The 121,896-nt window shown below is 44.5% G+C and overlaps 1 protein-coding gene across 1 annotated transcript; it reads left to right on the forward strand.

Moving 5' to 3' along the window:
- The first annotated feature begins 18,128 nt into the window (after window positions 1-18,128).
- On the forward strand, window positions 18,129-102,159 carry ACER3 (alkaline ceramidase 3). The gene is made up of 11 exons (XM_014601504.3): window positions 18,129-18,272; window positions 49,052-49,162; window positions 60,943-60,995; window positions 65,402-65,454; window positions 68,571-68,652; window positions 70,558-70,593; window positions 85,566-85,624; window positions 90,165-90,266; window positions 92,874-92,978; window positions 93,841-93,886; window positions 94,799-102,159. The coding sequence occupies exons 1-11, from the start codon at window positions 18,170-18,172 to the stop codon at window positions 94,850-94,852; spliced, it is 804 nt and encodes a 267-aa protein (XP_014456990.1). The 5' UTR covers window positions 18,129-18,169; the 3' UTR covers window positions 94,853-102,159.
- The last annotated feature ends 19,737 nt before the right edge of the window (window positions 102,160-121,896 follow it).

Here is a 121,896-nt window from a genome sequence, read left to right on the forward strand (position 1 = left end):
TGGGTGGAAGGCTATCAGATGCACCCACTAACACAGAGAAAGGAAAGAAAAGAAGGAAACCATGGTTTAGAAGCATTGATGGTATCCTGTGATGCTCCGTGTTGTCCAAAGTTGCACTCATCCTATATGCAAACTAAGTCTGTGGGAGTTAGCATGAGCCTTAGTGGGCATGTCTACACATTCATTAATGTGCCATAATTATGGAGCATTAAGTTGAGTACCTGTAATAAAATGTACTCAACTTAATGTGCAGTAGTGCCAGCGCACATTTTTTAGGTGACACTAGCGCACAGTAGGCTAATTCTACTGCGCATTAGCACAGTTTTTGCCTGCCATGTTAATGCGCAATAGAATTAATCTACTGCACTTCTAGTGTCTCATGTAGACAAGCCCAGTGTCATGCAGGTTGTTAATCTAGCTTTGTGTACCCATGCTAAATTTACATAGTCAACACAAATAACTATTATTACATCAGGAGTCACCAGGTGGTGCTGTTAGATGTCTTAAATTTTTGTCATTAGAGCACAAGTGATAAAGGCCCTGAAGAAAAGTTGTGGATCTCTTTTCTTTTGATGCACATTCCTTTTTTGGCAGGGCTGTTGCAAGCACCAAGAGAAATTTTCATCATCTTAATCTCTCTAGCTAGAGTTCCTTGGGAGCTGGACATTGGTATTTCATCTGAAAGTCCTGAAAGAGGAGCTTACCTGTATTCAAGGATTCATGGATATGGTGTAAATAAAGACATTCCACAAGAAAATACCTAGATTTCAACATCCATAATTTCTCCTCCAGCAGGTAATTGGCCTACAAGCTCACACCATGTGCTTCTGATCAGGAGAAGGGGGTAGATTTTAAGCTGTGAAACAAAAAATGTCTTCTGCACTGTGGAGAGTAGTGAGGGTAATCTCTACCCCAGTGATTCCACAGCTCATTTTGAACTGGGTTCATCTGGGCCCCAAATTTCCCATGGAAAAAGAAGAGTCAAAAGCACAGTTTGAAAATAAATACCAAGGTTACCAAGTAAGGCCTATGAAAGATGAAATAATTGTTAGGAGGTGGGGGAGGAAGAGAGAAATGCCAGGGGCCTTATTAGGCAACTTTACACAGTGCTATAGAATGTCAAAGCAAGCTGGCAGCAATCTCTGGGATATTGTGAAAAAGCCAAAAGAGACAGCAGTGTGAACAAGGCAGGGGAGAACTATAAGAAGTATATCTCTGTCTGCTGTAACTACATAACAAATAATAGAAAGGGAGAAAACAGGGATGGAAGGAGAAAAGCAACATAGTGCTATAGAAAGGGACAGGGAGGGGAACTCTATTCATGAGCTTTCCAAATGCATTGGCCATGAATGCGGGGCTGCCAGTCATGAGACGATTATTCTGCCACGGTCACAGGAACAAGCTATTGGCGTTCCTAACCACTGCCAGTTGTCAGAGGTTCAAGCCATTAGGGGGCAGTGGGCCAACACAAATCAGCTGTCAAGAGACGTAGTAGTCACATGTCAAGAGATTAGCAGTCAGCCCTCTGAGGTCTCAAGGGGACTTGGCAGCAGAAATGGAGAAGCATTTGCAAATAACTTAGCATCTCATGATGGGGAAGGGTGGCAGACTGGCTCCTCTTAAAAGGAAGTCTGAGAAGGAAGGTACTGAAATCCTACCAGTAAGAATCAATACAGTCTAGGTGCTAGCTTGTGACTAGTGAAATTGGGTATTTATCAATACAGAACAATTTTGAGCATTTTACAAACATGCAAATATATATATATATATGTATATTTGTAAAATGCTCAGAATTCTTGTGTGTGTGTTGTCTCTAGTGAGTTATGGAATAGAGAAAATCCCACACAATTTACTGATTCGTTTTGATGCACTGGCTGGGGGAGTAGTTAATTGATTGCACGATTTCACAATGATTACACACTTAATTTATACAACACAATTTTATTTTAAAACTCTTTGCTACGTATATAACACTGCTTAGCTTTAAGAAACGCCACAAACATTAAAAACACAATAATTACATATATCAGAAACAATGCTCCAAATGCACTTCCTTCCCAAACAATACTATAAGAATTAGTGTTACAAAAACAACTACAATTACAACTAAAAGTTAAATTTGAATCAATACTATTATTTTCATAATATACTTACAATCCTAGAATTCCAAGAAGCCAAATACCAAAATATGGTTTCATTCCTCAGTAGTACGATTCAATGGGTTGGCCTCAGTAGTACGGTTCAATGAAATGGGCTCAGCAATACAATTCAATAGGCTGGCCTCAGCAGTGATAGGACTAAGTCCCCTTCCTTCAGTCCTTTTCAGGTGCTCCGCGGCTTCAGCGTGAACTAAGAGATTCGTGTTCACGGAGAGGGTGGTTTCAGGTGATCAGTCTGAACCGGGCTATACTTGCGATTTTTCCTTCGTTGTTCTACAAGTATAGTCACCTCCAAATTGGGACAGCAAGTTACCGGTTTTATTGAGCGAGTTGCCGTCAGAGGGCTCCTCCTACTCAATATATGGTTGCTCCCAAATTTGGGCTCGGATCTTACTCAACAGATTCTTTTACCTTTGTTGAGCATTTTAAATTACCTTTGGGAAACTTCCATATCACTGCAAATGCCCTTTTCTTACCAACCTGGTCAAAAGGCCTCAGGGTTTGATCTCTTGGAATTCAGGATATTTGCTCTCTTTGTAAAAGATTTCTAAAAGATGAAATTTAAATTAAGACTTTAAGCGAAGTCAGGACCTTTTGCACGTAGTCCCAAAACAATGAACTAGATAAGGAGATAAATCTTATCTTCTTCCTGAAACTGGCTAATGGGCAACCTTTACAAACATTCAAACTATTTCATTCAATTTGACATCCCCCCGTGCCCATTAGGCGGTTTGATTACAATTATATTTCATTACTAAGCCTTACAAACTTATTATGATGATTCCATGACAACATACACAAAATTAATTTTCCGAAAATGATTAACCCAAACAATCCTATGATGCTTATTATAACATATATGACCCATTTTCCCGAAAATACAGTCTTTATAGTGTTCCATAGTTGTTGTCCTATCGATCCTATTTCATGTATAGAAGATTTAACACCATTCCCCACTGCATTTCCAATCGTGGCTAGTCCTTCTAACACCGAAGCAGATGGTGCATTGAGGATCTTGCTGGCGTTGAGTAATTTCAGGTAAGTAATGTGTTCTCCATAGTCCTTTGACAACATCACTAATTGTCCAGTTTCCAAGTTAAACGATATATGAGTCAAATTTAATTCCTGCAAGTCAATGTCCCACGCAGATAGTTGGGAATGCACCTTATTCTCCTCAGTCGTGCTCCAATGATCTGCAGCGATCCATGGGATACCTGTTTTGGACCAAAGTACTACCTCCATACTGGAGTGTAGATTATTAATTTTTGGCTCTATTATGCACACACATTTCCTTGCAAATGTGTCTCTCCATAACTGAGCTCCAGGCTCACAGGGTGAGTCTTGAGGGATATTATATTTTATTTCCATTATTTCCCCTGTATCTCTCCAGAACTGACCCTCTTGCTTACAGGGCTGGAGTTGAGGAATATCATATCCCATTTCTACTATTTCATAATACTGGGTTGCTTCATCTTGGGGTGTTAAGTCAAAAGCATAATCATAGTTTAATATGTTTACTTGAACAGTTTTAGTGTAGATTTTACATTTGCAATCAGTACATTGCACAATATGGGTTTGATTCCATGCTTCCAATTCAGAACATTTAGCATTTAATTTTACTTGGTTGGTGTTTACTTGTGTGCAATTATGCTTAGTACACCGCATGGTGGGTAATGTACCTGTATGTTTTCCTCCAATGTGGGTATGCACTGTCCAACCCATTAGTGGGTTCACTGAACAAAGCCATTGTACACTTCCCTGATTTTCGTGACTAAATAGTTATGCTATTTAACTATGACATTCTACATAAGGTATATGTCCAGCATCTGTGAATTTCTTTAAATTTGTTACAATAAGTTGTTCAAAGGTGCTGGATTCATGAAATTGTGTACAGGTGATGAACTGTAATCTAGCTTGGATTTTCCTCATGTTAGAATTAGTGATATTTTCATTTTGTTCAGTTAATGTTATGAAATTTTGCATTCTTTGTGTAATGTTTTTTGTAATGGTTACATGTGTAGTGGCAAATCCCAAAAGTGACATGAATTCAGGTTTTACTGTTTCTTCCCATTCTTTATCTTGATTTTGCTGTGCCCAGTCTGTCCAGACTGACCTGCGCTTTCTTTGTGGTTGCGTGCAGTTAATGTTATATGTAACGCGCGTGGCAGTGCGGGAATATTCAGGAGATTTTAAATGCCAGGCTATTGTGCTTTGTTCTTGGTGCGGTGGATCCCTTATAATTAAGAGATAAGGTAATATCCCTTTTCTAGTATGTACTATAGTCCGACACCAAGTGCTAGTGGTAAGCCGGCCACTGTTCTGGACAGTGTTAGGTTTCCAGAAAAGTTTACTCCACTTACATTGGATGATACCATAGGGGTCTACTGTAGCATTTTCAAATAACCCTACTGGGATAATAGTTAATTTTACCCCAAATACACCTTTTTCTGGGTGTGTTCTCACAAAACCCCATGGTGTTGGATAATACTCAGTTTCATTTATCCCCGCTTCTGTTAATTTAATGCCATATGGATATGGTCCATTAATTATATCACGAGGATTTAATAATTTGGAGGGGTTCCATGGTCCTTCCCAAGGAATATTACATTTAAGGGAATAACCTGGTATTGTGAGATTCCATACATCAGCATTATATCCCAGAATCACGTTGGGTAGTCTATGTACTGGTCTGCATAATGTTGCATTGGTTAGCCACATCCAGTTTTCATCTCTGGGATCATTTTCATCCTTGATCTCCCACTGTTGCCACTTCAATCCTTGACACCTGTAACAAAATTAAATGATTGCTTAGGTCCTTGTGAGGCCTAGCTTCGTGAGGTTAGCCAACTTTGGTGTACTAATATTGTTTGATTTTCCTCAGTTAAACAAAAATAAGTGTTGGGATGTTTCCCCAATTGATCAATTCCACCTTTTGTTACTTTTTCTTCTTTGGGTAGGTGTATCCACACTTCATCACCTTTTTTATACTTATATGTCCACACTGGAAACTCTTTCTTTTCGTGTTTCAACCACATGGTTTTATCATTATTGCACTGAATTAAGGTTACATGCAATACTGCATCCCAGTTTTTAAAAGAAATTGATTTTAAATTTGTTTTCAATTGTGTCTTCAAAATACCAATGTGTCTCTCCACAACCCCATTAGATTGTGGATGATAAGGAGTGTGCACATGGTGTTCTATATTATTAATTTGGGCTTTTTCTTCATTTCTTCCTCCTGCACTATGGTTCCTATTTGATCAGCTACCTCCCAGGGTGTCTGCCCCACCAGCGGCAGTAACCAGGCTTTTACTCCTGGAGTTTTCAGAACATTTGCTGCTACCACTAACGACATCCTGTTGCAAATTAGTTGTTCAGGAGTGGTGATAAACAAACAATCATTCCTTAATCTCTGTTGTACTGCCGACAGGGTGTTTGGGGGTGCTGTCCAATGGGCAAAACTAATTCCCCATATTATGTCCTTGATGCTATTCATGCCCCCTTCTAAATTTTGAGGAACGCTTAGAGCTCCCAAATGATGTTTCACCCCAGTGGCAATTAATCCAGCTAAAGTTATGGGATACATGCCTCCCGGAATTATATTCATGGTATTTGTGAGAATTGCCCCCTTACTCCATCCCGAATTTCTTATTAGTGGAAGGGCCTCCTCTGAACTTAATAGGGTCCCTATTCCGTTTTCTTCCTCTATAATCCTTCCTCCCCACACATAGCAATTTTCATTAGTACGTCGTGCTGTTCTCCTAGCCAAATCCTCTATTTCCTCCCTGTTCCTTTCTCTATAGATATTCTGCCTAATCGCAGGATTTGTGCCTTGTTGTTTCCAACTAGTAGTTACTATAGGACATGCCTCCAGTATTGGCTCTGCTCTACCTTTAGCTACTTCTCCTACCTCATAGTCAGCTTTTAATTCTTCCAATTCTACTGTAACTTCTGCATATGGTGGTGGAGTGGATGGAGTAATTGGAGAGGGTGCAGTAGGTTGCACAGATATTTTACTTGGTTTCTCTCCATGCTCCTCTGTTTCATTCACTTTACTCTGGTTCATAACCAATTTTAAAACATTATTCTCGGCTGCTAAATTTTCTACCTCATGCAATAAGTGAATGATTCCCCAAGCTGCCTCTCCTAAGAGGGACGGGTAATTAGGTTTTTTCAAAGGACCTCCTGCTGCTTGTTTGCAACTTATTTCTAAATCTCTTAGTATCTCTCCTGCTTTTAAACATGTTACCTCCCTTGCTAGTGGCAATTTTAACTGATCGTAAACTCCTTTCCCTAACACCTTTCGCATTATCTCTCGAAAACCTCCCTCTTCTTTTCTACTTTCTTTCTTCCTACACACCTTTACTTCTGGCTTTACTTCTTTATTTTCTAAACTCCAATCTAGTGGACCATATGATTTCTGAATTCCTCCCAGACAGCATCTTAAACTTTCTTGTGTAAACATAAAACTATATGTGATTGTTTCATCCTCATTATTAAGATCCCTTATATTTACCTTCCAAGTTCCCTCATTATCATTGCGGAATGTGCAATGCTGCAACACATTCATCCCATTTTGAAATGGGCAACCAGCGCATCCTGTTCATGACGCCATGTCTCTAGTGGGTTATGGAATAGAGAAAATCCCACACAATTTACTGATTCGTTTTGATGCACTGGCTGGGGGAGTAGTTAACTGATTGCACGATTTCACAATGATTACACATTTAATTTATACAACACAATTTTATTTTAAAACTCTTTGCTACGTATATAACACTGCTTAGCTTTAAGAAACGCCACAAACATTAAAAACACAATAATTACATATATCAGAAACAATGCTCCAAATGCACTTCCTTCCCAAACAATACTATAAGAATTAGTGTTACAAAAACAACTACAATTACAACTAAAAGTTAAATTTGAATCAATACTATTATTTTCATAATATACTTACAATCCTAGAATTCCAAGAAGCCAAATACCAAAATATGGTTTCATTCCTCAGTAGTACGATTCAATGGGTTGGCCTCAGTAGTACGGTTCAATGAAATGGGCTCAGCAATACAATTCAATAGGCTGGCCTCAGCAGTGATAGGACTAAGTCCCCTTCCTTCAGTCCTTTTCAGGTGCTCCGCGGCTTCAGCGTGAACTAAGAGATTCGTGTTCACGGAGAGGGTGGTTTCAGGTGATCAGTCTGAACCGGGCTATACTTGCGATTTTTCCTTCGTTGTTCTACAAGTATAGTCACCTCCAAATTGGGACAGCAAGTTACCGGTTTTATTGAGCGAGTTGCCGTCAGAGGGCTCCTCCTACTCAATATATGGTTGCTCCCAAATTTGGGCTCGGATCTTACTCAACAGATTCTTTTACCTTTGTTGAGCATTTTAAATTACCTTTGGGAAACTTCCATATCACTGCAAATGTCCTTTTCTTACCAACCTGGTCAAAAGGCCTCAGGGTTTGATCTCTCGGAATTCAGGATATTTGCTCTCTTTGTAAAAGATTTCTAAAAGATGAAATTTAAATTAAGACTTTAAGCGAAGTCAGGACCTTTTGCACGTAGTCCCAAAACAATGAACTAGATAAGGAGATAAATCTTATCTTCTTCCTGAAACTGGCTAATGGGCAACCTTTACAAACATTCAAACTATTTCATTCAATATGACATGTGTGTGTATTTTATTTATTTATATATATATTTATATATATATATTTATATTTATTTATTTATTTAAAAGGAAAACAATTTTCATGTCCCAAGTCAAATCAGCCAAATCAATTCCAAATCCACGAGTCATTCGAGAACTATATATGGCCCTGTTACTGGCAAGCATCCTTCCCGCCACCTGGGGCTTCAGATGCTTCCAAGTCATTTGGTGGGCATCCTACATGCAGGCCCAAGCCAGGAGGCTTGGGGTTCAGATGCCCCCGAGTTTCGCTTGCCCTTAGCCATATGGCTGCAGAAGCAAGCAAGGGAGGAGTCTCTCATTTCCATAAAGTGTGTGTAAAGCCAAGATCTTCCCACTGGAAATCAAAGTGGGAGGTGAGCTATGCATTACCTCTGCAGGTACTACCCCGTGCCAGAAAAGCGGTTATCCCCAAGGACTGGGAAAACCGCCTTAGTGGTCACCGTATTCTCAGACACACTTGAGTTTCTGCATAGCCCTTAGGGCACAGGCTGGTTCAGGTTTATAGCCCCTATTCATAACATGCATTTCAGCATCAGGTAGATGTCTGCTTTCTTTGGGAAGCTGGGTAGGAGGAAATGTTTGAGAAAGAAGCCAACATCATCCTGGATGTGCTATTATATATGCCAGTCACAACCAGAAAATTAATAAAACCAGCCACAACTCAAGCTTAGGTGAGGCACTGGGCTTTGCATGCATGACCCAAGACGGGCTGGGGGGATTACCCTTGTCTAATGGTGGCACATTTTCTCCACCTCCGCACAGGAGAGTTTTGGATACAGTTTCATCTCAGAGCTGAGAGCATGAGTTCATTTCTTAATCATGTTTCAGTGGCTACATGCTTGGAGTTGACTGATAAACCTGCAACATGCAGGAAAGGGTCTTTGGCCCAAGCTGATCCACGCACCAGTTTTCAATCTGAATTCATAATCTTGCCATCTAGAGAAACATTTGCCCTTCCCCTTCAATACCCCCACTCTGCCACTATGAAACTATGGGGGCAATAGAGAAATCCTACATGCTATGCTGCTCTTTGCTTAATGCAGTGATTATCCAGCACGGTGCTGTAGCACCCTGGGTTGCCACAAGATCCTTTTAAGGGTGCTGATGGGTGTCAGTCAATATTAGCACTGTTAGGTGTGCAAACACCTATATGTGATTCACAAGATAAACCCAGATATTTCAGTCAGGGATCCATAGTGTCACAAATATTCTGACCTCAGAAAAGCAGATTTTGACTCACTCAGGGAACGAGCAGGATCCCCTGGGAAGCCAGTCTGTTGGGGAGAGGAGTCCAGGAGAGCTGGCTGTACTGTAAAGAAGCCTTACTGAGAGTGCAGGAACAAACCATCCCGATGCACAGGAAGACTAGCAAATATGGTAGAAGACCAGCTTGGCTTAGCAGGGAACCTTCAGTAAACTAAATCATAAAAAGGAAGCTTATAAGTGGAAACTTGGAGCAAGAATTAGGAAGGAGTATAAAAGCCTTGCTCGGGCAGGCAGTGATGAAGTCAGGAAAGCCAAAGCGCTTTGGAGTTGCAGCTAGCAAGACACAAAGGGTAACATGAGGAGCTACTACAAGTATGTCAGTAGCAAGAGGAGGATTAGGGAAAGCGTGGGTCCCTTACTGAATAGAGGAGGCAACCTTGTGACAGAGGATGCAGAAAAGGCTGAAGCACTCAATGCCTCTTTCATTTCAGTCTCTACAGGCAAGGTCAACTCCCAGGCTACTGCACCTGACAGCACAGTTTGGGGAGGAGGTGAGTAGCCAACAGTAGTGAAAGAACAGGTTAGAGACTATTTAGACAAGCTGGACATATATAAGTCTGTGGGGCTGGTATATGCACCCGAGGGTGCTGAGGGAGTTGGCTGATGTGATTGCAGAGCCACTGGCCATCATCTTTGAAAACACATGGCTATCAGGAGAGGTCCTGGATGATTGGAAAAGGACAAACATAGTGCCCATATTTAAGAAAGGTGAAAAGGAGGATCCAGAGAACTACAGACCAGTCAGCCTCACCTCAGTGCCTGGAAAAATTATGGAGCAGATCATCAAGGAATCCATTCCTAAGCATTTGGAGGAAAAAACGGTGATCGGGAACAGGCAGCATGGATTCACCAAGGGCAAGTCATGCCTAACCAACCTGATTGTCTCTATGATGAGATGACTGGCTCTGTGGATGTGGGAGAGCAGTGGATGTGATATACTTCATTTTGGCAAGGCTTTTGATACAGTCGCTCACAACATTCTCCCATGCAAGGAAAGGAAGTCCAGGTTCAATAAATGGACTGTAAGATGGATAGAAAATTGACTGGATCATTGGGTTCAAAGGGAATAATCAATGGCTTGATGTCTATTTGGCAGCCAGTATCAAGTGGAGTGCTCCAGGGGTTGGTCCTAGATCCAGTTTTGTTCAGTATCTTCATCAACAACCTGGAAGCTGGGATACAGTGCACTCTCAGCAAGTTTGTAGCTGACACCAAGCTGGGGGGAGCTGCAAGTTGCAGCAAGGGAAGTTTAGGTTAGAAATTAAGAAAAACTTTCTCAGGAGGGTAGTAAAGCACTGGAATAGGCTACCCAGAGAAGTGGTGAAATCTCCATCCTTGGAGGTTTTCAAGGCCTGGCTAGACAAAGCCTTGGCTGGGATGATATAGTTGGGGTTGGTCCTGCTTGGAGCAGGGGATTGGACTAGATGTGACCTCCTGAGGTCTCTTCCAACCCTAACTTTCTATGATTCTATGAAAGCACCTCCCCAGCCGAAAGAGGGAAGGACACCGACAGGCCTTGTATGCAGAAGGGTTTTGCTAACCACTCCCACACCAAGCCTTTGGTCAATGCCACCCTGTCCCACAGCCCATGTCCCCATTCCTTTCCTAGCTATTGGAGTAGCCCAATATTTTACAGCCAAATTTCTGTCTGAGATCTCTATGTGGAGAGGTGGAGTTTTCCACTCCTGCACTGGTAGCTGGTTTTGTTTAGCAGAACCTCCATTTTCTTGCCAACTCGGATGACATGGCTCCAAGTGATTCATTGAGGAAGAGTACCTGTCAGGACCTCACATGGCACCTGAAATCTTTGATGATTTCACAAGTAGGTGGTACAAAGGAAGGCGGCAGAACCCTGACGATGCTTAGTAAACAAGATTAGCATAGTCGACTGCTGGTAACCCATAATTGTATTACTTTGTGCGTGCCAATTTCTCACTCTTTGTAATTAAATGGAGACAATTCTGCTTGTTTAACAAAGGCCTTGAAAGAAGATCAGTCCACACAAGGCAATGGGGTTTGGAAGGATTTCCTGCAGAGTTCAAAGGATCCTGAAAAGCTAAAACAGTTGACGTGATTTGCCAGCAGGTTCAAAGAGCATAATGAATTTGGGTGGGCCAGTTTCAAAAAGGACATAAGCCAGGCATTTGTGCAGAACTTAACTATGATTTCTAGCAAGAGTTTTTCCTTTGCTCTGGGTGATACTGCAATACCGTTGAAGACTTTTTGTTCCATTGGTTACCATTGCTGCTCTGTTCCTTCCCTATGTGGCTACTGCAGCAGCCTGGGATTAGTAGGGTATAATGAGAAACCTAGAAAGGTCATCTCCTCTCCCCCCAGTTCTACCCCCCAATTTCAATTTCAATCCCAGGGCCGGGTAGCAGTAGGAGCTGGATGGTAGGAGTAGTGGCAGCTTTTCTTATAAAACATTTTATGAGGTAAGGCTGATTTCAGTGCTTTTCAGCTAGAGTGGTTTTTTGCCTGTAAAGCCAGTAGAGACATACTGCTCTCTGCAATCCAGTCTTGGATGTTGAAGGTTTTGGGGCTCGACTATACTGCTGTGGTGATGGATCCCAGGACTGGGATGGGATCAAACATATGCTGTGCCCACACATACTCTCTGGTCTCTGAAAATATGCCTGTGCAGTTGCATGTGGCTCATCCCCAGCAGTTCTCTCAGGCCAGCTCTTGGGGATACTATTTTTGAAGCCTTGACTGTTGCCCATGCATTGTAGAGGGAGGCCACATGTTTCACCCAGGGAAGCAGATTCCACTAAGTGAAATTCAGCCTTATATGGATCTGCAACAAGTGGCCACAGAGGGGTTGTGTTAAATTTGGTAGACAGGTTGCAACATGGAACTCCATTCAACTAAGCAAGTTCAAGAGTCCTGTTGTTATCTGCTTGGGGGATTTCACTTGGGTATGGAGAACCCCAACAGGATGACTGACCCCAAACAGGGGCTCAGTACTCAGCAGCAGAGAAGGAACACATTCAACATTGAGAAGGAAGCACATAGGAACCTTAATTCTACCAAACTGTGGCTCTTATCAACTTATTGAATTGTCCTTGATTTCAATAGGACTCCTTGTACAGTGCCCCAAGTGCAATAAAGTGGTCCTCTGGTACAACACAACTGTGCATACACAGTGCTCTCAATTTAAATAACATGATTCTAAATTCAATTAATAGCAGAGGAAGAGAGATAGTAAGAAACTGAGAGAAAAACATGCTTTGGACTGAGATGCAAAAAGCTAGAGTGATCAGTCCCACAGAATGACTGTGTTGCAGCTGGGGTTGCGATTGCAGCCTGGCTCTAATCTACCTAGCTTAGATACGGTTAACGGTGAAGCTGTATTAGTAAAGGTAATTTAATTCATGATAATTGTTGAATTAAAATAGATGGAGCTGGACCGGTTCTCTGCCTCCCTGTCAAGTTTATGAACTTTGGTTTTGATTAAGCTGATGTAAATCAGGAGTGACTCTTTTGAAGCAAATTGAGGTATGTTAGGATAAAGCCTTTGCATATGAAATGAGAATCAGATCCTTAATCCAGTAGGCTATGCAGCCTTTGGCAAAGTCTAGGGACTTGCAGAAGATGAACTAGCAACGGAAACCTATTGTTCATCAGACAGAATCAAAAAGCGACGGTTTTGGAGACTTGATTATTGGTTGCAGAGTTCTCCCAAGTTGTGTCTATCTGCGCATGCAAACTATCATGCAAAACTGGTCTTAATTTACAGTGTGTTCTGTTCCTCAGTGAAAATAAAGTTATTACTTTACATGTGTAAATGGATTCTCATCTAAGATGAGTCTAGTAAACAATGAATTATCGTGGCCTTTTTTTAAACTCATAAGAAGATTTTCAAAGGCACAAAATGCAGTTAAGTACCCAAATCCCAGTGACTTTAAAAGGGATTTGGGCTCCCATCATTTATGTTTAGAGTCTAGTTTGAGAGAGTTCCCAGTTTTAAAATGGTCTGTGCTAAAGCTTCAGCTGATTTAAGTCAATGTAAGTATTGAAATCAGTAGAATCTGTTCCAGATTTGACTTTCTGAAGATCTAGCTGTCTGCCTTTGAAAAGCTGCTTTGATTTACCTGGGCTAGTAAAAGTTAGAGCAGACATCGGGAAGACAGGAGCCAGCTGCAAGGCTCAGACTTTGCCTGTGAAGAAGAGAAACAGTACCATAACATCTGCTTTGGGAATGTGCATAAACTTGAACCCTCTTCAATAAGACGGAAGTTGGGGATCTGGCCCCTAAACCAAAAGGGACTAGCAGGGCAGGGAATAATCTGATTCTCTTGCCATAGATACTGGTTTTCCAGAGGGATAAATCCATTAACTTCAATGGTATTATACCTGATTTACCCAGTGGGAGAAGGTAATTGAGCTTGCTAAAATCCACTGTGGTTTCTTGAATCAGACAGTTTTCCTCAAAGGGCCTTTACTATATTGTTTCTTACATCTGCCAAAGGGCTTCTCAGACATTGCATTACCCATAATAATAATCACCATCACTCCCGTAACACTTATAAAATGGCTTTGTTCTTCACAGGCCTGTACAAATTATGACCTAGCCTCTCATAATCCTGCTAATTTCTTTTAAATTGAAAAGACTAATTAAATAACACGGTACTGTTGGGGTAGCAGGGGGAAGACTAACTAATCAGCTGCGTTCGCAATATTACTGTGGACTAGGTACGTACTAAAAATGATCAGTCCGATCATAGAGTTGGAGTTTTGCTGTAACTGTGGTGTCCAGAAAATGTACAATAGACAGAGGTATTTTTTTAAAGGCAGTTTTGTGTCCAGAAACCTGTCTAATATCTCTCTCAATGACATGGTTGATACAATAAAATATTTAACTGACAGCCCTTGCCTATCAATCCGATGTCATTTTGAGTTTCATGGGAAGTCACACTCTTGAACTGGAACCTTGGTCCCACTGAAGTCAAAGGCAAAACTCCTATGGACTTTGGTGAGGTCAGGATTTCATTTCTCAGGACTGGTATGTATGGTGTGTGTTGACTAAAATACAATTCTATAATTAATTGCAATTACAATTAATATGCACCTGAATTCCTGATTTGTGAATAAAACACCTTAATTATAGATCAGTGACAGATGCCTTCCTACTAACATTGAAAGCGAAGCATGGAGGGCATCTTAAAGGTTTTGCACTTATCTTCCTCTGCATGAATGGGCTAAGGAAGACATGTAGAACAACTTCCAGGTTTTATGTAGTTGTTGTGAGATGGTGGAGTTCTCCTTGATCAGTTTATTCAGTCTTTTATGCTCATGTTATGTAGAAATAAAGCATTTAGTACACAAGCTATAATAACTATAACCTGCATACAGTAGAAATGGAAAGGTACTCTTTATGTCAAACGTCTTAATTGATTTGTAAATCATAAAAACGTGTTGTCCTGAGTTTCTGAAATGTGGAGAAAAAGGCATTTTTTGAGTGAAAGCAGTTATGGATGCTGAACTCTATGCTGTCAGCTATGCTCTGAGCTCCTCTCCAGGAACTTAAGCTCAGGGATGCCTGGTTTGTGAACTCCACACAGGGCAAGAGCAGTAGCTGAATTTTAAGGGATTCAGTAAGTCTTCACCAAAAAACTTCAGTGACTATGATGTCTTGGACACCTGTAGAGGTTTGGCAGAATTTCTGCAAATTGCTGCCTTGGACTTGCATGGGATTTAGGTGCCTAAATCCCATTTTTTTTAGACACCTACGTTTCTATTGTGATCTTTGCCTCCGATCCTCAGCTGGTAAAAACTGGCATAGCTCCATTGATCTCAAGCCAAAAGGTGTCCAAGCAACACAGAACTGCAGGGAACCTTGTCATCTCCAATAAACTACAAGTGACACCGGAAATTGTTCTTCTTTCTTATATGATTTCAGGTATGTAACACTGGTTGATACTTCAAGCCAGTCCTTCTCCTTACATGCCTTAAAGGAGTCTTACAAGGGATCTAGTACCTGTATGTAACTGTCAAGCTTATCTAGAGAAAGAGTTAAAGATGAGAAATCCCAAAGGAAAATTGAAACGCTTAATGAAAAATTGCTTATTTTACAGGGAAAGGTCTGAAAGAAACATCTTAAAGTTCCTTGCTTATTATTCCTGTCTTCACCTAATCTCTTTATTGATGTATGATAAGTGCATGCTACATTTGCCTTGCTGGTTTCTAGCCAACAAACAACCTTCAAATGCTTATTATCAAGGTTGAAAGATTACCTCCACTGTGGTTGTTCTGCAACATGGGGAAAGCATTGCTTTTAACTGGTTGTACCTATTGAAACTGTCATAACTGGTTAGGTGAAATATTATCCTTTCCATACAGTTGCAGGAGGGGATGTACATGCTAGCTAGTGTGACTGTCCTTTCTAGAGACTTCTCTTGAGACTACAGGAAGTGAGGAACAAAAATAAGTCAGAAGTAATTTGTTATAATGGTGAGAAGTACTATAGAAATGCATAAAATAGATATAACATAAACATGCTAGTTAAGGGGCTCCATATATATGTACATATATATATATATATATATGTAGGTATGTGTGGGTGTACAAATATATGTATATTTACATGTATACATGTGTGTGTGTGTGTTTAAATCTTCTATATTTTCCTACAGAGGCATACAGGAGTGGGAAGGACCTCCCAGATCAATACATTCAGCCCACTGTTATAGTTTCCAGACTGAACTTATTCATATACTCAATGGGAGACTGAATAAGGACCATGACTTTTTAAACTATTTCTTTAAAGTCATTTTTTTTAAATTTTAATCATATGTTGCTTGCTCACTTTCTTCCCACTATGTAGTTTTGAATTGAAGTGGATGTTGATAGTTGTTCCTTCAAAACTCTGCTAGTCATTAGGAATTCAGATTTTTTTTGGGGGGTAGGATTCTTCCCGAGAAGAAGTTTCTCATTTAAAATGACTATCTAGGATGGAAAAACAATACTCTAGAGCTTCATTAATGTCCCTTCTGCGCAAATATCACGAACTCAAATACAGATTTGGAAAGCCTGAGCTACATTTGCAATTCTCTTCCAACAGACTATACCCTTGCAAGTTCAGCAAGTTGAAGTGACTGAACTAGGCTACAACCTGCTTCAAGATTCGCAACTTGAAGTGACTGAGACTTGTACTGGTTAAACTGGTTAGAAGCTTTTTTCAAATGCCTGTGTCTAAATAGGGGCTTTGGAGCCAAATTCCACGTGTACTTTAAAAAAACAGAACAAAAAACACACAGTAAATGTTATTATTTTGACAATCTGAAATTCTCAGGATTTTCACGGGCACCAGGCTCCACTCATACAGAGGCTGACTGCAGGATCGGGTCCTTGGTTGCGTGTTATAAACCTTCCCAATACCTGTTTTTCTCCTTCGCCTCCCTTCTCCACTCCTCTCTTCAGATTATACTCTTTTTTGGGCAGGAACGTGCTCGTCCCAGGGACTCCTGCTCTGTCTGAAGGGTGGCAGCACCGTCTGGGCACTAGCAAGATCCAGCGGTCAGTCATTCAAGGAACTACTCTTCCAAGCCCAGCGAAAAGGATTAAACCCCACAGCAAAGAACCCCCCCCCCATATGTAGATATTGCTTTTGTTAAAAAAAAAAAACCTCATGTTTCTCTTAATAAAAACAGTCACCTCAGTTGAAAATAGTGTTGCGTTTGCATGTGGAAATCCCCCTGCTGCGGCCTCCTCGACTCAGACTCTGCGCCAGAGAAGGGGGATTGGAAAGTGAAAATAGCCACTTTGGGCAAGAAATAGCCCCAAACCCTGGTATTTTGCCTGGGACCCACCCCGAGCAGGAGCGATCGGGGAACAGCCCCGGCCTGGAGGGCAGGGGCTGGGTTTTGAAAGGCCGTGACAGGGATGGGGATCGGGGTGAGGATGGAGATGAAGATGAGGAGGAGGAGGAAGAAGATAAGAAGAAAGAAGATGAAGAAAAGGAAGAGGAGGAAGAAGATGAGAAAGAGGAAGAGGAGGAGGAGGAAGAGGAGGAGGAGGAGGAGAAGGAAGAAGATGAAGAGAAGGAAGAGGAGGAGGAGAAAGATGATGAAGATGAAGATGAGGAGGATGAAGATATGGAAGAAGAGGAGGAGGAAGATGATGAAGATGAAGAGAAGGAGGAAGATGATGAGAAGGATGATGAGAAGGATGAAGATGAAGAGGATGATGATGAAAAGGAGGAGAAAGAGGAGGAGGAGGAGAAGGAAGAAGATGAGGAGGAAGATGATGAAGATGAGAAGGAAGATGAAGACAAAGAAGAAGATGAAGAGAAGGAATATGAGGAGGAGGAAGATATGGAAGAAGAGAAGGAGGAAGAAGAAGATGACGACAAAAAGGAGGAAGATGAGGAGGAGGAAGATGATGAAGATGAAGAGAAGGAGGAAGATGATGAGAAGGATGAAGATGAAGAGGATGATGATAAAGAGGAGGAGGAGGAGAAGGAAGAAGATGAGGAGGAGGAAGATGATGAAGATGAGAAGGAAGATGAAGACAAAGAAGAAGATGAAGAGAAGGAATATGAGGAGGAGGAAGATATGGAAGAAGAGAAGGAGGAAGAAGAAGATGACGACAAAAAGGAGGAAGATGAGGAGGAAGATGATGAAGATGAAGAGAAGGAGGAAGATGATGAGAAGGATGAAGATGAAGAGGATGATGATGAAAAGGAGGAGGAAGAGGAGGAGGAGGAGAAGGAAGAAGATGATGAGGAGGAAGATGATGAAGATGAGAAGGAAGATGAAGACAAAGAAGAAGATGAAGAGAAGGAATATGAGGAGGAGGAAGATGACGACGAAAAGGAGGAAGATGATGAAGATGAAGAGCAGGAAGACGAGGAGGAGGAAGATGAGGCCGAAGGGCCGCGCTTCTCCCCCTCCCCTCTCAGGCGGGGGCGGGGCTGCAGCCCGAGCCCAGGTCCAGACGCGCAGGCGCGGCCGGTCTCCATGGCGACGCGCGGGGCGGGGCCAGCCCCCCCTCTCTCCCCGAGCTGGCCCCGCCCCGTCGCGTCCCGCTCGGCCCCGCAGCGCGGCCATGGCTCCCGCTGCCGACCGCGCGGGCTACTGGGGCCCGCCGACCTCCACCCTGGAGTGGTGCGAGGAGAACTACGCCGTGTCGCACTACATCGCCGAGTTCTGTGAGTGCCGCCGCCGCGCCCCGCCGGGCCGGGCCGGGCCGGGCCGGGCCCCGCCGCCGGGGGGGGCGTCGTGAGGGAGAGCCGATGTGGCTGCGCGGGGGGAGGGGGGGCTGGCCTCCGTGCACGGGAGGGCTTGGGGCCTACGTCCACACGGGTGTCAGGCAGCCTGTCCCGGAGCAGCGCCCTTCCGTGACCGTTCGTGACCCTCTCACACATCAGTGAGACCCGCGTGTGCGGGATGTGCAGTGTCCGTACTGGAAAGACCTTTTAAAATGTTAAACCGAGCCTCTGCAAACTTCCTGTTGTTGAGAGTAGTACAATCTGTGAAATAATTAGGGGAAATGAACGAAGTTCGTGTACTAGACAGATCTAGAAACTAGATTGAACCAGCATCTTTTACAGATGTGCCCTCCAATAGCCCTATCTTGTTGGCGGGGAGAGATTTTAGGAGGACGACCAAGAAAAAGAGGAGCGAAGACAGAGTTGAAATGGAAGTTGGGTCACGAAAAGGAGCGTATTGTATTCTGCGTAGCCGGTCGGAGGAAAGGAGCCCAGTTTTAGACAATAGGAAAAACTTGTGTTAAAATTCAACCAGTGCAAATAGACCAGGAGTGCGTCCTTCAACAAGACCAAGGGTTTTTGAACCCGAAAGCTTGCTTAATAACTAGTCTCCAACCATTTGGGTTGGTCTCATAAAACATATCCAATTCACCCAAGGAACCTTGTCTGTCCTTCAACAAGAGATATTCATGACCTCTGTTTTACAGCACTGCTGAAATGTAAAATTTATTTCTAATCAACTTATTTCGGATATTTAAAGGGATGTTAGTAGGGTAAAACTGGTCAACAGGGTTTGCATGCAGCCCTGAGTCTGCTCTTACTTTATTCTCTTTGAAACCCAAATGCACCAAGTAAACACACTGTAAAACTGGGCAATATCTCTTTACCTTTCACTTATATTCATTTGAGATGTTGCAAGCAATGATACGCTGTTTAAAAACGGGACGAGCAATATCTCTTTACCTTTCACTTATATTCATTTGAGACGTTGCAAGCAATGATACGCTGTTTAAAAACGGGACGAGCAATATCTCTTTACCTTTCACTTATATTCATTTGAGACGTTGCAAGCAATGATATGCCGTTTAAAACCGGGACGAGCAATATCTCTTACCCCTTTCACTTATATTCATTTGAGATGTTGCAAGCAATGATACGCCGTTTAAAACCGGGATGAGCAATATCTCTTTACCTTTCACTTATATTCATTTGAGACGTTGCAAGCAATGATATGCCGTTTAAAAACGGGAGAATTTCATATTGTTGTAAACACGCTCAACATTTGCTTTTACAGTTGTGCAGTTTGGAGCTGGGAGGAGAAGCAGTTTCTGACCACTTCTCATTGGCTTAGAAAGACAAGACTTTTTTTTTAGTAAACCTACATCTGCCTAGAGTTTGGGTGTCAGAGTTTTGGCATAGGCTACAAAAACAGTATTTGTAGTGGTTTACGAGTGCTGGACCGCCACTTGCTAATGTGACTTCTCATTTTTTGCATTCAGTTTTTACTCCCAAGTAATTTCTAAGAAAATACTGAAATCTTGAGATTTGAAGGGCGCTGTCAGAATGATGTCAAGTGTTTTTTCACTTTTACTGAAACACTTTTAAGAACTAACACACTGGCTTGTGTAACACAGGTCTTTGTGCTGTTTTGAAAATTGCTTTTGATGTGCTAACGTTAGTACAGGTTGAGACATTGCACTCACGTGGCGTTCCAGAAACCTAGGTGGATTCCCTTTTCATCCACCCTCTAAAAGATTTGCAAGTGGTGGCAGCTGATCGCATTTATGTATTGTATTCAGAGATGTGAACACTGTTTCTACAGCACTTGAATATGTTTCTGTTTCCTTTGCTGCCTCAAAAGCCAATGATTTGAGCCCAGAGTTTCCTGTTTTGTCCCTCCATTCACAGTACTAAAAATGTCTACCCTTTTCATTGTGCTCACCAGAAGAGTTCATTTGAAAATGGTTATCTTCAAAATCTAAACCATATTTGGGGCCTAGCGTGATACTATCTTCCCCACTGATCCAATTCTGTGGTTCTCAACTTTGTTAGACTCCAGGCACCCCTCAGAAAATGCTGGCTCTTAACTTTTACTCCTTTTTTTTGACTATGGAAAAACAGTAGAGCAAATTCTCTGTTGCAGTGTACAAGTCTGAGTGGAGACGAGAAAATGTTGCAAGACCACAGCAGGTCTGAATGTTTTTGACACTACAGATTCCTATTTGAAGTCGCTGGGTTTGTCTTGTGTATCATGTTGAGGTGCACTGATATATCGATTGCCTATTGGATTGGCACTGATAAAAGGGAAATTTATATTATTGTCTAACGGCTTTTTTTGGCCATTGTAGGTGCTGATGTTCTCTGGTTAATTAAGCCTTCTGACTTGGGCCCCCCAGATGCCTGGGTTCCCTCTCGGCTGTGGGGCCAGGGCCCCTGAATGCCTGGGTTCCTTCCCGCGAGCCGGGGTGACCCCAGATACATCCCCATACCCTCAACGCTGGGCTGGAGTGGAGCAGCTGGCTCAGTGTCCCAGGCACTGGTGCGGATGGTGGGCTAGGGTGGATGCTGTAAAAGGCTGCAGACATGACTGGGATGGGTGATGCTGAGCTGCCTGGCCTGGCCTGGCCTGGCCTGGCCTGGCCCAGGGTGATGCAACCCAAAGTGTAACTCAGTCCGCGGTTCATACTGGTTATTGGATCCGTATCAGCCAGTATGTCTGGTTTAATAATTGGCTATCAGTATCAGCCAAGAAAATCTTTATCGTAGGACACCTAGTGTCATGTAGGTGTTTGTATACCTAACAGTAATAATATTACCTAGCACCCTTAAAAAGATCTTGTGGCACCCCGGGGTGTTGCAGGCCGTGGTTGGTGTGTGGGTAGACATACATTTTACCTGTTTTAAACCTGCTTCTTGGAGGTGTACAGCAGCTGTTATGTGGTAACTCTTATATCTGCATGAGCCTGTAGCAATACAAATGAGCTAAACCACCCAGCCTAGACCCTGGATGAAGCAGGGTTGAACTTGACATGGTTTTGCATGGCTATAGCCTAGTATAGTGATACTTAACTATAGCCTAGTATAGTGATACTTAACTGCTGTAGTATAACAACTTGGAATGATATCATCTTGTTATATCTCTGTATACCTTGCATGGGACTGTTCAGTATTAAATCCTGTTCATAATGACTGTGGGACAGTTTTCATGTTAAAGGTTATGGCATGCCTGGCCCATCAAACCCACATTGTATGTTCCCTTCATGTTCCATTTGGGTTTGAATGTCAGCTTAACAAGCAGTGTCCCATTACTGTCATGTACAGTTATAACCAAGAAGGATCTGCCTTGCAAACCTGAGTAATCTGTTTGTTTAGCCATTGTAAATCCTCTTTTTTTGTGAAATTTCCTATGTTAAGATTAATGCTTTTAGGATTAAAGAAGCCCTCTGTGATGCTGAGGAAGGGTCTACTTAATCAGTTATAGTCAATTCTGAGATATTTCAGATCACACTGTATCATAGAAATCATATCATATGATGCTTTTCAACCCCACACATAGTCTTCAGCTTGCATTTGTCTCCAGTAATATATTTTCCCTAAACAAGCACCTGCAGCATGATCACTCCTGATACGTGCCTTATTTCAGCGCTTACTTATTGCCCTATAAGTTTAGAGAACATGCAAAACTTGACTTCTAATTTGACAACGGAAAGGTGAGGTTGATGGGTAACATTAGGGTGAAGGCAGGCCAGGACACTGCCTCTAGTCACATGCTCTTCTTGCTTTTTATCAACAAGTGTTGCGGGCAGAAGTAGGTAATGGTAAGAACAGAACGTGCTTATCTGTCAGTCCAGGCCCTGGGATGCAGCAGCAGCCATATCAGTTCAGGGCAGTGTACCCTACTGCCCCACCCACCCCCAAATTATTCCACTGCAGGCCAAGCTGGTCCCAAATGCCTTCAGAGGAAGATGTGAAGCCCCCTTAGTGGACAGTTATTCAATAACTTAGCTGTAAGGGGAGGTTTCTTCCCAGCAGCTTGTTAGTTCAATTGGCATCTGGCCATAAATCAGAACACTAACAACAACCTTCTCCGAGCCCTCTGTTTACACCACATCTCTGCTGTCACCTTCTACATGTTGCCCCTCTAAACAAAAGCTCTGTTTTGGAAATCTTTCCATGTCTCCAGTTAGTTTGGTTGCTTTTCTTAGATCTTGTCTATTTTGACTACTGTTATGTTGAGAGGAGATGATCAAAATTGTATAAAATATTCGATGGGATCCCACCTACTTACATTATGGCACAGTAATGTTTTTACTATTCCGCCCCCCTCCCCCCCCGACGGTATTATTCCTCCAAACATTTATTTTGCATTGTTTGATTGCTGGTACCTACTGAGAAGATGCATTGAAGTTGCTCGCAACAGTTCTCAGGCCCTGTGCCCCACAGAGATGACAGTTAATATTCTGTAGCTACTGAAGGTAAACACTTACACAAATGAGTTACTGAGCTAAAACCAATCCTTTAAACTTCACTCATTTTACTAAATGATATATGCAAGTATTTGAAATCACTCTTCCAATGTCTATCATCTTTCATTGTTAGCATTAAATCCTGGATGCCCTGCTTGTGCTATCCATTCACATATCTTCGTTAGGTCCTTTTGGATTTCCTTATCTATTTCTAGTATCATCACACCTGCAAGGTCTGAGACTTGCTGGACTAAACTGAACATGCACACAGGGAAATAGTTCCTGTCTTGAGGAGCTTATACTAAACCATTGAAACAGCTTGCGGGCAATTTTTGTGTCATTGTTCATGCCCACTGCTTGGTGTAAATAAGCATATTCAACACCAGTGGAAGAAGAAAAACTTCTGGCACCCTACCAGTGGCCTTTTGCAGTATTGAAGGGAACTTTTAAAATCCTTTTCTTTTGTCTCAGCCAGTTTCTAATCCGTAACACAGCTTTACCTTTCACCCCATGATTGCTTAGTTTTCTGTTTTCTTAGTGCTTCTTGTGAAAGACTCTGCCAGATTTTGGGAAAGTCCAGCTGTGTTGGCTAGTTCTTTTTCCATTGTGTCACGCACATACTCACAATTCAGTAGATGCTATAGGCATTTCCCACCTGTGGGTTTACCTACTGCTGTAGTTATCGGAGGCACTAAAATGCTTAAAAACTACTTAACAAGCTATTAAGCTACATTATGATCAGCAATTCAGATTCAACATACATGTGTGTGGCATTGGGGCAGTTACCATTCCAGTAACTAAAATAAAATAAATAAAATAGATCAAATAATAATTTGTATAAGTATTCCTCTTCCACTCTCTGAAAGTTTTCAGATCCCCAAGGATTAAGTAACTGAAGTTGTGAAGGATACAGCTTTGTCCCTTGAGGAGAAAGTTAAGAACCTAATGTAAAATAAGTGATGTTTAAAGGATCAGTGCTGGCTCAATAACTAGTTTAGGTAAGTGTTCGCCTGCAGTAGTAATAGATAATACCTATTTGTGTAGGGTTACTGCCTGTAGTCAGGTGAGGTGTGTTTTATGTTGGGGGTTTTCTCTAACAAGATCCAGTATTGTGCTGCTGGTTCGGGGGAGTGGGGTGTCTGTAAAGCTGTTATAGCTTTCATTTCTGAATTTAAGAATTATTCTTCTTCTTCCAAGGAACTCTGACAGTTCAGATTTTTGTCCTCTGTTTAAAATCTGCTACAGAGTCGTAACTTCACCAGATTTTACGTGTTGATCATTCTGTCTTGGCTCCTGCCATTTCCTTTCTTTAAGCAGAAGTCCTTCTCCTACTCTTTTGGGCCAAGGGGAAAAAGTAGGACACATTTCTATATAATCTACAATTGTGGATGTCCCCATTTAAAGGATGATCCCATTTCTCACTTTGGAGGTACAAAGCTATGAAAGAATCTCAGTGTAATTGAACTATGGACCCTACTATGAATGGGCAATTTTATCACTACTTTCTTGAAAATGCCCTTTCCTTGAGTAGTTAGGTTATAAATCAAAGCTACCCTGAAGACAGGTGGACATCAGTTTCCGTCTCTCTTGTAGATGATACAAGGATCTGGGTTTGTTGCCATGGACTGTCCTATAGCAGGATAATTCTTTCCCCATAAAATACATTGAATAACACTTACCATTTAATCTACCATTTAACCCCTCTGTAGGGGTCTGTGGGCCTTATTACGTCAAAGCAATTGCATTTTCTGGTAAACAGATATATTTGCCTTGTTACGTTAAAAAAGAGAAATCCCTCACCGTACCCAAACGAGAGACTTCAGCTTAAACATGTAAGAATAAAAGTACAAGTTTGCTACCTAAAACTTCCACGTGACGCTTTTTCTTGACATTTTGTTGTTTTAGTTGCATTTTTTCAAATCCTTTCTGCGACTGTGGGAAAGACCCATGTAAGCACCAGCGGGAACTGATTGCCTACATCGTGCTGACAAGTGCACAAAATAAACAATCAGGAAAATGAGAGAAGCAAAACTTTTATTTCTCTAATCTTTGTAATATCAGTTGTCCGGGTTAAAAAACGAATGTTGCCAGTGGGCCTTTTGTTTGTAGCCCTTATGCTTTCAGAGCTGACTTTCCTGAACAGGTATTATGCAGTACTGTCTTCCTAAGCTTACAGTCAGCAACATCAGCACTGGAACATACAGCTTTCTTCAGGGACAACCAAGTGAAAACCAAATCAGTCCTGCTAGCATTTACATGTTCCTTTTCTGAATCGTGTAGGCAGCAACGTAACACGAATCTGGTCAATTTAATTCTGCTACTGGTTGGGAAAGCAGCAGAGGTAGGCATGGGATTAATTATCTCGTACTGTAAAAATGATGCTTTCTTCTTCTTTCCTCAAAGTTTGGGGCCATGTGCTTGGAGTATTTCATGTTGCAACACTCATTTTTTGTGAATAGCCTGGTCTTTAATGTAACAGATGTTGGCAAAATTTTCCAGCTGTGGAGACCTTTATGAATCTGCTTTCATCTCTGTGCCATTGCTCAAACTCTTGTCCATACCAAATATATTTCTTGCCTTCCTGTTTGCAACTCCCTCTGTGCTTTCTTGTCATTCCCCTCTCTCAGCCAAAGAAAATATCATTTTCTTGAAGACATAATTCCTTTTCAATCGCTCTAACCTGTTACCAGAAAAAAGCCGAGTACTGTTTGGTCTTTTGAGAGACAAGACTACAGCCCATCTGCTATCAGGACTTCTTTGCAAGCTTAGACACAGAATTCAGAGACAGTTACTGTTCCATTACTTGATTACTCTTATTGAACACTAAATCAAGATGCAATCATATTTCCCAGTGATCCTTTATTCCCTCTTAGCAGGTAAGGTATTACTACAATCCAAATCTGGAAAAGAGGCAAGAGACAGGCCTATAACCCAACCTTGTATTGATTTATACCCCAAAGCGTAAGAATAAGCACTTGTCTCTGTCTGTCTAGCTGTCTGCACAATACAGACGTTTGACCTATACCTGGCTAGGGGAGATGGGGAAGGGAGGAGGCTGGCAGCAGGTTGAGCTGATTTTGCAGCAGTCTTCCCAAAGATTCCCCCTGCTTACACCCAGTATGTAAATGTGGCTTATTTAAATACATTTTCTGATTGGTATTATTCAGTTTTCTTTGTTCCAGTGAGACTTTGGGAAGTGGGCTGAACACGTTTTCCTGTGGACTTGGAAGATGCCAGTGAGTTGGGGTCTGTGTCCTTGAGGAAAAGCACAGTTCTGGGAAGAAGAACCTCTTCTGTCTTTCCCTCGCCACCTGGGAATGCTCCTTGCCATGTTCTGCTTCTTTTACTTTGCTGCCAGTTCTAATGTCTGTGGGGCTTCACTCTGGAGCAGGCTTTGTGGCCTGCTCCAGCCACACTTCTGCAACTTGACCTTGAAAGTGACCAACGCTGACAACGGGTTAACAAAGACATATTATTATAGTATTCTAACTGATTATATACAACTTATTATCAAAAGGCAAAACATCAGTTGTTGCTTCTAGCTTGTGTTGCACACTCTTTCAAAAAGCAGCTCTTCATTCTTGGTCTATTCTAATACAAGTGACTCGATAAACAGATTCTTATTCTACTTTCCCAGGGGCTGCTGCTTATGATTTAACTGAAAACTTACTGATTGTTGAATATATATCACCTTAAGCACATACTCTTCATAACTGAGGCTTTTGCTAGGTCTGTAGTCTGCACTAGTCAGTGTAGTCTGTCAGCCACTGACCGGATCTACAGCCTACAGACCCCTCTCTACCTCCCCTGCATTCTTACATTAACATGCTCTTGCCTTTTGTGGCAAGTTCATGCAGCTTGTTCTCATCTTCAAATCCATTTCGGCTTCACTGAAAACCTTGCACATCTGTCTCAAGTCTGTCTTCCTGAAAGCTTCCTCTATTCTTCCTGCTGTCTTCTGTGCTCACGCTTGGGACTCCATTCCTTGTTTATTCAAGCTGTCAGCCTTTCCTCTTACACATCCCTCCTTACCACCCACCCACCAGCGGTTGTGACTGCATGTTAGGCTAAGCTGTATTAATCACAAAAAGCCAGCTGACCTTTCAGTGTATTGTGTCACTTCCTGCTTTGTTTAGACTAGTGATTCTCAACCAGTGTGTCTTGGCATTGTGGAGTGTCATAAGACGCTTTCAAGGGTGCCAAGGAATGCCATGCAGTGTTAGCACTGTTAAGTATGCAAGCATGATTCACAAGATAAACCCAGAGATTTCAAATGGGAATCTATAGCGTCAGAAACATTCTGACCTGTTCTGGCCTTTCTGAGCTCTTTGCAATCTTTCTGTAATGAAAACTGAGAGCTAGCATTCTCTGCAGGGATCCTGAATTTATCAAAAGAGGTTCCTCAAGTCTAGAAAGGTTGAGGACCACAGATTTAGACCATAAGAGTTTGGGGCTTGGGCCAGTGTCTTCCTCTCTTTCTGTAGTGCTCAGTAAACGACTGAGTTAATTTACAGTGCTCAATAGATAGCTGAATACATCTCTAGGGTCTGGGACAGAAGTTCTATAAACTGGTTTCACCCAAATCAGTTAAGCCTGATACTACTTTCAACCAGGTTTATCTTAAACCAGTTTCGGCTATTTTGAAACTGGTTTATGTGCACTGAACTTATGTTCTGTTGCAGGTTTAAACCACTTTCTGATCACTTAAACTGGTTTATGTGCAACTTCTGTCCCCAGCCCAAGTGTCTTCAGTACAGTTACAACTGCATAGCCAATTACCATTTGGTTTTTCTTATATCAAATGGAGCTAAAATAAGGTGTATTAATTTATCGGATGCTAAGCCACATTTAGTAGTAGCAGGTGAGGAGGTGCATTGCTAGAGGGAAAAGAAAGAGGATTGAAAGTTGATGGCAGAAGAGAAGTTACAGGAACTAAGATGTGGCAAGGCAAGCATAGCTGAAAGTTCGTGGTAGGTAGTGTCGTTACACCATGGAGATTAGAAAGACGTTTGAGGCAGGTCTGGTGGGGGAGCTTGGAGAGAAGTGACAGTAGAAAGTAAATGCTTGGTCTGTAGGGAGGAGAAATAGGAGTTTCCAAGGAAGAATTTGGGATAAAGCAGAGTAGTGATGAAGGAAATCTATCCAGTCCTAGGATTTTCTGTGAAGGTAGTCAAGACCAGCAAAAAAACAAATGTAAGTAGTGAGTCAAGGTTGGGATTGTTTGAATTATGAAGGGAAGCAAAGGCATCCAAAAGAGCATGGAGGGGTTTAAGATCTGCAAAAGAGTCGGGTTTCAGCGAAGAGTTACAGTTATGAAGAAGTAAGCGAGTATTATTAAATTAAGCCATGACTAGAGCAGGGAATGGGAGAGTGAACTGGAGCAAAGTAGTATGTGATAAACACCAAATCGAGAGTAATAATGACCTTGTTTGTTCACCAAAGTAGCTCTGGTTTTGCGTAAAGAGGTGACTCTTAAACTTATTGATTAAGCCAATTAAAAGCCTGTGTGACTGCTCATACTACAGTTCAGTTTAAACAGGCCTTATTGGGAGCAGGAGAGTTGATGGGCCACAGAACTGCAAACCAAGGATGTTTCAGAGGAGTTAGGTAGTACATTTTGACATGTTATCTTGCATGCACGGCATGGGCAGTCAGAGCAAGAAAAAATGGATGCCTTAAATCAGAGTTATAAAGAAAGTTGATCACATTGACTTGGTTACAACCAAGGTACCAGAGATTGTTTGGACCATTCATAAATATAGCAGGTTGCCCATTTTTTGACTGCTTCTTTCCCAAGTTGACCACCTTTGGTCTGCCACCTAAGATAGCATTTAAAATAGCTTTGAAACCTGCACTCTGTTCAGCAACTTAAAAGCATAATCAATTTTAATAAAGTCTGCCTAATAATGATGTAATATTAGATATAGTTTGGAGAATATTGGACCTCTTTGCACAGTCTCAGCATGAATTGGTTTCTATATTTTCCACTGCCTTTTCCAGCTTTAAATAAACATGCTTCTATGATTTTATTGCTTTCAGTACAATTTTTATGTATTGTTTGGATACATTATTAGAAATTTCAAACTGCTTATACCTTCAATTTTACATGCATACTTGGAAATGATTGATTTTTCTGCATGCTGTCTTCTGAGCTGGGATCATCCTGCAAGTTTGTTATACCCAAAACACAAAAAGATGACTCCTTTCCCCATGGGAGGATATAATGCAACTTTAGTCACCCTGCAGATTTCACGGGTATGGAAAGACCCAAGCTTAATTTCAGCTAATTCTAAGAAATAGTCATTCCTTGCAATCCAGTCCATTCAATTGCTAAGAACCTGTAAGAGTCCACTTTGTTCTCTCAGAGGATGTGGGAAGGTGGATTATCGCATTCTTAGGTTACGTCAAATACTGCTCTGAGTTAGCCACCATAAGCCAGTTAGAAAAAGTAAGTTTGGAAAATGCTGAGGAGTATGTCCTCTTCCATGTTGCTTCAGCAGGGCAGAAGGTTTTGACCTTGCAGAGTCAGCCCTTTCGTCAGAAGGGCAGTAAGTCTAGGTTTTGGGATGCTGTGCAAGACCATCTCCTAGGACACGGGTAGCTGGCCTGCGGCATGAGTGCCGCAAGCAGCATGGGTAGCCTCTGTGTGGCACGTGGCAGCTCAGAGAGGGGACAGGCAGCACAGCAGCGGATAAGGCAGGAAGCAGAAGGCCGAGCAGGAAATCATGCAGGGAGCACAGAACAGAAAGCAGAGCAGCATGTTGGACAGAGAGCACAGAGTAAGAGCAGAAAGCAGAGCAGCAAAGTGAACAGAAGAAGGGGATGGAGGTGGCCCTCAGGGAGGGTGTGGGGCTAATTTGTGGCATGTGCACCAAAAAGTTGGGCCCCACCGTCCTAGGGCAATGAGCCATATAAGTATATATTATATCTATTAGGGATATGGAAGGCTTTTTCTTCTAATTGCCCCCTAGTCTTTTCATTAAAGACAAATGGAAAGTCAAATGTTGTAGAGAATTTATTTACCTTGATATAAAAATATCAGCTAAATTGCTGTTACCAAACCTCAGGGAGAATGAACTTGGTGACTGCAGCATAACACATAAACCAATAAGCCATAATGTATCGCCTGAGATGGATCAGAACAGCTTATAAGGCAGCAATAGGAATGAAGACCAAGCTTAAGCTGCTATATTTAACTGTTTATTCTGAAAGCTGTGAATGTCTCCATCCGCAACCCGCACTCGAGTTACCTGTCCACCGTATTTTTTTTAGAAAAGAGTCAGAATAAACTTGTGTGTACAAGACAGGCCCAAGGGGTGGGAGTTGCTGCTCCGGTGTTTCTAAAACCCAGGGTTTCAGGAGTTAGCAGCTCTGGACAAACGGACCTTTCAGCTGCTTTAAAAAGGAAGGAGAAGTTGCTGCTGTGAGCATGAGCCTTAGCAGGCATGAGGCAACTGTTGTATCTGCACGATCCTGTAGCAGTGTAACTTTGACCCTGCATAAAGTACAGCTGAAGTTAGAGAGGTTTTGCTATACTTGAAGATCATGCATCATGAAGACAGGATCAAGATCATGAAGATCAAGATTATTATCAAGATCGTGAAGACAAAGCAGTTGCATCCATGTCCTTTGATGTTTGTACAATTGTTAATTCTTTCTGTACGCAAAGTTTAGTGCCTCAGATGCATCCTTGAGAGCAGGTCCACCACAAGAGGCCCCAATGCTTTTGTAGCAGCAAGTTGTTCCTGTGGGGTCTGCAGGGTGAGTGGGCTCTGCTGTTCTCACAGTACTGGCAGAAATCTTTATTGGTTTGAGAATTTAGATGACACACCTTATTCATGCTGCTGCCAGTTCATTTTTTTTCTGCCAGTACCAGATGTCCTCAGTACATCTTCTTGTGTGCCCAATTTAATTTTTGGCATACGCTCTCTCTCGTAATGAGTGATTTGTTTTCTGTTATCTAATAGAGCTTGCTTACAGGAAGTTCTACCTGAATCTTCTTTTTCTTAATTTCATTACTGCTGATCAAAATACCTCCTGTGACAATCCAAAGAGTTTCTCTCCATCCTCAAGCCCTCCAGATAGTTGTTGATTACTGTGGTGTCCCCCTGTTAATTAGTGCTTTAGTCAAGGTAGAGATACCTAGTAATTCATAAGGTCATTCCTTTACACTGTGGTATTTCTGCTGCCTTCTGAACTCTCTCCTATTCATGTTTTTTTTCCTCATAACACAGTGCCAAGATATGACTTCTGTACTTCAGCTGAGCTTGCCGAAGGCTACGTAAAAATGAGTTAATCTTTGCTTTGTGGTACGATGTCTTGCAACTTTGCATTTCTTGCTGTTTTGCATACATATATCTGTAGCTGTCTCTATATCTCTGTGTGTCTGTCTCCAAATCTCTATAAATAGATCTATATATAGATCTATATGTTTATATATCATTGCTCGTTTTTATGGTCTTGTGTTTCCATTTATTGTTTATACTGTTCAATTATTGTCCTATGACTTGTCTTCAATATTTTCTTCATTTTCCTAGGTATAGGGTGAACTAGTTTACTTTTAATACAAGGCATAGCTGTATTACTTTGACATTTGTTGAGATTACCACCCAAAGCTAAGCAAGGTCAAGGCTTAGTTAATATTTGGAAGGAAGACATCTTCAGGAAACGTGCCTTACAAGAATGAGATGTCCTTACTCTGACCCTATTCCTTCTGTCAGTGCTGATCCAGTTCTCCAGCCTGGTGTGGCCTTGCATTGTATTTTTGGATGCTTAAAAGGCCACCGTCATGGGAGGACCTGTGCAGCGTGCAAAATAAGACGACTACTGATGAGAAACTACCCAAACTCCACTTTGGACGACTTGGTTCTGTCTGCTTGAGGTTCTTCTGTCTTATCATTTGGAGACAGGATTTTTCACTTCCTGACACTCTTTAAATATTGTCACTGTGGTCTGTCACTGACTGTATTAAAAATGGCCTGTGGAAATGAAAACCTAATTGCTCTGCTGTCTTCCTGATGATAAGATGTAGGAGGGAACTGTAAAAGATACAAATGAGTGACTTGAATTTCTAATTCTTGGTGAGTTCCTCTGAAGACTTATAAAGGGATGTCAAGTAATATGAATGATCCTAGGCCTTTCTGGAATATGACACGCAGTTGCTACTTTTTGAGTAGTTTTGTATACATACACACAGGCAACAGATTTCTACTGTGTGTATTCATATTTTGAATTTCCTTGGGACCAGATCCAAAAAGGTATTAGGCACCTAAAATGAGACTTGGATGGAATTGTAGGTGCTTTAAGTCCAGGAGAGTGAGCCACAGGAGACCCACCTGACCCCTTAGGTAACGTTGAATTTCAGCTACTGTGCATGTCTGGAAGTGCCACCATCTTGACAGTGCTGCATGCATTGGTACCTATCTTTAGTCTAAGGCTGCTTGAGAGTCACAAACTAGATGTCTCTATAGAAAGTCACTGCTGGTAAACATGTTCAAAGCATACCGACTGCCAGTGTTGTTCAGCTCCTATGGCCACTTCCATTCAAAAAAATAGATTGAGCAGTAAGTGGTGCCTGCTTTTGCAAAATGACTTAATTGTTAGAATGGTTGCTCTGACATTGGGAGACCTGGGATCTAGCCCTTCCTTAGTCTAGGTGAGGAGGTGTTAAGGGCATTCTCCAGCCCTCCTGTTTGAGAAGCCAAGCCATTGTGCAGAGAATGCAAGAGCCATGATCTCCATGTGGTTGAGGAGAGAGAGCCTGACATGGGGGAGAGGAAGGAGATGAGAGTAATCCTCTCTGTCCCCTAACACTGCTTATGCATTTCATCTCATGGCTCTCTAATGCAGAATGCCTAAGGAGGCCCAGGAGTCCACTGTTCTCGCAGGGGGATGCCCTCTTCATGCAGGTTCCCTTTTGCTTACCGTGTCTCTGATCTCACGATTCTTTCATTTGTTCCTTTTTGCATTCAGCAGCACAACTTTCGCAGGGGACAGCCTCTAGCCTGGGGGTTAGGGCACTTTCCTGGAAGGTGAGAGAGGAAGTGTGTGTTGAGTCCTCTCTGACTAAGCAGGGCCTCCTATGTCCTGGGTAACGACCCTTAAGAGTTCTGTAATGTGCTGAGAGGAAGTACCAGCATGTCTGGAAAGAAAAGAGGAAGCTATTCCTTCCTAATCAAAGGCTGCCCAGATCTGGGAGGGGGTTTCAAGCTGACCCTGTCTCATATTGGTATCTAGCAAGGGAAGGGAAGTGGGATTTTAGATCTTTCTCTCTCATTCCTGTTTCTGTTTAGTTGGGTAGGGTGTTGTGAGCTGCAGTCCTCCCTGCCTAAATCTTCCCGTTTAAAGCATAGAAAACTTAGGCACCTCCCTTAGGTTTGTGGATTTGCCTCTGGAGCCAGACCTCTAAACTTTGAGTTGCTGCATCCCACAGGGCCCGCACACCCAACTCCCTTCTGGACTCTAACTTGGAGATGTTACGATGGTGGTAGGTGCTAACAGTTACTCCTTTCTTAGATATAAAGGTCTCATTTGAATTCTTTTTGAGGAGTCTTTCAAACCCTTTTCAAGTTCCTTGCCTTCTGTATCAGGGACATTTGTTGTAGCCGTGTTGGTCTAAAGGCATAGGCAGACAAAACTCCTGGAGTAGAGACGATATCTTTTATTAGACCAACTAGATAGTTGCAAAAATGTTACTTTATTTGCAAGCTTTCAGGCTCAAATGCCCTTCATCAGGTAAAGGAGAATTCAAAGATTGTAAAATTTCTCCCAGCTAGAAACAAAACTTCATGTTGCACAGGAGAACTAAAAGATGCCTTCTGCATTTGATTTAAGGTCCTCCATGGTACCTTTTGCACCTATGTGTAAGTGTGTTTCCACCTTTTTTTTTTTTTGTCTATTCATTTTGTCTCTTCCGCTGTTGGAGCCATATAACTCACAACCCTTCTTTGCTGCTTTTTTCTTTCTCTCGTGCTCCATTCCACATGTTCATCCTTCTCTTTCTGTGTGCTGTCAGGGCTCTCCCTGCGTTAGGGCATCTCATGAGACATGTTCAGAGCGTGCCAGCCACCAACTCACGTGTTGCGTCAAGCAACCACAGCTTTAAGGGGGAAGATACCTGATACCGAACTCACTACTGCAATTAGGCACCAGACAAATACCTACTGTTTCAGATACTCCTGAATCTGTAACCTTCTTCCCATTTTTTTCATCTGTATCTTGGGTATCTGAATAGTTGTTAGTTAGTGTCTACTAGAGCCATCTGAATGAATTGCCAGAACTCAAAGGCATGATACAGAAATAAGTACCTAGCGCTTTATTTTTGGCAGTAGCTAGATTTTGAAGTCACTAGTGCTAAAAAAAGATAGGCCCTTCACTTGTTATGATGTCTTCTGGCAACCTTTACAACTACTATTTTCTTCTCTTGGTGTTGTGTGTTTATTCCCCGCTGTAGGGAATACATTGAAACTGGCTATGCAGAAGGATATAAAATGTTCTAAGTCTTTAATTTTAGACCAGTCATCTTGAAAATTACTTTGAAAACTAATTAATGCAAAGTTGGTGTATCCTTTTCAAAGTATGTTTAAAAATATAATGCCACCTTCCCTGTTGTTTGAATTGGTGTCATAGAATATAGATTTGTATTGAAAAAACACATGCCATGTTTGTTAGTGCTGCTTGCAAATCAGCTTTTCTCTACAACAAAAATAAACGAACAGGAAAGGTTTCCTTTTTACACCCTCAGACACTATAATTAACTTGCTATTTTTACCCTTTTTTCATGTCTCTTAGAAACTATAGCAGAGTCAAAATTTTGCGCTTGTCCTTGAGATAGAGAACATTTTAACATCTGAAAGGATTTTCACAGTCCATAAATCTACCATTTATCCTTGATACAAACATGGGAATAAAGGATTCCTTAACACTGAACAAATTAGACAGATCGCTTTGCCAGAGGATTAAGGTGGCATTCTACAGTTTCCTTTCTTTTTCACGTTTACTGAATTGTGTATATATTGCAGCTGATTATAATGTATTCAGCATATTTGATTTCATGCTTTGTTTCTTCCGTTGGCTGCATCTTGTAGAAAATCGACTCCGTTTTCTAGGCTTGTTGATTTTATTCTACGAGATCCTTTTTCATGTCAGTTGTAGAAGTAAGTTTCCAATTTGCAAGTTAGCCTTTTTTTTTTTTTTCCTCCCCAGGAAATAAATATACATGAGCCAAGTTTTACAAGGTGATGGGTGCCCTATTACTCTACAAAAGCAATTGGGACTCATGGTAGAGGTGATATCATTTATTAGACCAACTATATTTTTGCAAAAGCACTCCAGATTTATTAAAAACAAACAAGTAATTTTTTTTTTTATTTGTACCCCTTTTGTATTTTTCAGCTCTGAACCTTCAACCTTGCATTGTAATGTCTGAATACATTTGGTGCTGCTTTTCCTCTTGTACAGAAACATGTGCACTTTGGTGCTATAGACATTTATCTGAAAGGCTGTAAACTGTTTTACGAATGATTATACATGCAAAAACCAAATAGGTTTCAGCATGTTCTAGAAGGTAGAATTACTCATTGTATTTTCAAGATAAAAATGAAGCTGTGTTACAATTACAGTTGTACTTCCCAGGACAGAACTGGGAAGTATAATTGTCTGTGGATATTTGCATACATTTGGTTTTGTTCCTAGTACATTCCTGTAACTGAACGTCCTTAGCAAATAAAACATCAGTTTGGAACAATACCGGTTATTAAAATAGGCTTGCAAAATTGTTGTGAAAATTTGCAAGGCCAGACATGACATCTCCTTGTCTGCTCCCCGCCTGGATTACAGATTAAATTAACATTTTCCATGGTGTTGGAAAGGGACTTCCTGGTTTAGGGAGTTCAGTCTCCTGTTATTGAAAGGAATGGGAGCATATAACCCTGCTTCTAAACTTGCAATGTGCCATCTTAAAACCAGTTGGAGATCCTATCCTGATCAGTCCTGGTAGAACCACTCTCTATGTTAGAAAGCTTGTCTCAGTTTCTAGCTTAAACTGATTCCAGGCTAGTTTATACCCATTTGCTTTTGTGCCTGTGTTTATCCTTCAGCTCAAATAGTCCTTCTCCATCTCTGGTATTTGTCCCTGATGTATTTATAGAAAGCAATTCTATTCCCTCTCAGCCTTTGTTTTGATAGGCAAAGTAAGCCAAGTTTATTAGAGTGTCCTCTCCTAAGATAGCCTCTGTGTTTTCCCCCCTGATCGGCCGAGCACCCCTCCTCTCCATCTGTCCCACTTTGAACCTTCCTTGCACACGGGTGGCAAAAATCATTCATTGTATTCCAGGTGAGGTCTCATCAGGACTTTGTACAATATCATTAATATTTCCTTCTCTTCATTAGAAATACTTTACCTTATACATTCTAGGTTTCCTTTTTCATAATTAAATCTCATTGGTGGTTCATAGCCCTCCTGTGGTCAGCTACTACCTCTAAACCAGGGGTGGGCAATTATTTTGGGCAGAGGGCCATTTACTGAGGTTTGGCAAGCCATCGAGGGCCGCAGGACAGGCAGCTCAGGGCAGATAAGGGGTCGTTGCTGGGGTCGTTTGACCCCACTGCTCTTTCCTGCCATGGCAGGGGGTTGGACTTGATGATCTGTCAAGGTCCCTTCCAACCCTACAAACTGAAACTATAAATTTTAATTTTCTAAATTTTATAGGGGCCCCGCGGGCCGGATAGAATGGCCTGGTGGGCCGCACTTTGCCCACCCCTGCTGTAAACCTTCCTCCTTGCTGTCATTCCTAACAGATGAGCCTCCGCCGTCTAGCAGAAATTCTGGTTCTGAGTCCTGAAATGCATGACTGTGTTTTATACCATTTATTTTATCCCATCTCTGCTTTGGCTCTTAGTGGAATTGTTTCTTCTTGCATAATATTTACATACTTTTCTTCCCAACTTTGTCATCAGTAGACTTCATTAGCCCTTTCTGACGTTTGTGCCGTGATCGCTAATGAAAATATTGAACCAGCTTCTCCCCAACACTAGTCCTTGAGGAACTCCGTTTCTAACCTCCCTTGAGTCCAGTAGTTCCCCCTCAGCATAATCATTTTTTTTTCCTTCCAATTTAGCAAATTCCCTTTTCCATCCACAGTCCTTGTAATCTTGCTTTTTTTCCATCTTTATTTTTCTATGTGACACCATATTAAATGCTTTATTGAGGGTCCAAATCTGCTGCATTTCCTGTGTTTTTAAATAAAATAATTTCTGTCTTTCGCAGCCTGCTTTCAATTCATGCATTATATGATTTATCCATTTTTCCACATATCTTTTGATTCATATTTTCAATCAAACTTGAATCCAGAGTCTTGCACTTTAATTGAGGTCAGACTAATGGGGCTGTGGATGCTCCTATTTTCCCCTTGTTAAATATATAATACATTTTCTAGTCTCCACTCAGACTTGTATGCTGCTAATTTAATAGACGTACTAGAAGTCCTTTCCACTGAATGGAAAAAAAAACATTACTTTTGGTGGATTAAGAAATCATTAAATAGTTGCACATATGTTTTTATAAGCTCTACATTGATGAGGACCTGCATAGGGTGACCACTCATCCCTAAGTGGGTGGGAAAGTCCCAAAATGTAAACTTCAAGTCCTGGTCCCAAGTTGAATGACTCCGGGACAGCATTTTTCCTGGATTCCCCTGGACACAGTCAGCTATCATCCCAGTATCATGTGTAGGGATTCAGGGTTTCTGTTCCCTGCGGAGAAACAACATTCCAGCCTGCAAAGGACAGAATCCGAGGTTGAGGAAGTAGAAGGATTGTGGGTTAGGCTACACGGGGGGCAAGGAGAAAGGGATTTGGTGGTAGGGGTCTGCTACAGACCCCCACACCAAGGGGAAGAAATAGATGCGGGGCTCCTGAGGCAACTCTCGGAGACCATAAAAGCTAAAGAGGCAGTAGTCATGGGGGACCTAAACTACCCAGACATCTGCTGGGAGACGCAGACAGCAAGGTCCCATTGCTCACGCAGGTTTCTAACTTGTGTACAGGACCTCCACCTGACACAGGAGGTGCGTGGTCCCACTAGGGGGAATGCCATACTGGATCTGGTATTGGCAACGGGAGATGACATGATAGGGGACCTCCAGATCGGTAGCCATTTGGGAGACAGTGATCACCTTATAATAGAATTCAACATAAGACGGCGAGTGGGTAAGGTAACTAGTAGGGTGAAAGTGCTAGACTTCAGGAAAGCTGATCTCATTGCACTCAGGCGATTAGTCAAGAACGCACTGCAGAGTAGGAGATTTGAAGGGATGGGAGCCCAAGAAGGGTGGCTGTGCCTAAAGGAAACGATCCTTTGGGCACAAAGCAAGACGATCCCTGAGCGAGGCAAAAGAGGGAAAGGGGCCAGGAGGCTTCCATGGCTGACCAGAGAAATCCAGGGCAGCCTAAGGGCCAAAAGGGGAGCACATAAAAAGTGGAAACAGGGTGAGATCACTAAAGATGAATATACCTCCTCTGCTCGTGCTTGTAGGGAGGCAGTTAGGTGGGCCAAAGCTACCATGGAGCTGAGGATGGCAACCCAAGTAAAGGACAACAAGAAATTGTTTTTTAGATATATTGGGAGTAAAAGGAAGGCCCAGGGAGGAATAGGACCGCTGCTAAATGGGCAGAAACAATTGGTGACAGATAGGGGGGACAAGGCTGAACTCCTCAACGAGTTCTTTGCCTCAGTGTTCCTAAGCGAGGGGCACGACAAGTCTCTCACTGGGGTTGTAGAGAGGCAGCAGCAAGGCACCAGACTTCCACACGTAGATCCTGAGGTGGTGCAGAGTCACTTGGAAGAACTGGATGCCTTTAAGTCGGCAGGCCCGGATGGGTTCCATCCGAGGGTGCTGAAGGCACTGGCCGACATCATTGCAGAGCCACTGGCGGGAATATTCAAACGCTCGTGGCGCACGGGCCAAGTCCCGGAGGACTGGAAAAGGGCTAACGTGGTCCCCATTTTCAATGGGGAGGAAGGAGGACCCGGGCAACTATAGGCCAGTCAGTCTCACCTCCATCCTTGGTAAAGTCTTTGAAAAAATTATCAAGGTTCACATTTGTGAGAGCCCGGCAAGGCAAATTATGCTGAGGGGAAACCAGCATGGGTTTGTGGCGGGCAGATCATGCCTGACCAACCTAGTCTCTTTCTATGACCAGGTTACGAAACGCCTGGACGCAGGAGTAGGGGTGGATGTCGTATACTTAGACTTCAGGAAGGCCTTCGATACGGTATTCCACCCCGTACTGGTGAACAAGTTAAGAGGCTGTGATGTGGATGACTGCACGTTCCGGTGGGTGGCGAATTGGCTAGAGGGTCGCACTCAAAGAGTCGTGGTAGATGGGTTGGTCTCGACCTGGAAGGGTGTGGGCAGTGGGGTCCCGCAGGGTTCGGTTCTTGGACCGATACTCTTTAATGTCTTCATCAACGACTTGGACGTGGGAGTGAAATGTACTCTGTCCAAGTTTGCAGATGACACAAAGCTATGGGGAGAAGTGGACACGCCGGAGGGCAGGGAACAGCTGCAGGCAGACCTGGATAGGTTGCACAAGTGGGCAGAAAACAACAGGATGCAGTTCAACAAGGAGAAATGCAAAGTGCTGCACCTAGGGAGGAAAAATGTCCAGCACACCTACAGCCTAGGAAATGACCTGCTGGGTGGCACAGAGGTGGAAAGGGATCTTGGAGTCCTAGTGGACTCCAAGATGAACATGAGCCGGCAGCGTGACAAAGCCATCAGAAAAGCCAATGGCACTTTATCGTGCATCAGCAGATGCATGACGAATAGGTCCAGGGAGGTGATACTTCCCCTCTATCGGGCGCTGGTCAGACCGCAGTTGGAGTACTGCGTGCAATTCTGGGCGCCGCACTTCAAGAAGGATGCGGATAACCTGGAGAGGGCACAGAGAAGGGCAACTCGTATGGTCAAGGGCCTGCAGACCAAGCCCTACGAGGAGAGACTAGAGAAACTGGACCTTTCCAGCCTCCGCAAGAGAAGGTTGAGAGGCGACCTTGTGGCTGCCTATAAGTTCATCACGGGGGCACAGAAGGGAATGGGTGAGGATTTATTCACCAAGGCGCCCCCGGGGGTTACAAGAAACAATGGCCACAAGCTAGCAGAGAGCAGATTTAGACTGGACATTAGGAAGAACTTCTTCCCAGTTCGAGTGGCCAAGGTCTGGAACGGGCTCCCAAGGGAGGTGGTGCTCTCCCCTACCCTGGGGGTCTTCAAGAGGAGGTTAGACGAGTATCTAGCTGGGGTCATCTAGACCCAGCACTCTTTCCTGCTTATGCAGGGGGTCGGACTTGATGATCTATTGAGGTCCCTTCCGACCCTAACATCTATGAATCTATGAAAGGGATGCTTGGGGTGGGGCGGGGGGGAGCAGGGGGCACCATGTGCATGTGCACATATGCATGTGTCCAACAATGCAACCAGGCAGCAGTGTAGAGCAGCTCCCCCAGCTGTCTGCAGGTAAGTCTATGTGGGGGAGCGTAGACAATGCAGGGGTGGGCACAGATTGAGGCCCCCACAGTGAAGGAGGGAGTGGGGCAGGGTTGGTAGCTGGGGCTGGAGGCACTGCCCAGCTGGGACAATGCATAGGGCCTGGAGCCATCCAGGGAGCAGGACAGAGGTATGGGTGGCTCATCTAGAGGATGGCAAGGGGGCTGGCTCCCCACCACTGCATGCACTCTCAGCGTGGGGAGTAGGGGGGCATGTGCCTGCCCCCCCCTCCCCCCCCCAGATTTGGGCAGGAGCAGATGCAGGCTTCCCATTGTGGGGCTTGGAGCTCCCCACCCTTCTGCTCTTTCCCAGGGGGCCTCCACAACCTAGCGGGCGGGACCTGGTGCAGGAAGGCAGAGCGGGGCAGGGAGGCTCGGTGCTGCCAGGAGCTCTATACCATGGCAAGGCACCCCCTGCCTGCTGGTAGCAGTGAGGATGTCAGTGGCACAGAGTTGTGCCCCTGCTGCTACCGGGTGGACAGCGAGAGCTTTGTCATTGCAATGCAGATTGCATGGGGCTCCTGGCAGCAGCAGCACCGAGCCTCTCCATCCTACTGCACCACATCCTGCCCGCTGGCATGGGAAGGCCCCCAGGTGGAGGGCAGCAGGCCAGGGAGCCCCCCCCCCCCCCCCCCCCCCCCCCCCCCCCCCCCCAGCATGGGCTCTGCTCTGGCCATGCCGCTTGTAGACGGAGGGCTGGAGTGGGGGTGGAACTGGGCATGTGTCCTACTTTTCCATTTTCACAAGGTGGTGATCACCCTAGATTAAAGGAGAATGAAGGCTGATAAGTGTAGGTGATGTAAGCGTTTAATTCCATTAGCATGTCATAGTGACACTTTAGAGCATTGCAATCAAAATTCTTCTTTTCTCGCATCTTTTTACTGGGTTCCCATATGAATCTGAAGTCTTTGGGGCTCTTTATTCTTCAGTGCACACATTCCTGGATGTTTCTTTCTGGTTTTAGGTTGAACTCTTTTTATATATTTCCTTAGCTCTACTGTTAATCATAGCAAACAAACTGTCCCCTTAAGAACTGTGTCAGCTGCTTTGGAAATTGTGTTGTAGTCGTCTTGTAATGTAGCTGTGACAATCCAGGGAATCTGGGAGAAGCAGGATTTATTTGCAAATACCTTTATTGGACCACTATATGTATGAAGAAGATGGGCAAGGGTGTTATGCCTTTCTAAGGTTAGTCTCTAAGGTGCCATGCTGCCCTGCCTTCTGCCTGACTTCTGACTAACATAGCTAACATCACTAACTTTCTCTCTTTGTCTGTTTCTCTGTCTCCCTTCCCTTCCAGCAGAGAGCAATAGGGATATCTTGGGCCCAAAAGCTTGTCTTCCTCTGGTCTGGGAAAGAAGCAGATACAGGCTATGGGCTAATACAACAACAGCACCAAGAAGAACAATTACTTTTGTTTAACCCCGTTATGCAAATAAAATGGTCATTTATGCAGTGAACCAGGAAGCAAATGTGGAGCAAAGAGAAGTCAAAATAAATCGTTAAGAGTCCAAGTACAGAGCAATTGAAAGGGAGAAATCTTACTACGTAAAAGAAAAGACCACTCCAAAGGGAAGACACTCATTATCGTTTGTAGAGTTCAGTGAAGGTAGCAGAGGGAGCAGGTGCATTGTAACAAGCCATAAAACCATTGTCTGTGTTAAATCCGGGGTCTTTAGCGTCCAGTTAAGTTACAAAATCCTGTCCGTAGCATGTCAGAATGACTCCATTTGAAGACTTAGGGTGGTAACAGATGTTGCCTTTCATTGCCTTTGTGCCACTCTAAACATTTTTGTAGCAGCACAAAGCAACAGCAAATAGATATCTGTGATTTTTTGTCAGTGCCTTGACATTATAGACGAACGGTAGTAGTAAAGTGTGCTGTTTTATTGTGGTGGGTGTGTGTTTGCTTTAGGGTGGGAGAGCGCAAGGAGCTGGAGCTGCCCATACTTGCCCATCGCTGTGGGCAGGCGCTCCCAAGGCTTCAGGGGCCCTGTTTCTGTGGACCCCCGAAATTCCTGTGCAGGATCAGGCCTGGAGAGCGCCTGCCCAGTTTTCTCTGCTTCTAGAGAAGCACCCCTGGCAATCTCTAGGATGCATCTGGACGCATAGGAAGTCAGGGTTCCCCACTTCCAGATACTTCCTCTGGAAATTGGCTGGGCACATCTCTACAATCAGGGATCCTTGTCTTTCCCCACATCCAGAGATGTGCCCTGGAGAACCTAGAGGCATGTCTCCGGAAGCAGGAAAAGCTGGGACAGTTCTGTGATTGGTACCAGCCATGGCACTGCACCAGGGTGTCAAATTCACCCCGGCACAGTCCCCAGGACTGACACCAGCGAGGAGATTGCTGGGGCATGTCTCTAGAAGTGAGGATTATGTTGCCTATTGTCCTGCCGGATCACCGGGCAGTGTGTGTTTTGCTCAGTGAAGCAGATCGGCTGTGCCTGGACACATCGTGGTGCAACTAATCCACTTCATTTGGTGATGCTTGTTTCTGGCCTGGGACTGAATTCTATCTCGTTTTGACACGCCTGAGTGGCTGTGTAAGTGCAGTTTCTGATCCAAGAGCATTGCCCAGGTGTAAATGCTAGAAAGCGGAGTAGGAGGAGGGCTATCTTACCTTTGGGCCAGTAGCATTTGTCCAGGGAGCGAGAGACCCCGGTTCTAGCCCCACCCTCAGCCAGAGGGGGTTTGATCCTTCATTTCCTACTTCTTTAACCGCAAGGCCTGGTGTAGGCATTGCCCAGAGCACTTTCCAGCCCTCTTTTTGAAGCTGGACAGCCAAGGAGGGGATGGAAGGGGAGGAGAGACACTGCCCTGGGAGGGAGGAGCCCTGAGACCCTCAGCAGGCTGATAATATCCCACTGCTTACTTTCCATTTTATGCAATGCATGTTAAGTAGGTGCGGAGAGACTGTTAAAGGCAGGGCTACTCCCTTCCTGGGCAGTGTTGTTTTCACCAACCCAAACTCCCTCTGGCTTGCTCTTTTCCCTTGGCAGCCCAGTGGCGTGGTTTCTAGGAGTGCTGGAAAGTGGCGCTGGCCAATGCCTGGTAGGTAGAGCACTTTGCTAAGAAGCAAGAGATAGAGGTTCAAGCCCCTCGTTGACCTAAACGGAGTGAGGGTACTGGCCCTGCTCCTACTCCAGCATCACTCATTGGTTCTGGTTTCTCTTCGATTGAAAATTTGGTGTGCCGAGGTGATTTTAATCTGCACAGTGTTAGTTCAGCCTTCGGAGGGTGCTGTCTCTAGTGGGTTATGGAATAGAGAAGATCCCACACAACTTACTGATTCGTTTGATGTACTGGCTGGGGAAATTTTTAGCTACTTGCACGATTTCACAATGATTGCACACTTAATTCATACGACACAATTTTATTTTTAAATTCTTTGCTACACATATAACACTGCTTAGCTTTAAGAAATACCACAAACATTAAGAACACAATAACTACATATATCAGAAACAATGCTCCAAATGCACTTCCTTCCCAAACAATGCTATAAGAATTAGTATTACAAAAACAACTACAATTACAACTAAAAAGTTAAATTTGAATCAATACTATTATTTTCATAATATACTTACAATCCTAGAATTCCGAGAAGCCAAACACCTAAATACGGTTTCATTCCTCAGTAGTACAGTTTAATGGGTTGGCCTCAGTAGTACGGTTCAATGGGCTGGCCTCAGCAGTACGGTTCAATTGGCTGGCCTCAATACTGATGGGACTAAGTCCCCTTCCTTCAGTCCCTTTCGGGCGCTCCACGGCTTCAGCGTGAACTAAGAGATTCGTGTTCACGGAGAGGGTGGTTCAGGTGATCAGTCTGATCCGGCCTACACTTGCGATTCTTCCTTCGTTGTTCTGCAAGTGAGGTTACCTTCAAATTGGGACAATAGGTTACAGTTTTTATTGAGTGAGTTGCCATTTTGGGCCCCTCCTACCCAAACCTGTCACTACTCCCAAATTTGGGCTCAGATCTTACTCAACAGATTTCTGCTGGGTTCAGTTTCTTTTCTTGACCATTTTAATTACTTTGGGGAACTTCCATACCACTGCAAGTGACCTTTTCTTTCCAATCTTTTCAAAGGCCCTAGGGTTTGATCTCTCGGGATGTTTGCTTAAGGGTCATTTTTAGGTTAACTTTGTTAAAGGCCTCTAAAGATAAAATTCAAGAGTTAAGACTTTGAGCAAAGTCAGGACCTTCCGCACATAGACCAAAACAATGGCCTAGATAAGAAGATCTTCCTAAACTGGCTAATGGGCAACTATTACAAACATTCAAATATTACATTCAATATGACAGATGCCTGAAAAGGAGGCACAGGGTGAACATAGCTACACAGCTGCAAATACAGTCTTAGCATACCTGCCAAACACTCCGCTTACACGGCCACGTACATGCCACTCAAGTGGCTCTTAGTCCTTAGGGCACCTTTCCTAAATAAATCTAGTTCTGATTTTTGAGAATAAGAGAGACTCTGGTGTGGCTTTAGGGAAGAACAGGGTAATGGCCATGTTAAAATGTGTGTATTATCATGCATTCAATAAATGCTGAAATTTAAGTGGGGCTTCCTCCAGGGCTATGTGCTTGGATAAGCTGCTGCCAGCATCTTCCTGGGAGTGCAGAGCCAAGTGCAATGGCAATGCAAGGGGGAGCAAATTGAAGCCCCCACAGTGAGGGAGGGAGTGGAGCAGGGTTGGCGGCTGGGGCTAGGGGCGGTGCATAGGGCCCGGGGCTATCCAGGGAGGAGGACAGACCGTCTGTGGCTGTTATTTTCCTTGGCAGCTGGTTGTTTTTTCCCCTTCAAACTGATGATCACAGGCAGTGATTAAGACATGATGGGGGGGGGGGGGGGGGGGGGGGAGGGGAGGAGAGGAGAGGGGAGGGGAATGGGACTTCCTTCCCTAGAAAGGTCTTCCTACTGTAGGGGAAAAGTAATGCCTGATTTTGGATGCAGCTTTTGTCACACTGGTCTCCAGGGTGGTAGCCTCCAAAGGGAAGTTCGGGGTTTGCAGAACCTCAGGTTTATTTGGGTTCCAGTCTTCCTCTGAAGATATGATTGTAAGCCTGAGGATGGCTGACTTGCAACTAGAATGGTCTAAGGGTGATGAGATGAAACGTGAAGCCGTTTTGTGTATGAAGCATAGCAATAAATCAGTTTCTTAGAGATGCTTGCTTGGGACGTGATTTTTATCTGGTTATGAAAAGCATCTGACATGGAAAATGAGATGCCTCCAACTTCCCAGGGTTTGTCATTTTAAGTTGGTTTTGCTTGGACAGTGAAAACAGTTGAAATGACACGTCATCATCCAGATAATTTCGCATTCTGATTCACTTGCTGGACTAATGATATACTTACGTCTTGGTTTTATGAGCTGTAGATGAATACCCATAAATCCTGTCTAATTTTCATCGTGTTCCCCGAAGTAAATGGGGCTTTAATAGCATGTGAGCACAGTCCGATTGCTTTCACTTGCTTTTGCCTGATAGTCTTGGGGGACACGGCATTGGGGAGAATAGGTTTTGTATGAGGAGAGGTGGCGATGTAGTCCTGTCCTAGAATCTGTGAAATAGATTGAGATGAAGCCTTGCACAATATTTCATCTAGTTTCCCTGTTGTTGTTTAATTTATTTAATCCTTAAGTAACTAATGTTAGATTAGCATAGCATTTCTGTAGACTAACTGGTTCAGAGGGGCGTGAGCTTTGGTAGCAGCTTACTTCATCAGGTAACATCAGATGAAGTAGTTTGTTGCCTATGAAAGCTCACAGCTCTTTGGCCCTGTTAGTCCGAAGTCGGGTAGAAGGTAGGGCAGGGTGGCATCTCAGGGCCCTGCCGCACGCTCAGGTTAAAGCTGCATATAAACCAGCTAAAGAGTTGTTACACATTTTCAAGCACTAACTTTGTGTAGATAGTTTACTCTTGGTATAGCTGGATAGTCATTTGTATGGTTATAATTATTTGGCACGCATGACCAGTCCAAATATATTGCATGAGTAACCAGTTAATTGTATAAAGTATGTAATGTGTAGCAGGGGGCCAGAGAGATTTAACACAGCTCACCACCTCTATGCTTGGGTTAGAATATTAATATACTACAAAGCACTTTGTTTTGTGGTTTTCTCAGGCATGTGTGTGATATATATCACACGTGGTATGTGCATTTCCTGTGTTTTCCTGCACCATCCCTCTTAAGAAATCTTCAGGTGTGATAGCCATGACATAACTGTTTCTCCACAAATCTGATCATTGTGGCCATGCATAAGCTGCTGAATTTGCACCACTTCAGGTAGACCTATTTACTCATTTCCTTATACTTGCTGCACATTTCCGCTTACGGTTGTCTGAGCCTTTGCCTACTCCTTTTATGCCAGCGGCAGGTGGGTGTGAAAATCTTCCCGTATCGGGCTGGATCCGATGATCTGCAAAGTCCCTTCCAGCCCCTAACAATCTATGAATCACATCAGAATGGCTCAGGCAGTGTCATAGGCACTTTGCACTGGTGGATGTGACTGCACAAAGTGCAGGGAACGATGGAACGGGCGCGCTGTGTCTGTGCAGACACTGCTGTGTTGGCTGCAGGGTGTGTTATGGGGAGCACTTCTCATTTCTAAGGCCTGATGCTTGCTTTTGATGCCTCTTTGTGGTGATGAATTATTTAATGAACACATCTAAACAGAGCTAGGTTGAACATTTAGCTAACTGCCTTCAATCTCTGTTCAGCCCACAACTGGAGATCTGTGTTGGGCATAGCTCCTGTTCTCCCTGCGCTGCATGCCCCGAGACGGGGGAGCAGGCAGCCCTGGACTGGCTGCTCCCCTGTCTCCTCGTGCCTCAGCACAGGGGCTGCACCACAGAGACCCCCATGCTGAGGTACACTGTGCCCTGGCCAGCCAGGGAGCAGCATGTGGAGACGGGGGGGCTGCCCTGCTGGCTGGGGCGCAGGATGCCTTGAGATGGGGCAGCAGGCAGCCCTGGGCTGGCTGTTCCCCTGCGCCCCAGCCAGCTGCTCTGCAGTGTACCTGAGCACAGGGGCTCCACATGCCTCAGGGCAGGGACTCTGCACCACTTTTTTCCAGGGTTTTTTTGCTACTGGGAAATCCCGGTAGCAAATTTTGCCATGGCACTGCATCTTCGCAGCACCACACGCTGATTAACATGCAACTCATGCAGTTTGTGGAACTGCAGAGAGTTTTGCAGTATCACAAACCATTCATGCCTGCACATCTGGATCCAGCCATAGAGTTTGGGGATCCTACTGAAAGCCATCTTAAAAACATGCCATGGCTACTAAGTGCCTGATGATGGTATTAGTCTACCTGACCTCCCCTCACGAATGCCTACCTGCCATCTCATGTGAAACAGAGCTAAAACAGCCCTTAATCTCTCCCTCTCCCAAAGGGCTTTCCTGGTATCTCCTTTCTCCATGCTCATCACCATTTTCCTTGTCTCTCAGACCCATAACCTCTGTGTCCTTTTCACCTTGGACCTCTCAATATATCCCCATGTCAGTGTCTGCCTACATCCTTGCACATTTTCTGCCTAACATCTCCAAAGATGCAGTCCATCCACACAGTCAAAATGTGCCCATACAGGCCCTTACCTCTTGTTTCTGTTACTACAACTTATTTTTTGCAGATCCTGTCAATGCATTTTCACCTTCCAGAAAGCTGATGCATTACTTTGACTACAGTATCCTCTCTCTGTGCTTCTCTCTGGCTCACCTTTCTCTATTGCTTCAACTCCAACTCTAACCTGGTGTTTCCGCTTTCAGAATTCACCTTGTCTTCTTGTTCAGTATCGAGAGGTCGACTCCTGCCGTTGGCCAGTGAGGCTCATCTCCATCGTCCCTTGGTTAAATTTTCAAACAAGCCAGTTTCATGCTTTCTCCCACAACACTACCCATCACGCTTCAGGGTTACTCCCAGGAAACATCCATCCTCAAACTCTTGTTGTCCTATGATGCTTACAAAAAGTTTGTCAACAGGTAGTTCCCTGATGTACCCTAACTGCTGCTTTTCATGCTGACCGATGCTGTCTCAGTTTCCTTGTACTTCCCCTTGTCAATCTATTTACTGCCTTGCCTCTAATTAAGCTGGAAGCTCTTTCAGATGGGGATGCCCGTTAGTCTGTGCTTGCAGCAACTAGCAGGTTGGGGTCCTGGTTCTGGGGCTTTTATGCAATGTAGTAAAACTTTAATTTTGGGATAAATAGTTCAAGCCAGCTTGTGGGGTCAGAAAGAGGAATTTGAGGAGCAAGGCTTTACAGTTGCAAAACTCAAGTGGTTTGAGGATTACTATTTGTTTGAAAAGTTTCAGTAAAAACATATGAAGTGTGCTAACGAAGTAACCAGACAAGGTTCTTCAGGTAAATCTGATATCTTTTATTAGACCAATCGAAAGTAACCATAACTTTCTGGCTTTTGCCAAAAGGTTAACCACCACCTAGCCTTAACTTTTGGGTCTGAAGTAGTACACCTTGCTGTTACCTAAACATGGAAAGAAGGAAAAGGTTAATAAGGCTGCCTGGCTGTTAGCAAAATTTAACTGCAGCCCAAGTGTCAAAGCAGAAAGGGACCTGGCTGAAAGGTGTAACTGTTTTTTTGCTGAAAACTGAAGTCTTGTTTGAATGAATACAGCTTTGTTCATTTGAAGTACACATTGCCCAATACTAAATCTCTGCTTTGGTTTCTGTCCTACAGGGAACACAGTGAGTAACCTGATTTTCATTCTACCTCCACTCTATGGTGCGATTCAGTCCTATAAAGATGGCCTTGAAAAACGGTATTTAGCTGCATATTTGAGTCTCACAGGTATGTGTAAAATTTGATTTGCACTTTAATTATGCAGGGACTTCAGATGAGGTCTTTTATAGAGACAATCAGAGGGTTTTCTGTGTTAGAACTGTGGCTGAAGTTATAATTTTTTATCTCGTTAGCATTAATTGGAAGGATTGATATCTAGAGTTAGAATTCACCAAATAACTTTCTGATGTAATAAATGATCTTCTCTGGCCATGTGTCCTGTTCCCCCGCATATATTTTTGCACACTGCTTTCTTTTATGCTGACTTACAGAAGCTCTCTTGTGTGGTCTGTCCCTGCCAAACAGGCTAGCACTGACTTAGTATGTTTAATTCATAATGCTTATAAAAACACAAATAGCACAAGTGGGTGAGGAATTGGATGAGCACAGGCCTGTCGGTTGCAAGTTACTTTTTAATTACTCTTTGAATTTTATATTAGCACAGCCACTTAATCATAGCCATATTTGAGGCATTTGTTCCATAGCTGGAGGGCCCTCTCCTCTTCCCAGGGACTCCATCCGGCCTGCTGATTTACAGGCTGGCTCCTAAGGAGCCTCAGCTACTTATACTGCTGAAACTATGGTGAAGGAACCCCTCTTTTCCCACCCCTGGGGAGCTGATAATGTCAAAACTCTTCCTTACCAGCAAAAAGAGAGTGAATTTCCAGATGGTCTCAAGTTTTACAGTCTTCTGATATATAGGATTGGGTCTTTGTCCACACTGTCCTTTCCCTTTTCTTTTCTCTTTGTCTGCCATTGGTAGAAAAAGTTGTGCTGGTATGGGGATTATTAAGGCAGTGCTGACTTATTTAGATTTAAGTAGATACTATAAAAAAGCTTGTATCCATATGCATGGAGCAGCCTTAACATCGCTTAAATACTAAAATATGGAGCACGTTATATGGAGACCTAATGTTAGGCCTTGTCTACATTCACTGGACTCTGTTTCCAGACATCTTGACTGCAGACACAAACACAAGAACCCATGATCTGACCCCAGTTGTCTTTCCTGCCTAAGTGCAGAGGGGCTGGACCCAGTGATCTTGTGAGGTCCCTTCCAGCCCCTAACATCTATGAATCTATGTACTTCTGATGGCTCTGTGCAGCTCCAGTGAAACAGCTGTGTCAGCTGAATGCAAAGGGCACAGGCTAACAGCAGTATACAGCACTGTAGTGTCCACATACTCCTTCTACTGGCTGCAGCTTTGTGGTGGGGCTTTGAGTGGAGATGCGCTCGGTTTTGTTGGCAGAACATTTGTAGAGTAGACGAGACCACAGTAGCACTGATGGGTGGGAAAGACTAGCTATAATTAACAAACAGGGAGTTTGTATGCATCAGAGCCATAAACTCAGTTTTAACAAGCTGCCTGGGGAATTTTTCAAGTAGGTTTTACAAAGGCTAGCTGGGGATAGAGTAAAGGATGCACAACTTGCATTTAAAGTCATGCTTAAGGATGCATTGAAATGGACTTCTGACATTTAGATCTTGGAGAAGACCATCTTGAGTGAGAAGATCTTTCATCCTTAAGGATCACTAAATGTGTAAAATCGGGATAAAAACTTTTGACTTCTCCATCAGTTGGTCTGAAAAAGTTGCAGCCCTCAGAGTTTAGGCAACCCCTGCTTAGTGCTCTTAATTGTTTCCTGAAAAACTGAGTCTTAAGTGAAACGAGCATTAAGTGAAACCAAAAGTATTTCACGATCCAAGATGGTAACTGTGTTTTTAATGACCCAAGATGGTGATCGTGAGCATTATAATGAAACTCACTGAGCACTAAGTGAAATTGAGTATCAATTTAAAATGAGCGTTATAGCGAAATAGTGCTAAGCGGAACAATGTTAAGCAGGGGTTGCCTATATGCACTTTGCAACAGTCTGGCTAGAAGAAAAGAGCATTGAAGTAAGGATTCCCAAGTGCTTATATTCGATTTCGACTGGTACAGCACTTAGGCATTGGTCTGCGTGATTAGCCATGGAGATGGGTGCTTGTGAGCATGACTTGTACCATTGCCTTGGCATTGTGTGCAGTCTTTTTTTGGGGGGGGTTGCAGGTGAGAGGGGGCTTAATAAGCCCTTGGAAATCTTTGGCCCTGAGCTGTGGTTGAGGGCTTGGTGGGGCAGGAGAGAGTGAGTCAAATATGCAGAAAGCCCAAAAGAATAGTTCTGATGCATGAGTTGGGGCATTAATATTTGTGAATACCAACTCTGCTGCCAATAATACTTTAAATGTCAATTTTGATTGTTTAACTGTGTATCAAAGCACGTCAAGAATGACAAGAGGCACTATGGTGGAGATCTACGTCATGAAGTATTTTGTGTTCACAGCAGAGTGAATCAGGATGATCAGGGCTAGCCTAGAAATCATACTGCAAAGCCATGCCCAAGTTCATCTGTCCCTGGTGACGCTGCACTTGGTTGTGTGTTGCTGGGACATCTCTGGGTCTTTGTGTTTCAATATATTGAAGCACTGGTTCTTTTTCAGGGAACTGTGGATTTTCTGTCTTTTTGGGCTTGTGAAGGACGTGTTGGGCAGGCTATCAGCATTGGAGTGGTTTAGCATGTGTCTTCCACTGCAAAGTCACGGGTGTTAAAGTGTAATCCTTGCTCTGACTTTAGCCTGTGACCAAGGACAAACAAACTAGTCTGGTTTGAAAGTGCCACTGAACTCTGATAAAAGGTATCTCTGTGTGGAGGGGAGCTAAATTCACAGCTAAGGCCCTTGGCTAGCATTGCAGTGAAGACAGAGGCCAAGCACAGACATTACATTTTTAACAGTACAAGTGATTGGAAACCCATCTATAGAACAGAGCATAAGGTTGTCACACAAAACCAGTCCATACCCATACCAGAACAGGAGTTTTGTGCACATAGATTGGTTTAAAAATGGCAGAATTGGGTCTAAGATTTACCCCCACCTGCCCCATCAAATGGTGAACGTGTGTTCTGTTCTCTACCCATCTAAACTACACCACTTACAGAAAACCAAGTCACTTAGATCAATTCCATCTCCGGCTTTTTGAATGTCTGTACCTCGCCAGCGTATCCACGGGCACTAGAGGTTGCAGAGAGCTGCCTGGGGGGACACAGAACTGACTTGATTGTCCTGAAAGGCACTCAGCTGGGAAAAATTACAGCGTGGACTAGTGAATTAAGTGTGGGAGTGAAAGGCAGGGACTCATGACTTCAGCCTGGACTCTGCTACTAACTGACCTTGAGCAGGTATTTAACTTACGGCTGCAAAACTGGGTCCTTGATGCCCTGAGAGCCAGACCCTTGGTGACTTACTGGACACCTAGATTACAGTTCGCTCCTGAAGTTGTTGATCTGTCTTGTCTAATTTACAGAAGGGGAAAATATCGTTAATGAACAGTTTACATTGCTGCTGTTTGCACAGTAGTTTGAACATATTAAGGCTTAGAGGAACTAAGTACTTTCAGAGCTGATGGGAAAACAGGAGCAGGACAATGCCTCTATTAACACTGGAGTTGCTCCATTATAGAATAAAATTGTTGACTGAAAAATTAAACTGCTACTGTGTGCCACTGTGGGAGACCAGGCACTGGTTAAGATGGTCCTAAGGTGTGTCCCAGTACATACCCTCTTACATTCCTATGAATTTTAAAGCTAGCAGAAAAGTGCCAAGAACTCTGCTACCTTGTGCAAGCCCCTGGCTGAAAGGTAAAGAAGCTGAAGTGGAGATGTGGTAACCATACAAAAAGTCCTTCACTTAAGGAAATGCCAAAGGGAATGCTTTTGCTTGCGACAGCTTTTATTTATTAACAGGTTTTGTTCTACTTACAGTCACTTCGTCACAAATGAGTAAACACAGATTTAATCCCAACCTGTTCAGGGATTTCACATCAGGTACCAGACTGCATTAAAAGCCTCCTAGCTGAGCTTCCTCGCTCGATGAATCTGATTGCCTTTTTGTTAATGTTCCAAAAGCAGCTCTGCTGTTTCTGCTGCCTTCCAGTTAAGGCAAGAACATTTTGGTTTAGTTTCAGCGAATGCAGCTCAAAGACAGGCATTTAAAGGGCTTCAAGCTAAAATACTGAGAACAACAACTCTGGTACCAACCCTCCTCCATAGAAATTGTCCTAATGCAATAAGCCAGTTTCCCAGGACGTGGTATTAAATCTAACTTGCAAGCATTCTGCTGGTTTGGGGTTTATCTCTCTTGTGTTCTTCTATATCATTGTGTTCAAAAAAGCACATGCAGTTTGCTGCCCATTGCCCCAAGATTTTTATAGCTGACATCTACTTCCTCTATAAATAAAATGCATTTTGAATTTTGGAAGTGCATTGTTAATTCTGCATGTGGTCACAAAGAACCAGCTATTAAATCAATAACTTGTTCAGATTAGATACAGAGATTTTTTTTAATCGAGTTTCTCCGATGCAGCATACTGTTCTAGGGCTTCATTTCCGCTCCCACTCAGGTCGAAAGGGCATTTTGTTGCTAGCTGAGTAAGAAGGGAATACATTTTATTATCCAAGTATATGATAGTTGTATATTGTACAATGTACTGTATTGGCAATCTTGGAAAAAGTGTCTTGACGCCCACTTTGCTGGGGTCATCTGACCCTAGCAGTCTTTCCTGCCCAAGTGGGATGATCTGTAAGGTCCCTTCCAGTCCCTAACATCTATGGAAGTATATTATTCAATAAAGTAATATATTTCCCAGAGTTATCAAGAATATTTATTGCTGAGGAATGGCTAATTTGTCTGGTGAAGCAGGTAGACAAAATTTGGTGCATGACTACTATATGACTTGCTGTTTCATTGCTTTGTTAGAATTAGACTTAGTCCCACATAATTCTTAGGTTCGGGGTGGGGATCATATCTATCGTACCACATTTCTCATTCTAGAAGGAAGTCTATCAGACTTCTTGTATCAAACATTTACTTGGCTGGAACTTCAGATAACCTCTTCTTTATGTCCTCCAAGTGTATTGCTGTCAGTTCAGTCAGTTGTCAGTTCTGCGCTCTCTTCTCAGAGCTCCTGAGCTTCAGGACTGTACAATGTAGTCTCTGTGCAGTAGCTTCCAGATTTTTTTTATTTTTATTTTTAATTCTTGTTTTGTTCTTGTTTCCCTGGCATGCCTCAACACGTTCCAGGGCCCCGTTACTCAAACTGTGCCAGAGATAAATGAGCTCTGACAGAAGAGGGGTTTTGCACACTAGCCACAGATTTCATAAGAATTGCCAAGCAGCCTCAGAGACTTTGCCGTCATTGAAACCGTGAGCAGTCACGTGCACATATAAGTCATTATTGCAAACTTTTCAACCGAGGCTTTATTCCCCTATTTCTACTTAGATACCAAAAAAAAAAAAAAAAGAGACACATGGAGTAGCTAAGACCTCATCTTTCCCTATACCCTGGGGAGAAATGCAGGAGAGGAAAACCACCACAACAACTGCACAACAATGAGGGTGCAAATTAATCCAACAAAATTAAACTTCAGAAATAAATGCATCTGCTTTACTCCTTAAGCAATTAACTGGTTTTGTTTCTTGGTTGTGTAGTGTGGCTGGCTTTTGTTTTGATCTAATCTGTCATTCTGTCAATAGTATAAGTACCATATTTCATAGTGTTGAGGTCAGCGTGGTGTATAAATCGACCCCATTTTTCTGATCCAAAAAGTTAGGAATCTTGTAGATTTGGTGCATAAGTCGACCTAACTCTTTGGATCAGAAATATGAGGTCGACTTATACCGGCCCCTGCACACCCTCACTGCAGGCTAGGCACCCATGGGGCGGATGCATGCTGTAGCGCCATTCACATGACGGGTACAGCCAGGCTCAGTGCTCGGCAGTCACAGCCCCATCCCCTGAGAGTGGCACTGTCTACGCTGAATGGTGGGCCCGGTGCCGGTCGCAGGGGATGGGGCTGCGCCAACCAAGCACTGAACCTGGCCTTGTCTGCTGCAGTTTAACTGCTGAGCCCAGTCCCATCCCCTGTGAGTGTCACTGGGCTCGGTGCTCAGCTGACACGGGCAGGCTTGGTGCTCAGCAGCATCACTCACAGGTTGTGGGGCTGAGCCTGTCCCCATCCCCATCCCCTGGGAGCAGCGCCAGGCTCAGTGCTCAGCTGACGCTTCCCCATGCCCTGCAAGTGGCACTGCCTGGGCCGCACCAAGCAAGCACTGAGCCCAGAGTTGCTCACAGGGGACGGTGATAAGTAAGTCGAGGTTGAATTTTAAGAGTAAAAAATTGGGCTTCAAAACTTGACTTGTACACCATGAAATACAGTAGTCTGGATAATTTTTAAATGAAAAAAATTGCAGGTACCTTTTAATACTCAAACTAAACATAGAATATTGTCCCTCTAGCTCCCAGAATTCTCTCCTAAAAGAGAGTAAAAGCAGAATCATATCAAAATGTTCATTCTACCTGAAACTCCTTACAAATCCGTATCCCCAAGGAGTTATTGTGTCCATTTTAAGACTCAAATCATGGGAGAGTTCATACAACTTGGAGATGTCCTTAGCTGGAACCCACAAAATGTTAAAATCTTTTCCAGTGTCAATGCTGCTTTGAAAGGCTCTAGCATTGTTGGGACTGCATGAGTAACAGTCGCACATGGCCTAAATTTGTGGATGGGATTGCATTTACATCATTTGAAATGAATGATGCATCAGCTAACAGTAGATATGTACTAGCACAGCCCGGTATCTGGAACTGCTAAGTACCAAGAAGCCTGCAATAATAATTTTGAGAAGAAAAGGATCTTGCATTGCCAGTCCTTTTCAGTGCTACTTGACTGCCTAACACTAACCTAAAATATGGTGATGTTGTGTGTTCTGTGCTTTCTTCCAGTGTTCACAGAGTCTGAATATTGCCCTTCAAAAGGTTGAGGTGTGTCATATGGGATCTGTCACATTAATTTAAGTGGCTTTTTAAAACTAAAGGAGAAATAGGCTGATTCACTTTCTGCCAAACCCTGTGACTCGGACTTCCCACTTGCCAAAAACCACTTATGCACAAGGGAAACTTTTAGCAGTGAGATGCTGACCTGGCTTTCTGTATAGAAACCTAATTGTATTTCCCATTTTATAAGAAAGGGGTCATGTGGGAAGCTAATTTCTGTATCTTTTTTATTTTTTAGTATTGTTTCTCATCACGTTTGTTCCCAGTTAAAAAATGCCATCATTTAGGGAAACACTGGTAGAATGTCTCATCCCGGTGACGGGTTTTAGGGAGGCGAATATTTGTGTAGAAGGGCCTTGATTCTGAAGTCTTCGCGTAATAGGAAGGTTGGACATAACTTAATTGCACTTTCAGTGGAAGTGTGAATAGAGGCCACATGTGAATGCAAGGTTAAATACCCTGCAGCATCTGCTGCTCAAGAAATGCTTTACAGGGCAAAAATACGTTTTAAGACCCCTTCACACTTGCAGTAGTTCTTTCTGTCGCGTGGGAAAAAGTACTGGTGAGTTATGGGAAGAAAATGGATATATCGGAGGAAACTGGGACAGCTTGGCAGCCTTTGGCTGACACCGGGTTCAGAGCTCCAGGCTTTCCTTTCTCTTTTACAACATCCTCATTTAAAGCAGGAACTAAATCCCTTAGGTCAAAAGGCAACAACAGCCCTTACAGCATCTCAGCCTCCTCTGCAGAGTTGGTTGAAACGTCTTTGTACATAATTTGCCTTTTTGACACGCACTTTTTGAACCACTGTCCTTTTGTCGGTCGTCTTTTTTTTTTTTAATTGAAAATAGCTGTTCAGCATTTTTGTTCTCTGTGCGATTCTTTCCTTTGCTTTTTTCCAGTGAAGGTGGGGGTGGGAAGTTGAGTCATGAAGAATGTTTTAAAAAGGAAATGATAACAGGGAAAGTATAGCTTTTTTTTCTCTCTCCAGAAGCCAGCAAGGGAGGGGGACAATTTTTAAATAGTTTCTTTTTTTTTATTATTTGAAATGGAAAAAACTCCAATATATTTATTTGTCAAATGGATGCTTAATTGCCTTCTAATCTTGATTCCAAAAATTTTTGAAATTTCTGCCAGCCCTATTTGGCTGGATTTGAACTAGTAGTGGATTAATATAATGCTCCCTGTCCTGTCAACTCCCAAAGCTTTGTAATCTCCAGACGACTTTTTCAGCACCCGTCTGTTAACATAATTTATATACTCTCATAATCCGTCTCCAAAGGATTGAATCTTTAAATCAGGCTCCACACCTCAGTGTTCATTGTTCCAGGTTGGTTAGAAAAAAGTGGTTGTGAAGGTTTTTATCAGTTAATTCCCTGCATTGTTTCTTTTTTTTAATAATAAACCACAACCTGTAGTCTACCGATACTCTGTTCTGATAGCCTCAAAATGTGATTGATCTAGTTAATAACACTGGATCTGCCGGGGCTTCCTTTTCAGTTCAAAGCTGTTTTGTGGAGCTTTCCATGCAGTTATAAAAGCATGCCAAAAGCAAAAATCACATAAAAAAAAATCACACAGCTGTAATGTTCATACTCCATCCAGTTTTTACATGTAAAACTACTTACTCTCTAAGGTACCTGTGTGATGCGTAACACACAATGAGCCAGTTAAAAAGTGACACTTAGCCGTTAATAGCTTTTGTTTCAACTTGAAAATGCCTTGTCGGAAGAACGTGTTAATAGGATATGAGCTGTCAGTTATTGTCTTAATCTCTTTTTTTTTTTTTTAATGACAATTTCTTTCCTTTCCATCACGAACAATTTATGAAAAATGCGACTGACAATCTTAGTTTTGAGAGTTGAACTGTGGAGCGTTAGTAGTGGACCGGCCCCTTGTCTGTCTGGTGGACAAAGCACAATGCAACAAATTGGTGTGCTATAATTTGTGCACGCAATAGGATCCCCAGTGCCCTTTCCAGCTTAAGAATTTGTGGAAGTTAGTCTTAAAATACTCTGTTTTGGGAGGTGGCAGGAGGAATGGAGATGCCTGGTAGGGGACTTCTGCATCATGGATTGATAACTGCTGGGAATACTTATAACCAGGGATCTTGGTTTTCTCTGGTGGGGGGGAAAAAAATCCCCAATTTTCAGGTTAAGTAACCCAAAATACACATTTTTCTGTGACTAAAATAAACACCACTAATAGACAGACAGATAGATAGATGTGTAATATATATCACTGTCTAGTATATATACAAATAGTGGTATATCTATATATATACACTAGATAGCGATATATACTACACATCTATCTATCTATCTATCTATCTATCTATCTATTAGTAGAGGTGTCATGATTACCTCCCTTGCGGGTGCTTCCAAAAATAGCGTGCATATAGTAATCATGCCTACAGCATTAATTTATTCAACACTTGCCTTTTAAGCCTAAATAAGATCTTGCCAACGGCATCGTTTTTCAAAATCTGAGAAACTCCCTTTTTTATCAGGCCACCGAAAAAATGTTTTCAAAACAAAATAACTGTATTTTTATAAGCTAACTGCAGACCTGGGACTAATGATCTGCAAAACAATTTTTACAGCACTTTTGGATTTACAGAGACTCAGAAAAGCTTAATTAGCCAGTTTCTAATCACGTATGCAGAAAATGAGTTTAGTATTTGTTTATAACCTTAATATAACCTAAAGTAACAACATTAACATAATTGTTAAGTAACTGCCTAATTGTTCATTCAAACACAATGTAACTTTTTGTCTAATATGTTTCTGCCCAAATGAAAATTTTAGCTGTTAGCAATTGAAAATCATTTGGAACAGGAAATACTAATGTTGCCTTAACTATACTGACACAGCCTCTATAATGATGAGTTTGATTCGGTAACTCAGTGATGGTTGGAAGAGTGGGTGTGCATAGTCAGAAAAAAATTTCCCATTGACTAATTCGGGAGGAGGGAATGGATGTCATTCATATAAAAACAGCATGAAAGGAGAGAGCCTCTGTGATGTTTGTGAAGTGCCTAATGTTAGCTATTAATGAATTGTCATTCCAAATGTAGTCAGGAACGCCTTGGAAGTGATGGGAGTACCTTTGCTTGCCATGTAGGCAGTCATGTCCTATTTCCCTGAAGCGTAAAGGAAGTTAAACAATATGATTGCATTGCAAACGCACATATTAATAAACAGTTTCTCTTCATTTTGCATAACAACATTGCAGCTCTTGTCTAATAAGCTCATAAAAACACTTTAAAAAACAACCCACTAGGGCTCCATAATGTGACTTGCTCCAAGACAAAGAGCCTGAAAGCAAAGGCAAACTAACAGTTGTCGTAAGAAGAAATTGTCCTGGATTGTAAATGGTGTAAAAATTTCCTAGCTGAGGGCAGATTTTCCTCGGTGCAAAAAGCTACTTCATATGGCTGCAACTTTTTTTCCCCCTTCCTTGCAAGCAGTTGGATGTTTTTTTCCAGGGTCTTCCATTCCTGGGTCTATGCAGACTTTCACATGTGTTGCATATAACATGATTGGATGACCCAGCAATGAAATTTAGCCATTGTGCCTTTGGCTGTGAAGGCTGACAGCCTTTAAATAGAGTAACACAGCCCTACGCAACCATTCAGAGCAAAAGGAAAAAAAACTGCTTTCCTTAGGGTATGCATGAACCCCCCCAAGTGAGCAAATTTAAGTGTGAACTTAGCACCAAGCAAAGTCTACGCTCCCACAGTGACCCTGGAGGGAGGAAAAGGAAGGTTCCTAGTTTAGCTTTTGCCTAAGTGCACAGTTACAACATCTGTTAATTCACTTGCATTTGGATTGTTTGTCTATATTCTGCCTACAAAACTATAGAAAAGTTTTAGGGTGTAATTTAACTTCCTAATGGGAGCTTAGCCAATCATTGTTAGTATCTCTACTCCTGTAGGTAAAGAAAGCGAAGTTTTCAGTGGAAAGGAGCTTCTTTTCTAACATCTTAACATAAAGGGACAGACCTTTTTTTTTTTAAAACCAAAGAATCAAAAACCTGCCACTCATGAGCTAAACAGACCAATCTTCTAAGAAATCTGTCACTTTTGCAAAGTGGGGTGGACTGGACACAGGCAAGAGGTGGTTGTTTGAATTAACTTCAGAAGTATGTTGTGAGATGAAAGGGGGATACATGTCAGAGGTATAAAGCCAAGGTCACCCGTGACAAGTCAAAAATAGAAAAGACCTGTTCGATGGTTGTTAATCATTCCACGGTATTTCCACAAACTGCAGTCCCTGTTGTGTCTGCCTCTAATTTTGTATAATTCTGCCTCTGATTTTCTCAGTTGATCTAATAAAAGGTATCATATCTGAACCAAGAGTTCTACATTTTCGCGTTTCTAATTTTGTATAGTTTTCCTTTAATTAATGATCTCAGTTCTGAAGTGTGAATTCAAATCCTGTGCTCTGCCTTCTCATAAAGCCTGGCTTTTAAAACTTTCTTGTTCAACACAAGTTACAAAAAACAAAACAACAAGAAGTCTCGGGTGGTTGTACTAAGCAACAAGACCTTGCTAAGTAACTATCTATCTGTCTCCACATCTTTCTGAACAGCCTCAGCACACAAATATTTGGGGGAAACCCTGAGATAACAGTAATCTTGTATATCTGATTGCTTGTTGCTACCATACCCTTTTATGGAAAAGGAAACTGAGGAGAATAATTCTCTTGCAAGCAATTCAATGACATCTTTAATGAGCAAAGTTTCAGCTAAAAGGCATTGAAAGAAGTGGATAGATGGCCCTGAAAATGGCCCTGTTAAGTGATAGCTTAAAGATCAGTTGTCAATAAAGTTCATTTGTTAAAGATAATGTACTGTAAAAAAGTTCTGTTTTTTACATAGGCTTTTATATTAATTGTGCTTTTGCTTTGGTTTCAGCTGTGGGATTGGGATCTTGGTGCTTCCACATGACCTTGAAGTATGAAATGCAGGTCAGTAAAAATACATAGATGTGAATAACCTCATCTAGGTGTCTCGCTCAGTTCTCTACCAAAGCGTGCCTTGACCATGTGAATCTATTTAACTTGTTAATAAGGAGTGTTACACACACTTCCAGTGCTGTATTATACATTTTTGAGGGGTTGGTTTATACCGAGATGACTTTAGTTCAAACCAGCAACTCTGTATGATCCATTTAAGTCTGGCCGAGCTGGCAAAAAGTTTCGTATCGAGGTGAACAGAATGTGGTGTTTGTAGGAGCTTGTTTTTACCCAATCTCATTTTCTTCATTATGTGTAAGGTAAGTATTCTTACTCTGAGTCATTGAATATGATTTCCACAAAGATATAATATAGACCCCCATTTTACTAGGTATTGCCACTGATGAACATGTAGCAACGTGTGCGGTTCTAAATCAGTGGGCTAAATCAGCTGGTTACTCTAGTCAGAGGGGACTTTACCCATTATGGGATTGATACATGTTTTTTAACCAAGATGCTCTGTTAACCTTCATTATAGCTTCAGTTTGGTACCAAGGCCTTTGACCTGGAGTTATTGTATTGTCCATTATATCTTCATATTCCACTTCATGTTTTGTCAGTATAAATCTCTGCTTTTGGATGTACGTTTTCCCCTTGTCACTGAGATGGGAACTCTTTGGAAAGCACCAGCTGTTAGGCTTGTTTTCTTCTGACTGGGAATAAAAACCAGGTCTTCAGGAATCCATTATTGGGCAAAGGGATTCTAAGACCATTGTCCCGTCCTGTCCGGCCCCCCCCACTTGTAAAACTTTGTCCTGTTCTACATGCAAAAGAAAACAGAAAATTCATTCTCTGAATCATGATGAGTTGGAGGTTATCAGTCCCAGTGCAGCGTGCTATCATGGAGACCACCAGTATGTTGGGGTTCACTTTATAGAAATTAGGTCACTTCTTCAGCCAGCGGCTCTGCAGCACATGGGGTGCTTTTACACATGCTCCGGGGGTGGGGATGCTTTAATTAGATGGGCTTCAAGAGCACCTCGTGTATCAGTGTTCCCATGCTTCAAAATGGTAGTGAGGGTGCTTTAACTTAAGCTCATTGAACAAGCTTTAGCTAAAGCACCTCTGCCACTATTTTGAAGCGCAGGGACACCGATACATGAGATGCCGAAGCTGCTGGAGTGTGCTAATTACTAGGGGTCCCAGGTTTCCCTGATGGAAAAAAATTGTAAATTCTCTGTTTAAAAACTGCAAATTCTCTGATTAAAAACCCTAAATCCAAAATTAAAATGAAAGGCCAGTGTGTGTGTGTGTGTGTGTGTGTGTGTGTGTGTGTGTGTGCGCGCGCGTCAGTTGAACACAATGTTTTATTCCTACATATACAGTTTTAAAGCAATTTGGAAGCCTACCAATGCCTCAATCACTATAATAAAATAAATTCTAAATACCTATAAATGTTGATATTTGATTTTGTGTTTTTTATCATGGAAAATCAGAGCTCCCCTTGTCCCCGTAACTCACAGAACGCAGGTCCAGACCCCTTGCTTCCAAGCCACAGCCCCCTACCCCCACAGCCCTGCCGGAGGGGGCCCCCGGCTGCCAGGGCTATAGGGCCAGGGACCCGGGTACAGCACCCAAGCGCCAGTTGCCACCTGCGGGAGGCAGCAGCTGCTGCAACATAGCAGAAAGTGGAGCCCGGTTCCCCTACCCTGACAGGCAGCACAGCCAGAGTGGAACCTGTGCAGGGCAGGGGATGTGGGCTGCCCACTGAAGGCTTGGATGGAGGTAGGCCTGGCACAGGTCTGGGGGGCATGGGCCCCCCCTGCTTCCCCAGTGGGGAGCTGGGGCCTCGCCCCCTGGATGAGCCACCCATGGCCCTGGCCCACTGCCCTGCAGCCACGCATTACAGCTCCAGGCCCCCAGCCCTGCCCAACTCCCTCCCTCCCTCCCTCTGGGGACCTCAATCCCTTCCCCCCCCACTGCCAGACTTAACTTGTAGGAGCTATTCTCCAGGCTGCCTGGGCACCCTCCTCCTGCCCCCCAGCCCCTTGCAGTCTGCAACTTTGCCAGCCTGCAGGGAGCTCTTTGCAAAAGGGCAAAATCCATGTGTTTCTCTGTTAAAATGAGAAATCCACATTTTCTCCGGTTTTTTTTTTCCTTGGGATCGGGGAAACCCAGATCCCTGCTAATTACCACACTCCAGCAGACTCAACTGTAATTACAGTGCATTGGAGCAGCCTCCCCACACATCTGCAGGCACCCACAATGTCTAGCAGGTAATCTCAACCTGCAAAAGATCCATAATTACCCCTACTAGTTGATGAGTCTTCATCGAGGCCGTGCATTTAGCCTTTAGACCAGTGCTGGCCAACCTTTTTGGTAAGTGTGCCGCAAGCTAAGCCCTGCCCTGTCCCTGAATATCATTCTGATTTCTAACCCCCACCCATGCCTGTTTGGAGTTTGCACCCTGGGGCGTTGCAGTGGAGAGGCAGGGGACTCCAGCCGCATGGAGCAGAAAGGAGACAGGGTGCTGCTGCAAGAGCAGGTGTCACCACCGAGAGCCAGCTTAACCAAGAGCCATCTTTTTATTTTTGGCAGTAGAAACAAAAACAATCAGAAAAGAATATCCAGGCAAAGTAAAGCTATTCATTTAGAAACCTAGCCTGAAAACTTGAATACTTGAGAGAATTGGCTTATCCATTCCTTAAAAGACCTCCATTGTTTTTCAAGGTAAAAATTAACAATCGAATGGTAACCTTGGCCAGTGCATTCAGTGGTCTTCTATACAAATTTAGCAGATCTGGGCTGGCTTTGTACCAAAGGAACCTGTCTGCTACACTTGGAACTGTATCCTTTAACGTTGGTCAGTACTTGGGGTAGTTGGGGCACCTGTGCAGTTCTTCAAAAGAGCTTATTAGCACTTCTGCGGTGTCATGGTAATGTGTCTACACTGCTTCTGACTCCAGAGCTAGAATGGGCTATCTCCACGTGGTGCTGCTTTCTTCTGTAGTCATGTCCTGTGATCCCTATAAGTGTTTCCCTGCCCTGGGGTGGCTGTGAGGGGTCAGGAACCCACGGTACTAAGCAGCTGCAACCTGGGCAAGCCACAACAATTTCCAGAAAGGAAAGACAACCAAATATTCAGGTCCCCGACTCCAACCAACCAACCAACCAACCAACCATTCACATCCTGTTCTTGTGTTTTTCCACCCCCCCCCCCCCCCAACCTCAGGCTTTCTAGGAAAAGTCATTTCCCTCTGAAAAAAAAGAACTTGCTTCTATAAGATGCATCAAAACTGTTGTCTGGTTGTAACTATGCAGAGTGAACATTTCCCAAGTTACTGAACGAGCCATCCTTTTAAGATTTATTAGTCTCGTGGATTTTTACAGCCACCTTCCCTGAGAAATTGGTTAACTCTCACATTCCCATGTGTAAATATGCCAGGACTTGTTGGTGAGCAGGATTTTTGAAGGCAAGCAGCGACGTTCTGATTCTGTTTGTTAATGCTAAAATTCGAACGAGGCAAGCTTTCTGGACGGTGGTGTCTATTTTTATGGGGTTTTTTTGTCCCCTCTAGCAAAGGGAGCTTATTAATTCCATAGAGTATTTTGCAGAAAAGGCCTTTCTTACCTTTAGCCAAAATTTCATGTTCTCCAGGGCCCATTTGTAAACATTGATTGCCTGTCCCAACCCAGTGCCCTTCACTCCTGACCCACTGCCCCCAGCCTTGTAGTGTTGTGGCGCAGGGGGCGGGCATGGGGGCGCCCAAGCAGCTTCTTGCAGATGAGCTCTGCCAGCCTGCAAGGGAAAAGTTACGGTTTCCCACAGTTTTCTCCTGTAAAGGAGAATCCATATTTAAAATTTGTCCATGACCCTTTCACATATTCTTGCGACCCACTTTTGGGTCACGACCCACAGGTTGAGAAACGCCAATTGAAAGTACTGCACCGTTTTACAGTCATAACTGGAGACGTTTATTTTAGCTTGTTGCAATTTACTGAATTTTGCAAATGAAAAACAAACACAGCTGCCTAACAACATCATTCATTCTGCATCAATGTTCTGTAATCTCATTTTGTAAAACTAAGGTCTTAACATGGGAGTTTGCTACAGCCCCTGTCCAGTATTTTCAAAGAGCTGGGGAGATGCCAGTAAAGTTTTGTGCAGATTACAAAGTGTGTATCACCGTCCTATAATTTCCCTAAACATTAAAGGTGAATGTAAAGTAGTGAAAAATGGCAGAGATTTTCAAAGTTCTGACTGTTTTCCTAAAATGTAGCAATAAAAAAAATCAGTTTCTACAAGATTAATCCTGATGAATCTTAGTACTGCCAGTTCATTTGCAAAATACCATCAAGAAGCTGGCTGTCAAAATAATTTTGAAACCTCCATGTTTCTTTGTCTCTGCTTTTTGTAGCTGTTGGATGAGCTGCCAATGATATACACTTGTTGTGTGTTTGTCTACTGCCTGTAAGTATTTGTCAAACTTTTTTTTCCTTGAATATTGGAAAGCTATTTTAATTAAATGTTGAGTGCACGGAGCCTAATCCTGCTTTCACTGGAAGTGATGCTAAAGCTTCTAATGATTTCAGTAGGTGTAAGATCAGGCTTTCAGTTTTTCATATCTGTATTCACATAAATGTTTTGCAGCTTAAATCTCTAAGATTACAGCTGGCATTATTTGGCTTATAAGCAACAAAAGCAATAGAGTTCTCATTTGTAGTAACGCTTGCAACAATGATAAAGTTTTCATTCACGAGAAACCATGTTTCTAAGATATAATCAGACTCCAAATGTATACTTCTAAGCTCTGGTTAGACCAGCTTTCTGACCAGCTGCTTTTTTATTCTGATTTTTCACAGGAAATAAATGTGTTTTATTGAGGAGACCCTTGGAAAAATTGCCATAACCTATTTGTATGCTGCATATGGCAGTTCCCCCTCCTTAGTTCTACCCCCCCCTTAGCTTAGGGACCTGTGCAACATTTGGCAACTCGAACAAACAGTCAAGACTTACAAAGTTATCTTCTTTTTTCCCATCTGTCACCTCCAGTCCCTGAAGCAACATGAATGCTTTGCGCTTTTAAAATCCAACTTGTGATGCAGATCCATTTGTTCTTGTTGCCACCAGAGAGTTTTAGACTCCTTAAGCCCCAATCCAGATCTACAGCTGTTGCAAACTGGTGTAGCCTCAGTGAAGTCTGTTTGCCTCTGGTGGATGACATGGACATCTGGTGCCTCCCAAGTTTGGGGGGGCACCAGTGGGGCATGACCGGAGGAGGGGGTTCCTCAGCCGCCAGTCAGCAGCCAGGGAGGAAGCCAATTTTAGGGGGGGCACAAGCACTCTCCATGCCCCCCTACCAGCCACAACGCTTGCTGTCAGGGGAAGCACCAGCTCTCTCGGAGGGGCATATGCCCCCCCACCCCCTTGTGCTTCCCCTACATGTCGCCTATGGTGGATGAAGTAGAACATCATAGAGCAAACTTGTCAGTCGATGTAACTTGTAGTCACAGGATTTACACTAGCTGAATATGAGGTCCATAACATTTTTCATTCTTAAGAACATTTCACCTTCACCCAAACCCACTCTGTTTCCTTGAGACAACATTTGCATTTGTTTTGCCTGATTTTAAATAAGACCAAAAGGCAAAACACAAAGATAAAAACACTGTTGTTGAGTTTTGATGCTGTGGTTTTTCCATAGCTTTAAAATTTCACCTACGTCTGTTAATAGCTTATAGCTAGGATCATCCTGGAGCCATGTACGTTCCGTTCCATTCATACCATTCCCCACTACTTGGTTCCAGCTTTCACTGAAAGTCCGAGGCTCTGGAGTTTCTACCATGACTGCTACTGATAGTTCCCTCCATATCCCAGCACATCCTACTCTCAACCCCAGCACATCTTACTCTCCTCCCAACTCATCAGGAAGGCACCCCTTGGGAGGATTAGGACCAACAATCACAAGCTAATGGAAGATTTAGGCTGGACATAAGGAAGAACATCTTCTCCATAAGGGTAACTAGAATCTGGAACACGCTCCCGGCAGAGGTGGTGCACTTGCTGTCATTGGAGGTGTTCAAGAGGAGGCTGGATAAGCACCTCGTTGAACTAGGTTGAGCTCTTTAGCCTCCTGCCTACGGTAGGGGACAGGACTCAATGATCTTACAGGTCCCTTTCCATAGTCCATTAAGTCTGACTTTTTCTAAAGATTCAGTCAGCAGTTTTCCTTCTATCCCTGAGTGGCTAGAATCTTTAAATAATTGCAGACCAATGGTGTATTAAATTTTATTTATCATTTAGCTAAGTTTATACATGTTTACCCCTTTATTCTTTCTCCATACATCAAGTCCTCCAGCCTCAGTCAGTCTTGTTCTTGGCATTTGTTCTGATTTATCAGTCACTTTCCTAACCACATTGCACTCGCAACTACATATAGTTGTAGAGACAGGTCTATGCTGCAGTCACAAAAATGTGAACGCATAGTGTAGAGGTACACTACTAGCTCTAACATAGATAGTTTTACTACCTCAAGTGCCCCTAGCAATCTGACCACAGCAGCATGATGCCCACCACAGGTTATATTACCCTGCGGTCTCTAGATTGTTTCCTGTACCAAACCTAGGTTCAATACAACCATGTATACTGCAGTTATGCCTTTTGATTGCAGTCTAAGCATACCTTACGTGTGATTACACTAGGGCTGTCAAATTATCTTAATTGTGGGATCCCATTCATACCCTGAATCTGTAGTCTGGAATTACACTGACAATTTTGACAGATATATCACGCTTCAAATTAAGTCTGCTGCCTGTTACTGATCTTGGAGTAGCTCCTAAACATTACAGCTTCCTCCTATTGAATTACTTTACCCATCCATGTATTCACTCTACGTGTTTTTTCCGAAGTGCTTTTTATACATTAATCTACAATGAAAAATGTGTCAAACTAATGTTTATTGTAAGTGGAATAACTGTATTTTGTCACATACTGCAAACCCCCAAATAAGAAACGCACCTTGTTTTGGGAAGGCACAACGTAAGCAAAAAGGACAGTTCCAGCAGCAAGGCTGAATTGGGACCACCGGGACAGAGTACATTCTCTAGCTTCAGCAAATGCTAGAATTTTAACCCTCGAACAGCCACTGCCAAATTGGCAGCAGCTTTTGGCTGCTGAGCGAAAAGATACTGCCAATTTGGTGGTGACCGTGAAAGGGTTAAAACTAACTATGACATGATTACAGTGTCTCCATGCTTCCATTCCTCCATTCAAGTGCAGGGGGGAAAAAAATCAGCTTCCCTGTTTAAGACATGCACCCCAGTTTTGGAGGGCTTGTTCTCTTGTGGGGGGGAAGGTGCATGCCATATGCAATTAAATATGTTAGACTCATAATTTTTGCCAGTGACAGTGACATGGATTCATGGACGAGTCAGACGTTTCTGTCAGAACTTACGGTTTTTGTGCCGGTCCTTTCTGAATTCCCTTTAATCAGAAATGTGTGGCCATTAACCGGTCAGACCCCATGAAAGATGTACATAGCTATGCAAGGTAGAATATATTGTCACCTTTCTTATGTTTTATTTCAGGTATGAATGTTTCAAGTACAAGAATACAGTCAATTACCCGCTGCTTTGTATATTGATAGGATACAGTTTTGTAGTCAGCATTGTAAGTATCTGGTTCTTCTGCACAAGTTTCCTGTGTAATTTAGTAATTTTCTGCCACTTAAGGAATATCACAGTAGTAGCGCTTCACCTTTTACATTTTGTTATGTACTATTGAAATTGAGTAGGGGAATAATTCTGAGGGTAAATATTACATTGGACAAAATGTAACTGTCCTCTGGAACATCTTAATCCCTTTTTATAAATATAACCTCATTGAAAACACTTCACCTTTAAAAAGAAAAGTTCAATTCTATAAAGAGAAGGTCATCTAGGTCTGGGACAGTGAGCAAGAAGAATGGGCTTTGTTCTAGTTGTCTTGCTGACTTGTTAAGAGACCTTAAGGCAAGTTTCTGTGTTTCTGAGTTTGTTTACCCAGCCATAAGGCAAGGATAATCATGTTTAACTTCTGATCCCAATACACTTTGCAAAGGTGGTTAGAAAGTTATATATGTGCTAAATAGTCTTCAAGCAAAGCTCCTTAATTAGCAAAATGAATATGACAGAGTCAGAATGAATGTGATTCCAATTCAGTGTCCTCACTGTATGACTGGCCTGCAGACCTGGCTGGAATCTTTTTTTTTCCCTTCCTGATAGTGAACAAAACTAAGTGTCTTGCCATTTCCATCCTTAATATATGCATAACTTCATAGTTAACTGTTTTAGTCTGAAGGCAGGCAGAAGGCAAGGTAAAGATGAACCTTGTAAACTAACTGAGGTAGAGATACATAAGCTTTCATGTGCAAGGGCTCGCTTCGTCAGATGCTATCACAGGACATTCACAGAAAAAGCTATTGAATTGTGGGTGTGATTTGAATACATAAGGCAGGGAAGGGAGATATGTTGGGGGAAGGGAGGCAGTGTTAAGAGACGCAAACAAGTCATAAATCCATAGGGACGAAGGGGTCCCAGGAGCTAATCCAGGCAATGGAATAAGAGTCCGTAGTCCCTGTTTAGCCCATACTTCACACAATCCAGTCTGTGGATGATTTATTGTTCTGCAGTTTCTCAGAGGCGGCTTTTAAACAGCTACTCGGAGGTCAGCGATGGACTGTGTAGGGAGGTTAAAGTGTTCTTCCACAGGCGTGTGTATGTGTTTGGACATGATATCACATCACTGTTCTCTCGTTCTTTCCGGTAGGGATCTTTCCATCCAGTGTAGCCAGCAGAGGGGCACTGTAAGTGGGTGATAGCATACATGACATTAGTAGAAGCCCCTGTTGCCCGCGTCTTTTGTATTTGAGTCTCTCTGTCTGATAATCTGTTCTGTGCATATCCTATTGTAGCATCTGATGAAGTGAGCTGTGGCTCACAAAAGCTTATGCGTCTCTGATTCAGTCAGTCTATAAGGTGCACCTCTACCCTGCCTTCTTCCTGCCAGTGCCTGTATTATTCCTTTTGGTATATAGCCTGTTGTGGATACCTCTTCTTAAACAGGATTGGAACTCATTGCTTTATCAGTTGGACACTTTGACTTCCAGAATGACAGTTATAGTATCAGATTGAAAATTACAGTAAAATTTAATTGCATGCAAAAAGAGATTTCATTCAATATTCCTAGTTTATATCTTATATATGTTTAACTTTGATGACGTTTTAATTTATTTGTATGCATGGTGCAGTTTTAAAAAAAATACAATCCAAAATGCCTTTATTTTATTTCTCTGTTTGGAATATCTATTTTAAATTGTTTTCTTTATGTGATAGTGATATAAATCCAGCAAAAAAATCACCAAATAAAGTTCTAGAACTTGCTTTTCTCAGGAGAAAGAATTCAAAGGCTTCTCTTCTGTGTAGTTGGATTGTTGTGCTTTTATTCTAACATAGTTCAAATATTTAATTGTCAACATTCAGAATAAGAAAAATTTATCATCTAGTTGGGGTAACACTTTTCTTTGACTCTTTGCAGATTTACCTAAAATTGAAAGAACCTATATTTCATCAGGTAAATTTTACTTTTGTAAATAATGACATTTCTTAAATCTTTATAGTACATCATAGTTGATTTTTTTTTTTTTAAAAGTCCCTTTCACTTTTTTGCTATTTCTTTTTGAGTAATATGTTTTGTATGTTGGGCTGCAATTCTGTCATTGGGTGACCTGGAAAAATATTATGGAGTGATCTGAAACTTAATGAATGTACCTTGCTGAAGAGAGGAAGAATACCAGTATTTGAACAAGTATTTAGTGACTAATACAAACAGATGCTATTAAACAGTAGTGTGTATGTTGGAAAGGAGCATCTGTCCATTGTGTTCTTCAGTTGGTTCTTGACTAAATGTGACCCAAAACTCCAGTTGCTGCTCATGGCAATAGAGCCCGATCACTCTTTGCCAGCTATGCTACACCTGAGGATAGTGAAGCTGGATGCTATGTAAAGGCTGCTGCAGGGTAGGAAAGAAGGTGAGTGCTGCAGATGGCCCTTGCTGTGGATTGTCATTGTGGTGGCAATGGGCAGCAGGGAGTAACACCAGCCTCCACAGGGGGCATGAGAGGGTCTCCGCACCCAACTGCTATTGCCACTGCTGCAGCACAGGCTCCCCAGCACAGTAGTTCTCCACTTAAGTGCTTCAGGAGCCTGCCAGAGGTGACACAGCCATCATCACTGCTATGGGGTGAAGCTGTCAAATTTCAGGAGGCATGTCGGAACCGCGGAAGAACCTGTGTGCCAGCCTCCATAATGTAATGCAGGCAGACATGCCTTTGTGCTGCAGCTTCTTCTTGGCTTGGCTCTTGACGTGCCTCCTGAAAAGAGACGTGCAACACAATGCCATCTGCTTGCGGCAATAGTGACAATGCTGCAGCACCCCCTTGGCCTGTCACCTCCTTTCTTCCCAGCCTGTGTCTCCTCTTGTCCCCCCACAGCATTCCCCATGCAGTGTGTGTACCTCATCCCTGCCAGCTGGGCATCCCGGGCCTCTGTCCATTAAAGCAGCGGTTCTCAACTTTTGCACCTTACGTCCCACCAACCATTTTGTCAAAAATCCTCGTCCCACCATGATAAAAGCAAAACCCCACTTTTTGCACTGTTCAAGATATCTGTTGATTCATCTCCTTGAAGTGCAAACAACTTTGATTTTTTTTCAATCGGGCAATGAGTTGAAGTCCCACTTTCTTAGATTTCATAGACATTAGGGCTGGAAGGGACCTCGAAAATCATCAAGTCCAGCCCCCTGCCTCAGGGGCAGGAAGTCAGCTAGGGTCAAAGGATCCCAGCAAGATAAACATCCAAGCGTTTCTTGAATGACTCCAGAGTAGGGAGTCTATTCCAGGTCTTGGGGGCTTGGACAGTAAAGAGATTTTTTCTTATGTCCGGCCTAAAACGGTCTTGGAGGAGTTTATGACCGTTGGTCCTTGTTTTTCTGTGGGGTGCTCTGGTGAACAGGCATTCTCCCAGGTCCTGATTTACACCCCTTATGTACTTATAAGCACCCACCAGGCCCTGCTTGAGCCTGTGCTTTTCCAGGCTGAAGAGTCCCATGGCTCTCAGCCTCTCTTCATAAGACCTGTTCTCCTGCCTTCTGAACATGCACGTGGCTCTCCTGCGGACTCTCTCAAGCGTCTCAACATCCTTCTTGAATTGTGGAGCCCAGAATTGGATGCAGTACTCCAGCTGTGGCCTCACCAAGGCAGAGTACAGCGGGAGGATGACATCCTGAGATTTACTTGAGAAGCATCTATAGATGCAAGCCAGAGTTTTGTTCGCTTTACCAGCTGTGACGTTGCATTGGTGACTCATGTTCATCTTGTGGTCAGTCACGACCCCCAAGTCTCTTTCAGCCGTGGTGCCAGCAAGCATAGCACTGTCGAACCTATAAGTATGCTGCGGGTTTTTTTTCCCCAAGGTGGAGTACCTTACATTTATCGGTATTGAACGTCATCAGGTTTGTATCTGTCCACTTACTAAGTTTATCCAAGTCAGCATCACTAGCCTGTCCTCAGGTGTGGATGCTATGCCCCAAAGTTTAATGTCATTGGTGAACTTAGCCAGTGCACTTCTGAGACCAATGTCCACATCACTGATTAAGATGTTAAAGAGAACCGGTCCAAGGACAGAGCCTTGGAGGACACCACTGGTCATGGAGCACCATAATGATTCGCTACCATCGACCACTACTCTTTGGGTCCAACGTCGGAGCCATTTTCCCAGCCATTGGACTGTGGTGTAACCGAGGCCGCAGTTGTCCAATTTTTACATGAGGACATCATGGGACACCAGATCGAAGGCTTTTTTTAAAGTCCAGAAATATGACGTCAATCTCTTCTCCCTTGTCCAGGTGATAGGTCACCTGCTCATAGAAGGAGATGAGATTGGTCAGGCAAGACCTACCCGCGACAAACCCATGCTGGCTGTCCCTCAGGGTGTTGCCTTCAGCCAGTTTATCCAGAAGGGTCTCCTTGATAATTTTCTCCAGAATCTTACCAGGGATTGAGGTCGAGCTGATTGGCCTGTAATTCCCGGGATCTACTTTCTGCTCTTTCTTGAAGATGTGTACCGCATTGGCCTTCTTCCAGTCTTCAGGTACTTCACCTGAGCACCACGAGTTTTCGAATATTTTTGCCAATGGTTGGGCTATGACACCTGCCAGCTCCTTGAGTACCCTAGGGTGTAATCTGTCAGGACCAGCTAACTTGAAGGTGTCCAGCCTCTCAAGGTGATTCTTTACTAGCTCAACACAGATGCTGGGTATAAATACACACGCACCCTGGCCGTCCCGCTTATTGCTAGGCAGGGTGGTCCCTCTGATGACTGATGAAAGACTGACGTGAAGTACCCAGTGAGCAGATTGGCCTTTTCCTGGGTGTCAGTTACCAGCTGTCCCGTTTGGTTCAGCAGGGGGTCAAATGTTACCCTCGCTTTTTTTCTGACTCCCTACATATCTGAAAAAGGACTTTTTGTTATCCTTGATATGTAAAGTCAGATGGAGCTCGGTTGCAGCCTTGGCTTTCCTGATCCGCTCCTTGCAGGTATGGACCAGTGCTGAGTACTCCTTGGTGTTACTTCCAGCCTTTCCTCCTTTATAAGTCTCTCTCTTGAGGTGTAGGAGGTCCTCAAGTTCCCTGCTGAGCCATGACCTTCACTTCCCAGTGGTTGAGAAACACTGCATTAAGGCCTCAGGACTTAACCAATTGATTCCCCCACACAAACACAGGAATCACTATTGCTAAACCATCCCAGATAAATGCCTATTCAGCCTCCCAATGACCTCTAGTTGGAGAGATTGTTTCAGTGTCCAGCTCTTCTGACCGTTACAAAGAGAACTGTCACAATAATTTTTTTTATGAATATTTATACGTCCCTGAATTCATTCCTAAGAATGAATGTACATTTGATTACCTTTATGCCATAACTGGGGCCCTACCGAATTCACAGCAGAAGTGGGGCATGCTGCAGCTCCTTTAATCTTGCAGGTTGCCCTGCATGCCCCCCACACCCCAGTTGCTGATTGCTCGAGGGGTTTGCTTGCAGCTTGCTCCTAATCAGCGGGGAGGCAAAAACTGAAGTTTTAAATATGGAGCCATCTTGCCTCCCACCACTGACTGGCCAGGGGCTCTGGTGGCCTCATTGCTTGCTACTGACCAGCAGGGAGGCAAAAACAGTGCCACGTTTAAAACCACGGGTTTTGCTTCCCTGTTGATTTAGGAGCGAGCCACAGGTGGGACCCCTCCATCAGTCAGCGGTGGAGGAGCGTGTGGGGGAACCTGCAAGACTAAAGGAGCTGCAGCACACCCCACCTCTGCCATGAATTTGGTAGGGCCCTAGCCATAACAGTTGAATTCTTTCAGGCCCTGTCTGTATGTGCACTTTAAATCTAAATTTTTTTCACTGTAATACTTGATTCCTATTCCTTGTTCAAATTCCTTATCCAGTCCCTCTGCACTGATCACAGGAGGTGAAAGTGTATGTTCAAGTGCAGTGTAAAGTTAGCAATGTACCATCTCAGTCTACCCCACAAAGATGGAGCAACCAGGATTGGAAAGGATCCTCTGTGAATCCAGGCCTTGTGTTTCAGCTAACTGCTTTCTAGTCTTCTGGTTTTTTTCCTGACTTACACCCCTGAAGTACTTACCATTGGTGGGAGTGTTCAGATTTGCTATTCCTAACACTATAACAATAGGCAAATGTTGGTTCACTAAGTATCAAGGCCTATTATTGATCCTAGCCGTGGTGTGATGAGGAAGGGATGCCTATTTTACATACAGTTGAACCAAGTAGAGGTGGCCTTATCTGTAATGCATAGGTCTGGACTACAGAAGAGGTGCTTCACAAAACAGTATGCTAGCTCCCCACCCCTGCTTTCCTTGGCCATGTTAAATTAAAATGGGGTAGATAATGGAGTTTCACTGGTTACATACTTGTTTCATCTTCCATTACAACATGGATGGATCAGCTTTGAATTGTGATACCTGTACTGAAGGCCAAAATTCAAACCATACCTGGTTTCTAGCACAGCATATTGGACTTCTATTTTTCATAAGTATCAATATTCAACAAATGTGTTGAATATGTGTTGGGGTTTTTTAAAAGAATATCAGTGAAAATCAGCATAAAATATGAAACATATGAAAAGTATTTTAATTACATGGTAGTAGCTTTAGAACAAATTCTGAAGAATAGTGTAATTGAAGACATAGAAATAAATGGAGAATGAGATAAAATCCAGTGTGAGTTTTCTGTTGTTAGATTGTGCCAGACTAACCCCGATATCTGTATTTAATAAGACAACTGATCTTCTGTACAAATTAATGTTAGTAAAGCACACAAGTGCTATGTGAAAAATGATTGGTTTAGACTAGAGAGGAATTAGGACAAGGATTGTCACAGGGGGCTAACTAAAGAGGAGAGAACAGTAGGGAGTGCAAAAGCAAATCTGTCTGGTTGAAGGGAAATTATCAGCAGAGCTACTTAAGGATCAGTCTTGGGATGGATAATGTTCATGACACAAGAAGTAAGAGTGTGCTGATTATGAATGTGCTGATAACTCAAAGTTGGGAGGTATCTTAATTCAAAGGAAGATCAGGATTTCTTGCAGAAAAACTTGGGTGACCTATAGGACTGCAGTAAGTAAATTGGGATGCTACTTAGTAGTACCAGTTGCAAGAAGATGCACTTACAGGCCAATAACAAGAATATTTGCTGTGAGCTGGGAGATCATTAGTTGAGAATGATTGAAGAGAAGAAGAGCCTCGATGTGCTTGTTAATCCCAGAACAAACAACTTGTAAAATGGAGTTTAATCAATTCGTGAAAAGGGATTGTGCGTGTTATAGATGCAGAACACTGGGGTTGATGACCCAGGAGAGCCTCTGCAGTCCCATGTTCCTAGATTCATGTGATACTTGACTATCTCGCTATGTATAATAAATAATTTTCTGTGGCATTGGAAGCTGGAGCAAAAGGGAAACTGGAGAAGAGCAGCAAAACTAAATATAGAGCTCATGGGATTGATTTATGTGGAAGGATGAAAGGAAGAAACATATTTAACTTGGCCAAATGACAGGGGAGAGGGTAACTCTGGAATCGTTTAGGGTTGCACAGAGAGCATAAATGGGAGAAGTTAAATGAAACCGTTCTTGGTCCTCAGCTGACAGTAAGCTGGATATTGTGGTTGTAAATGAAAGTACTTTAAAATCAGTTTGTAGCTCATGGGCAACAATGCTTAGCCGCTAGACGTTGAGGCTGCCATGCAAAAAGAATTCTGGTTTTCCATTTTTTTCTACTACTGGTGCAGTAGCACGGTTCAGTGGATTGGGTACTGGACAGGGACATAAGAGATCATGGTTTTGTTTAGAACTTCTGAGTCAGAGATGATACCTTTTATTAGACCAACTAAGAAATTGCAAAAAAATTATATTTTTCTGTAAGCTTCAGGCAAACGCACCCTTCCTCAGGCTCAGGGAAAATTAAAGATGGTAAAAAAGTCCCCAGAGGTGGAAAATGAATTTTCTATGATATAGAAAATGAAGTTCTAAATCAATAAAATGGATTTGAGTGTTAGCAAAAGCTGTGCAGCTCCATTTCTAACCACCGGTACTAAACAAGAGTAGGATGACTCTACAGTCAGACGCCCTGTGCTCGTGGAGAGGCGCTGTGACAGATGTTGTGTTTGAGGAGGGGAAGGATTGGAGCATGTTGGAAATTTGCTGTTCAGGAAAGGAAAGCAATAAACACAAATGCCTCTCATTACTAGTAAGATAGCTTAAGGGTTTTGTTGCATGCTCCTAGAAGTGGCATCTAAGGCTGTCTTTCTATTCATAGCAATGGTCAGTTTTTAATCGTTTCATTATTATGACCGCCTTCCATCCAGCCCATTAAGCCACTATTTTCTGAAGGTCTAATTCAGGTCACGGAGGCAAACAAGCCTTTCCGCTAATGTGGTTGGCAACTCATAGGAAGGAGAAGCTATCTTGACGCACTGTGCCATCAGGGCTGTTCATGCTGGGCAGATTCCCAGGTAGAGGTCAGACAAACAGATAACCTACATCAACTTATATCTATAGCCTTTCTTTTCTGATGGTGTAGCCCCATGGCAGTGAACAACTGAGGGTGGCCACCAGTTTCCCTGGTGATTAAAGTTTATCCTCTTAACGGCAAGAAGACAGAGGAGCCCAAATATGTAAATCCTCAACAGCGCAACTGCAGGACAAGACAAAGCCATGTGGATCCATGACCGCTTAGGTGCTAGCACAGCAGGATGCACATCTTTGCAATAGGATCATGCGATGACATTGGACTGCCTAGGCAACGTCCATTGGTTCACGAGAACTCTGACGCTCAGGAACTGCAGTCTTGGCCTAGCCCAGTCATAATACTTTTTTTAGAGACTAAAGGTTGCTGGGATGAGAGTGCGGTGGTGGCACTGTACAAGCCACCATTGCTTCCAGCTATTAACTTCTTGTCACAGCATTGTATCTTCTGAAGATCTGTAGCAATGGAGGAAGTGACCCTGGAAGTCCAGAGGCAACCTTGTATGGAGGTTTCCCAGAGCTTAGACAGTGGATGTCCGTAGTGAAGGACAGCAACAATCTGTGTTAACGTTTGACTGACTGAGCGGTACTTTTTAGGGATGTTACTGTTCACCCTGAATGGGGAGAAGGGAATTTCTAGAAAAGATACCCTAAAAAGAGCCTGTCCTTCACTTGGACCTGTCCGGGTAGTCACAGCTGGTGGGACATGCTTTTCACTGCCAAACACCAAAGAAATGTACTCTGTTTATATAGGCGTCTGGAATGGCCTCATGTCAGTTAATAGACCCAAAATACAAGTAGAAGGCAGGGTAGTTTTACACCTTATAGACTAGCCAAAGTAAATATATGGACAAGCTATTGTAGGTTGCAGCTCACTTCATCAGATGCTGTGAAAGGACGTGCCCAAAGCAGCGTATAAAGAGAGAAATTTGAATACAGAGGTGGAGCAGTTCTGGGAGAGGCAAATATGCAAGGAGTAAACCTGTGGGAACAAAGAGGTCACAAAAGCTAATCCAAGCAATAGAAGAAGAATCCACCGTCCCTGTTAAACCTAACTTAACACAGTGCAGCCTTAATGTTTTCCTGTTCTACAATTTCCCATTCACATCATTTTTTAAAGGTTTGGTGCCTGAGAACAGTTACCCTCAGGTGTCTAGGGAGGTTAATGTATTCTGCCACAGGCCTACATGTCTTTCTTCAGGTGATGACAGATCGGTGTTCATTCATTCTCTCAAGTAGCCTGCACCTAGGATCCCCACCAAAGGATTTGGAAGCATCTGATGCCCCAGGCTGGGGTGGAGGATATTTGCTGGTAGTAGGGCCACGTATGAGCCTCGAATGACTCATGGATTTGGAATTGATTTGGCTTGGGACAGGAAAAATTTTCCTTAAAAAGACAGCAGGGGGGTACTGCAAGCAGACAGGGGCATATATGACGTTGGCAAAATTGCAAGTGAATGAACCTGGACCATATTATGGTCCTTAACAGGGTACCTGTTGGTGTAATGCAGAGTAAGATGCAAGACGCCCTATAGCAGATTATTGTAACCGCATGCTGATGTGCATGACAGCAGTTTTTCATGGGGCTTAAGGCCCTGTTTGTGACACTGGTGTCATTGAAGGGCACTGATGATCAGGACGAGATTACTGACCCTGTTGTCAGTCCAGCTGGCATTCTAGTTGCAATGGCAACTCCATTTGGGGGCTTATTGAATACTCTGTCTGACCTTTCTGAATATGTGCTAGAAACAGTCCTGGATGCTGTGCAGATGTTGAAAAATGGCAAAGCTTCAGGCCTTGGTAGTATTCCAACAGATGCCTAATTTGGGATGTATAGTTCTCAGTGAGAATTAGCATAATCTTTTCTCTCGAGTCTGAAGGAGTTTTATCCCTCAAGGATTCTCGGATGGGACAACAATTGGAGTCTCTAAGAGAAAAGGAGATGAAATGGAGTGAAGTAACAGTTGGGAACCTTGTTGTTAGTTGACTGCTTGTAAATATTGGCTCAGATCCTTCTCAACAGACCAACTGCTCTTGCACACATTTCTTGGCAAGCTCCCAGAGTCAGTGTGACTTTAGAGCCAGCTGGGCCATAAACATAACTTTTGTGGCATGATAGATTCGAGAGGTATGTTGCAACCAGAATAAAGATTTCTTTATGGCTTTCACTGACAAGAAGAGGATCTTTGATACAGTTGGGCAGTCTTTCTTTTGGAACTGGCCAGACAGGCTTAGATGTCCTGAAACATTCTGTACCGCTGCGTCGGCTCCAGGGAAGAGTGCAAGGCAGGGAAAGGATAAGCACTGACCCATCCAAGCCTTTCCCCATCTCTAGTGAAACAAGACTGCATTTGATTTTGATTTTTGTTTGTTATTCACTCTTTCTGCAGCACTTGTGGAGAAGGTGTTTGACGTTCCAGTCAGTGTGATGAGTCTCCCATAAATGCAACACTATTGTTCCCTTGCATGAAGTCAAGACCCACTTTGAGTTGCTCCACCCAGATTACAGTGCATTAGTGGCACGTTCCAAACAAGATTGGCAGGTGTTTGACTGCTCTGGGGCAGCCTCACAATTAGTTTAACAAAGACCAGAGTCCTGTATCAGCCAGCAAGAGGTATATACTGCCTTCCCTGTACAATGGCGAGAAGTGGGTTCCCATGACTCATGCATTCTGCTACCTGGACGGTGTACCGAGTGTCCAAGTTAGTGTTGATGAGGAAGTTATTTTCGATATCCTGAAAGCAAATTCAGCTTTTGAGAAGTTGACCATGTAGATATGCAAGAAACAAGGAATTATGAAGGTTAAGGTAAACAGATTCTTACTTATTTACTATAATTTGCTATATTAGGATACAGTGAATACTAAATAGTATGCTTTCTGTTTAGCTTTATGGGCTTGAAACCTGGATGTTGTATAAACAGTGTTTGTAGCAGCTGGCGGGAGTTCACTAGCTTTTCTTGCATTTTCTTCTTCTGTGGTTAGATGTTTCACGTGATCAAGTATCCAGTGCTACAACAAGCCAGCTGTTAAAGCAATGAAGCATCATTAATGAAAATGTCATTCCTTTGAGCTGCCTGTGTTGCACACGGGAGCAATGAGCACGTGCTTAAGCAGCTGCTGTACGGAGAACAGCAAGAGCAAGGCTACTGCCAGGAAGTCTTGTGCAGAAAAGCAGCAGTGCCTTTTGAGGATCAGCGATGATGTTTGATCTGAGATAGTGCCAGTCCATGAGAAAAGTGCGTGAGTTTTAGGAGCAGCAGAAGCAGAAGGCACAGATCACACACCTGCCACCGGATTGTGGTGGCATTTCAGGAAATATGCTTGAAATTTGTGTCATATTGGCCTGTCAAGTCATATCTACGTTCATTGCATTGCTAAATTAATATTTGTTCAGTCTGAGATGCCTAGATTGCTTGGCTTTAGCTGCCACAGCCAACTTGTCCTTGTGCCTGAGGGTTGGACAATAGTGATGATGAAGGAAAAATGCAAGCCACTGATTGACTGATTCAGTCATAAGCAGCTGCTACAAAGAGTGACCTTCTTGCTAGTATTGTACCTAGACTGTGGCCTGGCTCTCAGCCAGGTATCTCTCTAGACAAGCTCAAAGCCTGTTTCATCACTGTCAAAGAGCTGGTGTTAGTTGGTTACGTGATAGAAGCTTGAAGTTGGCCAAGATAGAAGCTTGAAGTTGGTCATAACCAGTATGATGGAGGTCTGTCTTGGTTTAAGAGGAAGACCCATCCGTGCCAAAACGGAATAGCATTTCTGAAAGGGGGAACTGTAGGGAGAAGAAAGCAAAAGCTAAATTGGGGTCGGCAACCTATGGCCGATGGGGCCCAGATGGGGCTTTGCTTGCAACCTCCAGGGAGAAGGCGGTTCTTTGTGTGAGAGGGTGGCTGAGTCTATCTCAGTTTCCCTCAGAACTTTCCTGCCACGACTTTGATTGAAAGGAAAAGATGCTCAGTGTTACTCCTTGAGGGTGAGAAGACACCACAGACCACTCAGATGGTTAGCTTCCCGGTGTTTGCTTTATTCTTAACAGGGTTACATTGTCGTTTCCACCTCGCTAATTACTTCATTAGCGAGGGAAGCAATACAGCCGCTCTAATAACTTCTGAAATCAGGGGGTGTCCTGTCTGCGTTAGCCTACTCCGAGCCAAGCAACATCTTCGCCCCGCCAATTAACTCATTATCGGGGAGTGTCTCTAATGTATCTATTGGAATCAAGCAGGGAAGTGTCTCCACTGCCGTCTCCCCATGTCCAAAAGTGAACCTGTTGCAGTCCTTAGCTGCCCGGTGTGGCAGACAGCCCCACATGGCTTTTGCCCTCTGCACGCCACCCCGAGACCCTCTGCCTCGGGGTTTTTCTTGGCACCTTGCTGTCCAGGAGTCCCAGGTCCTCCCTGGGTGGCCCATGCCATCCACGGGCCTCGGGTAAGTGGCCCAACTCCTTATTGGCTTGCCGCAGTGCTTCTGTATCAGCAGTCCCTGGCTCTCCTCGGGATGCCATCTCTCTTCCTCTCTTCTTTCTCAGCGGTCTCCTCTTCCTCCTCCTCCAGTGCCCAAGGGCAAAGTGTGTTCCCTCGCTACCGGGCTTATGCAGACAGCGGAGGGCTAATTACCCTGATCTTCCCTGGATGCATAACTCCCCCCACCTGTGTAGTATGTGCCCCATAGTTACCCGCTCCCATGGCTACCCTAGTAACAGGGCTTCTACCTGAGCCCCTGTTACATGTGTGTAGGGTGGTGGGGGTCCCTGCATGCATCACACTGTGCCACAGCCAGGCAGGGAGAGAAGCAGGGCTGCATGCAGTGCAACCAGGTGGGGAAGAGACAGGGCTCTGTGTTCACAGCCAAGCAGGGGTGGTGGAGAGGGTCTGTGCAGGTTGCACCATAGATGGGCCTTGGGAAGAAGTGGCAGGCCAGTTTGGGAGCGCTGGCCTGCCTGCGAGCCAAACCGGATTGATCCAGTCAGCGGCCTCAAAACGTTCCTGACCGCTGAGCTGAATGTTGAAAAGAACCTATTGGTTCCACAGGAGTCCTTTTACGTACAGCCTCTTCCTCTGTACGTTTTGTGCCTTTTTAGAAGAGATCTCTTGATTTGAATAGCAAAGCAGAACAGGTCGTTCTAAGTCAGAGTTGAGGTGAGGGTGAGAAGTGCTGTTTAATTCCTGGAAATACTAAAAGAGTACAGGGGTAATGCTGAGAGGGGGAATCTCCTCGCAGGAGGACTCGACCTCTCAACCAGGGTGCGGATTGCATCAGGAGACGCTGGCGTTCCTTGCAGCATGCCGCCTGCAAACAAAGCTCTTTCTTTAGCTCGGTGTTAATAACAGCTCAGTAATCCTACCCTGTTGACCTACGTTCTTTCTGGATTACAAATTGTGTATAATGAATGTAAATGGCATTTAATTGGAAACCTGTTTAATGCACAAGCCAAACTAAGGAAAGCTTTTTGAACAGCTTCCCTTAGCTCTGCAGCACACACAGCAGTGACAGATCCTAACAGTTTTAGTCTCGCACGGGTAAGGTCTCGAAAGGGACTTGGAGAGGTAACACGGAGTGTCACCACACATCATTTCTAGGTGCTGGGAATTCATGAACTCCCTGCCTTTATGGTAAATGGTGAGTTTAGTGCCTGGGATGAGGAGATGCAGCATAGGGGACACTGAAGCCAGCCAGTAGGACATATTGAAGAGAGCATGTGTGAAGTCTTGCCTCTCTCCCACACTTAAGCACCTGACTGCAGGTAATAGTTATATGGTTGTATGAAGCCAAGGTTCAGTCTGAAGTCCCCTCTCCATCCCTTTGGGGGTGAGCAAGTGGTTTGCTCTCTTTGTGAAAATACACCAAGAAGTCATGACCCTAGGTTCTGTGCCTTCCTGGGAAACTGGGGTTAAACTCCCACTTAGATGAGTCCTAAATACCAGGGTATAGGCCACCTTCCAGCTAAGAACTCCAGGAGGGGAATGCACGAGAGGGAGCCTGACCCGAGCTCAAGTAATGAGCATCTTCACCTGGGAGAAGGAAGACCTGGGCACTGGTACCTGCTTTGAGCATTTTGCATTACAAAATCCATAAAACAACGTTGGGAGCACGGACTAGAACCCAGGACCCCCCCGATCCCAGTTGAGTGCCCTCAGAGGTGTAGCCTCCTGCTTGCTTTTCTCTCTGGTCACATGAATTTGCATTCTTGGGTGCACAGTGGCCTTGCTTCAGCAGGAGAGATGGAGGCAGTCCCCACCCTGGCTTTCCCTAAGCTTGGTGGTTAGGATACTCTTCAGGGAGTGGGTTCAGATCCTGACCTCCCATTCTCTAGCAAGTGCTGTAAGCACCAAGCAAACGTGTAAAATGTGGTCAGCAGGATCACTACCTCCTCTGCCTTCAGCCTTGTCTGAATATCCTTGCTGCTATTGCAGGTTGTGTGCCTGCTTTAGTTGCTATGACTAGTTGTTTCCTCCTTGAGTTTTCCTTTCTTTCCACTTCCCACATGGCTGAGGAGCAGGAAGAAGATGCTGCATATGACTTCAGCTGAGTACACGGTCCTAGATTTGTAAACTTCTAGGCCAGGAAGATGATTAGTTTGACCTCCTGCATTAGACAGGCTGGAGAATCCCACTTGCCCCACTATAGTTATCCACTGTAACTCCTAGTTCAGCTTGATTTTGTTGGTCATCTGTTCAGGAAGCACCACATCATGAGTTTGAAGGCTACCCTGAATATTATGCCATGCATCCCTTAGATTAGTGTTTCCCAACCCGTGGTACGCATACCCGTGGGGGTACACGAGACACAGGCAGGGGGTATGCGGGTGCTGCGTTTTGGTCTTTGCCTGCTCGAGCCAGAAGTTCCGGCCACCGCCCCTCCTGCCGTGTCCGGAGCGCCGAGGCTTTCACTCCCCAGCATCAGTGTGCCAGAGGATAGCGAGGGAGGCCCCGCACAGGCTGCTTTGCCCCAGGCCACAGTGGGAAAAGTGGGACTCAGCTTGCGGCCGCAAAACCGGAAGTGCCACAGTGGGACTTCCAGTTTTGTTTTTGCTGTGTCGATCGGCAAGGGGTACTTAAGGTACCAAAGGTTGAGAACCACTGCCTTAGATTGCTAACCAGAAGGTGCCAGTTTGGTTTTGCCAAACGATGAGCACATGGAGATCTGTTTTGATTTCTATTTTCAGTAATACCACACAGTAACATAGTTCCAAATGTCTCTGTGAAACCTTTGTTAATTGAGTCATTGTCCAAGGCCTCCGTAGTTTGTACAGCTCTAGATTAAAATGCATAGATACAAAAGGAACAACATGATGACTTACTCCTAATTGCAATTTAACTTCTGGATGCTAACAGTTGTGCCACCCAGTGTTTGCTTTTAATTCTGTTCCTGATGTGTGCCACAATTCTGGATTTTCGGATCTCCCAACAAAGGGGTCTAAATTGCTCCAATATTTATACGTGGATATTAGGGCTGTGTGAAACAGCACCGTTTCGTTTCATTTCGATTGCCGTTTCGCCGTTTCGAAGGGACAGTGTTTCGTTTTGTTGTTTCATTTCATCGAAACTGTTTCGACATGTTTCACCCATAGGCTATAATGGAGAATCATGAAAATGCCTATAACTTTGTCATTTCTTGCCTGATTTGGATGAAAATTGCAGGACTGGTAGCGCCTTCTGAGGGCATGAAACCTGCCAAATTTCAAGGAGATGGGTGGAGACGTTTCTGGGAAATTATACCTCAAACTGCTGACAAGCATAACTTGTATCACTTTCTCGGGATGGCAGCCTGCTGTCATCCCGCATGCAGATCTGGGGGCCTGCACCCCCCAGGCGGGCTGTGGGGCTGTGCCAGACTCCTCCCAGTGGGTACGGGCCCCTGGATCCACGCGTGGGATGACAGCAGGCTGCCACCTGGCACACAGCCCATGCCAAGCGCCGGGAAGCCTGGTGCTGCTGCTGACCCCAGCCAGCAGAGGTAGCGTGCTGTCATCCCGCGCACAGATCTGGGGGGCCTGCGGTGCAGCAAGCCCGGCTTCAAAACTCAAAATATTTTGAAACTTTTGAAACGTTTCGAGTGCCCTCGTTTTGTTTCAAAGGTTTTTTTGAAGCCTTTTGTTTCATTTCGATTTTGCTGTTTTGAGCTCGAAATGCATCCGAACAGCTTTGAAATTAAACACCCGACGAAATTTTGCCCAGTCCTAATGGATTTAATAGTATTTTAAATGTTTGTCGTGTGGTGGTATCAGGAAAGTAATTACAGGAGGGAAATTTATTTTCTTGAGAGCAAAGAATCATCAAAATGGTTTGAATAGATCAGTACAAATATTATAGGGGGACTAACCAATAATTTTTGGTTGCATATTTTATAACCAAATAATAATGCTTGCTTTATATATATTGTATTGGGTAGTATCTGTCTAAACACTAATACTAATTTTCTTTTTTCTCTACTTTTCTTCAGATCATGTATGGAACGCTGGTCTCTGTGGTAGTCATGCGGTCTGTATATATAGTGTTATGGTAAGTGACAGGCTTAGTTCAGCCTGACAAGATGCATGTTCTCACTTGGCATTTGCATTCGACAGGGCTGCGCGCATTACTGATCACTTCTCTAAATAAAGTGATACAGGGTCACGTGCTCTCTGTCTCGTGGAAATTGTCCAGTTCCTGTTTTCCCATAAAGACATTTGATTGAGGTCAGCATGTGCTTTTTGAACAAACATGGAACAGATGTAGTGTCTGTTGCCAGCTTGTCTGGAGATAGTTTCAGATTAAGTTCCTTGAAACAAAGGGAACTTAGTTTTCTCCTATTCTATATGGTGCTAGGAGTACTGATGCTGCCCAAACAATAATAGTAGCAACTGTGCAGCTTCAGAGAACGTTGTTCCTCCTCTCCAGGCCAGCACTAAAGATTAGACTGTAAAGTACTTGATCAGTTGAAGAGTAAAATTTCACTGACCTTAGTGAGCAGATTTTGATGTACTAGAAGTTGGAAAATGTGTTGGGGTTTTTTCAAACCGAAAGAATTGCTATCAGATATTTCTGAAAGAACCAAGTAATATTAGTGCAAAGAGTTGCAAAGAAAGAAGAAGCAAGTTTGAATTCATATGCTAATTTAGGTATCATGGGCTCAGTTGCCGACCTGGCTCTGTCTCTCTCCTTCTTGAGTGATCTTGCCTTGTAGGTTCACATATTGCCTTTCATCTGACGATTACATGATCTTAAATTTCCTACCTTCGGGTTTGGTTGTATAATTTCATTACTTTAGGACTTGAGGACACTCAGGAAAGTTGATTAGTCTTCACTAAGGGTGTGGCCTTAAAGTGGGTTAATTAAACAATCTCAAATCCCTGTGCAGACACTCTTACTCAACTCTTGTTCAACACGACTTATTTCATTCACTTTCTTAATTAATTAAGATTAATTTTCCTGAGTGTCCCTGTTTAGGCAAGCCCAAAGATACTATCCTTCTATCCCTGCAGACTCCACGATTCTGCCAGTCCTTCCATCATTTTCTGTGGCATATGGCACCATCTCCCAGTGGGGCTGTTAGTTAAAATGACTTAAGCAAACCTCTCTTTCTCTCACCTCATCTTGCTGTCAGTCACACTGTCATTCTCCTTGTCAGTCAAGCTTGCAACTGGATACCATTCATTCGCTTTTTTCTCCTCTGCAAATTCCTGTATTTTCCCTACTTCACCGGGTGTTCTCCTTCCTCTCAATTCATGTCATTGGTACAGTGCTCCAAGCTTTTATCATGTCCAGTCTTGACTGTACAACCTCCTCCTCTTCCTCTTTATTGTTGCAATAGCACATGGAGGCCCCACCAGAGATAAGGTCGTCTTTGTGATGCATAGCGTGCACACATGTAGTATGGCACAGTCCCTGATCCAAGGCAAAGGAAGGAGAAAGCAAGCATTGTACTTACTGTACAGAAAAATAGTTTCTACAAAGCAAAGACCCAGATTGACAAAGACATTTAGGCTCCTGAATCCTATTTAATCAGTGCTGAATTAGGCACCAGAATGCTTGTATGTGTCTGGGCACATGTGACTTCCCTGAAGCCACCCAGAGTGACACCAGCAGAGCTGGGAAATGAACTGCCTCAAGCCCTGGTCCAGTGCCTTAGCCACAAAGCTGCCCACCCTTTCTTTCCTAGCTCCCTCTCTCTCTATCTTCTTTTCTTAAACCCATCTACCAGGATCCTCCTTTTCCATTACTCAAATTGTCTACCTCTTCCTTGGGTTTCTGTTTTGTCTTGCTTTCTGCTTGTGGCTACAGGTCAGCCCCATGACAGATGGTTAGTCATGCTGGATGGTTAGTCACTACTGGAAGGCATTCAGAAGTTGTGCTGATGAGCGCAGTATAAGAACCTGTGTGGAAGTAAACCTTCTTGTTTCCAGAGTCCTGCTCATCTGTGCTCCCACCTGTGGCAGTGCACTCGCTGTACAGACCCTCACCACTTCCTGTTCCCCAGCTGTTCCTCACTCAGTCCAACATTGTGACTGTGCCTTCCCTTTACACACCCTCGTACTTACAGCACAGACTCACTGCTGCATCAAACGGCTCACTCATCTATCCAAAAGCTATTCAAGCTATAATTACCAGGGCATAAGACACTTTATTTCATATCTCGGACTTGCTGCTGTCTCTGAAATGTAAGCTCCTCGGGGCATGAACTTTGTATTTGTTTCACAGCTCACCTGATTTAGTGCCATACGTATTTATGGGATTAAACAAGTGTGAATTAGAAATGAACCTGCTCCCAATGCGGATGGGTATGAAACACATGCCGTGTTTATCCTGACTTTGCCTAGAGAGAGGATCTGTCCCTGCACTGCACACTTATACATCTACCACTAACCAGCAGTCTCCACAATACCAATATGTGTATTTTAATAAATAATGCTGCTGTCAGAAAGTGTTATTTATGGCTTAAGAAATCCTGTCTATTTGTCATGATGCAGGAATATGTGCTTTGATATATTGCTGCCTCTTTATAGGTGATAAATCACAGTGACAAAACTAATGCAAAAGACTAAAAGAAATAACAGCTTTTCAAATCAGAATCTTAAAGTGTGTATGCATGATAAGAATAACAGGACCTATACTTCAGTATAGCTTCTTTGGCTTGGAATTGCGCATTTTGGAGGCCATCTTACTGCTGGCAAAGGAACTCCCTTCACTTCCATTAAGAAGTTAATGATTCTGTGGTTCCATGTGGTTCCACGTGAATGCAAACAGTAAGATTGGGTTTATTAGTGATGACTCTGGTTCTTCAGTACCTATTTTCTTGTATCCTAAATAGGTTTTTGGTTTTGTTCCCCACTCCCATCCCCACCCCTCAATGATTCTTGTGGTAAAAACACATTCTGAAATTACTTCGAACTGATTCACTGAGCTACTGCGTGGTCTCGATATGTTTATTTTATCAAGCAGTTTATATAATGTTAATCTGTGCATTTTAAGAGGACACAATCTACTTAACACATTAGGGCTGTGCAAAACAGCACCATTTCGTTTCGATTTCCGTTTCGAAGGGACGGTGTTTCATTTCGTTTCAAAGCACTGTTCCATTTTGTTTCATTGAAACTGTTTCGCTGTTTCAACATCTCGCCTATAGGCTATAATGGGAAATCATGAAAATGCCTATAACTTTGTCATTTCTTGCCTGATTTGGATGAAAATTGCAGGGATGGTAGCCCCTTCTGAGGGCACGAAGTCTGCCAGGGCTCAAGGAGATAGGTGCAGGGGTTTCTGGGAAACTGCACCTCAAACTGCTGACCAGCAAAACTGGTATCACTTGCTGGCAGCAGCAGCCTGCTGTCATCCTGTGCACAGGTGTGGGGACCCGCGCCCCCCAGGAGGGCTGCGGGGCTGTGCCAGATTCTGCCTGGGGGGCATGGGCCCCCAGATCTGTGCACGGGATGACAGTAGGCTGCCGCCTGGGACCAACACTGGGTGCATCCCGTGCCAAGCACCGGGAAGCCTGGTGGTGTCGCTGGCCCCAGCTGGCAGCAGCAACATGCTGTCATCCTGCACACAGATTTGGGAGCCTGCAGTGCAGCAAGCCCAGCTTCAAAACTCAAAACCTTTTGAGGGCCCTTGTTTCGTTTCACAGCTGTTTTGAAGCCTTTTGTTTTGTTCCAATTTCACTGTTTTGAGCTCGAAACGCTTGAAAACGAAACACCCAGTGAAATTTCACACAGGACTATAACACACATCTCTTGAAACATTTTACCTATTGCTTTTACAATGAACTCTGGGTGCATCTACTTGTGCAATTAATGCGGCTGAATAAACTTTGACGCAGAGCAGACTGGAGTTCGTTGCTTCCGGGTGCCACGTTTGCATGTGTGCCCAGGACCGCAGCATGTTGGGCAGTGGTGGGGGACCCTGGGGGTCAGCCTGCCAGCCTGGGGCTGCTCCAGCTCAGCATGCTGCGGAGGGGCTGGCTGGGGCACAAGATGAGCTTTGGTGCAGGGCTAAATGGCAAGCAGCCCCAGTGCTGAAGCACTTCATGCCCCAGCCAGACCCATCAGCATGTCCACGTGCATTGCAGCAGAATAAATAACTCTGCTGTAGGATAGCAGTTGTGTCTGGCAGTACTGTTCTACAGCGGAGTTAATTAGCTTACTCTGTCCTAATAGCACCGCACATGTAGACAGTGATGTTTTACTGGGGAGCTAATTAGTCAGCTCCACAATAAACGTTTTGTGTAGATGTGCCCACTGAAAGTTAACTGAAAGGGATTAGAAAGAGAAGAAGCTGTCAACCTAACCCATGCATTTGTATAATCAGTTTTACTGTTTTCCTTCCTGTATCAAGGTTTTTCACATGGGCTAGGAGGAAAATCAGACAAAACCTGGGGAGGGGGGCTACAAATCTTGCTTGCTTTTAAAAATGTGATTGGACTTCAGAATAATGGTTTGCCTTTAAAGATCTGTAAATATTTTTTTTCCTATCAAGCAGCTCCTTTATAAATAGTACAACTTGGAAATGTTCCAAACTGCCTTGAAAGTGTTTTAAACTAAATTGCACTTTCCTTCTCTCTCTCTAGGGTATACCCATGGCTTAGGGGTCTGGGCTATACATCCTTAACTGTATTTTTAATGGGATTTTTCCTTTGGAATGTAGACAACATTTTCTGTGATAAATTGAGGTGAGTATTTTCAACTCTCCGTATAGATTTTAATTTTTAACTGCATGACTTCGCTTTTTATTCTGCAAAATAAATTCAAGTCCATCTCTTGATGTGTGAGCAATACGTTCCCCACAGACTAGTCACAAGTGCTTTTTCCTGTCTGCTCTTGACGAGCTTCAGCAGCAAAATAGACTTCTGAGGCTTCTTCATATTCTAACTATTTTTCATGTGAAAAATGATTTTCCCTGTGCTGAAATTCTGAAATCGGAATGCAGTTGGCATTTGGCAGCCTGAGACATGAGACTAAATATCTTGCCTTTTCTGTCTGTCTTCACTCTCCAGTACCAAGTTGATGAATGTGGAGTATTTTTAGTGGAGACGCATAGTTATAAGTGCCTCTGTTACGGAATGAGAATTTTATCTGTGTTTATCAGGCACGTGAAAACACTTGGTAAAAGTTTTCTCCGCAGATACGATTGGTTATAGGACACCCCAGATCTATACCTCTGCTATGAGACTGACTGGAACTTACATAGTGTAAAATTCATACGGCATCTGCTCCACTTAGACAATACTCTACATTACTCCTTCTTCAGAGCCATAATGACCTCTAGACCTTACAGCATCTGGTCCTTTTTTTCCCCTGCTGATGCTGAAAGGGTTTTGTTCTCCGTTTCTGTCTGTTCTGGATTCAGAACTGTGAAGTTTGCATGCATAATCATAATAATCTTTGAGTCTCATTCTAAACTTTAAGGCAAAAAAAAATGGTGACCAAAGTGGTTTTAGGGCCTGTTGTTTTCTGGGATCTGTACTTCTCATGCTAGAATTTTATATTACTTTTTATACTATCATCGATCTTGGCTTTGCCCTTTTTCTCCCTTCCTCTTCTGTTTCTCAGGAAAACGTCAAAAGAAGCTATCCTGCCTGTTCAAAAAATGTCCAGCACCAGTAAATAGGAATCATTCTTCTGGATGTCTCAGGGTGACTAGCAGTTGATTTGTTTCGTAGATTTTCATCAAAGCATCATATTGGGCCTGCAAGTCTTGGCTTAATGCTTGAAAATTTCAGTTCCTCAACTTCAATCTGTTGCCATGTCAGCAAAAAGAAAAGTTTATAGAAAGCCACTGCCTGGTTTTGTTGCTGGATGCCAAGTCTATGCATGCAAGACACGACATAAAGGTGCTTGGTCCTTAAAAAGTGGGCCACCATGCCACAGCACTGACTTCTTTGGTGCATCCTGGCAGTAGTACTCCATGTTAATTTGAAAGATGTGGCTTCATCTTTGCCAGTCATCCAGCGTCAAGAAGGTCCTGGTTGACCCCCGTGCTCTCCTTGTTTCAAACTTACACACCCTCTAGGCCTCTGCTGAATGCAGTTTTCACAACATTGCACCAATAGGTAGCTGGATTGACTCGGGATGCAGCCCGGTGTGCCGTGTGCCTCCTTCCAGCCTCTGTTTAGATTGGGTTTAATGTGTTGGACAAGTTGAAACTTGGGCCCAACGGATTTCTTTTGGCATTCTAGGTGTGCCTCAACTCATGTGATCTGGTTTATGTTGTAAATCTTGACAGCTGCTACTGATATGAATTTGTCAACACAGAGATGACCGTGCATGAGATATTAGCACCAGAACAGACTGCTTCTCTGGGCTCATTGGTTCCTTATGAAATTATAACCACAACTCCATCACTTGGGGAAATCTGCCCAGTAATTAGGAGAAGTGTGCAATTTGTGGGGCTAGGAAACACCCTGAGACTCCCAGGCTTACATCACTAGCTAGAAGTACCATCTTCCTATTCCATTTGGCAAAAGGAAGAAAAATGTTGGCGTATTTCCTGCCACTCAATGGATGTGGTGCTGCCTGATGTATTATTTTATCATTAATTGTATCTGTTTTGTCGGAGATCCTTGGAAGTTTTAGTCTCCAGGTGTAGTTTAGTATAATGCCTGGGAAAAAATGCTTGCTTGTCATTTTTATTCTTTGAAAGTTTATAATGCGAGTCACCTGGCCTCCCAACTCTGAAAGTTATCCCAGCTAGCCTGACTATTTAAAGTTGTCTACTCAGCTCTGCTTCCTACCATTGAGACTCTTTTAGCACACAGTCATGCTGAGCTTTATACCCAGAAGCTGCTGTGCTTGGGACTGTGGTGCTTAGTAGGTCACTGATTCTGTTGTTGTCTTACCATGGGAGCAGAGAAAAGCAGTAAAAACCTTATGCGAAGCTATGGCATGGGGTAAAGTGGCAGGGTGGATTTCATGTCTTTGCTCAAACCCTCTTTTCCTTATCGTGCCTTCCCATAGGCCATAAAATTGATTGCTTTTGGTGGGAGTGATAAAAGTCCTTAGGGTTTTTTAGTGGTATTAATATTATACTTGTATTTTTTTTTATCTGAGCTATTTTGTGTACTAGAAACCTGGGAGCAGTTTCCCAACTATAATAATCGTCTAATCATCTTCTAAACTAAGTGTAAGGAAATAAGAGTCCCTAGTGTTCTTGATTTACAAAAGGCTGGACACTTGAAGCATCTGATTCAGAAAACATCGGGTGTTCTTGCAAGGAAATGTTGCCAGTTGCAATTTTCACACTTTGGAAAGCATGCATTGCACCGTGTTTCTTTCCACAGGGCAGTACGAGACAAGATGCCTCCTGTTGTGGGAGCTGTGACACAATTCCACGCGTGGTGGCACATCCTAACAGGCCTTGGCTCTTACCTTCATATCCTGTTAAGGTAGAAAGAGACTTTTCCCCCATGTGCTAAGGAGAGCCCACCTAAACTAATTGTGACCAGAAGGAAGAAATCATTCTTCCCTCAAGTGGTTCTGTGATTTGGAAGCTTAGTTTGGGGAACTTTTAGGCGCGAATTGCTTGGAAGGAATGCTTCACTTAGAGTAATGGAAGTATTAGGGAGAAAAAAGCAGAGGTCATTTTCCCTGTTACACCCTTGCCTTGAAATCTCAAGGAGGGAATATTCTTCCAGTTCCTTCTGTCCCTTTCCATATGGGCAGAGTTGTTGGGGAGGGGAAGACTAACAGTTCCAAGTTCATGTATTAGCCATTCACTCCTGCGAGGATCCATGAGTTAGTGCTCTTGGGCACTTTTACACATGCTTCGGGGGTGGGGAGGTGCTTTAATTAGAGCCATTCTAATTAAAGCGCCAGAGCATCTTGTACATCAGCATCCCCACATTCAACCAGCTGTAGTCCAAGCACCCCTCTCACTATTTTGAAGCACGCGGACACTGATACATGAGAGGCGGGAGGTTGCTGGAGCACGGTGATTACCACACTCCAGCGAACTCAAGTCCGCTCCAATGCGCTGTAATTACAGAGCGTCGGAGCAGCCCCGCAGCATATCCGCAGGTAGCCCTTGTGACCTGGAGCCCTACTTGTGCTGCCTAAATCCAGGCAGAACAAGTAAAGCTTCAGTTACAGAAGCATGCCTTTCTGATTTGAGAGAGGATGGGATTCACTCGGTGACCAGTGCCCCTCAACTCCGGGCAGACCTCAACTGTAGCGTGTTTATTGCATGACACTTAGGTTAAGTGCACTTGGTAAAGCAGTGCTTCTTACAGAAGAATTTTTCCCCCCCAGCTTATACACAAGGACACTCTTCCTGAAGTACAGACCAAAAGTAAAGGTAAGTTATCAGTACAGTGTATATATTTATGTAGTGTGCAGTTAGCTGTTCACATGGCTTGAGCTTAAGGATATTTCTGGGCTTGGGGGCCATGCCTCCCTGATCCTAGTAGCATCATTACCTTGCATCCTGTGTATGACTTAAATGAGCCAGCAGTGTGCCCTTGTTGCCAAGAAGGCTAGCAGCATAATGGGCTGCAATGATAGGAGTGTTTCCAAAGGTCAAGGGAAGTGATTATTCCCTTCTATTCAGCACTGGTGAGGCCACATCTGGAGTCCTGTGTCCAGTTTTGGGCCCCCACTACAGAAAGGATGTGGACACATTGGAGAATCCAGAGGAGGGCAGAAAAAATGATTGGAGGGCTGGAAAACATGACTTGTGAGGAGAGGCTGAGGGAACTGGGCTTATTTAGTGTAGTGAAGAGAAGACTGAGAGGGTTAATAGCAACCTTCAGCTAGCTGAAGTGGGGTTGCAAAGAGGATGGAGCTGGGCTGTTCTCTGCGGGGGCAGATGACAGAACAAGGAGCAATGGGCTCAAGCTGCAGCAAGGGAAGTTTAGGTTAGACATTAGGGAAAACTTTCTCACGGGGAGGATAGTAAAGCACTGGAGCAGGTTACCCAGAGAGGTTGTGGAGTCTCCATCCTTGGAGGTTTTAAGCCGTGGCTATACAAAGCCTTGGCTGGGATGATCTTGTTGGGGATGGTCCTGCTTTGAGCAGGGGGTTGGACCAGATGACCTCCTGAGGTCCCTTTAACCCTCATTTTCTGTGATTTGATGAATTCCAGGGAGCATGAGCAAAATAAAGGGCTGTAATTTCATAGCTATTCTGAGAGATAACATCCTAAGAAAATCCTTTTTTTTTTTTTTAATTTTCTCACCTCCTTCCCCCCTAACCCTTTGCCTTTTAACAGTTTATTTTTGGAATATGGCCAGTCCTTCTCGTGGAGCCTCCCAAGAAGCACTGACCAGGAGCACTAGCTAATGATGTGTGACCACCTAGCCTGGCTGAATAAAGAAATTCTCCAAACCTTGAGGCTGAATGAAGTGTCAAATTATACATCAGCTCCGAAGTTTCATAGCAGTGAAAGGACTTCTCTGTATTACTGGTACCGCCAGGCACAGCACAGAGGGAAGAGTTGGCACATTATGGGAATAATGTTTAAAGTACAATTTTATTCTGAGGTGTTAAAAAGTAAAAACAAAATATTTTTATGTATATATTGTAAAGCTGAAGATATCGGGCTAATATTTCGTGCTGGTCACTGAAAACTAACTTCTTTTGAAGTGGGCTGCATATGTTTTTTCATTCTGCTGTCTGTCTTCTCTGTGGTTTAAACTAATATTAGTAACTGAATTATGAAGGCCCGGTGCTGGCCAAGCTTAAGTATCTAGATGGCCTTTAGTGTCCTAGATGCTTGCTCTAAACTACTTTAAGCTTGCACTTTTACATAGTTTAGTGAAGCATGTGATTATTGAGGGCTCCTTCTACCCTGCTTCTGTCCAGCTGCTTCTGCTGTTTGTATTCAGTAAGGGTGACAGGGTGCATGGTGCAATTCTGCCAAAATGCAACAGGTTTCCATTTTCCTTTCATCCAGGGATGGGCGGGCACGCCATGAGGAGTCTTCCAACTCCACCTGCAGAGAAAGCACATCAGTCATATCCCTCAGGGATCATTTCGGAAGTTGTTGCATTTAAATGTTCTTGCTAATGTCTTTGCACAAAGGTGACGAAACTGGAAATCTGTCCCGAGTTGTGACTGACTAGCAACACATCATAAGAATGCAGAAGGTCATTTTTGATTGCTCTGCCTAACCCAAGCAAATCCTTATTAATTCTCATGCTTCTTATTTTCTGTCTCTCATTTCCCAAATAGCATTCCATACCCACAAATGGGTCTAGCCTTTACATGGACAAACAATTTCTATTCTTGGCTCCTTCCATATTTTACATCTCTTAAAAAATTATCACCCAGACATCCTAAGCACCTATCAGCCCCCCTGTCTTTTGGAGCAAGGGGGGCTCCTCAGTTCTGAAAAAATCAGGCCTCTGTTTGGTCATCTCAGCATAATTGGTAATGCTTCAGATCACTTGTTTGTGATCTTTCTTTGATGCAGCCACCAGCTGGGAAGTTTGGGCCAGCTCCTTATGGCTCTCTTCCATCACAGTAACCCACCTACTATGTGCCTGTCAGGGTAAGAGATCCCCCATATTTCTTCAGCTTGTCCTCCCATTTGATAGAAACCTAAACCAAATTAATAAACGTAAAGGGAAATGATCTAGCTGAATCAATAGGATTTATCAAAATGTGCCACACACTTGTGGCCGTGATTTTGGCCCTCTCAACTGCAGAGAGATTCAGGAAGTGCCTAGAGCCTCTCAGCCACTCGCTCTGTGACTTGTCCTCCAGTGTTATTCTAAGGGTTGTATGTCCTCCTGTATTCTCTTACGTGATACAGAAGTAGCCCACAACCTTTGGCCCGTGGGCAACAAAGCTAAGCAAGTAACAGGCTGCAGACCTCATATTTTGCTCTCCCCATCCACCAGGGCTATAGTGGTGACAGCCTCAGTTTTACCTTTTAACATCCTGTGTCTATGAGCAACATCAGAGGGCAGCAACAGGCTGGGACCACTGTCCTATACATTAATGTAACACAAGAATTACCTGTGCTATTTTGGAAATGCCACTACCTTTGTACATTAATTCAACACAGGCCTACAGAGATTTTTAGAGCAGCAGGGCATGAGTATGCCCGATGCGATGCGGCTGCTTGGAAGATCTGCACAGTTCTGGTATGTCCATTTTTTTTGTTTTGACTTCTTAAAAAATGGATGGAGGGCCTGTAAGATACGGTCTGTAGTAACTAAAATTGGCTCTTCATTCTTGCATATTTATCTCTGTTTACAATTACCTGTGTACCCTCAGGGCCTTCTGTAGTACGACTAATACATGAATCTTTAATTGAGGTTTTGACAGGCATTTCATGAGCTGGTTCTTGAAGTTAAACCGAACAAAGGCCATGATTCAGGGGCGGTGCTTACATCCCATTGAAGTCAGCGGGTGCATCTGCATGTGCTATTAAGGTGAAAAAATAAACTTTGCAGTTATCGCACCACAGTTTATTATTCCCGTGTGCTGCATTTACACATGCACCTGGGATGGCAGCACTCTGAGCCAGGTCACAGCAGCCCCAGCTGGCAAGAGGCCTGAGGAGTCAGCCTACCAGCCCGGGGCTGCTCCACCTCAGCTCAGTGTGCTGCAGAGGGGCTGGCTGGGGCACAAGGGTGCTCCAGTATGGGGCTAGCTGGCATGCAGCCCATGCACTGAAGCATCCTCGTGCCCTGTCCACCTGTCAGCATCTACACATGTATTGCTGTGCACGAGAAAAAAACTCTGCACCAAGGTAGTACTTGTATTTATGAATAGTACTCTGCTGCAGAGTTGATTAGTTTCCTGTGGTCTAATCAGGCTGCACATGTAGACACAAGACACGTACTGCGCAGCTAATTAGTCTACTCTGCAGTGTAGGCACAGCCAGAGAGACTTAAATAGACACTTAAACCTAAGAAAATGCTTTGCAGAGTCAGGCTTCGGAATTACCTGCATTGTCCATGAAAAGGCTTGAGATCCATTTTAAAACCACAACTAACAGAAGCCCCTACTGTCAGAGCTCCTATTGCCTCTGCATGCTGCATTTGGATCCTTTTCATCACCTCCTGCCCTAAAGGAGCAGTTGAGCATTTGTTCTGCTGAATGCATGCTGCAAGCCACTTGCATAGGAACATCTACTTTGTACCTGCAGCATGTCGAGCACATTAGCAGTCACTGGGGCCTTCCAGCTACTTAATATTTAAAACAAACAAACAAAAAAAACTTTGTTTTGGTGGCCTTATTTTTTGCCTTGCAGAATTTGGGGGCTCTGTGTTTGAAACTTGTCTGTATGCCCACAGCAGCTGCCATGGGCTAAAAGCCAGTTTCTTGATGAGATGTTTGTATAAGATGCTTGAAGAACCATGCTGATCAACCTGTGCACTTGTGAGAAACAAGTTAGCACATGGCTCTTTGGATTGTGTTAAATCAGTTTGTCAGGGTATCAAGGGTATTTAAAAATCTGTCCGCAACAGTTTTTTGCTGCTGCTTGGGGTTTTATACCTTTCATTTAAAAAAAATATATATTGGGAAATGGCTTATATTTTCACTTTGAGTAGCCAAAATATGCACTTTTCCCCCACCAGGAGTTTGCCACTACCTAAAGAATGTACGTTAGATGTTTATGTCTCTAATTATAAATAATAAAATATAATTATGGATGTGTTGGGAAGCACTACCTTACAGCTAATACACCTGATATTTGAAAATGTCAGGGTAGAGTTTTACTCTTTTTATATCGTTAATTCTAAGTGGCGCGAACCATGGCCTTCACCGCAGACTTGCAAAATAGAGACGTATCTTTCCACTGTAATTTGGGATGTGCCTGTTACCATTGCTACTTGTTTCTGTTCTGTGTGACAAAGAAGAGCAAAGAGGCATTTATTGTCAATGAAGTTTAGAGCAGATGTCAAACTCCAGTGTGGACTGCACCTTAAAAAGAGTACCATGGAGCACCTTGCTGTCCCATCTGAGCTCAAAACATCCCTGTGGCAGTTACTTTTATGGAAAAGAAAAAATTAGGGCCAGCGTTTCTTAGGGAAGGAGTGAGTAGCCTTTGAATTCAAGTGTAAAGGCTGGGGACTTTAACTCTGAGGCCAGTGTTTTACAAAATACCAGGATAGACAAGCACCATGGTCCCTTGTAGCTGTCTGTGAAAAAGCCTTGACAGCTATCACCAGGTGACCAGTCCACGGTCCATCCACAGACCACGGTATGAGAACCTCGGCCTTAGAGAGAATACCAGGAACTTTAGACTTCTCTGCCAATACAGCTCACATGCTTTATATCAGGAGCCAGGATTTTTTGAATGCAACTCAGCAAAAAAGGATTTGCAATGATGGGAGGACATGGCAGGTTGAAGCCAGTCTTCAAAAGGAATATTTCAAGTAGGTCTTTCTGGAAGGCAGCGATTCGTGTTGACTAACAGTATTAGTCATCTCCAGGACACGTCTTTAGGGGATAGGGGATGTTCTTGTCTTTCAGCTCTCACGTGAAGAGATGCATAACCAGCAAGTGTTCAGAGAAAGTGAAATCTTTCTTTTAAGAGCACCGAGTATGAATTCAGAATATGCAATAGAATTATCACTTGCAAATCTACCTCTGTCATGCACGTTACCCACTATTACCAGTGCCCTTACTTTACCAATGCAGAGATAAAAGCAAGTAGCCTAACTCAGAACTCAAAATCTGCCTCCAGTTGTAACAGTATTGAAGTAATCTGTGGCTGAGTATATTAGCTCCCCCTGAGCCGACTGACTTTTTAGATGTCTGTTGGATTTCTTGCTTATATACTGTATCCTCCTGTTCCTCTGCACGCAGAATTCTGATTGATGCCAATGGGAATTACATGCAAATAGAGGCACCTCTGGATTGAGGTTTTCATTAGAGACATGGTTTTAAACCTTGCCAATACATCCATATGATTAGGTTACGTCTGAGGTTTTAGTTAACCGTGAAATACAGTGTTTGCTGACTTGGCCTGTGGGAAGTACGCAATGGTAAAAATACTATTTTATGACAAGTGTTATTTCTCAGTTCTAAAATGTTCTGTGTTTGCTGCTTGGCTGAAAGAAAAATACGTGCTGGAAACTCAGTTGATTTGGGCTTGAAATTTTCTTGTTGGCAACATCTAGTTGCCAACAGCTTGTGGGTGTTTTCAGGCATCAAGCTAATGTGATCAGCCAAGATTTTCCAAACCAGGAGCCCCAAACTTACACTACTCCATGTGCATTTAGGCACCTTAACAAAAGTAAAACATGCAAACAGCAGCCCAAACCTCCCACTGCTGTCAGCCTTTTTGACAATCATCACCCCTCTCTTTGCATTGTACTCAACAGTGTGACAGCAATGCTTTTTTAAATGCATCTTAATACTAATTTCTGTAATGATTTTGGCATCTCATGGCACATGAGTGATCAGGTGGAGCACTCTGTCATTGGAAGAGGGGGTTTTTTTCTTGAAGGTATAGTGATTGCCCAAGACATCACTAAGCAGTGGCACATTTTTCTTCAAAAGACCTGTGCAGCTGGGGTCCCTTTCTCCTTTTTATTGCTGGGTCCCTGCCTTTACTTTTCAATGGACAAGTGAAGTAGTCCCTTGACTTCACTGGAGCTCCACCTGTACAGTGCAAATTCCAGACCGGGGACTTTTTAAATTCTCTGCTTCTGTTTAACCTGGTTAAAACAGCTGCAAGGTGTTTTTTTTCCTTTACTGATGGAAGGAGAAAGCAAGAAAGATCACATTGATGTCAGGTAAGATACAGTGGGAGCTTAAATACAATATCCCACAGCATCGGTTTTGTCATTCGCCTGATAATTGCACTTTAGCCACCTGTATTAAAAGCTTGAACGTTTTAAAATCTATGCTCTTCACTTCTAATACTGATCCTGAGCTCTTTGCCGCAGTGGTACCGTAGATACAATTTTTTTCTTAATTCATAGATTTTCTCAAATGTACCTTTTTATCTGGATGAAATGCGGAGTGGAGTGTTTTGTATACCAACATTACACGTGGGGAATGTTCCCTATTTTGTTTGAAAGTCAAATGTAGTAACACAAAGCGGACTCTATATCCCTCTCGGTCGAGGATGATCAATCCCGCGAGTCAAGTAAATGGTTGTAAATAAGGCCGATAGATCCTAGAGCCACGGACACTGGCAAATGCCACAGACGGTGTTTAAAGGGAGGGTCAGACCACAGAACCTCCCTTTAGCCCCCATCTGGTCCGACTCTAGCATGGAAATAATTATAGTTATCAAATGTATAAAATTGCATGCCACTGGCTACTGCTGCTAAGTGCCTGATTCTTCTCAGTCACCAGTCTTTCATGTTCTGAGATTATGTTTTTTTTCTTGGATACTAAGGACAGGATCACTGGTGTGCGTGCTTTTTGTTCTTCTTGTTACATTATTATTTACTGAGCTGTTAAACATAAATATTAAAGCAAAATTCACATCTTAGCAACACTCCGATGATTGGCTCATCCAGCATTTTGCCACCTGTTTACTGAGCTAGCCCCACAAGTGTGATTTCCATGCCTGTTCCTACCAGAGCACGCTTCATTTGAGGTTTTGAAAGCCAGCCAGGGGAGTGTGACCACAGAGCTTCCCCATGTTGAATTGTGCGGCTAGGTAAAACAAACTCTAGCCCACAAGGTCGATGGCACTTCAGTCAAGTGGACGCTTGTGCAGAGCCTCAGTGACTGGAAGACAGCTTCCAGGCTGGGCCTACATTGGGTAGGTTATCAGTTTTAGGTAGGATTGAGGCTTAACCTGCTAAGTGTCTTGGAAAATCACTGCTTTCACTTGCTGGAGCCACCTGCATTGTTTCAGTCATTGCAGGGTTTGTAGATTAACTTGGTCACAAATAAAGTTAAGGGGATGCAGATCTCTACAGCGCAACCTGCCAGTTCTGCGCATGTGTTTCAAAGCCATTGAACACAAATCGGGCAGCTTGTTTGGAGACTGCAAGCGTGTAATTTGTTTCGGTTTAAATTATTTTGGCCCCAGCTCAGGAAGGTACTGAAGCAAAACTTTATCAGCATGTTCTTAAGATCATCCCTTTCTTGCAAAGCTCTTAAGATCATGTGCGTGCCATGGCATGGGGCTGTGAATAGGTGCTGATGTGCCTTGCTTAGGATGGACTTTTTCACGTGTGTTCAAATCTGAGTTGCGCTGATACATTTTGCTGAATTAAAGCCTTAATCGCTGCCCGGAACAGAGTTGATTGATTGACCATGCACAGTATTGCTCCCTGGGTTAGGGAGGAAAGACTTGAGCATAAGCAGTAGTTACTCCGTAGACTGACTTGGGTCCTGCTTTTTCTCTTGATCTGCCAAATTGTTGTTACCGACCGAACTGAGTTTAATGCACTGATAACGCCTTGTTTACCGTCTAGAAGATATTGGAGCTCTCCAGCCATAGTGGACCTGGAGTATCTCGTGTATTATGTGACCAAACTTTCTAACTATCAACACTATCTGTATTAGCGTAATATATATTTTTTTTCTTTGAACAAGATTTTGTTGCAGATGAAGTCGCTGTGACAAATAACATGAATATAATGGATGGCTATGTAAAAGCCTATTGTACTAAGCGATGTTTAATAAATATTTTGATATATTGTATTGATTCTTTATATGGAACCAACTGGCAAGTAACCATAGGCTATGTATATATAGATATAGATATATATGTAGATATATATCTCTTTCATTTTGCAAAACACAATAGCTTTGAGATATTTAAGTATAAAGTATAGACTCTATCCATGCAGCATTCAAGCATTAATTTTGTCTTTATAATTAAGAGTATTAAAGAATGTTGTTGTAAATAAGACCTCTTAAAAATGTTTCTTGGTGTTTCTATTGCATAGAGCCAAATTATTTTTATCAATGTGGATTTAATATCTGGAAGGATACGTGCCTACATCTATAACTGTGTGCTTAGAATGGCATTCATTCAGCTTTAAATAGATGCTCTTTCCTGTTGTGCCACAAGGATAAAATGGTTAGCATTTGATGTCTTTGGATTCAATGGAATTCTTAATATAGCAGGAAAATGATTATTTTAGAAGAGGATTTTTCAAGAAGCCTGAAAGATTTAGAAACAAGTCCCATTGAAACCCACCAGGATTTGAGCAGCTAAACCCAGTAACTGCTTTTGCAGAATCTCCCCATTAATAAGATGCCTCCAACGTAATGATATCAGTCTAAATCAGGGGTGGGCAAAATGCAGCCCCCAGGCTGATTGCAGCCATTCTATCCGGCCTGCGGGGCTCCTAAAAAATTTAGAAAATTAATATTGATCTGCCCCTGGCTGCCTGTCATGTGGCCCTCGATGGCTTGCCAAAACTCAATAAGCGGCCCTCCACCTGAAATAATTGCCCGCCTCTGGTCTAAATTAATCGGTATTAGGGCAGACTAGCAGCACTACTCCCCCTCTCCCAGGCTAATTCTGGCTTGGGAAGAGGCAGAGCCTTATTTCAGCATTGCACAGTAAGTCTTGTACTTTTTTCTTCCAAGGGGAAAGTTTAGTTTAGTTTAGTTGTTCAGACCAACTACAGCCCTGCATAGACAGTGTCTCACCGGTGCCTGCAGTCCTTAAGTAACCAATATGGGGCACTTCTAACGAGTGCCTCGGTTGATCTTAACCATGAGGAATTGTAGAGCAGAGGGATGGGAGTTAGAAGGTAATAGGACAGGGGGAGCTTCGCCTAGTATGTTGAATAACCCAACCCGGGGAAGATTTATGGCTTCCAGAAATGGAATAGATTATTGGCACCATAGCTCAGGTTAGAGCTCTGGTCTGGCATTGGACTAGATCAGTGTTTCTCCACCTGTGGGTCACAACCCAGAAGTGGGTCGCAAGAATATATGAAAGGGTAGCGGACAAACTTTAAAAATGGATTTTCCTTTAAAGGAGAAAAATGTGGGAAACCGTGGCTTTTCCCTTGCAGGCTGGCAGAGTCCTAGCTTGCAAGGGGCTGCTTGCACATACCGGGGCAGCAGGGCAGGAGTGAGGGGTACTGGGTCAGAATTGGCTGTCAATGTTTACAAATGGATCCTAGTACAAAAAAGGTTGAGAACCACTGGACTAGATGGCCCATGAGATCCTTTCCGGCCATGTGACCCCATCAGTCTAATTCTGATTTTAGTCCCCAAAGCTGCTGGCCAATACAGCAATGATCATGATTAGAAAGGAGAAAATGATGCCCCCTTTTCCAGCTGTGCACATGTCCATGTATACTCCCATTCCTGAAGCATCTTCTCCCTGGTGCATTTGTCCTCATTCTCTCCCTGCAGGGAAAGGAACATCTTTGTTTTACAGATGAGAACAGACTCAGACCTAGGGGCCAGATGCAAAGATAGGGCTTGGTCGTCTAAATCCACATCTGCAATCCCCAAATCCCTGCCAAGCGGCCCTCAAACCCTGGAGGTGTCTGCACACCCCAGGCGCCTTTCTCTCTCTGACCTGAAAGTTTCCTAAGAGCCTGTTCTGGCTCTGTGTGCCTAGAAATGCCCCAGGGTGGCACCTGGGCACCCCACTCCTGCCCAGGCCCAGGCCTGATGGGATCTAGGAGCTAGTCAGTGGCCCCTAAGTCCCCCAAGAGACCCGATCTGGTAGGGATGTGCTTAGTCTGCACAGCACACCCCTTGGGTTCAGGCCTCTCACAAAATGCCATTGTAGCTGCCTGCCTGTCCCAGTGCTCCCTCCATTCATGTCTGCCTCAGGGTGACAACACTTGCCAAGGAAGGGGAAGACCTGGGTTCTGAGCTCCCACAACCCGTCCATTATACATTGGACAGTCACTGCATAAAGTGACAATGCAGAGACCCGAACCCTGAGCTCCCCACTCTTAGGGGGAGCACAGGCTACACCACCAGGCTCCCTTTTGCTTGCTGTCTTTCTGGCCTCCTGAATCTTGCATTCATGGCTACCCAGTGCCCCGTGCCACAAGAAGCACAGAGACCCCACCACCCCTGGGTGCAGCCCGTGCCCTGCCTTTGCAGGGGTCCCACGGTCCCTGCATGGTATTAAGGGGGCACTGCACCCCTGCCCCCAGGGTCAGCCCCAGGCACAGTAAATGTAGTTACTGCACCTCCAGTTAGTACTTCATTAAGGAAGTGCTAAACTAAATGTGCAATAACTATGGCGCATTAATGAATGTGTAGATGTGCCCACTGAGAACAGGGTCAGGCCACGCTAGTGATGAGACTCTTTGGAGCCAGTATCTTGTTCTCTTGAGAGCCACCATAGCACTTGCTGGACATTGGCCCCATCTACTGTGCACAGGGCCTGGGTAGACGTAGCTTTGAGAAGCAGGCTGCTTTCCTTCGTCAGAAAGGACTCCTGGGTGTGAAGGCCTGAACTGGTTGCCTTTCCCTGCTGAACCGTTTGGTGTGGATAGCCATTTGTGTGCTGTCGAGGTGGTAAATTGATTCACGACCCGTGCTTGGTTTTGGTGGGGTCAGGGATTGCCCAAGAGATTTGCTGCCTCCCTACAGAAACTCCACAGCTTTAACTGATATCAGTCTCTTAGGCAAAAACATCTAAGTTACTTAAAGTGTAAACTCCCAGCCGAATTCATATTTGTGTTTGTACAAGACCGAGCACGGCAGGCTACCGGTCCATCACGGGTTCCTGAGCGCTACCTCCACACAAAGAAAGGCCGATTATGTAGGAATGGCTTATTGCAAGTTCTGCTGCTTTGCTCTGAAGCTGACATGAATGCTCTCCATGCAAGAGTTGTGTGCTGGTGTATAATTAAATGAATTAGGTTGGGTAAAAGCAATGCAATGCCAGAGCATAGGCAAGCGTCATATTGGGAAATCACGCGCTCTTGGGAAAGCAAGAACTTGTGACAAGTCTCCATGATTATTAGTGACGATGGAGGTTTGGGCAATGGCCTGGTTGGATTGTGATGCCACAGCTCCATGCATGGCAGATCAATAGGCCTCAACTTTCACCCCCACGATCAGAAGAGGGTGTGTAGCAATAAGTGTCCACATAATCCTGTTGAAACAAAATCCATTGAGTAACTGTGCCAGACCCTCGGTGATTATAAATTGGGAGCAGGCCCTTGACATCAGTGAAGCAATGTTGTTTTGTGATCCGACTATTAGGGTTTACTGATGCAAGTGCCCAAGCTCAGGGCTGTGTTTCCTAATAGCAGGTGTGTTGAGCTGCTGGTGGGCAGGAAAGGAATAGTATATTATCTTAGTGCCCTTTCACACCTGAGCACGTGTGTGAGAAGCCATTAAACCAGTGGTTGTCAACCAGTTTCCAATAGTGGGCCACACTTGCAGCTCTCAGAGTGTTATGTGGACTGCACACATATAACTTCCTGTGCATCCATTTAACAGGATGTCACATGGACCGCAACAGTGTGCTGATTGGGCCGGATGTGGCCCACGGGCCACAGGTTGAGAACTGCTGCATTAAACAATGCACCTGACTTGGCCCTATATTGGGGAGCACAAGCTGCCCAGGAGTTTGTGGGGTAATTACTTTTTTTGCCTGAAGATGTTTTTTGTATAGTTTCACGTGTTCTGTTTTTATTTTGGAGCGTTCTTGGTTTTTTTTACGTTAACCATCCTGTCTCGATGGAAAACCTATCCAACATCTACAGGACAGGTAAGCAACTGCCCAAGCTGAAGTAGGAAGGGGAACATTTATTTCACCTCCTTCAAAAAAAAGACAGTCATTGCAATTGCACTACAATGATCAGCTAACATGTTGGTGAAAAGCTGTCTTTGTGGAAGTGCTTGGGGAGACCGCACGTCCCATTTTGCCAGGAGTTCCAGCCTGCAAGGGGCTGGGGGGAGCGGGAGAAGCGTGATCAAGCAGTGGGCACCGCATGCATGTGTGTGTGCACACGTGCACGTGCAGCCAGGCAGCCTGGAGTTGGGCAGGGCTGGGGCTGGGGTCGGTGCTCGGGGCTGGGGTGGGAATCCATGGCCACAGGGCCTGGACAGGGAGCAGGATGGAGCCGCGGGCAACTCATCTGGGGGCTGGGAGGGGCGTGCTGGTTCCATGCTGCTGCATGCACTCCCAGGCAAGGGGCATGAGGGGGTACATGCCCCCAGATTCGTGTGCTGGGCAAGGGCAGATGCAGGCTGCCCTTTCCCCTGGACTTCCATGGCTTAGCAGGAGGGACCCGGCATGGCAGGAGAGAGTGGGAGGGGGAGGCTCAGTTGCACTGCCGGGAACCCTGTGCTACAATGGCAAGGCATCCTCTGCCCACCCAGCAGCCATGGGGGTGATGTCACAGCATTGTACCCCTCGAAGCTGCAGACCTGGGTCCCTGGCCTCATAGGCCTGGCAGCTGGGGACCCCTCTAACAGGGCTTGGTGGGAGTCCGGGGGTTGCAGGTTGTGAGTGAGGGGCACCAGCAGGCCTGGGAGGGTGTGGGTTGGGGAGTGAGGAGCACTGGGAGGGTCAGAGGCCTATGGGTTGGGAATGAGGGGCACCTGGGGGTGGGGGGCACCAGCAGGACCAGAGGCACATATATATATATGTCGCATTTCGTTTTAATCATGGAAAAAACATGGATTTTGAGGTTTTAAATCAGAGAATTTGGGATTGTTTTTAAATCAGAAAAATTATTATTTTTAAACGGAGAAAACCAAGGTCCCTGCTTGTCCGCTTTTAGCACAAGAGCTCACAACTACTGTGAACTGAGCCAGATGCATCCCCCCCCCCCCCCCAACGAAGGCACTTTAGATGCGTCAGAGAAGACTGGTCCATTGGGAAACACCAAGAGCAAGCAGGTGGTTTTCCTGACCTGGCAGGGGAGATCCCCTTCTTCTTGACCTTGAATGACTTGACGTAGTTAGAGGGTGAAGGCCTTTCCCTTACACTGTGGGCAGGTTGACCCCTGTGAGAGTCTGCAAATGCCTCCAAATGCGAGGATCTTGGGTACACCTTTTATAGTGATGGGGATTTGCTCCAGGGCTTTCCAAGTGAGACTAGGGGTCACCTGACCTCCCAAGACCTGCAGGCATGGGGCTTGCACGTAGGATGCATGCCATGGATTTGGAAACATCCAAAACCGTCAGATGAAGAATCTGGGAGGAAGGAGACTGACTTGCCAGTGGTGGTGCCACACGGACTTGAACAACTGAGCTCTGCTCAGCCCGTAGACTTTGGAAGTGATCTGGCTGATTTGGCCTGAGACACGACATTTCAAAAAATAAATAATATAACTAAGGTGGAGCAACCAGGACAGTTGTCCCAGGCACATACTTGGATGGGGGTCAAAACAAACGCTGCCACTGCAACTGTACAATCGTGTTGCTGCCCCAGTGTGTCACAGCTGTCCCGGGCATCCGGCTCCATTGTTACATTACTGACGGTGTTTCTGAGGGTCTGCACGTGCATCAAAGTTGTATCGTCTAACTCGACCGATGGAGATGAGGAGGTACAATCTCCTTGATGTAAAGACTCTTACTTTGGTGTAAAGGGCCATCTACAAGGCAACAATTCCTGCACAGGAAGAGGAGATGCACAAATGCATTGGCATATAGGATTGTGTTGCTATCATACCCATGACCAGCATAGCCACCCCACCACAAAGCCCCTGAGTAGAGTAAGTCTGCAACAACCCTTAATACGTGTCGAGCCTTCTCTGTGCATTGTAAAGAAGCAAAAAGGAGCAAATGCCCCACTCATGAAGTCGGTTGGAAAGTTTGAAAACAGCAGCCCCAGGGGATGTCTAGATTCCAGTTTGAACTCAGGCCCTTTGTCAGGGTAGATGACCCTGGGACCCTGCATCCAAGCACGCGCCAAGTCTGGATCTGAGTCCACCCCTGAGATTCCCATCCCTATTTAAAAGGCACCGTTTCTGATCTCAGATCAGTGAGAGACAAACAGAGAAGGAGATTAATCACCAGTGATGTTTAAAATCAAATATTTGAAACTCAGTGCAACTAGAGATGGGCCCCAATCTCGAGTAACTTTCTCCTTTGCTTTCCCTGGTAGCCTGATTATGAGAACTAAGTTCTTACTCAGGACCTGGTGAGAGAAAGAAGAGGATGGGTTTCCACTTGTCTGGGTGAAAGGCTTGAATGTATTTGTCTTATTTTTTGCCTTCCTCTAGTGCAGGGGTCCTGGCCCTCTACCCAGGGTCTCTTGAGCATATATTGACATTTCATAGAAGCAGGACGTTGGCTGCCGGGGTTCCCCGACTTCACCCGTGGCTGGTAGGTCTGTGTTGTGTCAGGGTTGATGGTCATCTTATGTAGAGTTTAGGTTATGGTTGTATGGGATGGGTTGGATAGGGATGATCTAGGACTAGATCTTGGATGATCTTGATCTAGGACTTGATCTAGGGATGATCTTGGACTAGATGACCTCTGGAGGTCCCTTCCAGCCCCACTTCTCTATGATTTTATGACCCCTGTGGGACTCCACTCAAAACTTCCTGCCAATCTGGCACGAACCCAGTGATAATTATCCTTTGCTTGCGGCTATTGAGCCAGTTATCTATCCACATTGTAATAGTTTTGTCCAGCCCCCGTTTCTATGATTTGTTGATGACATGGTCATGCTGGACCTTGTCAAAAGCCTTGCTGAAGTCCAGATACAACATATCCACAGCATTCCCTTCATCCACCCATGTAGTTACTTTGCCAAAGAAGGAGATAAGGTTTGTTTGACACAATTTCTTTTTCATACATCCACACTGGTTGCTTCTGATCAGCCTTTCCTCCTCCAGATCCTTGCAAATGGCCTTCCTTAGGAGATGCTCTTAGGTGTCTATCTGTGTCACAAATCACCCCTGCAATTCCCTGTGCAAACATTCAGGCATTCCCGTTGACCTCGTTTGTAACCGACTTCCCAGAAGGACCCAGCACAGGAATTCCCTCAGCACCTATAAGCAAGTTGGGACATTTATTGCAAAATTTTGGGGCCTCGAGCAGTCGCCCGGTTTGCCCTCCCCTAAGGCTGCCACTGCCCAGAGGTTGGTCCCTTGGAAACTGTCCCAGTGCTTGACTAACTGCACCGGTAAAAATTTGCATTTTGTTTCTGATTTAAATGTTTACTGCCAGCCTTTTTTTTTTCTTTTGGTTTATTTGGGTTTTTTTTGCAATTTTGGGATGTTGCTGCCACCTACCGGCAAAACATGGGAACACTCATGCTATATATTAGTATAGCTTGACTTTGGTTATTCTACAAAGTGCAAAACTACCCTGCCTTCTGCTTGACTGCAGACTAGCAAATCACTGCTGCTGAGTTTTGGCCCTCGGTGCTTTTGAAGAGGTCGATGGGAATTGCTTCAAGGATTGCTCAAATGCAGCGATAGTGGGGGCAGAACACATTATGCAGTGGCTGTTGACCAACAATGCTACCCAGGTTCAGCAAACATATACTTGTGTCTCACTAATTTGTAGCTAACAGAAGGTAGTATCTGCATGGTTGGGGGACTCAAGGTAATAGCAGCAGACCATCACCCCAGCAGACCATTCTTGGCCTAGCCTCTCACACTCCCCATGAGTAAAGGAGGACTTCAGAAAGAAGTCCAGTCTGGATTTTTTGCCATGGTTAACAGAAGATCCTAGCTGAGTGATCTGGACCTCTGTGATGAAGGAGCACCTCCAGCTGTAAGGAATGTTAACCCCATGCAAGCCTATGGGGACTTTCGGGCCCCTGGTCAACCCCACGCAGGTCAATGGGTGCTTCCAGCTACAGGAATACACATTTTGTAAGGGCTAGACATTTTTAAATCTGCAGGTCCAGATGCCCTCCACCCAAGGGTGTTGAGGGAGCTGGCAGGGGTCCTCGCAGAGCCCTTGGCCTGCCTGTATGAGCATTTGTGGTCATCTGGCCAGGTGCCGGGGGATTGGAAACTGGCTAATGTGGTCCCTATTTTTAAGAAAGGGAGAAAGGAGAAGAGGACCTAGGTAACTATAGGCCTGTAAGCCTCACCTCGGTACTCGAGAAGCTCTTGGAGAGGATTGTCAATGAGCACATCTGTGGGGGCCGGCAGGGGAGATCATGCTCAGGGGCAATCAGCATGGGTTCACCAAAGGCAGGTCCTGCCAGACCAACCTGATTGCCTTTTATGACCAGGTAACTAAATCCTTGGATGATGGTGTTGCTGTGGACATAGTCTTTCTAGACTTTAAGAACGCCTTTGACACTGTCTCTCACCCCATGCTCATCAATAAATTAAGTGACTGAGGCATTGATGCCTGCACAGTTGAATGGGTAAAAAATTGGCTGATGGGGCGCACCCAGACAGTAGTGGTGGACGGGTTGTACTCAACCTGGCGAGATGTGAGCAGTGGGGTCCCCCAGGGCTCGGTCCTCGGGCCCGCACTGGTTAACATCTTCATCAGTGACTTGGATGAGGGGTGGAAAGCACACTGTCCAAGTTTGCTGATGACACTAAGATGTGGGGCGAGGTGGACACACTTGAAAGGAGAGAGAGGCTGCAACTAGATTTAGACAGACTACAAAAGTGGGCAGATGAGAATAGGATGGGGTTCAACGTAGACAAATGCAGGGTGCTGCACCTTGGGAGAAGGAGTCCACAGCACACATACAGGCCAGGGAGTTCCCCTCTTGAAAGCACAGAGGTGGAAAGGGATCTTGGAGTCATTATTGACTCCAAGATGAGCATGAGCCGCCAATGCCAGATCTCAGCCAGCAAGGCCAGCCAGACCTTGTCATGCAACCAAAGGTGCATCTCAAGCCGGTCCAGAGACATGATCCTCCCCCTCTGTGACTTTGGTCAGGCCACAGTTGGAGTACTGCGTCCAGTACTGGGTGCCACACTTCCAGAGGGACGTGGCCAGCCTGGAGAGGGTTCAGAGGAGGTCACCCACTTGGTGAGAGGGCAGCAGGACAGGCCCTACGAGGAGAGACCGAGGGACCTGAGCCTGTTCAGCCTCAGCAAGAGGAGGCTGAGGGGGGACCTGGTGGCTGCCTACAAGCTCATCAAGGGGGATCAACAGCAAATAGGCAGAGCCCTTTTCTCCCCAGCACCACCTGGGGTGACGAGGAATGATGATAATAAGCTGATGGAGAATAGGTTTAGGTTGGAGATCAGAAGGCAATATTTTACAGTTAGGGTGGCCAAAATCTGGAACCAACTTCCCAGGGAGGTGGTCCTCGCCCCTACCTTGGGCGAATTCAAGAGAACGTTGGAGGATCACCTGTCTGGGGTCTTGTGAACCCAGCATCCATTCCTGCCTGTGGCAGGGGGTCAGGCGAGGTGATCTGTTCAGGTCCCTCCTGACCCTAGCTACTATTATACTATGAATAATACCACAGCTCATCGGAGAACCTCAAAGGGGACCACCGCCTGGCTCCCTACAGGATGCACAACCTTGTGTGAGGGCACTGATACTCCCAACCTATCCAGGACTGGCCCTGTCTACCTACAAGACCTTCCTTCCCTTCACACCCATGCTCTTCTGCAGTTGTGGGGTTTGTCTGAAGCAGAACGACACTGCCCAGCAGGAAGCATGTTTCCCAATTGTAGGATGAAGCCTTTGGAAACTCCTTCCCACAGGTACTGGGAGGGTCGTGGGGCATGTAAGCCCCACCTTGGTGCTCAGGACCAAATATAAAATGCATTGCTGTGGATTCACTTCCCCTTTACATGCACATGCACCCAACTGCTTGTACAGCAAACAGAGCAGAAAATTAAACCATTTCTTCTCCGGAGGAAGGCAAGAGAGAGCTCATTTCTCTTCCAACGTGCTTGGGAGGTGCCTGGAGTAGAGCAGAGGGGCCTGTGCGGGACCCAGCTTGCTGCAGTGGGGTCCCTTCATACCAGGCTCAGCTAGAAGAGACCCAGCTCCCGACTCAATGCCGGTGCTCCCAGCCACGCCTCCTTCTCCCTGCGGCTCCCACCCAAATCCCAGCCCGGCCCGACAGGGCCGAATGAATGAGGTCGGAGGCTGTCACAGCTGGAACTGCCATGGCAATAAGTCAAGAGAGACTTGGGCTCATCGCTCTTCCTTCCAAGCTTCAGAAGCTGAAGGATAATGTGTTTGCAAATGGGCGCTTTGTGGGCCAGCCCCGCCGCCCGGGCTGCACCACCTGCCTGCAGCGCTGGATGACGGCCGTGAAGCAGGTTCATGTTCACTCACTCCTACCAAGCATGAGCCAGGTCCCACAAAGGAGGCAATGCAGCCACCGTGTTGTGGCCCTGACCATGCCAGCAAGCTCTCCCAAGACATCCTGAGAGCATCTTGGGGCATACACTCAGGGCTGCTCCGGGCTGGGGACACTGCCTTGATTTTCCGGGATTTGGCACATACAGAGTGAGAACAAGCAGGCAGGCTTCTCCCTGATGCTGTCAGGCAGGGCACAGACTTGGTACAGACAAGCTGGTTTCCACCAGCTCCGACTGTGGGGCTTCCGGCCCCCAGCCCTCTGCTCGAGCCACTGGCTGCATAGCACAACCTCCTGTAAAAGCATTGAAAGCAGGACATACAAGTAGTTGTCACAACCCAAAGTTGTGAGTTTTTTGTTTGTGTGTGCTTCAGCATCGCTAAATTGTTTTTCCCGCTAAATGGCAGCTTCTTTGCACGGTGGAGCTCTCTGCTGCAGGGGAGAGCTCTGGTGCAACGCAGTATTTCCCTCCAGATTTGTAGCTTTCTTTGCATGGTGCACTTCTTTTTGCATCTAAGAAGTGCTTGGTGCAAGGAGTTCCCGCCATTTGTATTCGAATTTGCGCCACATTATTGGCCGATTCTGGGTACAGGCATATGTGGCGGCTAGCTATTGGCTTGCTAGCCGTACAAAAGGTTTGGGTGGTTTCCGCCCAAGTTGGAGAGAGAGGAAAACTGGAGAGAGAGAGAACTTGCCAGGAGGAGGAGACTTCGCGCTGTGTGAAGATCTCTAAGCGATGCAGACCCTTACGGACCCAACGTGCCTCTCTTAAGGAGGCAAACGGAGGTCTAGATAACCTTTGGCCTCTCCCCGTCGCCGAGCGCAATCCTAGACGTATCCCTTTCCTTTAAACCCAAGCCGGATCCGCGGAGCCTTAACAACTCCGTGGTAGAGGGAACCGAATCAAAAACCCCGCGGAGCTTTAACAACTCCGGGGAAGAGAGATTATCGTACGAACCCATGGAGATTCAGCCACTCCAGGGGAACCGAGCCCACGGAGCCTAAACAACTCTGGGGGAATTAAATCCACGGAGCTTCGACAACTCCGGGGAAAGAGCTGACTTGTCGTGATCCTCCAACGGGGATTCAAGCGGAGCTGTGCCTGGAAAGCTGTCCAGCCTACACCACTACCATCTCTGGTGTAAGTAAATAATCTTTTAATCAACCACTATGTGTCCGTGATCAATTCTAGTTCGCCGCCCACTCTCTTCGACCCTGCGTGCCCGGGCTGCTGGCCACAGCCCGCGTGCGCAAAGACGGGCCCCGGCTCTCCCCGGTCGGCCTGCACAGTAGTGAAATGACCAAAGCCTCAGGTAGAGTAACCTGGCAATTTACTCCTGAATGGCCTCAAATGTCCAGGTGCAAGAAATAAGATATTTGATGGGAACTTTAATGAGAGAAGTGACTGTTAATCGTAACGCAGGCTGCTCAAACACTGTCGTGCAAGTAAAACCATGCAAGCGGTACAGGAATGATGCCAGGATGGGAAGAGGAGGAAATACTTTAAAGGATCAGTACAAGGTAAGGATTAAAAAGCAGCGGTGCATAGGTTAGACGTTCCCAAGGCGGGAATCGGTATCATTCAGCAGCCTCAGGCTTAGCTGAGTGGAAGGAAGTTCCCCTGGACCAGCGGGAGATGCAGACCCGTTTGGGAGAGATGCGTTGACCTCAGCCCCACCAGGGCTGCGCATGGCTGTCCCTGAGGGCTCAGCTGTGGGTATTGGCTGCCCACCTCATCACTGCCTTGAGCAAAGTGGTGGAGCCTGCCCCCAAAGTGCAAAGTCAGGTGGTCTCTTCAAGCTGTGGGATGAGGAAGGTGTTTGCCACAGAGGGGGCAGGGGGTAAGTATCCAGGGCTAGGGACAGAAACCAGTATAAGTGATTGGAAACTGGGCCAGTTCTGTAACATAACAGAAGTTCAGTGCACGTAAACTGCTTTCAAAATGGCTGAAACCAGTTTAAGATAGATCTGGATGGATGTAGTATCTGACTTAATCAATTTAAGTTAAATCAGTTTATGCAACTTCTGTCCCAGATCCCCTCCAAATTCAAGTTAACTCACTGTCCCCCAGCATCCCAGAATACTTTGCACCTCCCCTGCAAGCCCCACCTCTCAGGGTAGGCAGGCTAACCTTGGCCCAAGTAGTTTGGTCCAGCCCAGCAAGGAGCCATGCTCTAGCGCCCCCCGGCTTCTGGCCCAAGCCACTGCAGGCATGTGGCTGCATTTCCAGAATCAAAAGTAAACATCTGTTCACTTGTTTATGGGTTCAATCTACGCAGCTTAGACTAACCTGAAAAAGATTGAATTGATTCAGCCTCGGGCTTTTTGACTGTCTGTACGTAGCCCAGATGACCAAATCCCGGTGAAAATCAACAATTCACAATATTCAGACATCGACGATTGATCTTAGACTTCATTTTATGCAACAAAAGACCATTTTTCATTTTCACAGGGCTCCTTCTAAACTTGTAAAAATTAATATACTGCCAAGTAGGTACCTGCTGGAGATGTGATGCGATGCCCTGCAGGCAAGTTTTGGTCATGCCTGATTGTCAATTCTTTTTGGAAAGAAATGATAACCAATGTGAGCATGATTTTGAACATAGCACCGATACCTTTGGCAAGATAGGTGTGTTCTTGGGTATGTCCCTAGGGATTTCAAACTGAATCCTTAGCAGATGACAGTGTTACGGCAGGTTTATATTACTGCATTGGGAGAGTAGGACATCTCCAAAAGTCAAAACCTGGTACAATGAGATGGTGCAGCTGGAAGCTGTGAAGAGAGTCCCAGTTAGCATACGTAACTGCTTTGGAAACTTTAGTGTAATTTGGCAAGAATTCTTAGATTATTTTGGCAATTAAAATACCAGTCCTTGTAGCCTTCATTTCTTCTAACCCTCCTGCTTCCCTTCTCTTGTTTTCTTCCCCCCACCCTTTATGACTTATTGTGAGAGACAGGTACATTGTTCATAGCTCATATGTAGCTATATGCATATTTTTCTGATTTTTGTATTGCATTTTAAAACATCAATTACAATTTAATTGCCTGGCAGTGAAGGTGTATGCTCAGCACAACACGATAGCGTACACTGTAGAGATAGTCAGCTGCATAGTCAAACCAGTCCTTGGCTGGATGGTCCATGACACGCTGGCTCCCAGGCATCTTTGCAAAGCAGCATTTCTGGTATCTCTTGGACTTCATCTCATAGGTCCTTCATTGCAACATGGTACCTGATGCTAGTCAACAAGATACCAAAGAGGACTGGTAGCCATTTGGTGTGTCTCCCTTGAGGAAGGGTCTCAGTTCCTGTGACGTGTTGACATGACATGACTGTGTTTTTGACACACAGACCATTGGCCTACACATTTCACAACAGGCATTGGTGGCTGCCATGGGTTGGTTCAGACTGCCCTCAGTCTTTTCAAAATCTCAGTCAGGCCGTTGTCACCTGCATGTTGGAGCAGCCTAGAGATTCGGAGAGGCGGTTCATACATGAATCGGGGCTGTTCCCATGAAGGAAGCCTGTTCCCTCCCTTGGACGTATCTACCTCCAAGCATCATCTCCATCACAGCCCTCTGGGTAAAAGCTTGGTCAGTAGGCCAATGTGCCTAATGGCATCAAATTATGCTCTTTCTTCTAGGAGGGCTGGATAGGCGTCTGGCTGGGGTCATCTGACCCCAGCAATGTTTCCTGCCTAGGCAGGGGGTCGGACTCGATGATCTGTTAAGGTCCCTTCCGACCCTAACGTCTATGAATCTATGAATCTACTTTTGTTGGAAGCCATTTTCTACACAGGTTGATGACTGCTATGAGGTTTGGTGCCTGCCTGGTCAACCGTCAGGACCTGCTTTTTTGTGAGCCATGATCCTCTGCAGCATTAGCCACGCCAGAAGTTTGCATACACCTCAGACTACCTTGTCTGCCCAGTTCAGCAGGCAGCATTTTGCTGGAAGGAAGTGATTTGGGTATAGCTCTCACCCTTGCTTTCCACTGTGTCTTAGGCTTCTTGTTTTCTTGGCTGATAATGGGGCTGATAATGCTACTCGGTGCTCTTCTTACCAAGATGCAGTCATGTTTCTGGTGAAATATAGTCAAGGCTGCAGACTTCTTCTGCTTTCAGGCAGCTCAGCACCTGCTCTTCCTCCACAGAGAATGGCTGGATGGCGTCTTCCTCACTCCAAGGTGAAGCCTGTCTGTCCCAGCACCAGACCCTCTTCACCGACCCCTTTGATGGCTCATCTGTGATGCTTCTTATGCTGCCATCTCCTTTAGGCATGTAACCGTGCCGTTCAGGCATACAGAGAGTGGTTTCTGTACTGCTCCAAGCGTCTTTATGAGCACCGCACTTTATAGCTGCACCGTGTCATGACCATGCTGGATGCAGCTTCCTCCCAATGGTCCTTCATGACTGATGCTGAGGCTGTCTGGAGATGATTTGCTCTGTCTGGGCCACCAAAAGCTTCTCCAGAAGTCCTGCACTTTCTTCATCTGAGCCAGCCACACAAGTCTTGCAACTGCTGTCATGGATAGGCTGCTTTTGCCATAGGAGTATGATGTGGTCTGCACACCATGTACTTAGCAATCAGCAATTTCCATTTTGAAAGTACACTGCCCTGACCCCCACCCCACACACCAGGATGGGATTGAAGGGAGGCCACACAGTCCCCCTTGTACCAGGATTGGGCTCTGCGCCCTGATGTCACCCCTGCCCAGCCCCGGGCACCAGATCCAGCGTGCACGGCTCACCAGGCTCTGGAGATCTGGCAGCAAGGGAGACTGGTGTCTCCGCTTTCCCCCTGCCAAATTTCCAGACTCGTGGAAAACCCCATAGGCTGGATGACATGGTGCTGCAAGCCAGATCGGATCTGTGGGCTGGAGGCTGAGCGCCCCTGCCACGTCATGTTTAAGCAGTGATATATGAATTGAAGCAGGCAGAAACAGTTGCAGGGACCAATTCTGGTCTCAGCTGCACCCATCCATGGTAATTCAGGTGAAGGCAGCACTGATTTTTATTCAGGTCACTGAGATCTGAATAGCTCCCATAACCACCGAGAGGTCAGTTAGCAGACGACTGCCTGATGTGGAAAAGGGGTAATTTATAGCCTTGTCTTTATTGACTCTCTGTGGATTCTCCGCCAGGGCACGGCTGGTGGGAATGGACCTTTAAAAACCCGCTTGCTGACAAGCAAAGTTTTTTCCGGGCAGGAAAATATGAACAAGGGGAAAAAATGGTGTTTTTTTTCTGGGACTTGAGAGCAGTCCCTGCTCAGAAAATCATCCGAATGGCTCTTGGCATGTTTGTGGCTAGAGTCAGCAATTGTCTGGCCTGTTTCTGGGCTCTCACCAATGAACACGTAAAGCAACTGGAGCAGGGGGAAACAGAAGAGAAAAAAATGGCTATGCTGTAGAAGTGGACATCTGAAAAGAAATCCATTAAAAAAAAATCAACCTGTTTTGGAAAGACCATCTAAATTTTATCCTGGAAAGCCCACTGAAAACCAACAAAGCGCTGATGAAACTTCTGCAGCGACAAAGACGCCACAAGAAAGGGGGTTTTTGCATAAGGCTTTGCATGCAGGGACCTCAGCTTTGTGGCTGGGATCTGACCTGTAAATGGAGACAGGAACCTGATGCACAAGGGAGCTGAGCCTGTCCCCAGTCCCGTTATAAATCATAGCAATTTGGAAGTCCTCAGACTAAAGCTGTGTCTCCAGGTCTCCTATCGCTTCTCACAGCTCCAGCTGCAAGGACCCCACACCACCTCGATACCATCAACCATGTCCTGCCAGGCCCCACCTCACCTGCTGCGTCCTCAGTGTTTCATGAAAGATTTTAATTTATTTTAATGTTGCAAATTATTGAGCTAAGATGCACGAGGTTCTGAGACGTTATCTTGTTTTCCACGTGTGCGATGCACAACAACACCCACTTGTACCGACAGCAGTCTTGTCGTCATTGCTTTGCAATTCGGGCATTATGCCTTGTTTCCAGGCTCCAGCGGATGTCTTCAGACCTCGAAACTTCAGGGTTTTCTCTGACATGCCAAGGAGGTTTGTTCCAGACTCTGGAAGCTTTAATGGCCATGTGTAATGAAGCCAAATGGGGCTTGGCTCAGACCACGTTGTGAACAATGATGGGGATCCTTGTTATTCAACACTGGAAAGTACTTATCATTTTTTGCATCCTCTGAGCTGCTGTTATGTGCATCTGCCTTGGAGTGCGGAGGCAGCAGCGGTGGAGGATTCACTTGGTCCCATGCCACTGCGCTTGAGAGTAAAAGCCAAAAGAGAGAATGGAAGAGCTGTCCTGTCTGTCCTGGCAGTGCAGCCTGGGGCTGAGTCCACTCCACCACCCACAGCAGCTTTCCTATGAGTGAGAGGGAGCCACGAGCACAGAAAAGGCTGATCAGCATTGCAGACCAGCTGCCAAAAGGCCTGACTACTTTTGATTTCTAACCAGCCCTTAGCTAAGAGTGTGCAAGGTCTGTCTTTTGCCACATCATTTGTCTTTGTTATCATAGGCCGTGTGCAGACGAAACGAGGGGCATGTGTGCACACCACTTTAAAGCGGGTTAAATGTTTTTGCACTGCTTTAATGGTGTTGGTGTTTTGCATGTATCATTGGGGTATTGCGCAGTAATTCCAGCTGCTGTAGCAAATTCGGTGGTGTAATGCACCATAAATGACTTTCATAGATTCATAGATGCTAGGGTCCGAAGGGACCTCAACAGATCATCGAGTCCGACCCCCTGCCTGGGCAGCAAAGAGTGCTGGGCTCAGATGACCCCAGCCAGATGCCTATCCAGCCTCCTCTTAAAGACCCCCAATGTAGGAGAGAGCACCACCTGCTTTGGGAGCCCATTCCAAATTTTGGCCACCCTTACTATGAAGAAGTTTTTCCTGATATGTAGCCTAAAAAACTTCTTCATGCTAAGGGTGGCCAAAATTTGGAATGGGCTTCCAAGGGAGGTATGCCACACGTACGCCACACCTGACCTACATCACACCTACACTAGAGACCTTGGGGTGCAACAAACTAAAACTTTGAGGAGTTTTCATTTGCTGCCCTACAGCCGTGGAGTGGAGCACCGGGCTCCATGCAGCTCAGGGGCTCTGCAGGAAGCCCATGCAGGCAGCCTGGCAGCAGCCCGGGAAGGCAGGCTCCACCCAAGAAAAGTGGCAAGCCTAATCTTTTTCTTTTTTTTCCCTGGAGCCTGCCTACCTGCCTGAGCTGTGTGGGGGCCCAGTGCTTCTCTCCATGGCTCTGGTGCCTGGTGCCCCCTGGGACTGCCCGAGCTGGGTGCCTGTGGGTGGGTGCTGCCTGGGGCAGTGGGCCACCACTACTGCAAAGGGAAGCACCAGTCCCCCCACAGCCCAGGGACCGCTCCATCCACCACCAGCTCACCCTCCCCTCCCCACTGCCGGAGAGGCAAGTAAGTGCATGAGTGTGTGCATGACGCAGGGGTTTACTGTGGCTTTTTTAACAGTGTTGCTACACCAGCAAAAGCCTTAATAAGGACAGCTGTGCCATTTGGCTAATTTTGCTCCGGGACCCAGAATACTCTAAACCAGGGGTTCGCAACTTTTTTTTTTCTGAAGCCCCCCCCCCCCCCCCCCACTGAGCCACGGCCACTCCCTGCATGGGAGAGGACCACCCGGCTCCCCAGCCCTGCCTGCAGGGTCCCAGATGCAGCGGATGGGGCTTGGTGGCCCTACTCACCGGAGAAGCAGTGTGGAGCCTTGCCCACCTGCCCACCCACCTGTCTGCAGCACCGCCTGCAAGATGGAGGCCGTGAGGCTAGACAGGGCAGGCCTGCCCACCCCCCTACCCTTTCCTTAGGACTTGCCTCAGCCCCAGAGGGCCAAGGCGGCTCCTCCTCATGCTGTCCAGAGGCCATCCCTATCTTTAAGACAACGGCGATGATGAGGGTCCTGTTCCCTGGGCACTACAGGTCACCAGCTCTGGAAACAGAGGAACAGAAAAACCTTGTGCACCTCTTTGCTCTTCCTGCACAACATATCACTGGATGAAGAGCTAAACGTGCGCATTGGAAAGGCAGCTACCATTTTCATTAAGCTCTCCAAATGAGTCCAGAACAATACAAAACTCACAATGGAAACTAAAACACTTGTGTACAAGGCCTGCATCCTCAGTGTCCTTACGTAGAGCAGTGAGACATGGTCAACATACACATATCAAACAAAGAAGTTAAACAGTTTCCACCCACACTGTTTATGATCCATCCTTGACATCAAATGGCAAGACAGAATCACCAACACAGAGGTCATTGCCAAAGCCAACCTGCCAACCATCACTGCACTATTCAAACAGCAGCACCTACCCTAGCTTGACCATCTTCACAGGAGGAAGAGGGGCACATCCTGAAGGACATCCTTGTTGGCTCAGACACTCCTTACGTGCCTTGCCGATGCATCTACTTCATCATTGCTCTAAAAAAAGCCACTGTGCCTCTTTATCCCGGGAGTTTTGGGCTACAGTTTTTGATAAAGTTTCCTGCCACGCAGTTATATTTATCTTAATGACTTGGGAGGTGTTTTGTCCTGTCATGGCCCACCTTCAACTCTGGATTTGGAACTTAGTGAATCTCTTTCCAGAGTATGATTCTGGGGCTCCACCTTCACCTTACACCCCAGCTTTACACCACTTTAATGTTCAATATCTTGTTCAGTAAATTACTCGTCAGAGCCGTCACAATCATGACTCTAGCTTCAACGTCCAGTTGCTCTATGCTTTATGCCCATCCTAGTCTTGTCCAATTCTTCCAACCCAAATGTCTGCCGCGCTTCGCTGTACTGTCTCCCATGGTGTGTGAATTTATCAGCTTTACTACCATTGCATCTAAGCCGTATCTAAAGTGCACATCGCCTTATCTGCATTGCACCTTCCCACAAAATCTTCGAGTACCTCAAACTACAACCTACTTCCTAAACTATCAGGTGCAACTGGGCCACACTGTTGAACCAAGTGCTCTTGCCAATACAAAGTACTTAGTGCTGAGACTTGAAGGGCTAGTGCAGGCATGAGTTAATCCTTATCTTGTTTCTTGACTGCCACTCAACACTTCCTTAATCTTAGGTTTAAGGTGTCCTTCCTGTCGGTCTCCTGACAACAGACTGGAGGGAGCAAATTCCTGTTCTTTTCCTGGCTCTGAACATCCCCTCCTGTCCCTGAATGCTCTCACCAGATCCTTAGATCCATGGGGAGGTTTCTGTG

The sequence above is a fragment of the Alligator mississippiensis genome, chromosome 1, assembly GCF_030867095.1.
Source record: "Alligator mississippiensis isolate rAllMis1 chromosome 1, rAllMis1, whole genome shotgun sequence".
Classification (NCBI taxonomy): domain Eukaryota; kingdom Metazoa; phylum Chordata; order Crocodylia; family Alligatoridae; genus Alligator; species Alligator mississippiensis.

Coding starts and splice junctions, on each gene's coding strand:
- ACER3 (XM_014601504.3), top strand. CDS start 18,170: ATGGCTCCCGCTGCCGACCGCGCGGGCTACTGGGGCCCGCCGACCTCC. Junction 49,163..60,942: donor TGCATATTTGAGTCTCACAG/GTATGTGTAAAA, acceptor CTTTGGTTTCAG/CTGTGGGATTGGGATCTTGG. Junction 68,653..70,557: donor ACAGTTTTGTAGTCAGCATT/GTAAGTATCTGG, acceptor GACTCTTTGCAG/ATTTACCTAAAATTGAAAGA.